Here is a 144,179-nt window from a genome sequence, read left to right as displayed (position 1 = left end):
GTGTTGGGGTGGATACGGCGAAGTCCTGGGATGGTTCGGGCAGTCATCACTGCAGTCTGAAACCTGTGGCGAAGATGGGTCACCCTTATCCATCTGTCCTGTCTTGGCGTTGTTACACGTGGACGTCCAGAACGTGGCCGATCGATGACGTCATTTGTGTTCTGGTAGCGTCTCACCGGTGCAGAAATGGTGTTCCGGTGGCAGTGGAAATGTGCAGCCACTTGTCGTTGAGACATTCCCCCACGGACCATCCCAATGGCCTCATGACGTTGTGCAGACGTGAGCCTTGGCATGCTATGCGTTTCAATAGCCGTTTAATTTTTGAACGATCGCAAGGGCAGGGGTTGAGCTTTCCAAAGTGACAGTATTGTGTGGCATTCATTTGCTCTGTTTCTCTTTCCCGGAATGCACGTGCAACAACGTATTGCACGTCTCAAGGACGAACCCACTGACGACACTGAACGTGGCACGTGCATGCATGTTGGATACATGTCACTAATCTCTGAGTGTAAATCCTTATGTGTCTACACAGGTTTGACAAATTTAGATTTTAAATTTTTGTATGCACAGTTTCTTTATGTGCCTAGTATATAATGTGTTCTCGTCTGTTTATGGCTGAACCTATTACAGATGTTACTTAATGTTAAATCAGCCATTCAATCACGTGTTTTTCTTCATACGTCTAGGTTGCTGTAGCGTGTTTGATTTCGAGGACAATGCTTCTCACGGAGGGTGTTTCGTCGTAGATGAAGATTATCGAAATCAAAAGATCGGGAAGAAATTGATAACAACAGTAATATCAACATATATAGAGAAAAACGTCTCAATCCTGACGCTGAATCCTAACTTCCAAGAAGGTTTCAAATCCTTACATGAAATACGATTGTTGGCAAAGGAAAAGAAAAATGTCAAGATTCCACCTTTACTGGGTGCAAGGTTTCGCATACTTCCGGTAACTGGCGCCCTTATTGGACGTGTCGAGGAGTACGATGCACGGACACACCCCGTCAAGAGAACTACTTTCTTTCATAAATGCATCATTGCAAGTGCAACCTCTGTGTTCACAGCTGTGGATACATTTTCTAATGACGTCATTGGTTATGGTGTTCTTCAACGAGCCAATGAGGCATGGAAACTGGGTCCAACGTACGCCGATAATGATGATGTAGGATACGAACTCTTCAGAACGCTTTATGATGAAGTCCCGGAAGGAGACGTCGTGGTGGTGTATCCATACGCAGAGAACCACTCGGAGATATATGGAGAAATTGGATTTACCTATCAACGCACCTTTACCTTGATGTACTCAAAGAATCCTCTGAGTATTCCAGTCGAAAAGGTGTATTCTGCAGTTGGTTCTTCCTTCACACCAATGTGAGTGAGTGAGTGAATATGATTTTACGCAACATTTAGCATTATTCCTGAAATGGGCTTTGCACATTGTACCCATGTGGGGAATCGAACCAGGATCTTTGGCGTGACGAGCGAACGCTTAAACAACCAGGCTACCCAACCGCCCCGCAGTCTATCCAGTATACATGTACCTATACTTCGTTCACCAGGTGAAAAATAATTACGTGGATGAAAGTGCACACTTTGTAAGTTGTACTAGGGCGGCTCGGTTTCACAGATGTTATTATTCGTAATCCAGATGTCAAAACATTATACTGTTCAACGGGTGTATGTTAAATCAAATATTCAGATGAGTATGGCATTAAAACCGCGTGTGGTAAACTGGTTTGTTGTTTCTTCAATTATGGACGGTCTACATCTCTATATATAGTAACTTATTAAAACTTTGATTTCCTTGATATTTAATATTCCTCATTTTGTACAATATTACACAAATGTGCTAAGTATCTGGTGAAACACGTTATTTAATATTGTACGTGTACATCTGTGCACAAAGACGCAACTTTTGTATAATTTAGGAAATAAGTATGTTCATATGAGTATATGCAACATTTGATACTTACATAATACATATCAGCTAAAAATGATTATGTGCTAAAATTCATTAGAAACGCAACACTGGAAAACCCGTTTAATTCCCTGATAAATATAAAAAAGAACTTGTCATAAGTTAACGATAACAAAGACGGGGGTCTAATTGAAATTTCACACGCTCTCAAGACTTTCACACAGTCAATGTCAGTAACGGGTGTGGCCACCGTTTGTCTCGAGCACAACTACACATCTTCGTCTCATCGATAAGATGACCTTCCCCATGGAAGCTGGCGGTATCTGACATCATGTTCGTTGCAGAACGAGTTCCAGCTCATGGACGTTATTTGGTTACCTCCAACGGAAAGTCTTTTCCCCATCTCGTCCCACAGATCCGGAGACTGTAACAGCAAGAAGGAATGTTTGTTTTCTAAAGAGGGTTCGTGCACTGTTCTGCTGCAAAATATGGAGACGTTGATCTGCCGTCGTGTGGGGAATGTGCTGTTCTCAATTCCTGCGCTGTACCAATATGGGCTCAACTCGGAAGCAGTCCCAGCTGACGTAATCGCCGTTGTTGCGTCATGGGGCTGATGAATCCTATTTCCACGATTGGTATTGGATGTTTTCGACCTTGGCTTGAAAATGTTCCTTGACCAAGTGAGAACGACGCTTGCGCTGGGGTCGTGACAACAAAGAGGAATGTAATCATTCAGGACCACCTCAGATCAGAAGCCCAGTACCTCTTATTCACCTGCTTTACTTGTCGAGTCCTGTCTACAGTGACATTGATACGTCCTTTGGACGCGACAAATGGAACTTCCTTTCTCTGAAACGTGGTAAAATAGAAAAGGGAAGATCATTCATATAGCCCTGAGGATGAGTTATTGACTATCTCTTTGAAGATTATGTATATTCGTACTTAGGGATACAGGTTAGAGACAAACTCCAGAATGCCCATTTAAAGGACGAATTTCAGGAAAACACGGCAAAATGTGTGACAATCTGGAGTTCAGAGGTGAACAATCTGCTCCCCCCACCCTTTCTTAATGTGTATTTGTGTTATGTGTTGTTGATTTGATGAAACATGATGTTCAGGGTATTGGAATTTCTTGAAGGCCTTAGCTCACCTTGTAGACATGGTAGAAACGTTCCAACACGTGGGCCTTCACACGCATGCACGTACGCACAAACGCATGCACCCACTAACGCAACTTTATTACCATTATCATTACTATTGTTTTTAAGAATTGTAAAACCTGACATCTTACATGCATTGTGGTTGAAATACGCCAAACAGTTGAAATAGCACCTTGGCACGGTCAGCCCAACTTCATCAGTATTTTATTACCGTGTTACATATCCTTCAATGAAATCTGCTGGTTTCCTTATAAATAAATTCACTCGAACAGTCGTCAAGCCAGTATGGCCGCCAGACGAGGCTAAGAACATGAAAAGTCTGAAGGTGGTTCGTCTTGCCAAACTGCAGTGTTTTCAAGGAAGAAGCTGAGCACATACCTTTTGTAAAGGTAGTCAAATAGAAATGAGTAGAATAAAATATAGCCGCAAAAGAGTGTGAAATTTTTAAACCTTTGGTCATGTATAGGTTCAGAGGAGAAGGTTTTATCAGATAATTATTATTAAAAATGCGATCAGAGTGCCTGACCAAAACCACAAATGGCATGGGACCATAGACGAAACTGATGGGCTTACGATAGTCTGTCATACAGACCCTAAAGCAAATATATCCAGGAAATCCCACGCAAGTCTAGAAAGTGTGGCAAGTCTAGATTTCCATAGCTTCAAATGAAGAAAGTCTCAGGGCTCCTTTTTTATTATATTTTGGGTTTTTTTCACTATGAGCCTTTTTTCTGTAAAATATGTTCATTTCAGAGACTAGTTGGTAGTCTAGGCTTCCGATACCAGCATCGCATACCAGATTGGGAAAATTGAAAAAATAACACAAATCAATTTTCAATATTCTGTCTTTAGTTATTGCCTTGGCCTTTAAAGAATGGATGGATAGAAGGGTAATTAGACGAAACCCAATAATCAGTCATAATGCTGTCATGTACTGAGCCAAGGTATGGTTGTGTATGTAATGGTGGAACAAGGTCACAAACTGTGAGTCTGTATTTAGCAGGTGGATCAGGTACCCACGAACCCCAAATATTGACGACACCCTTTCAGAGCGTCCCAGCCCAACGACGAGAATACAGGATCGATTGATCCGAAACCCGGTTCCACGGAATCGTGCTCCAACGTCGGTCCATATTGCTGCAAACTACTTGAATACGAGTTACGGACGATAAGAAACCATCTCCATGCTCGACGGCCACGTGTTGCGCCGCCCGTGAACAGTCGTCAAAACGTAGAAACTTGGGTTATTGATGGTTCCGCGTGATGTTTTCACACTGCACATAGGGCGACCGTGTCTTTTGAAATGATTGTCAAGCAAGTAAAGTTGACTGTTCGAAAGGTGTGTCAGTCTTCATGCAACGATCTAAGTAGACAGAGAAAACGGTCTCACTGGAGGTAAGTGAATAATGATATGAAGGGAATCGGTGATTTGATATCAGATACACGTTATACCGAAAGCTCTACTTTACTCTTGGTTTATTTAGGGCAATCATATCAGTAGTTTGGATTCATATTTATGAAAAAACAGAGCACTGGGAATGTGTGAATATGGATGCCAACTTCTCGTCTTCATGCCATCTCCAAAAAATAATAAATAAAAATATCTCCAAACGTTTAATTAGATCTTATCATGCAGGAAACCAAGCATTGTACAAATATTTTTCTTAATATACATGTACTTCACAAGCCATTCGCTTCGGTTTATACAAAATAGGCCCCCATTTTCTGAGGTGAGTTGAACTGGAGACAAGATTATTGCATTTTGACAGCGTTCGTGTAAGTACATGTCCGTGGTTGCTGGCTGTGTTGATGATGATGGTGATGATGATGATTTGGAGATTTAACGTGCTCTTTCCGACATAACGCGTATTTCGATGGTCGTAATGGAGTTCTGCCGATGTTTTGTTGCCTGCCGCTTAGATACCATGTCGCAGTTTGTACGTGAATACAACTCTCAGTCACAGTGTACTAACTCCGAGCAGACAACTGAATGAAGATGGTCTTAGATTTGATCATAACCTAACACACAGGTTACACATGACAATGCCGGATTACGATAAGTTTCACTGACATATGTCAAAGTAACTCGGTTTCAGTGTGGGCGTCACCAACAGGCCAACCATTAAAACATTGTTGCAACTCTTCGTGTACAATTTACTGTTAGTGTAAACCACACCCTTTTACTTTTCTAACTGGGATGATCTTTAAAGTATTGTTTTGATGTTAGCATTGTTAATGGAATTATTGGTATGGCGTGGTGGTATCCAGATAGCCCTTAGACCACATTCCCACAACCCCAGATTATTAGATCATAGTACATACACAAATATTTAATTCTTATAAAAATATTAATACAGTCGTGCCCCGTTTATCCGAACCTCAGATATCCGGAAAACACGCCTTCCGCACGAAAATTCATTAAAACGAATTCACAATGTTGTAAAACTACTCACTTAACCGGAAATCCGGTTTCCGTAACCGGACGGTCATTTTCACATACCAAATGCTAAATCATATGCATTTTTTTCTCGCATATCCGGATGGCTGAGCACCTGTCAGTATGTTTACACGCGCATTTTACCGAGCGGCCTTGCGTGCCCTAACATGAAACAAGGGTTACAAGTCCGCATTCTTTGAAGGGTGAGAGAATTAACTGCCCTTAATTAGCAAGGTGACACTGAGTTAATCTTGAGGCGTGTCAATTGTTATTGGCATTCGACTACATTACTTAATATAAGTTGGGCTGATTGTAGGCTACGACCTTTTCTCAATAATGGACAGGCCAAAAACTTTTACAATTACAATGTGAAATATAACTGAATAATTTAACATATCCTGCTCGGTAGTAGCTTAGGAGTACATATTGGTAAGGGTTCCGGGTCGTTTCACCCCCGTTGTTTCATCCCAATTCCAAACTAAGTCAATTCATCCCACACGAGGGGTCGTTTCACCCCTAATCTTGAGTTGTTTCAACCCAACTAATTGAATATACATGGAGAATGGTATTAATTCTTAAATTTGTTAATCCTAATTAGGCAATGTTTTTACAACAATCAGGTAAATGCTACTGTGTCTGTGTTGAGATGGCACATCGGACTTAAGCTTTTATCTCATCTAATCTTATCTCATCTCATCTCATCATCCTTAAACTTGAATGAACATTTATATAAATCGACATTGAGTTAGACATTACACTTGCATTTGTGTGATGGGGTGACTGCATGTTTGGAGATCTGTCTCAGCTGCAAGTAGAGAGTAGGACCGCGTCAAGATGGACTGCAGTGTGAAACTTGTCATAACACAGAATATGTGGCACAGGCAATACTTGGTCATAACAACTGTTTGATAAGAATGTTGCATGCATGTTAGTACACAGCGCTTGATAAATAATGTTTAATTGAATTGATACCTTATATAGATCCAATGAGTAAATTTAATCGGTTAATTGTTATTATTCTACTTTCAACTAACAGGAATATCAAGAACTGATTACCGGGTAATGCGTCGTGAAGAAAATGACAGCTGGTCTTGTGATGCGTGTTCGCAAGCCCGTATGGAGAGTTCTTTTTTAAAATAAAATATGCATACTTTTTAAACGGCTTTAAACTAACTGCCACTGGTTCCGGAATGCAGTGTAGAAACAGCTGTTACAGATTTCGAGAGAGCTCTGTGGCAAGCCTTGAGGACCACTTTGCCAGACGTTAGAATCCGGGGCTGCATGTTTCACTAGAGTCAGTGCCTGTGGCGGAAAATATAGAGTCTTGGCCTCCAACAGACATACGGCCAGCGACAAGGCATTTACAATTACCTCCATCGACTCATGGCACTGCCGTTTCTCCCTGCAGACCACACTGTTCCAGCCTTCACATCTCTGAAGACCCGTGCCAACACAGAGCAATTGCGAGAGTTTGTGACGTACCTGGAGACAAAGTGTATGACATCAGACCTGTACACACCCTCTCTGTGTTTCAGCATGCAGTCAGGACCAAGTGCGCCTGGTTCAGAATGGTCTTCTATCAAGAGACAAGAGACAGAAATTCAAGATGATCCACGAGAAGCTTCTTAACCTCTGGACAGAGTACACTGACAGGGAACTCTCCACAAGTTCATTCCTGTCCAAGGCAGCTTCTTGCTATCATCACTGATCCAACACAGCCAATATGAACTGATATAATTATATGCAAACAACCTGAATATGCTGTTTCCACTGTACGTAGATGAATAAAATATTGAAACAATTAAATCTCTAAATTCTGATCAAAGAGCTCTGCAGAGGCTTTATTTTATCTTAATGGACACAGATAATTTCTAAAATCATCACCAATTCCAAAGCAAAATTATTAACAGACAAAGGTTAAACCTGGTGATGAAGTGAGGTAACTGAAGTACTTTGTAAACGTACATTCACATGTTTGATACTTTAATATACGACACCACCATATAGCTATAATAGTACTGAGTGCAGCGTTAAGCAACAAGCACATGATATAGGGAAATGTGTTTATCAAATGTATTAATTTGTTACAAAAACGAATTTACCCGACGTACCGAGTATCGCAATTAATATAAGTGTGCATCCTACCATCATAATTATATTACATCCAGGATGCAGTTACTGCATACGTTAGTAATGGTAAGCCACACAGCGTTTACATTTCAGTCTTTCCGTTAATGCAGAACACCTTGAGTCTTTTTATAATTGAATCTATATTTCTTGTCAGCAGCATAATAAAAAACTAAAAAATACACTAAAAGGTGAAAGACCAGAACGGAATTGATCATAGTATCTGCATGTTCATGTGTATTGTTAAACCTGGTAAATGTTAGGTTATATATGCCATCACAGTGTAAAGCTGTTACACCTGTTACCTGTCATCAAGAGAGCTAGTCGTAACGTTCTCGGATGTACCACTCACGGACGATGGCTGGTTACCTCATCAGACGGTTGGTACTCCGGTCTGAATTGAAACGTGTGGCTGAGCTGGTCAACAAAGAAGGGTGGAACCTGTCCCTCAAATATCTCCAAAATGCCTTTGATGCCAACCCCTCAGGATGGTGGGGAGCTGAAGGAGTCGACGGCAGGATTATTGGTGAGCAAAATTAATTATTTAACAGATCAAAGTTCAGATTGAGAGTAAATGTATACGCACCCGATATTTTTCAAAATATCAATGTTACCATTCTTCATAGTAAAGGAACGGATCCGTTACGACGTTAACAAGTGCGGTTATATACAAAAATCTGGCGTACAAGTCTCAAGAAATCACATAAGTATCAATAACTGATCATAATGTCAATATCTCGTGTAACCAACTGCACTAACATCCCTGACCCAATTCCTCATTGACTCGATTAGACGTTCAATTTGACGTTGAGATATTACGTTCCATTTTGGGCTGAAAGGCGTGTTCCAATACAATAATATTTTATGCTGGAGGATCTCTCCGGCGCATTCTCCGACCCCAGTATAGGATTGATACGAAGACTCCTTGTGGGCTAAAGTAGAGTTGCTATCGTCTCTTGACGTATGGAATCACCAACAGGTGCAGGGTGTGGCCTGGAATTGTCATTCATGAAGACTGACCTTGTGTTTCAGAGGATGCTCATCTAAATGTTAACCTGGGCGAGCACACTAAAACCGGTTAAAGTCAATGCGAGTACAAGAAGCCACACACGTGGGCATTAACGTTACTAATAGTGAAATAACTTGATGTGGCGTTAAAACCCATTTTGCATCTCCTCGGATATGTGATATTCTTTTCTCCGTTCAAATCTGAACAATCACATACCATTACACAAAATGATCTGTTGACATTTTACCATGTTTAGGTTGTTTTGCCGTGTTTGATGTCGACGACAGCGAGACTTCTCAAGCTGGGTTTGGCGTGGTAGAGAAGCTGTGTTGCCATCAGAGGATAGACATGACGTTGGTGAGAACAGCATTATCAAAACTTCCACAGAGAAACGTTTTAATATTTACATTTCATACCAACCTTAAACGTTTCAAACCTTTTTACGAAATTCTGATGTTGAGAACACGGAAAACCAGTATGATGTTTCCTCCTTTACTGAGCACTCGGCTTTGTATACTTCCATTAAATTACATTTCCCTGGATCGTGTGGAGGAATACGATGCAAAGATACATGCAGACAAGAGAACTACTTTCTTCTACAAGTGCATCATTGCTAAAGCGACGTCTGTCTTTGTAGCCTTAGATAACAGTACTAACGACGTCATTGGTTATGGTGTTCTTCAACGAGCCAATGAGGGATGGAAACTGGGTCCAACGTACGCTGATAATGATGATGTAGGATATGAACTCTTCAGAACGCTTTATGATGAAGTCCCGGAAGGAAACGTCATGGTGGTGTATCCATACGCAGAGAATCACTCCGCGATTGCCTTATATAGAGAAATTGGATTTACCTATCAACATACCTTCACTTTGCTGTACTCAAAGACTCCTCTGAATATTCCAGTCGGAAATGTGTATTCTGCTGCTGGACCCTTCTTTACACCAATGAAGTAACAAGTTCAAGGTCGTCCTTAAGGTCTTGAGGATTGCAAAGTATGTGTGTAAAGGTAGCCCATTCAGTAGATTAAACTGTATTTGCAGACTGTCGAAAGAAATCTTACTATTCTTACTTTAAGTAAAGTGAAGATATTGATTCCATCTTCTTGCAAATATTCATGTCCCTTGATGGACGAAGTCTATTTCCGAAAGAGAAAAAGTCGTAACATTGGTCAGAAGTAGTTACATATCCAGGTGAAAGTGCTGAAATCACACGCTCCACAATCTGATTGCAAACCGTTTTTAATTTTAGGGCGTGGCCCAAAATACCTGCGCAATAAAATCGCCAGAATGAGCCCCTGTTCTCAAGACAATGCCGAGGCATACTCAAAATCAAACGTACAATGTCAACTTAGTTCATTCCATCCCATTCTTCCTGCAGTGCAGCGCCATGTTGGCTGTGGTTGTTGACGATGACGCGCGCGCCCTCCAAGGACATCCCAGACATGTTCGATAGGTGACAAATCTGGACTCAGTGCTGGCCAAGGTGGTTATGCTCTCCTGTTGGAGGTATTCGTAACAACACGAGCCATACGTGCTCTTCCATTGTGATCCCGAAACACAAAACGACGTCCATGTTCACGCGTAAATGGCACCACGTGTGATTCCAGGATGTTGTGACAGTGGCACTACCCAGTGACACGTCCATGAATAACATGTAAAGGTGTCCTCTCACTCACAGTGATCCCATTCTTCACCATTATTGAGACGCTCCCAATAGGTTCTTCTGTCTTATGATATAACGTCATTCCGTCTACCCTACACTGCGACAGTCCAAAGTAAACATTGATTCATCCGAAAACACAACGTTTGCGCAACGGTGATTGGTCCAACGCTGCCGTTCTTGACACCAAAGACGTCTCGCAGTAAGCTGACGGTCCGTCAATCTGAATCGTGAGACCGAACAGAAGACTTGAAACTGGGCGCAAAACGAACCTTCCCGTCAACGAGAGAGTGTGTTTTAATTGTACCGACTGTATGGAAGATGGGATGCATGTTTTACTTCCAAGTCCAGTTTATAATGATGTCCGTAAAGAGGTTTAACCAAATGTAATGACAAGAGGCCTGATTTCAGTGTACAAAATGATGATGTTAAGATAAGTTTTATCCTGGCCAGCCCAAATGTTGTACATGTAACTGCCAAAACCTGCAAAGCCATTTTAAATTAACGTAAGGATATTTTATATACCTTATAGTGTTTTAACCTTTTACCTGTGTATATTTATAATGTGAATGTGAAACCCGGGACAGTTTATTATTGTATGTTAACCGTTTTTACATTAGAAGAAAATATTTAAGCCCAAGGCTTATTGTTGTTTTAATATTTTTGACATGGCAAGACGTAGACGATCAGAAAAAACACGATGGCATGTCTCAGGGTTGTCATGTCGCAACATTGGTGCTGACGTGTACATCAACCACGAGGTTATTTGCCGACTCTCTAGGTCATATGACCATATTTACAACATTGTTGACATACACGTGTTCAGAAACACCGAATGACGTTAGCCCCAGTGATGAATAGCACCTTCTCTATAGCGCCTGTAAATGCAGCTCTGGACACTTCAGAAACACCGTATGACGTTAGCCCCTGTGATGAATAGCACCTTCTCTATAGCGCCTGTAAATGCAGCTCTGGACACTTCAGAAACACGGTATGACGTAAGCCCCAGTGATGAATAGCACCTTCTCTATAGCGCCTGTAAATGCAGCTCTGGGAGCTTCAGAAACACCGTATGACGTTAGCCCCCTGTGATGAATAGCACCTTCTATAGCGCCTGTAAATGCAGCTCTGACACTTCAGAAACACCGTATGACGTTAGCCCCTGTGATGAATAGCACCTTCTCTATAGCGCCTGTAAATGCAGCTCTGGACACTTCAGAAACACCGTATGACGTTAGCCCCTGTGATGAATAGCACCTTCTCTATAGCGCCTGTAAATGCAGCTCTGGACACTTCAGAAACACGGTATGACGTAAGCCCCAGTGATGAATAGCACCTTCTCTATAGCGCCTGTAAATGCAGCTCTGGGAGCTTCAGAAACACCGTATGACGTTAGCCCCTGTGATGAATAGCACCTTCTCTATAGCGCCTGTAAATGCGGCATCATTGCCATGTGTTGAACGCTATTATGGAAATATACATCCTAACAAGAAAAATCATATTTCCGAAAGGTTATCATAGGTGACGCGTCCTCTGTCTTTGTGGCGCTGGACAACGTTTCTGGTGACGTCATGGGATACGCAGTTCTTCAACGAGCTAACAATGGCTGGGAATTCTCGGCAATGTACGCAGAAAATGGTGACGTAGCATACGAACTAATGAGAACGCTTCTTGACAAAGTCCTTGATGGAGATATGATTACGATGCGTAAAACCGTTCGGCCATTAACCTTTTGCAGCAAATTGGGTTTGCTTACCAAACTAAAATCACGTTGATTTAGTAAAGGAAACCTTTGTACGTGCCTGTGAACGAAACATATTGAGGCTGGTACTAATTCACGCCTTTGACAATTCAGCACAGAAGAAACTGATTGTTTCTGAAGCATTGATGTCCGGTCCTACTATATTTATCTTATCCTCACGCATAAGTGTCGTTTTCTGATTGGTTGAGTGCTCTTCTATTATTTTCAGTGTACCCTGCCTACAAGCGAGGAACATTTTCTGTGTTAACGACCGAGATTGCCGAACTGTGGGAATTCATTTGGTACTTCGTGTTAGTGTTTCTTTATCTCGAATAATATTGAGTCACGTATGATGAACGGAAATTACCGATGTTTCTTTGCGAATGCAAATCTGTGGAAGGGAGATAACTCTAAATGTGTTTTTCTTTGTCGTCCGTCGTTGTCGGTATTGGCCAATTGCCCAACTCTGGCACTCCTTTTTCACTCTCCTACCCAGAGTTCCATGCGGCAAGCTAGCATAGTACCTCTGCCACAGGCCAGAAAAATGTGACGATTCGTCACATCTTGCACCGTCCATTTAATATAATGTACAGATTTCTTTTACTCTTTTATTTTTGACGAGTTTACACATCTAACTAAACATCTTTAATAGAATGAATTAGTTTCACTGAGAAAATATCCAAAAACATGTAACACTATTTCGATTTGCGTAGCGATCCTTTGTTTACATAGGTTGTACGGCTTCACGTGCTGTCATCGAAGCCGACGGAGAGCAAACGATGCAGCCAGTTTGATATCTAAATATGTACTGTCATAGACCTAACTGTCGGAGTTGTGGAAGAATATATATGTAACAATGTAAAACACTATGAAGAGAGCGCCGAAAAGCTTTCGTAAGACCAGTCTCTTCTTATTATGAATATGCGCGTTTGATTACAAACAAGAGAAAAGTCCGGTCACGTGATATGCAAATTAGCCTGTGGCAGTGATGTTATGTTAAGTCATCGCTGTGCCGGAGTGTGCTCCTTTTTATAATCCGATACCCGTGCTTCAAAGTGTTTAAAATTAACATTGGGGTGTTTGGTAAGATAAATACGTTGTTCACTGGGCCCATGGGTTTATGTATGTTCCCTCGTGACCAGTGAACAACTTAGCATTAGTCCTGCAATATCACGGCGGTGGACACCAGAAATGGGCTTCACATATTGATGCATATGAACGGGAACGCATTAAGCATTAGCCTACGCCACCGCCCCTCCGAACAAAGACACTCGCCCAAGGGGTACATCATGTGTGTTACATTTATGGAAACCCCAGGCTCAAGCTGCTGAAAACGGGCAACCGACCAGCGTTACGAACTAAACTTCACCTGATGTGTTAGGAATGCTTGCTTATCCTGTATTAATGTTATTCGTGACAAGTGTTTTGCCATTCCGGTATTGACCTGATCTGTGCAGAGTTGCGTCTCTTAGCCATGGCAGGAGCAGAAGACAGCTGGTCCGAATTCCATTCTCTACTCTGATTGTATGTTTTGCTCTCTAAATATTCGTGTACATGTATATATACATATATAGCTGGTTACATTGTTTTAATGTCTGGAGTTTTTTTTATGTCGACATTCATGGATAATTCAGAGTATAGTTTTGTTTTATCTGATATATTAGATAAACAATTTGGCTAAGTTGAAGGTTAATACTTCAACTTTAGGTTGTAAAAGATTTATAAACTTCATCATGTTTGGAGACTTGTATACGTCCAGAGCTAAATAGCGACGTCTAAATGTCAAATACTTAGGACAAGCCATGAAAACATATTCATCCTCTATATCATTTTTGCAAAAAGGACATAATCGGTTTTCTAAAGCTAGCTTTGGTCGAGCCCATCTTCTGTTCTCAATCATAAGTGAATGAGAAGATAATCGTAGGCGTGTCAAGGCTACCCTATAGTTTATGATATCAATTTGAGATAAATACTTTTCCATGGTAAGTGATGATTTGATAAGCAAGTATATTCTTGTTTCACTAAGTGAACTTGAATTATTTTTCCACATTGTGAATGTATATCAATAACTCTTTGTCTAAAAGCACTTATAAATCCTGTACGATTTAGAGTCAATTTCTGTTGTAACCAAATAAAACCATATCCATAATGAAACAACAAATCTCTAATGAGAGTAACCCATGTCGTATATGTTGGATTCTGCCAAGCGTTGTCGACTAGAGCCCTATATGTAATGCTTATATATCGGTTTTCGTCACAGGTGATAATCTTAATCCAATGTATATATCAAAGAGGTTTTTTATTTGTCAGTATTTATTTTAAATTTAAAGGACTAAGCTTCAAACTGTTACATTTTGCGTTATAGCGAAAAAGGATGAATCTGATTTCGGAAGTTCAACTAAGATATCACGCCATAAGGCTACGTATACATGTCCCTATCACAAATCTACGGAAGTTAATACCCGGAAGTTAATATATGTACAATAGAACTATAATGCAAAGTCAAAGTGGTGTGGCTAACTCAATTAATTATCACACCCCAATAGTTAATTAATCAAGGAACAACAGTTCCTACAACGCTAATAAATGAGCCCACGTCTGGGGCGTAGGAACGGGGGGGCTTCGGGGAGGCTTAGGCCCCTTTTTCAAGACGAAACCATTTCTACCTTTACCATAACTACAATTTCATTTTGATTTTCAAAACTTTCATAAATTAGCCCCCTGCTCTGAAAAACCGTTCCTACGCCCCTGCACTTTACAAAGAAAAACACAGGCGCTTATCTAAGATTAAAGACAAACTGTACCCCAACAGTACATAACTGTAACTCCAACAGTACATAAACAGGACTATCTTTCACATACTGAACCCAAGGTTCCAGGTCGAGACTTCAGCGGTAATCATCAGGAGACAAACAGTAGCACTTCGGCCTCGCAGTCACTGGATGTCCTGATTCCAACTCATTCCGTCTTTATGAAAATTCAAGGCCCGGCCAGAGAAAACAACTCCCTCCTAACTAAACCTGGCCGCTGACATAATTTGTGCTCGTTTGCCGTACAACATAGGCAAAAGCTTCGTTACAGGACTATGTACAGTAAATTATGATATATGTATAGAAAGAGTGACCTATACTACACGAATGTAGTATACTGCACAAATGTACATTTACATGTAAGATGTATCAGAACGATGGCGGGAGCACATACGTAGCTGCGCAGAAAACATGCGCACCAACAAGGGTGGAAAACCTCGTGACACTTTTGGAACATGAAATGTTACAGTGACAATTGTATACATGCTAGTTGAAACTTAATCCATATCACGACTATAACGAAACTGAATACTTCAGAACACAGAAGCATACAAACAGTGGATATTTTGCCAGATGCATGTTACTTAAAAAGTGCATGAAAATGTCATTAGATATTAGAGAAGCTTTGCATTTTAATGGAATAAGAGAGCCATTATCACACCGTTGCTAAAGAAAGGTGGCATGCACAAGAACAATAGACCTATAGGCCAATGTCTAACCTGGCATTCCTATCGAAGGTAATAGAGATGGCAGTTGCCACCCGCCTTAAAGAGTATCTCGTCAACAATGACCTTTATGAGAAACATCAATCAGCGTACAGAACGGTTCATAGTACCGAAACTGCTTATCAAAGTTACTGATGACGAACTTAAATCCTTGGACAGGCAATGTTACAGCTCTGGTATTACTGGATCTGTCTGCAGCATTCGATACCGGCGGCGACCACAGTATTCTCACCACATGTCTCCTCTCACAGTTTGGCTTAAACTCCAGTGTCCTGGATTGGTTCATGTCCTATCTCTCTGACAGATCCCAGTGCGTTGATATCAATCGAGTCTCCAGAGTCCAGGCTTAAAAGATGTGTTCACCAAGGCTCAGTACTGGGCCCACTACTCCTTCAACTCCCTCAATTCTATCGCAGACTATCATGATCTCGGTCAGCATCAGTATGCAGGCGACAACCAGTTATATTCTGGTTTTCCAACTTCAGGATCTTTAGTGAAAAGAGCATCCTTTGAAAAGTGCTGTACAGACATAAAATCTTGGATGACACCACTGCTACTCAAGCTGAACGAGGAGAAGACTGAACTAACCATACTCGCTCTAAGAATAACATCTCACTCTGCAACGCAATTCACCAACTCGATGTTGCAGGGTATCCTATCACAGCCTCTGCCAAGGTGAGAAATCTTGGAGTGACTTTAGACCAGCAGCTCAGCATAAAACATCATATAACCAAGATATGTCAATCTGCCAACTTTCACGTGAGAACCATTAAAAATTGCCTTTTTCAGATTTCTAAAGAGCTGTAGATAGAAGTAGTTCACTCGTCAGTTCTGTGTCTCTCATCTGACGAAATATTTTCTATGCAGAATATATGAAACGGCAAAGATCACTTATGTTCCATTTTGGACGAAGATAAAACACACGGCAGCGAGTAAAACGTTCGTAGGAGATAAGCACTATCATTGCAAACACTAATAAATATATTAAGATTATGAATAATTTCACTATGAATATACTGTATGTAAGACAAGTATTTGATTTGACAGTCTGGAAGTTCTCATTCCTGAAAGTAATATGTCCCATTTCTACTGATGGCATCTCTGTCACCTGCCTTTTAAGCTTCAACTTCTCCTTCAAGCGTTGGTGTTTTGTGCGCAGGAACCCCTGCTTTCCTTCAAGTGTTACTATTGATCCGCTCTTCAAACTTGCCTTCAAATCACTGTTCATTTCCTCGGCCTTTGACACGAGGATCTTAGCCCTTCCTATATATTCCTGGAGCTGTGTGACATTGCACTGATTTGCCTGATTTAGGGAGGCCTGCATATTTGTTATATGGGCCATGAAATCGACCTTGACCTTTTCCAGTTGTTCCACTGCCTCAGCATTCTCCTGCAATAAGTCTTTCATCTTGGAGGAAGCCATATTTTCCGATGATTTTATATCCACGATGATTTTATCCAGTTCTTTTGAGACTCTTCGCATGTGTGCTTCCATTGACCTTAGAGCACGTTCCATAGGAAGCACCTGTTTACAATGTCGGTGGGTTTCGATGACACACTCAGCGCATGCAGGCATAGTGCAGGTACAGCAGTAGCGACTTTGGTGCAAGCCATGGACCTGGCACTTGTCGTACGAAAGGCTTTTTCTGCCCTTGATCAGATCCTGGAGGATGTGATCAATTGGCAGTTCTTGATTTCCCGTGAAAGGCTTCTTACATAATGGACATGTACAGCCTTGCATATTTAAAGACTGCACGTACTTGTTGAGGCATGCTGAACAAATTCTGTGTCCACACGGCAGCAGCTTGGGCTCATCAAAGAACTCCATACATATAGGGCACTGTAAGTCTTCTTGAGCCACACCTGAATGTGCCATTTCATCTGAAACATAGGTTTGTTAAATACAGTTCGTTTTGCGTCATCATTAAATGCTCAGGAACTAACTTTAGTTTAGTTTACCTGTTTTGACGTATCTAGAGGGCAATATTTCGTATCAGCTTTTACTAAGTTGGCCTTTTTTCTATATGAAGTCATTGCTCGTGATTTCGTCACATTTCATTGGCTAAACAATCGAGTTCTTTTGTGGTTATGTTTTCATAAACTAAACAACACCTAATGACAGAATGAGTGGGATTGTGGTGCATTAATGCACAGAACAATGACACTGCTCTTTTTATTGTGGTGCACAACGTGTATTGTATTAATTATCAAATACACAGTCTGTGAGTTTTTCATCGAAGACTAATCCATACATAAGATTTAATATTCATACCACATCGCAGTTGAAGACTCAGAAATAACAAACCAGATGAGTATGTTTTGAATTTTCTATTATGAAGCGCCAATAAAATATGCGTGCTTTGTGCCGTCACAAAACATCGTGGCAGTTACGGTGATCCTCTGTATGTTGATACTCACATATTGAGTGAGTGAGTTTGGTTTTACGCCGCTTTTAGCAATATTCCAGCAATATCACCAGAAATGCTCACATATTGAAACGCACTGCGCGGTATAAGGTGTTTAATGGCATGTTTAATTTGGAACATTTCTGGTGTCCACCACCGTAATAATGGTTGAATATTGCTAAATTCGGCTTAAAACCATACTCGCTCATTCACTCATGGAAGCTCGGTTTGAAGGTTCGGTTTCGATTTTACATTTTTGTACAATGTATAATTATAACTTAAAGGGGCACTGATTCAGAGCGAGTAATGTTTCGCGCCAACAGTCTACGCACGTCGCCTCGCTGCCAGGTCGCCAGTCCCAGCTCTAAACCGAAACATGAGTCTCATTAACCAATTCAGACAATGACCTACTTTTCAGCCGATCCGAATTTTCTCGTGTGAAAGTGAAAAGAGACACTACAAACAACTATGGTTACACTAAAGTCCAATTCCTTGTTTCCTAAGAAAATGGTATTAATTTGAATTTTGTAGTTTAAAAAAATCTGGACTGGTTATTGTACTAAGTTGCGCAATAGGACGGAACCCAGCCAGCAGGCGACGAGACTGTTGTGTAATCAATGTTTTGACTTGGATGATTGCCACTGAAGTCTCGACCTGCAACCTTGGGTTTAGATTGTGTAAGATAGCCCTATTTACGTACTGTTGGAAGTATTAACCGTGGTGCACACCGGAACTGGGCAGCTGTCCACCTTGGCAGAATTCCTTCAACTTAAACATTGGGACATTAAGAACGGTGGATGCCCATCAGATGCCGTTATTCGAAAATATCACTGGCACTTCTGGTCTGCTTGTAATGAAGTATCCCAGCAGTGTAAGCTTTTTCTCATGTTCTGATGCGTGGATGGTATGATGACTGACCCAATTTGATCCTGATGCTGTGTTCTTACCTCGATATTTAATCATGTCATGTAACAATGGGATGTCTGTTGACCTATGATACCAAAAACACACATTTGATTTAATTGAATCCGTAAATTAAATCAACCCAACTTTGTCATTGCTAGAAAAATCTGAAAATTTACTTAGATCAATAGGTTTATACAGATTTTACACAGAAAAAGCTTACATAAGAAAGATGACTACGTTTTCATACTGATTCCAAAACGAAACTGTACTTTATGTTTGTTGATCAATGTAAGGATATATATTATGCTTATACTACCAATTGCGCTTGCGGATGGCGCAGCAGACATCGCAATCCAATCAAGAATTCTGGGATATCATTCGGATCGTCGGAGGGGAAAAACAATAACAAAAGCGACAACCAGTCCTGGGGAATTGCTCTAGATCAGTGCCCCTTTAACACAGCCAAACACCCGACAAATTAAAAATGACATGTGAATAGTTAACAATATTCAATATTTTGACATTTACATTTCAGAACGACAGAAGTCCTCACAACGTTCAGTAACTAGCTATTATGGATATACTTGTGTTCATGGTTTCAACTAGCAATTCTAACTTGGCTTGAATGTAGCTGGTTCCCGACTCCGCGAACTTGCGCCATATTGCGATATGCGAGACGGGGCCCAGCTTAGGTTTCAATACGGGTATGTTGTCACCCTTGGCGACCGGATATATTTCAAGTTTACCGATATTTCCAATACCTCGCAATGCAGTATGTGAAGCTATGTATTTGTCTGAAGCGAATACCTACACGCATTTAACACGGAACGTAAAGGGCCTTTGTGTCGATGGCTGCAGTACAACAAGCGTAAACAAGAACATACCCGACCTACTTGAAATACCGCAGTGATCCCACTTCCTTGTTTGTGATGGAACGAGTTCAGACTGTCTGTCAGTCCTGCGTGAGCATGAACGGGCTAAACACAGATAAGTACTTTCCTAAGACCTCTAAATTGATGCAATATCAAATCAATCTCTAGGGTGTTTATGTTCATGACCGCTACGTACACACGACCATGGCAATCTCTGCCCCGGGCTAATTTGCATATCACGTGACGGGTTATTCTGAAATCGGAACAGATTGACTTTGTATGCGCGTTGGATATTGATTGTCACAGTTTTGTAGACAGCGTTCGAAATTAACGTCGGTCCTTATTACTAACTTATACTTATTATTATTAACTATTCGGATCATATTTATATACAGGGCCTACGCATTCTGATCAGGGCCCACATATTTTTAAGGTTAGGTCTTTAGGGCCTGCAGCTTTTCAGGGTCAAAGGCCGGGGTTCAAACCTATACACAGATGGCGTGTGGCCTCCTTGCCTTGTCAAAGCTGTCTTACGATGCAAAGCAATGCAGTATTCAAGTACATTCCATGAAATATCACAAAATTGACTTACCTGTTCATGATGAAATTGAGCCATAGTGTAAAGAAGTATGTTATGAAGGCTCACTGTAAAATGTATGGATGAAGACAACCTACAAAAAACACATTTTGAAAATATATTCCTCTTTTAAATATCCAGATTTGAATTTCGCGCTGTGTCAGTCAGAAGGCCAGAGGAGGTGCGTTTCCAAGCCTGTGAGTTGGCTAAAAGTTTCATTCAGGGTTTCATATTTCAGGCAGGAGTGAAAATGACTCCTCCCCACTCCCCTGACCCCAGCTGTGCCGAGTTAGGGCTGTACACTTATTTGATGCTGACATCACCATGTTGATGACAGCACATGGAGTTGTACAACCATGTAAAGAAAGGAGCACTACACAGAGCCAAATAGTGTTTCACGTTATGTGCTAAAGTTTAGGATACTCTGCGTTTAGTGAGAGAATCGGGAAATTTCTTTTCTTCAGGCCTAAGTCCCAAAATACACCGTTCACCTGTGTTACGAAAATGTATGTGCTGTGAGTCAAACAGGATTCGTTCCTCTTCTTATATAAAACAACTGGGAACCAAGTTACCAAGTTTCAACTGTGGCTAAATACATGTATGTACATAGGTCATAGTGAGGTTCACATGAGGTGCGTACATAGGTCATAGTGAGGTTCACATGAGGTGCGTACATAGGTCATAGTGACGTTCACATGAGGTGCCTACATAGGTCATAGTGAGGTTCACATGAGGTGCGTACAAAGGTCATAGTGAGGTTCACATGAGGTGCGTACATAGGTCATAGTGAGGTTCACATGAGGTGCGTACATAGGTCATAGTGAGGTTCACATGAGGTGCGTACATAGGTCATAGTGAGGTTCACATGAGGTGCCTACATAGGTCATAGTGAGGTTCACATGAGGTGCCTACATAGGTCATAGTGAGGTTCACATGAGGTGCGTACATAGGTCATAGTGAGGTTCACATGAGGTGCGTACATAGGTCATAGTGAGGTTCACATGAGGTGTGTTACAGGTCATAGTGAGGTTCACATGAGGTGCGTACATAGGTCATAGTGAGGTTCACATGAGGTGCGTACATAGGTCATAGTGAGGTTCACATGAGGTGCGTACATAGGTCATAGTGAGGTTCACATGAGGTGCGTACATAGGTCATAGTGAGGTTCACATGAGGTGCGTACATAGGTCATAGTGAGGTTCACATGAGGTGCCTACATAGGTCATAGTGAGGTTCACATGAGGTGCGTACAAAGGTCATAGTGAGGTTCACATAAGGTGCGTACATAGGTCATAGTGAGGTTCACATGAGGTGCGTACATAGGTCATAGTGAGGTTCACATGAGGTGCCTACATAGGTCATAATGAGGTTCACATGAGGTGCGTACATAGGTCATAATGAGGTTCACATGAGGTGCGTACATAGGTCATAATCAGGTTCACATGAGGTGCGTACATAGGTCATAGTGAGGTTCACATGAGGTGCGTACATAGGTCATAGTGAGGTTCACATGACGATCGTACATAGGTCATAATGAGATTCACACGTGGCGCGTACATTGGTCATAATGAGGTTCACATGAGGTGCGTACATAAATAATAATAAGGTTCAAATGACGATCGTATATTGGTCATAATAAGGTTCAAATGACGATCGTACATAGGTCATAGTGAGGTTCACATGAGGTGCGTACATAGGTCATAGTGAGGTTCACATGAGGTGCGTACATAGGTCATAGTGAGGTTCACATGAGGTGCGTACATAAATAATAATAAGGTTCAAATGACGATCGCATATAGGTCATAATAAGGTTCAAATGACGATCGTATATAGGTCATAATAAGGTTCACATGACGATCGTACATAGGTCATAGTGAGGTTCACATGACGATCGTACATAGGTCATAGTGAGGTTCACATGACGATCGTACATAGGTCATAATGAGATTCACACGTAGCACGTATATATTTCATAGTGAGGTTCACACGTGGCACGTACATAGGTCGCAATGAGGTTCACACGTAGCACATACATAGGTCATATTGAGGGTCACACATGGTGCGTACATAGGTAATAATGAGGTTCACACGTGGCGCTTACATAGGTCATAGTGAGGTTCACACGTGGCACGTATATATTTCATAGTGAGGTTCCCACGTGGCACGTACATAGGTCATAGCGAGGTTTACACGTAGCACGTATATATTTCATAGTGAGGTTCACATGTGGCACGTATATAGGTAATAATGAGGTTCACACAAGGCGCTTACATAGGTCATAATGAGGTTCACACGTGACACGTATATAGGTCACAGTGTACCTGCTATTGTGTGTGTGGAGCGCGGCTGATTGGTAGATAATGAACGGGACAGGTACTTTACACAACAGGTGGAGGATATAGACAATGACATATTCAATGAAGTGCATCCTAAACTGGGCCAACTCGACCGGGTGTCTTTTGAAAATGAACTTTTAGACATTTATGAAGATGATGAAGAGAAAATCAACTGTGTGAGACAAAGTCTGTATGACGTTGCCAAAGAAAGATGTGAAGACGTACCTATTTGATACTTTATAAAGAGAGTGCATAGAGGAACCTCAAAGAAAACTGTTATTGAGAAATATGCTGGTGATATATATCATCTATATGGTTACATAACAGGGAATGTACCGGCAGAGGTGATTCAGCGAGAGGTGCTGAGTAAGCAGAAGGTCACCAACAGTGATACAACACAGTGTGATCCAGATACACTGGAGAGAACGACACAAAGAAACAGGGATACCTTAACTCTGCTACTGGCCAAGGTGATGGAGATTCAGGACTGTTTGAATGAACAATTTGTAACTCTCAGTAGGAAAATAGAAGCTCTACGTGACAAGTACGACGCTGATATGAAGAGGGTTTCACGCAGCTTAGAAACTAAAAGTACTGAACTTGCCTGTGCAATGAAAGAAATAGAACGTCACCAGAACACGGAATTGAAGTTACAAAGTGATATCAGAGTTCTTGTATTTCAACTACGAGATAAACACTCCCAAATAAATCTGTTGAAAGACGAATTGAAGACCAGTGTCGACATTATCTCAAAGAAGACTAGTGATATTGCCACTAACATGGAATGTGTTAACAAACGGTCAAGACAGCAGTACCTCGACTCTCCCCGCAGTGAATCTCACTCACCTCGTCAATCAGGATACTTACTGAGCCAAGACATCCATCCTGAGCCGTCCTTGGAGCCAACAACAGAGAGTGATACTCCTGACGCTGTAACACCCAGCGAAGGTGTGACAGAGGATCAACCTTCACACAGAGGTAACACCGACGTCCCGTCAACGAAGACTGACAGCAGCACAGGAGCAACATCATCGACCAACACCGGCCGCCAGAAGACAGCACAACCGATAGTGAGCTTCGACAATGAATGGGACAGATCTTTCAAAGGGGCTTCACCCAGGTATAAGAGGAAAAGACTTGTATTGTCGAACGTTAGAGCTGATAAGTCATTTGAGATTATACATGATGCCATTGTTGCATATGGCAGGAAAAGAGAAGTGAATATCTCCCTCGTAAAACGCTGGGAGGGCTCGAATCCTACCTATACTGTGCGTTTGAACATAGACACTAAAGCAGCTGAGCGAGTGCTTCAGGATGAGAACTTCTGGCCTCCAAATGTTAGATGCAGAGAATGGGTTTCATACTCTAGAGGTCGTAATGGTGCATCATTCTAGTTAAAATGTGTATGCTAGTGTATCTACTTTCCGTTTACATGCTGTGCATAGGAACATGGAATGCAAGAGGTGTAATGTACTGTGGGCAGTACCTAGAGACATTAGCAAATCACTGCGATGCCCTTGCTGTGTGTGAGCATTGGCTTAATGACAGAACTCAGTGCTGGTTTGATTGTCTGCATGACACGTTTGATATTACATGTAAAGTTAAAGCAGATCAGAAAGGATATAAAGGAGAAGGTGGGGTGGCACTACTAGTTAAGAAAAATATGTACAGAGAGGTTTATGAATGTGAATGCGAGTATGATAGTGTTGTACCTGCGACTGTCTCGCCCCCAGTGTGGTGACATGTATATAGTCTGTGCTCTGCTTCCCTCCACTAATCACAGCATAGCAGAGTTTGAAGAGAGTGTCAAGGAGGTGTTTGATGTTGTAGACGAGCTATCAGAAAGTGGCTATGTTATATTATGCGGGGACTTCAACACAGACCTCGTCCACAATGCAGGATCCAGTAGGTCTGTTATTCTTCAGACTTACCTAGACTCAAGGAATATGCTGTCGTCAGTCGACTGTGGTGATACTAAAGGAAATATGAAGACATGGCACAATAAAACTGGAACACAGTCATCATTGACTATATCTTTTTACCAGTGTCCCTGAAATCATCAGTGTTAGTGACAACTATACATAATGATGCTACATACGACATATCTGACCACTCTCCCGTTGTGACGAAACTCATAGGCGACATGTTCCTAACAGGACAAAAAGTGTGGAATCCAAAACCTTTCAAATGGAAAAAGGCTGATGCTACACAACTGAACATGTATTCATCAGAGGTTGACAAAATGCTGGGGAACACCATGCCGAGTCTAAAGGATTGTAGCGGTGATATGGTGGAACACTACTACGACGCTATTGTGAGCTCTATCCACACCTCAACAGCGATGCATATACCCACAGGACACTACAGGCCGTACCTGAGACCGTACTGGAGAGGTTCGAGTCTGGACTACTATCACTTCCAGATGCGACAGACCAGACGACAATGGATATCCAAAGATAAACCCAGAGGAGATTCATATGAATCTTACAGAGCATACAAGAAAGCTAAATGCGCCTTCCGACGACAGAAGAGAAAAGCTGAAAGGGAGTGGGACCGAGAGAAGTACACAGAGCTCCACTCTGCCTGTGAAGTGGACATTGGCGAATTTTATCGTACTGTTAGAAAACAGAGAAGGTGTAGTGTGACTTGTACGTCCCTAGAGTACAAGGAGAAGACGGCTAACACTCCTGAGGACATATGTACTATGTGGGCCGGCTACTACCAGGACCTGCTCTCCCAACTAACCCGACCTGAGTTCGACTCTGACTTCTACGAAGACACCAAATCAAGAGTGAATGAAATATCAACCCATCAGATTTCCAAGGATGATCCGATCCTGAAGACACCAGTGACAGCCGTCGACGTGAAAGGAGCAATAGGATCTTTGAAAAAGAACAAGTCTCCAGGGCCTGACTGTGTTACAACGGAACACTTATGTAATGCTGGAAAACTGCTCTATAAACATCTGGCTCACCTCTACAACATGATGATTAGCTCCTGCTACACTCCTCAGATGATGAGAACTGGAACCATTATTCCAATATACAAGGGAAATAACAAGGACAAAACCAACCCAAGTAATTACCGTGGAATAACCCTGACATCTGTCATTGGCAAGATATTTGAGAGACTGTTGCTGACCAACATAGAATCCTATCTTAAAACGGCAAACCCAGGCTTTCCAAACCGCCTCCAGTGTGGATTCCGCAAAGAGCATGGAGCTAACATTGCTACGTACGTCCTGAAGGAAGCTATCTCATACTACCAGGATAGGAACTCAAGCGTGTATGCTGCTTTCCTAGACAACGAGAAGGCCTTCGACAGAATATGGCACGACGGACTCCTCCACTATTGGTGTGAAGGATCTAGCATGGCATCTAATCCATCAATCATATAAAGAAGCACAAGCCCGTGTAAAGTACAACGGGGTGACAAGTGATGTTTTTCATATCCACCAAGGAGTAGACAAGGGCGAGTGTTATCAGCATGGATGTTTCTAGTCTACATCAATGACCTCATTTCGGGAGCTAGACCAATTACAATGTGGACTAATTATTGGCACGAATCACATCCCGACGGTTCTACTTGCTGACGACACCACAGTCGTCAGTACTACTGTACATGGTCTCAATATGGCTCTTAACAAGATCCACCAATATGCCTGCCGTTGGAGAATGACATACAACGCCAGTAAGAGCTGTGTCCTGTCCTTCACAAATTCTACAAAATATCTCAACAAACCCGTTTTCAGAATCGGGGATGTAAGACTGCCAATCAAATCCAACACTGTGTATGCGGGATCCATCATGCATACAGAGAAAGCAAGAGAAAGGACAACTCGTGCATGTGCCAAGGCGAGAAGAGCAATAATCTCACTCCGAGATCTAGGATTACGAGCTGGTGGATTAAACCCTGTGTCATCGTCCAATATCTGGCAAAGAGTTATCTTTCCTTCTGCATTCTACGCATGTGAGCTATGGAGCAATATCAGCAGCACTGAGATGAATGAAATGGAAATTGTCCAGCGCTACTTTGCTAGAAGAGTCCAGAACCTCCACAAGAGATCTCCTACAGTTGCTACAGCTCAGGTGCTAGGACTATGGTCAATGCAAGGCAGAGTACATAAATCAAAGCTCCTGTTTTGGGGCCGACTCTGTCGCTCAGCCAGTACCAGTATTGTGAAGCCTATCTTGTATTTGAGATTCGCGGAATATATGTCTACTGTGGTAAAAAGTACAAGATCGATTGCCCATGACCTCTTGAATGCAGCTCACAAATATGGATTTTCAGATATCATTGAAACCTTCATGACAACAGGAGATATTCCATTCAAAAATGTATGGAATTCCATGGTACAGAAGGCTATATGCCACCACGAACACACTGAATGGAGAAGTAAACTCCAAGAGCGTCCAAATATGCAGAGATTTGGTGCCATTCATACGCGCCTCTCTCCTCATCGTCTCTGGAACCTGTGTTTGTGTTATAACATGGCCACTCCTCCTGTCTATGCTCTGATAAAGTTGGGTATACTGCCCGTCACACTTGGACTGTGTCTTATATGCGAGACTGAAAGTGAGGACATTGTAAAACATCAACTCCTATACTGTGACAAGCTGGTAGAAAACAGGAACGCACTGAGCGAGCATCTGTTTGATAACGTGTCTCTTGACACGTATATGAGACCCGAAGATGCTGAAGACGAGGTTAAAATCCTCACATACCTTGGTTCCATTACTCCGGTTGTGCAGGACATGACCCTTGATAGCTGGGCTAGGTTCATGAGCATTATTGCAAAACGCATCAGTGCATGGAACTTAGCCAGCATTCTGTATTTATAAGAATAGCATGCAATGCTTTGTACATATTGCCCAGTGATTATCTGTTGCCAAGAGCTATGATTTCTTATGTTCTGTTGAATGTTTCAAATATTATTGAACTTTCTATTTTGTCACAAATATGTGTTATGCTCTAAAAATATATACATAACTGGATGTATAACTCTCCAAACCATTGGTGGAAATAAAGAACATACATTCATTCATTCATTCATTCATTCATTCATAGGTCATAGCGAGGTTCACACGTAGCACGTATATATGTCATCGTGAGGTTCCGCGTAGCACGTACATAGGTCAGAGTGAAGTTCACACGTAGCACGTACATAGGTCATAATAAGGTTGACACGTGGCGCGTACATAGGCCATAGTGAGGTTCACACATGGCGCGTACATAGGTCATAATGAGGTTCACACGTGGCATGTATATAGGTCATAGTGAGGTTCAGACGTGGCACGTACATAGGTCATAGCGAGGTTCACACGTAGCACGTACATAGCTCATAGTGAGGTAGATAGGTCATACAGAAGTTTACAGGTAGCACGTTCACATGGGGATTGTACATAGGTCATAGTGAGGTTCACACGTAGCACGTACATAGGTCATAGTGAGGTTCACACGTAGCACGTACATAGGTCAAAGCGAGGTTCACACGTAGCACGTACATAGGTCATAGTGAGGTTCACACGTAGCACGTACATAGGTCATCGTGAGGTTAACACTTACGACGTATATATTTCATAGTGAGGTTCACACGTGGCATGCAGCTCATAGTGAGGTTCACACGTAGCACGTACATAGGTCATAGTGAGGTTCACACGTAGCACGTACATAGGTCATAGTGAGGTTCACACGTACATAGCACGTACATAGCTTATAGTGAGGTTCACACGTAGGTCTCGTGACATAGCACGTACATCATAGTGAGGTTCACACGTGGCACGTACATAGGTCATAGTGAGGTTCACGCGTAGCACGTACATAGCTCATAGTGAGGTTTACACATGGCACGTACATAGCTCATAGTGAGGTTTCACGTAGCACGTACATAGGTCATAGTGAGGTTTACACGTAGCATGTACATAGGTCATAGTGAGGTTCACACGTAGCACGTACATAGGTCATAGTGAGGTTTACACGTAGCACGTACATAGCTTATAGTCATGTGAGGTTCACACGTAGCACGTACATAGGTAGCTCGCACGTACATAGGTCATAGTGAGGTTCACACGTGGCACGTACATAGGTCATAGTGAGGTTCACACGTAGCACGTACATAGCTTATAGTGAGGTTCCACGTAGCTCGTACATAGGTCATAGTGAGGTTCACACGTGGCACGTACATAGGTCATAGTGAGGTTCACGCGTAGCACGTACATAGCTCATAGTGAGGTTTACACATGGCACGTACATAGCTCATAGTGAGGTTCACACGTAGCACGTACATAGGTCATAGTGAGGTTTACACGTAGCATGTACATAGGTCATAGTGAGGTTCACACGTAGCACGTACATATGTCATAGTGAGGTTCACACGTAGCACGTACATAGGTCATAATGAGGTTCACACGTAGCACGTACATAGGTCATAGTGTGGTTCTCGCGTAGCACGTACATAGGTCATAATGAGGTTCACACGTAGCACGTACATAGGTCATAATGAGGTTCACACGTAGCACGTACATAGGTCATAGTGTGGTTCTCGCGTAGCACGTACATAGGTCATAATGAGGTTCACACGTAGCACGTACATAGGTCATAATGAGGTTCACACGTAGCACGTACATAGGTCATAGTGAGGTTTACACGTAGCACGTACATAGGTCATAATGAGGTTTACACGTAGCACGTACATAGGTCATAGTGAGGTTCACACGTAGCACGTACATAGCTCATAGTGAGGTTCACACGTTCAACATCTCTATATATACACACACAATGAGCCGTGAGAGCATCTGCAAATGAACCAGCCGTTACACTTGAGTGCACACCCACCCGCTCTGACTGGGTTCGGTATACCGGCTGCTTCCTTTCTTGGGAAGTAAACCCAAGTACACAATATTGCACTTTTGATTTGCGATTGTACGCTTATAATTTTGTTTATATGTTTTTTCATAACCAGCAATGTATATTAGATGTCATGAATAAGTGATAATTCCGTTTTAATTATGTTTGATTTTTTGGTTGCATGTGACCTTTAACCAGAGTCTAACCAAAAGGGTCTTGTTAAGACAACATTGCACTATGGCTAGGTGAGATATGCGTGCTAGATAATTAGCATTAGCCACTGAAGCGTGAGCCTTTATTTCTGGGCTATAGTCTATATCTACAATGCAACACGATTTAAGAAGTATGCAAGTGTGTGTGCGTTTGTTTGTAATATGAAAATTCGGTTTAAACATATTTATTTCGGATATATTATGACTTGTTCCCCTTGTAGCCCAACATATTGTTCTAAGTGCACCAAACTGTAATTTTTCAAGAATTGATGCCTGGCTAACTGTATAATTATCCCATATACAACTACAATAATCAAATAATGGCAGAATAAAGGATTTATACATAACAAATATATATTTTTGCATAAATAATCTTGGACTAGTTAAAATCATTTCACTAATATCACTAATTGAGCATTTCCTGACACACACACACACACACACACACACACACACACACACACACACACACACACACACACACACACACACACACACACCAAGAGAATTCAAATAATACCATATCAATGTACTTGTATCTCTTTTAAATACAAATTTCCCTAACCTCGCCTATTGAGCATTTTGTTGAAACAAGGAGGAAGTGTTATCAAAACACTAACCCTAGTCAGAGACCTGTTTTGACAGAATCTGGCTGAGTGAGAGGACACCATTTGTCAGTATGTGTCTGTAGACTCTGTCTTCCATGTTGCTGGATACCTAAGTCTACTCTACCCAACTTACCTCAGAATCAAGAGTATGCAGACAACTGATCGAAGTACCTCACTGAGTCTCCAGACAACACCCTTTCTTTATGTCACTAAGGGAGATAAATGTGTAAGCACTGTGAAAGAGTTTGAATTGTTTCGTCCCGACCGCGTTATCAGCACAGGGTTTCGAATCACTGTTTGGACAATAATTTTTAAAGATAGAAATCCAGATTTTTGCAACCGTATATTGTTTTTATATGTTATGAGTAACGTATATTTCAAATACACGTTATGTAATGAGTGTAGCGGGAGAATTTTCTAAAACATCCATTTCTTCACCGATTTCGTTCAAATTTTAAATATAAGTTACTCATAACATATAAAACAATTTACGGTTGCAAAAATCTAGATTTTATTTTTAAAAATTATTGTCCAAACAGTGATTCGAACCCCTGTGGTTATCAGTGGGGAAGATCACGTGTGCCTTTGGTTGATTTGTCACCCCTCGCAATTTTCCGTAACTTAAAAGAAGGTTCGTCCCAAATCGAAGGCCGCCATGCGTCGAAAGGGCGCAAGTTTATGAGAATGCACGACTGGATATATCGATCCAGTCGTGCTGGTATAAATTAATATTTTTGTTATTTTTGGTACCTAAATTTTTGCCCGATTTTACGTGTAAACATACTTTTCTGGATATCATATTACGCATCCCACTGAACGCCCAGTTAGGCCGATGTGGGTTATTTCGACATATGTTATTTGCAATTATATAATTTTTAGGGATACAGAGTAACAGCTTAAAATTTTGTTTTCTATTTCCGACAGTATTGTAGAATAAACATTTGCCTTATAGTAAATGTCCGACAACCCTTTCACTACCTGAATGAAACCCTGTATGAAACGTTTAACCCACTCACAGGTTTCTTTCTATGGAATCGCACTCCTGTGGCCACCTGACTGATACAGTGGGAAATTCAAATCTGAATTTAAAAATGAGAAATATATTTTCAAAATGTAAGTTTCGTAGGCCGTCTGCATCCATACATTTTACCGCGAGCCTTCATAACATGGCCATATCACACCTGTTCTTAAACAGTTACACTGGCCCCCCATCAAGGCAAGAAGCGACTACAAAATCCCCTGCTTGACCTACATGGCCCGTCACGGACTTACTTCCCCATATCTCTCTGACCTGCTTACTCCTTACTCAAACAAACGCTGTCTTCGATCATCTAATCAAGAGCTTCTGTCTATGCCAAAGTTCAGGCTTAAAACTTTTGGAAACCGGACTTGCAAGGAGTCGGAGAGGTATACCTTGTCCTTCGACTGGTTAGACTGGGGGAGTCTATGAAGGGGAATTTGAATCATTCATAAAATGAATACAGGACACGAAAAAGATAGGTCCATTCCTAGTAGATGTATTTGATCCTGAATCTCAGCGTTTCGAGATTTTTGGATGCCATTTCCACGCGCATTCATGCATGAAACAAAATGATTTGTCGAAAATATGGTACAGCAGAACCGTAGAGAGAATGAAATACATCGAAAATCTAGGCTTCAGCCTCTTCCTTCAGGAGACCGATTATGAATGGTAGTGAATGTCTTATTTGTAATAGCAGTCTCTTCATAATCGTCCTGCTTACTCTCTTGTCGGCTGTGTGATACAAATGATTCTTTTTCTTCCGGAGACGAAATTCATGACTGATAGACGAATATTATCTTTTAATATACTCAAACATATTTCCGATAAAGCATCTGTTTGCTGATAAGACATGGTGAGAAGTATGGACTTTCCTTGTCTGTCGGAGGATGCGTGCTTAAGAAATTCCAAGAATGCCGCAGAAATGAACAAAGGATGATTGCGGTTCATTGCGGGAATATATGGTTCAGTCCTCACTGGGGAATATGTTTGTTCTCAGTTGGTAACGGTGATAAAATAACAGTTTAAACATTAATAGTTGCAGACATGAAATAAGGTATCAAATCTTTAATGGTTACAAAAAGATAAGAGGATATTTCATAAAAGGCCACGTCAGAAATAAATTGTACTAATCATTCAAAATCGAAAAGATAAACACGAGAGAAATCCGAACGACAATGACAAGCTGTACGTTTGATTCCGTCAAAAACATCGCCTGTTTGTCGCTTGCAAATGAATAAACATTTGTAACAGGTGAGATTTCCATAGTGAATAAAAAAATCGAGTCTGGACTAAACAATCCAGTAACCAACAGCATGAGCATCGATGTATGCAATTGAGTACATATGACATGTCAATGCAATCCAAACTGATATGCAAGTCGGTATGAAAGTTCTTTTAAAACAGACTCCATCATGACATAACCACACTTCATAAAGCCCCGGGCAATACCGTGGCTGAACTCATGTCTGGCGTAGTAACAACACTGGTGTCTGTCATAGGAGATAGACAGAAGGTAAAGTACTATAAACGCATAAAGTAAAGTAACAGCAAGCTTTATCAGGTGCGACCCATATCCAGGAATTACAGGTCCGCGACGCCGGACGCCAGAGTGTTGTGGTGTTGTAAGTTGGAAGTCGTGTTTGTTCTCCGTTTCAATTGAAGCTTCTTTTGACTTTTCCAAACCTTTTTCCGAATCTATTACTGTCCGAACCTCGATCTTAAACGTCCTGTCCGCACCTAAATACCCATTGCTTTTCTGATTATTCGACTCCATCATTTCCGTCGGTTCATCTTGCGAATCTACGACAGTTTGTTTCAGAATCTTCTTCTCCAATTGATCAGGGATTTCTGTACAACCTCCTGAAAATGCATCCTCTCCTGGCAATTCGGTGGTCGGGATGAGAACGTTTATTTCAAAGCTATCTTTCCTCAGCCACGTGTTGATGTCTGCTGTAACCTTCTGGTAGCTGTAGGAAAGTCTTCACGAACAACTACAAGCGTCTTAGGTTAATGATCAAACATACAAATATTGATCAGAATTCTTCCGTAATTTGTTACACTCCGAAGAACGTGATCGGTTGGATGTGTTCATTGTGTACTGGCAATGTGGTCTTGTCGAGTACAGGGGTTGTCTCAGTGGTAGATTCAGTATATAGCTGAGAGTTGTTGACACGGGTTCCATGTGCACATGCAAGAAAACACCCTCAGCTCCACATTCCAATGGGCACAATCCTCCATTGTTATCTGAAACATGATATAAACATAATCTGTGAGGTTTCGTAATGCTGTTGTCCCCCTAGGAAGTTCCAGAGTAGGTGAGTAGGTGCTGAACACTTATGGTAAGAGTCGACGACAATGGACGGTGTGGTTTGGTTATTGTTTAACGCCGCACTCAGCAATATTCCAGCTATATGGCAGCGGTCTGCAAATATTCGAGGCTGGACCAGACAATCTATTGATTGATATCATGAGAATCGATCTACGCAATTGGTATACGATGACATGCATCAACCAAGAGAGCAAGCCTGGCCACCCGATCCCGTTAGTCGTCTCTTACGAAAAGCCTCTTGTCGAAGACCAATTCTAACCCGGATCTTTACGGGTCGTAAATGGACGGTGTACCCGGCATCTCTTGGCTTCGTGTCGACTAGTGCACGTCTTGAGTCACTGCTTTGTCTTGACGCAATAATGTACTTGCCGCCATGTTACTCCTCGGACATTGATGACTATTATAAGCGATGTTCTACGCCGTTGGTGTACGATGACAGGCAGTCGGTCAGTTACCGAACCTCACCACCCGATCATTCTGGGACAGTCATTCAAACTATTGGGGGTAAGTATTCTTTTCAGTGAAATCTTTAATGAATATAGTGAGCGTTTTTTCTTTCAGAAATGTAACTGACGTGTGTTAAATAGCAGTGTTGCGCATAGCACACGTCTACAATGAGCTATGATGGCTTTCTTCCCAAACGGAACGTCATTACCGTGAACACACCACACCAGAAATAGCGTGTCAACCAACCCGAACGAAAGTACGAAAGTTAATCCTGTTATTACACAACCTGGTTAATATATTTTGTATATCTGGACTTAAATTTCTAATGTGTTTTATTCATTCAGTCCAAACGTTTTCTACATTCATTGAAATAGTTTTGTCGAAATCGTATGTGAACGAATCGGCAGATCGCAGAACTCAATTAAGTTGATTTACAGAGACCAAGATGATCGCCACTGATGCTCTAACCTTAGTAGAAAGTTAGTAGAAACAGAATGAATATACTACTTTTACGACAGGGAAAGAGTTAGACGCGGGAAATTTAAAACGGCGATTCGTCCCACTGTTCGATCTCACATAGTATCCACAATATATCAAACTGTTACGTACCTGGGCCTAGACTTTCGAAGCTCTCTTAGCGCTAAGATAGTCGTAAGTTAATGTTAATGTATGGCACTTACGACTATCTTAGCGCTAAGAGAGCTTCGAAAATCTAGGCCCAGGTTGTTATCATTTCACACTGCTATCCAAGGACATAAGGGCATCATTTATTTTTATGTGTTTCACGTAACCACCAAATTCTGAACGTGGGTCGGTCAGTCAGACGGGAAAAAGAAACAGACAAAAGACAAAATTATCTGAATAATGTTCTTGATTCCCATTTATTGTAATTATTATTACAATTTCTCTGACGAGGATTCCATAACAGGGCATTATTTAGAATTATACGATAGCAGGATTCCATAACAGGCATTATTTAGAATTATACGATAGCAGGATTCCATAACAGGGCATTATTTAGAATTATACGATGGCAGGATTCCATAACAGGTCATTATTTAGAATTATACGATGGCAGGATTCCATAACAGGGCATTATTTAGAATTATACGATGACAGGATTCCATAACAGGTCATTATTTAGAATTATACCATAGCAGGATTCCATAACAGGGCATTGGAATCATTATAGAACAGCAAGTTTTCATAACAGGTCATTCTTTAGAATTATAGAAAGGCAGGTTTCCATAACAAGGCATTAGAATTATAGAAAGGCAGGTTGAAAGTTTCATATGGGGTTTTCGTTCTTTTATATAGGTATTCGCTATTAGCATGGTCTATAACTGGGCTCTAACACGTGGGTTTACTCTGCCTCTTTCAGGCATAGACTGCTGGGGTTAGTTACTATGTTAACTCGGAATCCATAAGAGGCTTTGCATGTCTGAGGCTTCGCTCACTCACCTGTACTTACGTCAGACAATGGAAATATGGCTTTACATGACACTGAACACGTCAGCAATTAGTTTTATCATGTAGTGATTATATTCCTATTATTACACAAGTATGTGGGAGTTCAAAACAAAATCGATACCAGAGTGTGCGTTTCCTAATCAAAAGCCCGATTCACATCTTATTTCAGACATATCCTGTCGTTAAAATCATAATACAATGTATTCACGAACCTGGTCTATCCTTAGAAGCGGCTATTCCTATCCTTGGGAAACCCTTTTAAGCCCTTGTAGGTCCGAGGCATTCTTTGTTGAGTCTTGAGAGATGCTTGCAATCCAGTACGTCCAAGGCAGTCTTTGTGGAGAGTGGCCGTTTTGTATGATGGTCGTCGTTGAAAAAACTGACCTCACAGCATTATCTGCCGGGTCACCACAACCCAGTGGCGGCGCTGTGCTATGAATTGCCACGCTTCTGCTGTTTTAGTACAAAGCGCAGTTTATAGAATCTAATGTGAAAGTAGGCCACCACCCATTGATCGTCTTACACCTGCCTGTAACACTGAGCGTTCGGTGAAATACGGTTCACGAACACGTGTGCAGTTGACGTGTACTGATGGTGCATCATCAGATTTGCACCAGACCGTTGTAGCATGGATCAGTGTGTCATATTTTGAATGACTATTCATCTTTATTTGTATGTCTACTGCTCTTGCCGGCTGAAACCTGTGTCGGCCGTGCGTGGTTCGAATCCATCGGTCTTGACGTGGGGTTGTTACTGGTGGGCGGTGGCTACAGGGATGCCTATAACTCTATAGCTGTACATAACTTTCGCCGTAAGTACCCAAATGGTCCATCAATGTCCGTTCAGTTAACCATTAACGTCACACTGCGAGGTACCAGTGTGAAGCATACCTAAAGCACACAAAATCAGTTATTTCCCCCGAACCTCTAACTTGTTCCAGGACGATGAATACGTGTTTCTGACTTCTTGATACTGAGGGGAAATGCTAAACTTCTGTTTGTGTTACCTAACAATTGAAATTCTCTGTCATTCTTTGAGTGAGTGAACACTTTAATCACTTTAACTAACACACGAGTTTGCTCACTAAAGTACTGTCGGAAATGCTAGAAAAATGCTTTTTGACTTATATTTAAAATTCAGAGGTATTACAGCTACTTAAATAACAAATATCACTTTAAGAAACATCTACGTAATGTAGACCGAGGGAATATTTTTTGAGACATGCCCTAAAATGCGTTTTTACTGATGAAAATACCAAAAACTTAGAAAAATAAGGGGTAGTGGGACGTTATTTGATACAAACATTAACTGCCTGTGTTACGTCATCAGCATGCACGGTATCGACAGGTGAAATTGACACCTGAGCACGCGCTCGGGCGAGGGGTCATCTCAATAGATGTTTTCTTCAAAATGTTGAATATGTGTGCGTATAGTATACGTATTGGTTATGTAAGGGATCATTTGTGTATGTGTGTTTGTTGTGAAATAAACATACGAATTACTGTACATTGGAAAGAATCCTATCACTTGTGTTATCTTATCGATTGATTGTAGAAATGTGCAACGTTTAATTAAATGTTTTGCATGTCAACAGTATATTTCATTGCAAAAATATGGATGTAATTCGGTCAGTTTAATCTAGTTGTGAACATTGGCCAAAGATTTAACGAAGTCACTGGTGTAGCCTCTTTAGAATATATATATTCTTCTTCTCCTAAAGTTTGTAGACCGCCCGTCTAAGTACTCCCTTGTCAAAGTTGTCAAGGATGGTTTTACGTCCCGGTTTTGCTTTTGAGACGGTCCCTGTCTTGTCTGATTTGTTTACAATATTGTAAACTTGTTGGTAAGGCATACCAACAGCTCTACAAGTTCTGTAATAAACCATTTCTATACTAATGAAAGGTTTACATGTCTTTTTCAAGAACAAAAAACGTATAAACCTTTGCAACAATCGTCTGCAAATAGTTGGCCATAGTGGACGCTGTGATAAAGATGTGCTTGCATGACGGGAAACTTATTTATCAAGACTTAACATTTATATTAATATTTATTCAATAAAGAAACGATAATTATGTAAAGTAACACAAACATTCAACATTTATTTGTTTAAGAAAAACGTTAATTTATATTTTTACACCACCTGTATTATTAGCATAAATGTAAAGACTATTTCAGATTTCTGTTGTTGAACTCTGAAAAAATCTTAAGTTGTTGTCTTGGTACCAAATTCTCTCCTGTAAACTGCCCTTTAAATGCATGGGAATGTTAAATCAATTGAAATAAAAATTAGGTACACAAAAGGTGAGTTGATATATTCACAACATAATACATTTATCACCTTTCTAAAGATATTAAGGCTAAAAAGCATTTTTCTAGCATTTCCGACAGTACTTTAATTCAAGCGATCATGTGAAGCACTGAACGACAGAGTAGAACAGATGTCCTTGATGTTCTTCCACATACAGAGGAACCAATTCCCTTGTAGACTCCTACAGTAGTGCGCGAGTTAAGTTTTACACCGCATTCAGCAATATTCCAGCTATATGGGGGCAGGCTGTAAATAATCGAGTCTGGACCAGACAATCCAGTCATGAAGAGCATGAGCATCGATCAACCCAATTGGGAACGATGACATGTGTCAACCAAGTCAGCGAGGCTCACCACCCGATCCATTGGACACTCTTACGAAATCTACAGTAAGAAAACCAAACCATATAACATGTTAATAAATAATTTATTGTAAGTTTGAGCATCAAAAGGATTTCAGGAATAACCAGAAGAAGCTACCCAGCATATACATATATGTACAAACCTTGTGTCAATACACAGTCTCTGTCACATAAACTACACTTGAAGCAGAAGCTGCCTGAAACTGAAGTTAAATAGGAGACATCAGGTCAGTTTCAAACAGGTCTGACTTGATATTAATGCCAATCTACTTACTACAGATGAAGAAACAGGTTTATTATCAAATCCGTTCTTTAGCCCAACGTTTACTGTTACTATCATTTTCTCTTGTTTGACATGTTCTTTCATCTCTGGAAGGAAGTTCATTACACAGAAACATCAGCAGGTATTTAGAAATGTGACTCAGTGATTTTGCTTTTCTTAATTCTGATGTCAATATTTTGACAAATGTCTTCACATGTCTCACCTTCAAGAATACTTCAAATACCACAATAATTGTTGAAAATATATGTTTGAGCTTTAAATAACAACTTACTTAAATGAAATTTTGATATTAAAATCAGTTAATAATGCCCTTGATATTTTCATAGTGGTGTACATTTGTGTTAACATGCAAAATGATAGTGTTTGATAATGTATTGGAGAAATACTGCACTTCACTCCTGAAGTAGATAAATTCAAGTGAGAATCAGATACAGTAAGTCATCACTATAGGAGGTTTTTCAGCTCTTATCCAAGAGAATGAATTTTCCTAAGCTGCACTGAACGTATTGAAGTATTCTTTGAATTCTTTGTAATCTCAGATTTACTTTTGGGAACACTGCACACATTCTAAGCTAGACAAATTGATTTCTGTTTGTTTTATGGACAGCTGTGCACTGCCCACAGCTGACAATAGGGCTGATTACACACAGAAAGGATTTATTCACAGATGAATTTTATACAGACAGTTCAGCGAAATATAGAAATATTCCATCTCAGTGAAGAGAATATGAAGTATTGAGACACTGAGTCTTGAGAGGCTGTCAGAACTTCATTAAATGCTAACCTAAGTGATAAGTTGAAAATACCTTCCTTCTGGTCAAGCTGTGGATTACTATGGGGGAGAGCCAAGTTTGAATGTTTGCAACAGCTTCATCGCTCTTTAGAAACAAACACTGGTAAACTATTCTCATACATGTAACAGGTTATATTTTGGATTACACTTTCTCAGTAAAGTACACATGCTTGTACTTTTGACAGGTTCAGTCCCATTTGGGATTCGAACCCACACCCTCAGAGTCAAGCACCTAACTCCCAGCACACTAACACAGTAATCCAAAATATAACGTGTGACCTCTTTCTAAATGGCATAGCCTATTCATATTGTCATACAATAAATAAGATCTAATGGAGAAGATCCAACAAGAGGTGCAGCCAAACTTGATTGCATGCATATGTGTAGAGTGTGTGTGTGTGGTTTCTCATAAGCAGTCACTTCATGTAACACATTTAAAAAGATACCAAAATAGAGCTTATTTTGACATCACTTGTTTGAAGAAAGACACAGAGACAACAGATTTGAGCAGAGATTGAAAGTTTCAAAGCATTCTTATGGAAGATTTAACAGGAACAACAATAAAACATGTAACCATTCAAAGTCAAGAGCCAGGAAAAATAGCTTCTCTGGTATAAAAATATATGTCTAAAGTTCCTGGTAATCATTTTACCAAAATGATGAAAACATCATTGAGAGATATATACAAGATCACAGTAACCATAGCAACACAGTTCATATTGCACGCAAGCGAGTTGAAAATACAGAATATGTTTCAGTTAAAAAAGTAGTGTTACAAATACTTCTTACATTCAATCACATTCTTGAGATTAATGGTGATCTTGTAAACTTCTGAAGCAAATCTACATGAAACAGTTCATATTCTATAATACTGGTGTATATTGTATGTACAATATTTTGAGCTCTGGTGCTCATAAACAAGGAAACAAAACAATTTCTGAAAAGTTTGATACACTGTCAGCTCAAATGCAATATAGGCACTTTGACAAACATTTGTAATGGTTTTATGGTTCTGGTGTACTTCCTTCAGCCGCAGTCATGGCCTAGCCACAGCTGGGTGTGCAGATCTGGGAGATTGGGTCGTATGACTAACTTGCCTGAAATAAGCCACAGCCCTGTGTGCAGATCTGGGAGATTGGGTCGTATGACCAACTTGCCCAGAACAAGCCACACCTGGGTGGGCAGATCTGGGAGGTTGGGCTGTATGATCAACTATCCGACATGCTGTCACATCAATGAAATGGTTTCATATCACACCCAGTTGGACATAGGTTCAATCCCATCTCCTTCATAATAGCAGTCCTTGGTTTTGACAAAAGGGTCCTTGGTTTTGACAAAAGTCAACAGAGATCTGTCATTAACTTGTCAATAAGTCATAAATCTATATAAACTACTGATTATATAATTTTGTTTCTTCCAAGCCTTCTATGGTGTTACGCAACCGATCTCTGAATTACCAAGTCTGTCAAGTGACAATACAAACAGCCCATCTGACACGCATACCATGCTTCCAGCAGTCAAGACAACCACAAACATGTCTGTCCCAGATGCAGGATTGTTTCAGTTATTACAAAGAGTCTTCCCACAGATCAGTCAACTTCAACACCGAGATATGAGTTAATGTAAAACATAAATACACAAATACTCTATGCTGTTCTACCTGATAAGTATAGTACACCAGTATGATTAGTGTTCCAATCACCTGGATATGGTATATTCATAAAACCCTGGACCCAGATAGTTGTAGTTATTAAACACTGTCACCTTTCACCTATTGTAAGGTTAATGAGGTATAGAAAGTTAAACAAACACCAAGTGTTCAATCCCCCAACAGGCCACACCTAACAGAAATATCTTCCTTTTCTATGTATACTTAGGAGGCCAGGGAGCCGTTCTGGAGTCATCTTGATATCCAATGATCTGAAAGAATGGTCCTGATATTTTGAGGGTAGGACCATTTGTTTACAAAATGTGGGTGGTTTATCAAAGTACTTGCTGCATGAAAGATGTAAAAGTCGAGTCAGGAGGCTTTATTTTATTGCAAACCAGACTATCTTCAATATAAGAGTCTTTATGAAATAGAAAACTAAGATTTTTCTTGCATTTGAAAAAGGAAATAATTCACTCAAATTAATTACACATTTTAGAGCTTTGTCAATTTTGATATCCAGTTCAATTGCCATCAAAATTGATCCATGTATAATTTTTTAAATTCCATACATGCCCAGTGTAGGATACGTGCTCTTGAAGTCAGGTATCCTCCATTATATAACTGATCCACATATAATTGATCCAAACATGAATGATCCACACATGAGTTTTAAAATTCCATTATTTCAAGACCTTGTTGCATACCACGAGTTGTGAGAAGATTTAGTATCAATAGAGGTCAAACAAGCATGACTGAAAACTAGACAGCTATGTCAAGCCATTGATATAGTTGTTCATTATGGAGACGGCACCATACAGTCTTATGACAAGAGAATGAGTGAGTGAGTGAATTGGGTTTTATGCCGCTTTTAGCAATATTCCAGCAATATCATGGCAGGGGACACCAGAAATGGGCTTCACACTTTGTACCAATGTGGGGAATCGAACCTGGGCCTTCGGCATGACAAGCAAATGCTTTTAACACTAGGCTACCCCACCGTGACCCCTCCTCTTCTGCACAGATGCTTTTGGTTGTCATCACTATTTTATTGACATTTTTGATGCATGGTGGCTCATCTCCCTGCTCCTCAAGTGGAGGATAAATGCTCTTGAAGACAGGTAACTCCCATACCCTCAGTGCTATATATATGCTCTTTAATATCAACCACAGCTTCCCTAACACTCTACATAGGTTCACAAAAACAGGTAAACCTCCCTCAGTCCAAGTGTTGTATATATGTTCTTAAAGTGAAGTAAACCTCCCTATCCCATATGTTGTAAATATTTTCTAAAAACAGGTAAACAAAAATCTAACCACCTGTGAGGAACATATGCTCTCAAAGACAGGTAAACAATGTAACCACCTGTGGGGAACATATGCTCTCAAAGACAAGTAAACAATGTAACCACCTGTGAGGAACATATGCTCTCAAAGACAAGTAAACAATGTAACCACCTGTGAGGGACATATGCTCTCAAAGACAGGTAAACAATGTAACCACCTGTGAGGAACATATGCTCTCAAAGACAAGTAAACAATGTAACCACCTGTGAGGGACATATGCTCTCAAAGACAGGTAAACAATGTAACCACCTGTGAGGAACATATGCTCTCAAAGACAGGTAAACAATGTAACCACCTGTGAGGAACATATGCTCTCAAAGACAGGTAAACAATGTAACCACCTGTGAGGAACATATGCTCTCAAAGACAGGTAAACAATGTAACCACCTGTGAGGAACATATGCTCTCAAAGACAGGTAAACAATGTAACCACCTGTGAGGAACATATGCTCTCAAAGACAAGTAAACAATGTAACCACCTGTGAGGGACATATGCTCTCAAAGACAGGTAAACAATGTAACCACCTGTGAGGAACATATGCTCTCAAAGACAGGTAAACAATGTAACCACCTGTGAGGAACATATGCTCTCAAAGACAGGTAAACAATGTAACCACCTGTTAGGAACATATGCTCTCAAAGACAAGTAAACCTCCCTGAAGCCAGTGTACGATATATGCTCTTTAACATAAACAATAATAACAAATGCCTGTGGAAAAAACAGAAGGATATAACAGAACACAATTGATATGATAACATAAGCTGTTTTCACAAGTACTGATTTGAAACATGTTCAGCCCATCCGGCAGTTACTGCATTTGATATGCTGGTCTACCTGCACCATCTGGTGAAGACCTCACTTATACCGGATAACCCTTTACCTTCTGGTCAAGACCTAACTCATCAGTCCCTCCTGGATTCCGCAGTTGCAGAATAAATCACGGAAATTACCTTTTAATGCAGAAAAGCGTCTGGTCTGCGGAAAACGCATTTTCATGCAGAATACGCCATGGAATTTACTTATTATGAAAGTTGAATCATTATCACAAGAATGACTATCAAACAAAATAACATTTTGTAGAGTTTGTAATATCTTTCCTGATCACACTCGTAAGAGTACTGTTTCAGACCATCTTTGTAAATTTAAAAATCATCTTGCAAGAAAAAACGAACTGCTGGCTGTACCTTGAATGTCATGAAGCTCTAAACCAGTTACAGCTTTGTGTATAAGAATTAAAGACTGAAATTCTTTATCATTTTCTGTTGGGTATTTAACTGCAGATTTTTCTGCAGAATTTTGAAAAAAATGGGATGCAGAATTTACATTAATTTGCTGGGGAATCCAGGAGGGTCTGACTGATTCAGGATAACCCTGTACCATCTGGTGAAGACCTCACCCATACAGGATAACCCTGTACCATCTGGTGAAGACATCACCAATACAGGATAACCCTGTACCATCTGGTGAAGGCCTCACTCCCATACAGGATAACCCTGTACCATCTGGTGAAGACCTCACTCCCATACAGGATAACCCTGTACCATCTGGTGAAGACCTCACTCCCATACAGGATAACCCTGTACCATCTGGTGAAGACCTCACCCATACAGGATAACCCTGTACCATCTGGTGAAGACATCACCCATACAGGATAACCCTGTACCATCTGGTGAAGACCTCACCCATACAGGATAACCCTGTACCATCTGGTGAAGACCTCACCCATACAGGATAACCCTGTACCATCTGGTGAAGACCTCACTCCCATACAGGATAACCCTGTACCATCTGGTGAAGACCTCACCCATACAGGATAACCCTGTACCATCTGGTGAAGACATCACCCATACAGGATAACCCTGTACCATCTGGTGAAGACCTCACTCCCATACAGGATAACCCTGTACCATCTGGTGAAGGCCTCACCCATACAGGATAACCCTGTACCATCTGGTGAAGACCTCACCCATACAGGATAACCCTGTACCATCTGGTGAAGACCTTTACTGGTACTGCATATTACTATAGACAAGCCGAATTTTGAGGACCCAAAAATGCAATCTGTAGGAGGTCGGCTTATCTATTAGTTACTGCAAGATGGGATCATCATGTCCAGGCCAGCATACATCTTAAGACACAATAACAACAGCTTCTAGTTCCATTGAGCTCACCTTAATTTAATTAAATGAATAACAACAACAACATATCAAACAAATGTTACAGAAGTGAGACAGCTTCTGAACAAGTAACATATAAGGCAAAATAAACTGTCTCCAAGTTTGAAGAGGGAAACACAGCCAGTGAATATAACAACCGGTTCCTGGACTCCTGCCAGTGCCAACCAGCAACTCTTTTTGGTCTGCATTGAACTGATGCAGCAAGTTTGGTACAAGACAAACCTCAGAGACAACTGAAACCTGATTCTCTCAACAACAGATGTAAATGTTTTCTAAATCTAAATGTAAGATAACACATGCTTCATCCCTTAGTTGAACCAGTAAACACTGACTCACAATGAATTTCTATGGATATACAGGTTGTTCAGCTTGACCTGATGAAGTGATTACTAATGCATTGCGTGACCGTGTCACAGCTGGTTGGGTCTATTATTGTGAAGGGGTGCACCTTTGTCAATAGATTGTCAACATGTCCGGACAGTCGAGACAGTGTCGCCGTTTGACATCTCAGTGTCGAGAAATCGTCCTAAATTTATTTAAAAAGAAGCTACAGATGGTTTAATGTTTCCGATTCTGGCTTTTAGGCGACTACTGGGACAGAATCATTGCAGTTGAACATGAAATAGAAAAAGTGATAGTTGAATTGGTGTAGAGAGTGACAGTGAGAGTGAATTGGATTGTGAAAGTAACTGATGTCTGTACGTTGCAAAGTTAGCAAATTAAACTAGATAGCATATGATTGTATAAACAATTCAATTAAAACATGAAATGATTGTTATTCCATAAGTGTTGTTTTCCGGGACAAGTTTTTTGTTCTGTAGCGAATCCATGTATACATGCTTCTCACGAAGCAACATTAATAACACTCTCTGCTCCCCTATTTAATGAAGATAACTCCACCTGCCGTTTGTGCCATTTGACCTCCCGGGTCATGCATATGTAGAGTAGCTCAGGTCAAGCTGAACACGCTGTAGGTATGCATGCTAACTTAAAAGACATACCACATGTCATCTCCATGACAACGAGATTACCTTTAACATCAATACATAAAACAGAAGCATCCCTTCAGCCAGTAGCTACAAGATGCTGGATGGATGCACACCATGCTTCCTATAACAAGTTATCATCCCTTCAGCCAGTAGCTACAAGATGCTGGATGGATGCACACCATGCTTCCTATAACAAGTTATCATCCCTTCAGCCAGTAGCTACAAGATGCTGGATGGATGCCCACCATGCTTCCTATAACAAGTTATCATCCCTTCAGCCAGTAGCTACAAGATGCTGGATGGATGCACACCATGCTTCCTATAACAAGTTATCATCACTTCAGCCAGTAGCTACAAGATGCTGGATGGATGCACACCATGCTTCCTATAACAAGTTATCATCCCTTCAGCCAGTAGCTACAAGATGCTGGATGGATGCACACCATGCTTCCTATAACAAGTTATCATCACTTCAGCCAGTAGCTACAAGATGCTGGATGGATGCCCACCATGCTTCCTATAACAAGTTATCATCCCTTCAGCCAGTAGCTACAAGATGCTGGATGGATGCACACCATGCTTCCTATAACAAGTTATCATCCCTTCAGCCAGTAGCTACAAGATGCTGGATGGATGCACACCATGCTTCCTATAACAAGTTATCATCCCTTCAGCCAGTAGCTACAAGATGCTGGATGGATGCACACCATGCTTCCTATAACAAGTTATCATCCCTTCAGCCAGTAGCTACAAGATGCTGGATGGATGCACACCATGCTTCCTATAACAAGTTATCATCACTTCAGCCAGTAGCTACAAGATGCTGGATGGATGCACACCATGCTTCCTATAACAAGTTATCATCCCTTCAGCCAGTAGCTACAAGATGCTGGATGGATGCACATCATGCTTCCTATAACAAGTTATCATCACTTCAGCCAGTAGCTACAAGATGCTGGATGGATGCACACCATGCTTCCTATAACAAGTTATCATCCCTTCAGCCAGTAGCTACAAGATGCTGGATGGATGCACACCATGCTTCCTATAACAAGTTATCATCCCTTCAGCCAGTAGCTACAAGATGCTGGATGGATGCACATCATGCTTCCTATAACAAGTTATCATCCCTTCAGCCAGTAGCTACAAGATGCTGGATGGATGCCCACCATGCTTCCTATAACAAGTTATCATCACTTCAGCCAGTAGCTACAAGATGCTGGATGGATGCCCACCATGCTTCCTATAACAAGTTATCATCACTTCAGCCAGTAGCTACAAGATGCTGGATGGATGCCCACCATGCTTCCTATAACAAGTTATCATCCCTTCAGCCAGTAGCTACAAGATGCTGGATGGATGCACATCATGCTTCCTATAACAAGTTATCATCACTTCAGCCAGTAGCTACAAGATGCTGGATGGATGCACACCATGCTTCCTATAACAAGTTATCATCACTTCAGCACTATAAACCTGTATGGATATAAGAGAGTGAAACCTAGTATCGCTACTTAAAAACATAATTTTGGTTCCTTTAACCATCTTTATGAAGAGACAATAAAACCAGCTAGAGTTCATAGTCAGCTGTCTTAGATTTCCCCAAGTCCACATGGTCCCTAACGTAGAGAGAAATATATCAGTTATATGTTTTGCATCTGCTTTCAGCCAATACCCATGTTGTGGCTGCTCAGATACAGATCTTACACCGCGGTTAAGGTAGAAAGTGACAATGACAATGCTCCATTTGATACAATCATGTTCAACATTTTGATTTTTGCCATTCTATGTTTGCTTCAATAGTTTGGCTCATACTTGTGACTCACATTACACCACAGATATTTCTTACAAGAACATGTTTAATATCACCTCCTTAACTTGTATCAAAGATATACATGCAAACACTTAACCTTTAACTATGAGTCACATAATCATTTAATAGTTGCTGGGGCACTCCACAGGATGGAAATAGCCGAATATATTGAGTTCATACATAGAGGCTAGCACTGTGTAGATCACGTAAACCACCAGCAGGACTGCCCCGTACTTCTTGTCCAGCTTCCACCCATTCAGATGTGTAGCAATCAGCAGGAACCCGACCGTGGACAGCAGGGTCAGGCTGGAGTAGGTCAAGCCTTGGGAATACATAGAAAACTGTGTTACATTGGGTGAGGCTGGAGTATGTCAAGACTTGAGAATACATAGAAAACTGTGTTACACTGGGTGAGGCTGGAGTATGTCAAGACTTGGGAATACATAGAAAACTGTGTTACACTGGGTGAGGCTGGAGTATGTCAAGACTTGGGAATACATAGAAAACTGTGTTACATTGGGTGAGGCTGGAGTATGTCTAGACTTGGGAATACATAGAAAACTGTGTTACATTGGGTGAGGCTGGAGTATGTCAAGACTTGGGAATACATAGAAAACTGTGTTACATTGGGTGAGGCTGGAGTATGTCAAGCCTTGGGAAGACATAGAAAACTGTGTTACACTGGGTGAGGCTGGAGTATGTCAAGACTTGGGAATACATAGAAAACTGTGTTACACTGGGTGAGGCTGGAGTATGTCAAGACTTGGGAATACATAGAAAACTGTGTTACATTGGGTGAGGCTGGAGTATGTCAAGACTTGGGAATACATAGAAAACTGTGTTACACTGGGTGAGGCTGGAGTATGTCAAGACTTGGGAATACATAGAAAACTGTGTTACATTGGGTGAGGCTGGAGTATGTCAAGACTTGGGAATACATAGAAAACTGTGTTACATTGGGTGAGGCTGGAGTATGTCAAGACTTGGGAATACATAGAAAACTGTGTTACATTGGGTGAGGCTGTATGTGTCTAGACTTGGGAATACATAGAAAACTGTGTTACACTGGGTGAGGCTGGAGTATGTCAAGACTTGGGAATACATTGAAAACTGTGTTACACTGGGTGAGGCTGGAGTATGTCAAGACTTGGGAATACATAGAAAACTGTGTTACACTGGGTGAGGCTGGAGTATGTCAAGACTTGGGAATACATAGAAAACTGTGTTACACTGGGTGAGGCTGGAGTATGTCAAGACTTGGGAATACATAGAAAACTGTGTTACACTGGATGAGGCTGGAGTATGTCAAGACTTGGGAATACATAGAAAACTGTGTTACATTGGGTGAGGCTGGAGTATGTCAAGACTTGGGAATACATAGAAAACTGTGTTACACTGGGTGAGGCTGGTTACAAGGTCAAGACTTGGGAATACATAGAAAACTGTGTTACATTGGGTGAGGCTGGTTACAAGGTCAAGCCTTGAGAATACATAGAAAACTGTGTTACATTGGGTGAGGCTGGAGTATGTCAAGACTTGGGAATACATAGAAAACTGTGTTACACTGGGTGAGGCTGGAGTATGTCAAGACTTGGGAATACATAGAAAACTGTGTTACATTGGGTGAGGCTGGTTACAAGGTCAAGCCTTGAGAATACATAGAAAACTGTGTTACATTGGGTGAGGCTGGTTACAAGGTCAAGCCTTGAGAATACATAGAAAACTTGATTACATTGGGTGAGGCTGGAGTATGTCAAGCCTTGAGAATACATAGAAAACTGTGTTACATTGGGTGAGGCTGGAGTATGTCAAGACTTGGGAATACATAGAAAACTGTGTTACACTGGGTGAGGCTGGAGTATGTCAAGACTTGGGAATACATAGAAAACTGTGTTACATTGGGTGAGGCTGGAGTATGTCAAGACTTGGGAATACATAGAAAACTGTGTTACACTGGGTGAGGCTGGAGTATGTCAAGACTTGGGAATACATAGAAAACTGTGTTACACTGGGTGAGGCTGGAGTATGTCAAGACTTGGGAATACATAGAAAACTGTGTTACACTGGGTGAGGCTGGTTACAAGGTCAAGACTTGGGAATACATAGAAAACTGTGTTACATTGGGTGAGGCTGGAGTATGTCAAGACTTGGGAATACATAGAAAACTGTGTTACATTGGGTGAGGCTGGTTACAAGGTCAAGCTTTGAGAATACATAGAAAACTGTGTTACATTGGGTGAGGCTGGTTACAAGGTCAAGCCTTGAGAATACATAGAAAACTGTGTTACATTGGGTGAGGCTGGTTACAAGGTCAAGACTTGGGAAGACATAGAAAACTGTGTTACATTGGGTGAGGCTGGAGTATGTCAAGACTTGGGAATACATAGAAAACTGTGTTACATTGGGTGAGGCTGGAGTATGTCAAGACTTGGGAATACATAGAAAACTGTGTTACATTGGGTGAGGCTGGTTACAAGGTCAAGCTTTGAGAATACATAGAAAACTGTGTTACATTGGGTGAGGCTGGTTACAAGGTCAAGCCTTGAGAATACATAGAAAACTGTGTTACATTGGGTGAGGCTGGAGTAAGTCAAGCCTTGAGAATACATAGACAACTGTGTTACATTGGGTGAGGCTGGAGTATGTCTAGACTTGGGAATACATAGAAAACTGTGTTACACTGGGTGAGGCTGGAGTATGTCAAGACTTGGGAATACATAGAAAACTGTGTTACATTGGGTGAGGCTGGAGTATGTCAAGCCTTGGGAATACATAGAAAACTGTGTTACATTGGGTGAGGCTGGTGTATGTCAAGACTTGGGAAGACATAGAAAACTGTGTTACACTGGGTGAGGCTGGAGTATGTCAAGCCTTGGGAAGACATAGAAAACTGTGTTACACTGGGTGAGGCTGGAGTATGTCAAGACTTGGGAATACATAGAAAACTGTGTTACATTGGGTGAGGCTGGAGTATGTCAAGACTTGGGAATACATAGAAAACTGTGTTACATTGGGTGAGGCTGGAGTATGTCAAGACTTGGGAATACATAGAAAACTGTGTTACACTGGGTGAGGCTGGAGTATGTCAAGACTTGGGAATACATAGAAAACTGTGTTACACTGGGTGAGGCTGGAGTATGTCAAGCCTTGGGAAGACATAGAAAACTGTGTTACACTGGGTGAGGCTGGAGTATGTCAAGACTTGGGAATACATAGAAAACTGTGTTACACTGGGTGAGGCTGGAGTATGTCAAGCCTTGGGAATACATAGAAAACTGTGTTACATTGGGTGAGGCTGGAGTATGTCAAGACTTGGGAATACATAGAAAACTGTGTTACATTGGGTGAGGCTGGAGTATGTCAAGACTTGGGAATACATAGAAAACTGTGTTACACACTGGGTGAGGCTGGAGTATGTCAAGACTTGGGAATACATAGAAAACTGTGTTACACTGGGTGAGGCTGGAGTATGTCAAGACTTGGGAATACATAGAAAACTGTGTTACATTGGGTGAGGCTGGAGTATGTCAAGACTTGGGAATACATAGAAAACTGTGTTACACTGGGTGAGGCTGGAGTATGTCAAGACTTGGGAATACATAGAAAACTGTGTTACACTGGGTGAGGCTGGAGTATGTCAAGACTTGGGAATACATAGAAAACTGTGTTACACTGGGTGAGGCTGGAGTATGTCAAGACTTGGGAATACATAGAAAACTGTGTTACACTGGGTGAGGCTGGTTACAAGGTCAAGCCTTGAGAATACATAGAAAACTGTGTTACATTGGGTGAGGCTGGAGTATGTCAAGACTTGGGAATACATAGAAAACTGTGTTACATTGGGTGAGGCTGGTTACAAGGTCAAGCCTTGAGAATACATAGAAAACTGTGTTACATTGGGTGAGGCTGGTTACAAGGTCAAGCCTTGAGAATACATAGAAAACTGTGTTACATTGGGTGAGGCTGGTTACAAGGTCAAGACTTGGGAAGACATAGAAAACTGTGTTACATTGGGTGAGGCTGGAGTATGTCAAGACTTGGGAATACATAGAAAACTGTGTTACATTGGGTGAGGCTGGAGTATGTCAAGACTTGGGAATACATAGAAAACTGTGTTACATTGGGTGAGGCTGGTTACAAGGTCAAGCCTTGAGAATACATAGAAAACTGTGTTACATTGGGTGAGGCTGGTTACAAGGTCAAGCCTTGAGAATACATAGAAAACTGTGTTACATTGGGTGAGGCTGGAGTAAGTCAAGCCTTGAGAATACATAGACAACTGTGTTACATTGGGTGAGGCTGGAGTATGTCTAGACTTGGGAATACATAGAAAACTGTGTTACACTGGGTGAGGCTGGAGTATGTCAAGACTTGGGAATACATAGAAAACTGTGTTACATTGGGTGAGGCTGGAGTATGTCAAGCCTTGGGAATACATAGAAAACTGTGTTACATTGGGTGAGGCTGGAGTATGTCAAGACTTGGGAAGACATAGAAAACTGTGTTACACTGGGTGAGGCTGGAGTATGTCAAGCCTTGGGAAGACATAGAAAACTGTGTTACACTGGGTGAGGCTGGAGTATGTCAAGACTTGGGAATACATAGAAAACTGTGTTACATTGGGTGAGGCTGGAGTATGTCAAGACTTGGGAATACATAGAAAACTGTGTTACATTGGGTGAGGCTGGAGTATGTCAAGACTTGGGAATACATAGAAAACTGTGTTACACTGGGTGAGGCTGGAGTATGTCAAGACTTGGGAATACATAGAAAACTGTGTTACACTGGGTGAGGCTGGAGTATGTCAAGCCTTGGGAAGACATAGAAAACTGTGTTACACTGGGTGAGGCTGGAGTATGTCAAGACTTGGGAATACATAGAAAACTGTGTTACACTGGGTGAGGCTGGAGTATGTCAAGCCTTGGGAATACATAGAAAACTGTGTTACATTGGGTGAGGCTGGAGTATGTCAAGACTTGGGAATACATAGAAAACTGTGTTACATTGGGTGAGGCTGGAGTATGTCAAGACTTGGGAATACATAGAAAACTGTGTTACACTGGGTGAGGCTGGAGTATGTCAAGCCTTGGGAAGACATAGAAAACTGTGTTACACTGGGTGAGGCTGGAGTATGTCAAGACTTGGGAATACATAGAAAACTGTGTTACACTGGGTGAGGCTGGAGTATGTCAAGACTTGGGAATACATAGAAAACTGTGTTACACTGGGTGAGGCTGGAGTATGTCAAGCCTTGGGAAGACATAGAAAACTGTGTTACACTGGGTGAGGCTGGAGTATGTCAAGACTTGGGAATACATAGAAAACTGTGTTACACTGGGTGAGGCTGGAGTATGTCAAGCCTTGGGAAGACATAGAAAACTGTGTTACACTGGGTGAGGCTGGAGTATGTCAAGACTTGGGAAGACATAGAAAACTGTGTTACATTGGGTGAGGCTGGAGTATGTCAAGACTTGGGAATACATAGAAAACTGTGTTACATTGGGTGAGGCTGGAGTATGTCAAGCCTTGGGAAGACATAGAAAACTGTGTTACACTGGGTGAGGCTGGAGTATGTCAAGACTTGGGAATACATAGAAAACTGTGTTACATTGGGTGAGGCTGGAGTATGTCAAGACTTGGGAATACATAGAAAACTGTGTTACATTGGGTGAGGCTGGAGTATGTCAAGACTTGGGAATACATAGAAAACTGTGTTACATTGGGTGAGGCTGGAGTATGTCAAGACTTGGGAATACATAGAAAACTGTGTTACACTGGGTGAGGCTGGAGTATGTCAAGACTTGGGAATACATAGAAAACTGTGTTACATTGGGTGAGGCTGGAGTATGTCAAGACTTGGGAATACATAGAAAACTGTGTTACATTGGGTGAGGCTGGAGTATGTCAAGACTTGGGAATACATAGAAAACTGTGTTACATTGGGTGAGGCTGGAGTATGTCAAGACTTGGGAATACATAGAAAACTGTGTTACATTGGGTGAGGCTGGAGTATGTCAAGACTTGGGAATACATAGAAAACTGTGTTACATTGGGTGAGGCTGGAGTATGTCAAGACTTGGGAATACATAGAAAACTGTGTTACATTGGGTGAGGCTGGAGTATGTCAAGACTTGGGAATACATAGAAAACTGTGTTACATTGGGTGAGGCTGGAGTATGTCAAGACTTGGGAATACATAGAAAACTGTGTTACACTGGGTGAGGCTGGAGTATGTCAAGACTTGGGAATACATAGAAAACTGTGTTACATTGGGTGAGGCTGGAGTATGTCAAGACTCGGGAATACATAGAAAACTGGATTACATTGGGTGAGGCTGGTGTATGTCAAGACTTGGGAGTACATAGACAACTGTGTTACATTGGGTGAGGCTGGTTACAAGGTCAAGACTTGGGAATACATAGAAAACTATCACTGGGGTCTTTCAAACCCCTGGAATACATACAAAAAAGATGTGATATACTGAGTGAGGCTGGGTGATATCAAGCATGGAGCATAGTCACACAAAAACAGAAACGCTGGGTGATAGTGGGTAATAGTAGGTGTGACTAGAGAACATTGGGCTTTGAGAATGTAGACATCTATGGCAAAATGTGAACTGAAGGGATATTAACTCATACCTGACATAAACTGACAATGTAAGATAGCTGCCTACCTGCACTGTAAACCTGAACCTCAGACCCTGGTCGGAGGACTGCTGTTTGCAGCAGCCAAGGTACTCCAAGGCATACAAGGATGTCAAACACATTGCTTCCTATTGCATTAGAAACAGCCATATCCCCTAATCCTGAAAATAAGAAAACCAACATCACAATCAGTTTGCACCAACACCAGACACAACTCCAATGTTCTATGTTGGCCAAAATAAGCTCATATGTGTTATTGCAGCAAATGGAACAGTAGTTTTCATCACCCTCTCTGTTAAAAATATTACCACACTGCATCCATCTTCTCCAGTATCAATGACCAGCAGCTACTTTCCAGGGAGACTGGAGAGAGTGAGTGAGTTTAGTTTTTGTATGCCTTATGGCTAAACATAACAGTGAGTGAGTGTGGTTTTACGCCGCTTTTAACAATATTCCAGCAATATCACAGTGGGGAACACCAGAAATGGACCACACACATTGTACCCATGTGGGGAATTGAACCTGGGTCTTCAGCATGATGAGCGAATACTCTAACCACTAGGCTACCCCACCGATCCCCAAGGGAGACTGGAATTCAGTATGTCTCAAAACATTGCTGGCTAGGTGAGTCAGCTAGCACTGACTTAATTATGTGACAGTCACTTTTCAGCAATTCTACTGAAGTATCAGTAAGGTCAGCCCAAAGAGCAAACCTTGAGTTAAACATTAGGGTGAAACTCTGATCCTACAGGCCTGATCGATAGGAATTTGTGTATTAACTTTTTGCTGATCATGTGCATCTACAGCAACAAAAGAACTGGCGGTGGTGTGTGGTCCTGTGCGTTGACCTCAGGTCACAAATCAGTTGACGTTAAGCAACATTGGTCACGGACAGTCCTTGGGTGATCGTGTTTGGCAGCTCGACTCCTGAGAGTTTCTAGGGCAGCTGCCCTCCCCACAACGGAGCACATGTGGTACATGTGGTCTCACCTTAGGCAGGTGAGTTTGTTCCAAATTGCATCTGTTCACCCAGCAGAAAATGGGTATGTATACCTGGTGGTATAAGTCATGTGATAATAACCTTCTCGAGCCTCACAGACAGCTCGGGTTATCTGGTGTGATAATGAACTGTCTGCGCTATGAGCATGCCGTTGGTGTGGATTTAGCACAATATAAATGGACTAATTATCATAATGATTAATTATTTTCTATTCTGATCAGCCAGATACTAACACATCAGCCACACCTGCACGTACCTTCTCTAACAACTATGAGCGATGCCACAACATCCGGGAGGCTCACTCCAAAGGCAACAAAGGTCAGACCCATAATACTGTCAGGAATATTAGCTGTGTAACCTGTGAGGACAAACAACCATCAACCCATGTGATCATCACATCAAGAAGTCATACATACTGAGAAACAACTGTTCTGACAAGCCAAATATAACAGCTCTGATATGAGTTTAATTACAGATGGGCACAATTTGGGAGCAGCTAAATCATTTGGTTGTTCAACAAAAATCCCATGACCACTAAACACTAATTGCTCCTCAAATTATTTACACAGACCTAGTCTGTCATACAGACTCTGAAACAACTATATCCACCACAGTCCACACAAATATTTCACATTTGCCAATGCTACATTACTGTAGTTTCAGGAATGGAAATAAAGAAACTCTTTGGGCTCATTTTTATCATATCTCATTAAGATAATTCTATAAACTGTTTTATCTGTAAAATATGTACATTTATAAGCCCAGATGTCAGTCTAGCATACATGTAGCAAGTACGTCCCTATCCTTGCCAAACAGCTATGTTTACCCTTGCTGGAGTATAACGCAGTAACAGTTAAAGGGAGACAAATCTTCCTGCCTTCATTCAACTAACAGTTGGTTGGTTGAGAATAAATTTGATATCTTTCTACCTGTTTTGGGAATCATCCAAATTGAAAAGACCCACTTTCTTAAATATAAAGATTTACTTCATGCCCATAAATATGTAATATTCTTTATATCAAGGAACAATGACATTATTTTGTTATGTGGGTAATGAACGTCACATCATCAGGACTGAACACCTCATACACTTCCTTCATGCTGTGAGAGTGAGTGAGTTAGTGAGTTTAGTTTTATGCTTTTAGCTATATTCCTGCAATATCATGGTGGGGACACCAGAAATGGACTTCACACATTGTACCCATGTGGGGAATCGAACCCGGGTCTCTAGTGTGAAGAGTGAATGCTTTAACCACAAGGCTACCCCACCGACCCTTATTCTGTGAGAAATGACACAACTGTGTTATAGCGGACGATTTCAGAAATGGGCTTCATACATTGGATCCATATGGGGAATCGAAACCTTGGCCTTCGGCGTGCAAGCAAACACTTTAACCACTAGGCTACCCCATTGCCTCTACTTTCCAGGAACCCATACACATGAAGATGATGCAGAGAAACCTAGAAACACAATCAGGCCCCGATTTCTCGAAACAAACTTAAGTTTTTACTCAAATTTCAAACTGAGTTTGAATTTGAAACAGCTGAATTTTTAACTCTAGTGCATTTTATAAATGAAAAAGTCCAACAACTTAAGTAATCTATCCACCAAACTCTAATTGTCTACTATGTTTGAGTTTAATATCGACTTCAGTTCATTCTGGGAATTGCATTTTCTCAAATTTGAGTAAAAATTTTAACTTAAGTCAAAACTCAGACTTACGTTTGTTTCGAGACATCGGGTCCAGGACATACCTGGGATTCATGTTTCTTACACACAATCATAGGTTTTTGGGGTGCCAAAACGATGCTACACTTCACAGCTGATGAATTGGGCATGCGTGTTCCACTGACAAAAAGAATCAAATGATGGAGAAATATAGTCGGAGAAGTGACGTAAACTTACCTATAACTGTTATCATCCACACCATGAAAAATGACAAGAGAGACAACCAAACTAATGACATGAGAAATGTCAACAGGAACCATTTTTTCCATGCTTGTTTTCGGCAGTCGGGCACAGATATGAACAATATGGCACATAGCGGTAGAGAGACGAACCAAAGCAGCTTCTTCCAGCGTCCACTTGGAACTTCACACAACCCCGCAGGCTCATCCTCTTCCCTGTGTGGAGCTGCAATGGATAAAAGACCTCTCACTGATCATGCCCTTTCTTGCATCTTCACAGAACATGAATGATGACTTTTTGAAAAGATATGATTTAGACACCTTTATTGAAAAACATTAGAAAGAAAAACATAATGCTCCCAGGGTATATACAAGTGTCTACATGAAGAAATCCTTCACCAGTACATCAACTAGGTTATATATGCTATATAAAACACAGAACCAGTATGTATGAAATCAAGGAATATTGATTTGTGAAAAAAAATACAACTTTCCCAGGATTTATAAGAAAAAGAATTGCGTGAAAATTGCTGCCAAAATCAAACTTCGCATTGCAGTTAATCTTTATTTATCCTGAAATAAGTGGAAGCTAAATACATGCAGATGGAGGTGCCCGCTTCACAAAGGTGTTGGTATCTGTGTACGAACCGTCATCTGATTCACAGTCAGAGGTAAGAGGGAGCATTTGCATCGACTCGGGGCAGTGATCTACAACACAATATGGTAGAACATCCATATAGCATCTGCAACCAGCCATGGCCTAGTAAGGGGATTATTCAGTCTTGTCCCAGTCTGTGTTGCCTATCAGGCAGACATGCTGCCTCAAGTATCTAGTAACCCGTCCTTGTTAAAGCCTCTCAATGCAGCCCAAGAGAGTGATATGTGGTTCTAATGCATCTCTACTGCAGCTCCAGCTCAAGCTCCTCATCTGCTCATCTGACAGCAGATAACATATAGATCAGTACTTGCTCCCTTTAGCCAGTATCATGTCATTAGGAAATCAGGTTTATCATTAGCTGACCCAGTGCCCTGTCCAGTTTAGGTGTTTGCAATTTGCTCTATGATGCTCTTCAAAGCCATTTACATATCAATCCTGTGAAGATTGAACACTAATGACTGCACTGAAACTGTTATGGCGACTTTACCACAAAGACACACCCAAAAGATGTTAAGATGTTAATAATTTTCTTTCCCAACATTGTGTAGTTGAGAATTTACATTCCTGTCATCAGACAATGATCTGCTGAAGGAAGATCAAGGCACAAGAAACCTATACTGGGAATGTGAAGTCCACACATTATCCTATCATCACATTTACACTGCCTGTGACACACCATAGGTTTAATCCACATCCAACTTTTGACAACCTTGCACTGCCTGTGACACACCATAGGTTTAATCCACATCCAACTTTTGACAACCTTGCACTGCCTGTGACACACCATAGGTTTAATCCACATCCAACTTTTGACAACCTTGCACTGCCTGTGACACACCATAGGTTTAATCCACATCCAACTTTTGACAACCTTACACTGCCTGTGATACACCACAGGTTTAATCCACATCCAACTTTTGACAACCTTACACTGCCTGTGACACACCATAGGTTTAATCCACATCCAACTTTTGACAACCTTGCACTGCCTGTGACACACCATAGGTTTAATCCACATCCAACTTTTGACAACCTTACACTGCCTGTGATACACCATAGGTTTAATCCACATCCAACTTTTGACAACCTTACACTGAGTGACAGTTTATCAATACATATATCAGTCACTTCGTAATTATCACAGGTTTTCCTTTTCTAGTTCATGCTTTTTATTAAAAAAACCCAACTTTGTAAATATATAAAGTATATTTGGAATAGTGTGATTTGTAGGAGAGAAGAGGAAGGATCTGGCCCTGTGTAGGAAGGAGAGAAGGGAATCTGGCTCCATCATACACAATGTTTCCACTGTTATTGTCTATACAACAAACCCATATCATCCTACATGATGTCTCCACTGTCATAGCCAGACACCCACAGCATTCCAGAAGGCATGGACACACATTAGAATATTATTCATAAACATTCTCCAAGTAAAGGTCAGTGATGTATGTAGTTATGGGCGAGGATCAAACAATGTACACTTCCTGTTAACAGCATGTGATCAGCTTCTTCCCCTTCAGGAACAACATCAGGAACTGCCACAGTTGATGCAATTAGGGCATGACATTGGAGGAGATGTTACATCCATGTAAAGCGTTTGACATGTAAACAATTACACAATGACCCATTGTTCAAGAGGTGTAAAAAGTAGCTACCACAAAACAAAGCATAATGTTCAAGCTTATAAATCAGCATTTTTTATCAAGTTAACAAGATGAACTGTACACACAGCTCTGTTGCAAATATTCTGCATTATCATATTGTGGATGGAATGAACTTCAGATTCACAGGTGACTGACATTGTAAGTAGGGCTGGGACGGGTACTCGTGTACTCGAATCCGGGTCAGGTACAGCTGGAATCGAGTCCTATTTCTAGGAATCCAGCACCCGGAAAAGGAGAGAACTCTGTAATGGCAAGGGCAGACAATAACATGTCTTTTTCATTATTGACTTAACAAACATTTGCATCATTGGCATTGTCCGATTAATGGAGGTTATTATTAAATATATCTGTAATATATCTGGGCATGAGCAGTGAGGAGTCAAGTTACAGTAACAGCGGCAATGGTGTTTCTCTCTATATTGGTTAAACAGACGTAAAATAAATAGCCTATGTTCAGTTTCAGTGTCTTATTGACATTATTTCAAGTTTTTCTTTATAAAATCTCTGTCAACTCGTGATTGGATATTCAGAAAGCTTTATTCCTTACATTTCCCGGTACTCGATTCCGATTCGGGTAAGTACATGCGGGTACTTGATTCCATTTTTTCCTACCCGTCCCAGCCCTAATTGTAAGTCATCTCAAACATCTCTGAATGAGATTTTGTGCTATCACCACAGCCTCGACCAACCAATCTGAGGTCAGCTGGTCCTCAGAGGACATCACAGCCATGGCTATATCACACACCTCGGCCAGCCAAACTGGAGGTCAGCTGGTCCTCAGAGGACATCACAGCCATGGCTATATCACACACCTCGGCCAGCCAAACTGGAGGTCAGCTGGTCCTCAGAGGACATCACAGCCATGGCTATATCACACACCTCGGCCAGCCAAACTGGAGGTCAGCTGGTCCTCAGAGGACATCACAGCCATGGCTATATCACACACCTCGGCCAGCCAAACTGGAGGTCAGCTGGTCCTCAGAGGACATCACAGTCATGGCTATATCACACACCTCGGTAAGCCAAACTGGAGGTCAGCTGGTCCTCAGAGGACATCACAGCCATGGCTATATCACACACCTGGGTAAGCCAAACTGGAGGTCAGCTGGTCCTCAGAGGACATCACAGCCATGGCTATATCACACACCTGGGTAAGCCAAACTGGAGGTCAGCTGGTCCTTAGAGGACATCACAGCCATGGCTATATCACACACCTGGGAAAGCCAAACTGGAGGTCAGCTGGTCCTCAGAGGACATCACAGCCTTGGCTATATCACACACCTGGGTTAGCTAAACTGGAGGTCAGCTGGTCCTCAAAGGACATCACAGTCATGGCTATATCACACACCTGGGTTAGCTAAACTGGAGGTCAGCTGGTCCTTAGAGGACATCACAGCCATGGCTATATCACACACCTGGGTAAGCCAAACTGGAGGTCAGCTGGTCCTCAGAGGACATCACAGCCATGGCTATATCACACACCTGGGTAAGCCAAACTGGAGGTCAGCTTGTCCTCAGAGGACATCACAGCCATGGCTATATCACACACCTGGGTAAGCCAATATGAATAGGTATTGTGTTGGAAAATATCATTTATGACATCTTCACACCATGTATATGCCAGATTAACACCGTTAGATACTAATACTTTGGTGAATGATTACATCCACTACACATGCTCCCCAAATGTTTCCCCCCCTAGCCTTATACAATGTTTTGATTTTTTAAACAACATATGTATGGTTCAAGAATCTGGTGATTTGTTCACATGGAGCTGAAGTAGCAAATATCACCTGTTGAAGAACTAATATGGAGGCCATACCAATTCCTAAGACAATTACCAATGTGTCCCTATTTATGTATCTATGTGTATGAGGTGCTCAGTGAAAGCTGTTTAAGTTGCAGTTGGCAATAATGCAGAAACCATGGCTACCCGAGTTTCCTGGATCTACTGGTGTCTGATCCACTAATGAGCCATGATCCACACCACAGGAGCAATTTGACACACATTGTCACCGCAACAGCAAATTGACTCTCTTGACAAGTAGTCAGTGGGCCTGTTCCACAATCATGCTAACCTTGCAATCTATGGATGCTCCAGACAATTATTGAATAATTGTTCAATATTAGTGACGGTTATTGGTCTGACATATATTGTGGTCTTTATTTCAGTTATGGTTCATGTATTGCAAAACTAAACTGCATGCTTTCTTTCATCTGTAATTTGTCATTTACCTATATAACAATAACCCAAAAGCTATTTTTAAGTCTGCACCATTTCTTTTATGTTGCCATGGGCACAATATATAAGCTGGCCCTGAATAGCTTCACTTTTTCCATCATAACATCACTTGCCAGGTTCTAAATTTCATAATTTCAGTTTGACTCAAAACAATATCATCGAAATTATGAAATTTAGAACCTGGCAAGTGATGGTTATGATGGAAAAAGTGAAGCTATGCAGGGCCAGCTTATATATTGTGCCCATGGCAACATAAAAGAAATGGTGCAGACTTAAAAATAGCTTTTGGGTTATTGTTATATGCATAACTTATATAAAATAATATATAACTCTTTCCAAATATATTTTTAAAAAGTGGTTACACTGTTTAGTCAGTTTGCATTTGAGCAGAATGTCCAGAGAAGTTATTGTAACTGGAATGCATGCAGGGACCTACAATTAAATCAAAGAAAACAATGAGAAGCTACACAGTTCTACAGCTTCATCACCATCTTCCCCCATCACCCATAGCTGAAACCAGTATGTGAAACTACACAACCACTTGCTGTGGAAACATGGCACAGATGCAAAATATTTACTCAGATCAATCTGAAATGACTTTATTTGACTTCATAAAAAGGATCAAGATTTTAATTTTTAAAATCTGGAAAGCAAAATAAGAAGCATGATTGGTGGGATTAAACTATGGGCTGATATTTTTTCAGATACGACAAACACTCTTCACCAAAAATGTGAAATCAGTTAAACCAGGCCATTCTCATTGAACATACTCTGTTATCTGTGCAATCACTTCCACAATCTTCTACACCACTATACCAGACAACAGAATGACATACCTAGCCTTGAAAGGTGTACTAAGTACTATTTTTGACAGAACAAGGTAGTACCCCACTTACCAAAGTTGCGCTCCATCACTAAATGGCTGAAACAATGCCGATGTGACGTAAAACTTCAACTCAACTCAACCAAAGCGGAAATGTATTTAGCAACAACAAATTTGATCCAAAAACGGTTTCTAAGCTAAAAACTCAAAAGGCTGATAATGAATGATTGTGATGAAAACATATTGAGTATAATATTGATAATAATGCAAAGCTGGTACACAGTCACACAGCAGTGTTTGTCGTCACAGCTATGATACCATTATATCTACTTGTGGCAATACCGTATGCATCGATTAGCCTTACAGGACCACTATCTCTCACAGTGGAAGATGGCACTGTGATCTGACACCTCATATTGTAACTGAGGCATCCACAGATTACAAACTGGATCATGGTTCATTTACACCCAATCACCTTCCTGATGCCTGATAAACGACAGTCATTGTGATAACTTGTACGCTGACAGATGATTCTCTAATACATACAAGGTATATGAATATAATGATGAGATCATGTTTGTAACTTAGACGCAGGTATATGAACATAATGATGAGATCATGTTTGTAACTTAGACGCCATAGTTGTATGACAGACCATTATGATCCTGCACTAAATACCACCATTCCAACCCAATGTCACCCACCTGGTAATTCCGTCAGTATATACACAAGATGTCATGGCCACAGATAACAGCTCATGAACATTACAATCTACATATACCACATTTCACTGTATAAAAATCATTAAAATTACAAAAATCACAATCTGAATTATCATTTACATGAAGACACTGATAGAAGTAAAGCTGAAAATAATAACATATATTTACTAAATTGTTCAAATATTTTTGCTGCAACTGAAAATATAACACATAATACACAATGCCATTTAGAACATTTGGGATAACACTTTCTCAGAAAAGTACAGATTCTAGTACTTTTTTGGGTTGAGCGCCATACGGGATTTGAACCCACACCCTCAGAGTCAGGCATCTAATTGCCAGCACACAAAATCAGCCATCTAACCCACTCAGCCATCGCCGCTTCCACAAAATGGAAGTCTGACAACTGGCAGTCTAGACCACAGACTTTGTGTACCCCTCTGGTAAGTGTAAATTGGCAAAGCTCCCCAACTGAAAGATAGGAGAAAATGTTATCCCAAATTTTACATTTGACCACTTTCTAAATTGTATTATGCATTCAAAACTTTTGACCGTGGGAGCCATGCCAATTTACATTTATAAGTGTTATAATGAGAAAGTGTTATCCCAAGTATAACATGTGTTACATTCAAATGTTCATAATTTATACATCAATGTCACAAACCAAAGAAAGAAAAATGAGCTGCTGTACACATTCTTACCACTAATGTAGTCAGACTTACTTAATTCTCCTTCCGAGATAGCACCATTTGATTTGATTCTGTCGTAAAGAACATCCTCCTCTCCGACGGACTTAGCTGGACAACAGCCCGAGCAGGCTGGGACTAGCCAGCGCTCCAGTCTCAGGTTGAAGTACATGAGGAGGATGTAGAAGAGATACAGACAGCACAGACAGACGGCCTCGTACCTGTCATAGATGATAGCAGTTCAAACAGGAAGTCAAGCATTGTTTCAGTGAGTGAATACAGTTTTACGCCGCTTTTAGTAATATTCCAGCAATATCACGGTGGGGAACACCAGAAATGGGCTTCACACACTGTACCCATGTGGGGGAAATCGAACCCAGTGTAACAGGACAAACTTTCCCCGGGCTAGTCCAAAGGACCCCCCCCCCCCAAAAAAAAGAGGCTTAATCTTCCCTGGGGAAAGTTTGTCCTAGGCAAAACTTTCCCCACCCTTGAATCAACTTTAAAGGATAGTTCTCTGCCACTGGAGAAACCAAAACTGTATTATTGGGAAACTAAATCCAGAAATATATTTAACGAATAAGAGTGAGGAAAATAGATGATTTCTTTCAATTCAATATCAAACAATTAAGGGTGAAACATCAACCTGATTGTTATGTATGTAGTAGACCCTTTAGCTTAACAGGAAATTAAAGAAAAATGTTTTGTATCAATATGTATCTCTGTGACATGAGTACTAAGTATAAACAACCACTGGTAAAAATATTCATGTTTGACCCAACACAATTCCCTAATTCCAAATTATTAAAAATAATTTAATATTACAAAAATTATCTTTACCTTATTATATATTATATCATTGCTATTGTTTTATATTATCATTTACTTATTTTTATATTTCAATAATTTACTTATCCCCACTTATTCCAAATTGGCTTATCTCAAAATCATTACTATATTCTAAACTTTAACTAAATACCAATTTTTTACTTGGATGTCCATATCCATTCAAAATTTTATTCCCTCACTCATGGCTTTAAATATGGCATCCACATCGGCAACATCAACTTAATAGTTGAAAGCAGATGTAAACATGAACACAACAATTCAACACAATATCTATATCAAATGCTGTATCATCCATCATTCCACTATAGTGCCTTATTCTAAATTCAAAAGACATGTTTGATAAGGGCAGAAATGCCAACCCTAACATAGCCAAGTTAGTATTTTGGCCAAAAACTGATGCACAAATTAGTATTTTTTGGCCAAATTTAGTATTAACTTTTCCAAAGGATTTTCATATTTAATATAAAAATGGAGATATTCTAAGAACTTGTTACTAACATTGTACTCACCTAAATCAGTATTAAGTATCCACATATAGCTTGATACTGAATAATATGTGGTTGAAATTTATTGTGTATGGTACGTCCTATTTTATAATCTATTTTAATGTATTTTTTTTTTACAAAATTCGTATTTTTTCACTGGAATCATCTTGCATATTTTGTGTTATTTTTTCGTAACGAATACGATCATATGGGTTGGCATCTCTGTAAGGAGTATACTTGGCCCATGGATATCTGAATCATATTTCATTCACCAAAAGTGATTATGGATTAGTAAACAAGCTCATGTGAATAATGTTTCATTACATTTATACATAAATACAGCATATTTGGCCTAGCCCAAACTTTCCCCGGGGAAAGAATATCCTAGGACAAAACCTCCCCGGGGAGGCCAGATTCTCCCCAGGGAAAGTTCAGACCGGGGAAGAAATGGCCTGCTACATCGGGTCTCCAGCGTGATGAGCAAACGCTTTAACCACTGGACTACCCCACTGCCCCCCTCATTTTAAAGAAAGACATAATATAAGATGACAGAAATATTAAATCTTTGACAGGGTGTCTTCAAAATGGCATCTGAATTGTATACCACATGAGAAATGATGGAAACATCAAGTTGTCTACTACAATTTGGAACAGTTCTCCAAGCCAAATATGTTTCTGACACTTTTCAGACATATGTAAGAACAAAATAAAGGTTCCACAGCACTGTAGTTCACCTGGATATCAAGTAAACAATTTAAAACGAGAATAAAGACATGCCTGTTTCAAAATGTGCTGCTAGCATTGGAATGGTATTTTTTCCAACAAAAGTATTGGACCCAAAAATTAACATTGATCATTAAATATCATGGCATTTTGACAAACGTTTTCACTTGTTTCACCATAAACACAGCAAAATCCTAAACATTTGAACAAAATATGTCGTCATCATAAGAAGAAACCCGCCAAAGTTCAGCAATTTCACAGAGGATTCATACAGAGCAAAAACTGCATATTGACAGAATTTAAGAGCATTACATTAGATTATAAGGAAAAAGTTCTAAGCAGTGACCATGAATAGACAATATAACTGCATCCAAAATAAACTTCAGATTCCAACTCCTTGAACCAGTTTTGATGTTATCACTGGTTGAAAAAAACATGTGAAGTTTTAGCTTCATTGGTGCAGTGGTTTTGAGGAAGTGACATTCACAGAAACAGAACAAGTTTTTTCTCTTGACTTTGCTTTTAGGAGAGATTTCCTATGAATGTGGAAGGGTTTTGTCACTTCTATTTTGAGAGTATTTGGGGTGCAAATGTCAAATTAACATCAAAATGTCACAAAAACAAACACAAACACGACTTGAAACAATTATGGGAGGACCCAATATCTTCATAATATCTGAAGGATATCAAAGACAACCAGAACAAGGTGGGTATTTTCTGTACTGCATCATCTAATGGGAGGACCTTCCTGATTAAAGAACTGTTGAGAAAGCGAATAATATCTGTATGTTGTATGGAAGGTGTGAGGGGTCCTGATGAAAAATCACATGCCATTGAATCTATTAATTTGGTGCAACTATTAACTACACATCTACAATTTGTACTTAGAATTTGAACAAAATAGTCAGCCAAACTAAGTTTTCATGATTGCTGCCATGGCAGCCATGTTGAAAATTGGATTTAAGTATTCATGAACATACTGAGTTGTATGTACAGTTTAGTTTTAATGCTATTTTCAAGAAGATGTTTATGTAACATGTGACAGTTAATAGGGCATGGCGTAAGTTCACTTGACCTTCAGTCAGGCGAGTCAATACAATATAATACTAAGGAAGAAACACTCTGATATGGTATGCAAGTAAATCATACACTTAAAAGACTCCAAGACATATTCTGATCAAACAATAAAAGAAAAACTGCAAAAAAGGTCTGCACCACAGCAAGTTACAGTGTTCTCCACCATAAGTGAGTGAGAGTGTGTGAGGATGGTTGTATGCCGCTTTCAGCAATATTCCAGCAATATCACAGCAGGGGACTCCAGAAATTGGCTTCACACATTGTACCCATGTAGGGAATCAAATCCGGGTCTTCGGAGTGATGAGCGGATGCTTCAACCACTAGGCTACCTCACCACCTCTTCCCCACCAATACAATCCACTAAAACAGGCATAATCATATCAGAGCTTTTCACCTTCAAATTACCAGCCATTCAAGCAGTCAACACAATCTCATTATCTGCTTATTGTATTATCAAAAAGAGCACTTTTGTAGGTTTGATTAAATTTGAACAAAATATTTTCATAAACCCCAAATTCCAAATTCAATATCTTGTTTCTTCGAAACCTAAATATTCTCACATTCTGATAAAGCCTGCAATGCAGCCCAAGTGATTAAATGTCACATATAGTCTACAGCCCTGTACACAACGCCAAGCTTACAGCTATTTTCCATCTTCCAGATTAGTGTAGAGTTCCCATAAAAGCCTTCCCAGATATCTGCCATCAACAAAGCCAACACAGACATGGTGTTGATATTAAGATTATTGACTTGGAATATCATAATTTGTCTGGCCTTGAATTATGACGTAACTCTTGTATTAATTTGGTTCAGAGATGACAACATATTTCTCATAATTTCAGCCATTACAGGATGATAACATCTATTGTTATTTCCGGTATTGTTTTTCAGTCATTAATAATAACATTTGCCTTCCTAACCTTTGCTTTCAAATGTACATAAAGTTCCAAAATGGCTTAAATCCTCAGCAACATCGATACCTCGATTCATTTGTCGCTCATGTTCTCAGGAACAAAGTCTGCTAACAGTCTTATCATTTGGTGGTTGAGTGAATGAGTTTAGTTTTACACCGCTTTTTTAGCAATATTACAGCAGTATCACGGCAGGGGACACCAGATATGGGCTTCGCACACTGTACCCGTATGGAATCGCACCCAGGTCTTCAGCGTGACGAGTGAATGCTTTAACCACTAGGCTACCCCGACGCCCCTCTTGTCATTAGAGTACCATGCTGATGAAGCATATTAAGACATATTAACCACACATGTTGCATGGTTTGGGGAATCAAACCCAGTCTGTGGCATAACCAGTAAACACTTCATCCACAAGGCTATCCCACCATCAGGTAAGACTGTTATTCAAATATACTGGACAAAAATAGTTAGGGATATATGTAAATTTTGAAATTATGAATAATGGTCTATTTATTCATGAACATACTGATAAAATATCAATGATATAAATACCAATGTCCAGTATATTTGATAGTGTCATGATAGCAGTGTTTGAAATACCTGCCTGCCCAACCAGGATGGGTTATTTTCAACACGAGCTACCAGATTCTCAAATTCACCTGCCCGACGGTCGGGTTATATTTTAGACATGTATATAAAGATATTAATCATATTTCATGATAATAAATCATTATTAATTCACTCGTAAAAATAAAGGATGAATTCTAATTGGATGATAAACTATGTCGCTTGTCAAACCTAAATTATTTGCGGGCAGGTAAGTCTTGGTCAGGGTGGCAAGTTTTACATCTAACCAGCCCTGTGGTCTGGCTGATATTGTTTGGAGTTTCATACCCTGATGATAGACATATCAGATGTTCTGATCCATACTGCAATACTCAATGTATGAAGCCCTCCAGGATCCATGTGGCCTTGCTCTAGGCTGTGTTCAATAACCAGCTTGTATTGCTCTGATAGTTTTATCCAGTCCCATATTGTTAACTGTTTCACAATATGACGAAAGGTAATGCCAGCCACGGTCATTATCAGACCAAGTCATTGCATAGCAAATATAATTTACATTGAAGAAAATTAACGGAACCATGGACAATGCAAACACTAAAATTAACATAAATAAATGATAATTTTCTGAGTAGAACAAGGACCCCTTAGCATGTAATTGTGTTTGTAAACTATTACTGACCACTTGACCGTTTCGTCCATGATGACCAGAACCAGCGCCAGCACACTGAGCAGGTAGCACATGCAGTCTCGCACCATCGGCCACCAGTGCAGGTGCACCACCTGAAATCATACAGCAGCCGTTGTAGGGGTTCGTGTCACATACTGTCTTGTTCACATATCTGTCACTGAGACCTGAGCTGCAAATACTCATAATAGTTTCACAAAATATTGTTTAGCCACCCTCTTTCATAAATTTATATGACATATGACATCATACTCCTGATCAAAATAGAAGCCCATCCAGTCTTATACGTCAAAACTTAAATGTGTTGTCAAATAGAGCCCTTTCCATATTAATAAGAAATCTTTGCTACAGACTCTATTGAGTGATATCATGAGCATATGTTCAAGAATCACCATCAAAGAGTAATGATACTATCGTGATAGCAATGATAGTACACTCATGACAGGAAAAAGGGGTATTCTTCCACATCGGAGACACTCGTCACAAACACATGCTAAGGAAAGTCAACTGTTCACATGAAATACACAGGAACATATGGCAAAACAGGGAAATTGCATTGAATGTCACTTTTGTCACTGATCCATCAATTCGGTTGGTTGGTTTGTTGTTTAACTCCACACTATTCCAGCTATATGGCGGCGGTCTGTAAATGATCAAGTCTGGACCAGACAATCCAGTGATCAACAGCATGAGCATCGATCTACGCAATTAGGATACAATGACATGTGTCAACCAAGTCAGTTAGCCTGACCACCCGATCTTGTTAGTCGCCTCTTACAACAATCATGAGTTGCTGAAGATCAATTCTAATCTGGATCTTCACGGGCCATCAATTCGGAAATCATGAAACATTTTCAAACATGAATCTGTACCTAATTCCACTGATGTGCTGAACACTTCAGTTCTACAGATGACGCATCTAGCTTGTACCGTCTCCGGTTATTGGCAATAAAGTGTTGACCTGTATTCTGTCCAACACACTCCATATCTTGCAATGACCAAGACATTGTCAGCATTTAACACAAGACTAGAGTGAGTGAGTGAGTTGAGTTTCACGCCGAAATCGAGTTTCACACGATTTCAGCAATATCACGGCGTGGGACACCAGAAATGGGCTTCACACATTGTACCCATGTGGGGAACACAAGACTAGATTACACCAGCTTATTAGTAAGAATGTCCACTCCAATAAACGAGTTGAAAAGGAATACTCATATATTTGTCCAACTCCTCTATTGAAAATTCTTACATACCACAGTGAATACCATCATCAATAGGCTAACAGTGTACAAAGTTTGAGTTTGAAAGCCCATAAACATTAAAAAAAAAATTTGTTTTAATTGAAATAGGTAAATATGTATGTTAAACATATGAAGGGTAGGAATTATATTGTACTCAGTGACTTCATCACTGGGACTTGAAATCTTTATCCACTGTTACATGCATATTTGTTTCATACAATACAAATTTCATGCTTCACACTGTCAACCAAATAAAATTCTCATTCACACCACAGCTGTCATACGGACAGAACAACAATCACCTAGCTCCTGCTGTTATTCCACAATATAAAATATAGTAAGGAACTGTAACTGAGACTTAATTGTATTGACTTCTCACACAAATCTTGCAGTCCCAGCAAAGTCAATACAGGAAAAGTTGATAAAGAGCAAGTAATTCATAACGCTTAGCCTCAATAAAACAGGAATGTACAGGGTAATTAATGTGATCTTTCCTTGTGTTCCCATTGATTCTATGTTAGAGCAGTCCGTGCACTGCAATATGGAAATGGCAGAGGTTGGATCAATTTTCAGGATCAATGCAGAAGACGACACACAATGAGACAGTATTCGTGTCGGAAATAAAAGCTACATCTGTAAGGTGTAATGGCAAAGCAAACACACGTACACGCCACGAGGTGACTTTCACTCAATAATCATCACAAACAGCGACATATGCAAACAGATGAAGAGAGTGAAAGGCACATAAAGATGTCACAAATCCATAGTTTAGTGGTTTATTCTACACTGACGGTATTCATGGCCGGACATCTGGTCAACCCTTTATACACAACCGATAGCATGTTAAACTGACATTACAAAATCTTGAAGGGATTTACTGTTCAGAGTTGATATATAACAGTTCTCCCCGGCATTGCTAAGACACACATTGTTCTCAAATTGCAATTGGACTGAAGAACATTCAGCTGGCAGCTTTCGGCATATTCCATCCATTTTACAGCAAGAATGCACTTCAAATATTGCATCCATGTGTGGAATGGAACTCTTATCCTCAGCATGGGGAAGGTTAAGAATGAAGAGAACAATATCTGTCTCTTGGTACTATCAAAACTCAATACAAGTATTCAATCACAAATAGTTTTACTTTCATATTATATATAATGTACATAATTACCGATATATAGAGGATATTATATATAATGTACATAATTACCGATATATAGAGGATATTATATATAATGTACATAATTACCGATATATAGAGGATATTATATGAGTGCCCATGTCATACTATGTTTACAACACGAGTGCCTAAATGTTGGTATTTCCCGGGCGAGAGCGATGGATATGCCGATATTTAGGCACCAGTGTCTATGATATGGGCACGAATATAATATTCTGTTTATTACCAAAGTAATCAAATTGAGGAAAAAAACACCAAATCTACTTTTAAACATAGGCTGGATACCCGCATGTAGAACACAATGTCATAGAAGAAATGTGACGTCATAGCATTGTTCATGACGTCACAACACCATAATAAAGTGATATTTTGTCCTAGGGCATCGTATGAAAAATATAAACCCTGATATTTTCGCCCTCTTAGGTAATAAAAGTATTTAAACAAATGCCCATTCCCAGTGTCACAAACCCTACCTCATGCCTATGGCTACTTGTATTGTTATTTACATACAGGAGTTTATACAAAATATGAAGTTGGGAAAATAATTGTTTGCAGATGACACGTCTCTGTACATGTATATGAGACCGCCTCCGTGGTGTAGTGGTTAGAGCGTCCGCACGAAGAGCGGAAGGTCGCGGGTTTGATCCCCGACCGCGTCATACCAAAACACGTTAAAATATGGTACTTGTTGGTCCCTGCCTGGCGCTCGGCATTAATGGGTACATCAAGGACTGGTCGGCTCAGAGTCAGTATAATGTGTCTGAGTGGGGTATTCATGCTTCACTGCGGCATGGTATCTCAGTGGGCTAGCACTACAAAACCAGCTTCAGTCTTGGCTAGTACAAGCAGCCACACATACACATACACATACACATACACATACACATACACATACACACGCATGCACGTCGTCACATGAGCGAAATATTTCCAATAACCCAATTTCACCTCACCTCACATGTATATGATCATGGACAACCCAGTAGCATGTGGTACATGAACAGTACATGCACACCCAGATGATGGCAGATATTATTGACATATTTTAAATTATATTTGGGATTACACGTTTTCAGGAGAGTACTGATTCAAGTACATTTTGGGGGTTTAGTCTTATATTGAATTTGAGTTCACACTCTCAGAGTAGGGCAACTAATTGCTACACAGACTTCTATTTTTGTGGAAGCCCTGGTGGCTGAGTAGGTTATATGGCTGACTGTGTGCTGGAGATTATGTGCCCAACTCTTGCTTTCAAATCTTGGATGTGACTCATTGGATATAATCATTACATATGTTACATTTGACAATTTTCTAAATGGCTTTGTGTATTCATAGAAATTATTTAATTCTGAAAAAATATAGACAGTGTTAATTGTTCAGATGAAAAATAAGCAGCACCATTAACCTCTGTATAAGCATTAAGTTCATTCAGGAGGCAACCAACCCACAAACACTTACATCAACATTTCAAAATTATCATAAGATCTTTCACAAAATTTGACACAATAAATAATTCAGGGTAAGTAATGATTTAGGTGATCCATAATTTCTAAGTGAGTGAGTGAGTATGGTTTTAAGCGGCTTTTAGCAATATTCCAGCAATACCACGTCGAGGGACACCAGAAATGGGCTTCACACATTGTATCCATGTGGGGAATTGAACCCGGGTCTTCGGTACGATGATTAAAGGCTTTAACATCATTTCTAAGACATACAGAAGAATTTATACTTTGATACCAAGATTTGGATATCAAGTCATCTGCTATAAATCATAATCATCAACATGTGATGAAATGCAACTCATCCCAAATTCTCAGGATGTCCGTACATCTGAAAACCCAGTTTGAAGTACATTTTGTTTGTAATAACATTTGAACATGTGACAGCCAATTTACTCCACCAGTACCAATATATACATCATGTCATAGCAAGCCTGAGCAGACCTACACCAATACTTTATACCAGTGTATAACATATAGCCTATCCCACCGTCCTTGACAGCCTAATTTTGTGAAGGACGGTCTATTAAATGAGTAAAGCCGTCCTTTGGTGGGGGGAAATATTTGAAAAAATAAACTTGGTTTGAATGAAGAGTTTTAGTTTTTGGGACTGGCTGTGTTTGTTCAGGACTGGTCACTTTTTTAGACAGCCAGTCCTTGGAGAGGAGAGACCACATTTCAGAACTATTTTATACACTGTTTATACAGCAGCAAGAATGCTTCACACATTGAACATCAACTAACTTTCCTAAGGTGCAGCAATAGTTGACATATATATATACAAAGCAAAAAAGATCTCTTAAAACAAACGATCACTTTCTCTGACAGTCTGTCCTCAGAATCCACCCTCCATGTCCAATAAGTCTGTTTGTAGGAAAACTAGAAACACCACCACTAAATTAAAGATATGGACATTTCTCTGCGAGCTTACATATTAGAAAACATGCTTTCTTTGCCTGTATAGCTAATGTGTCCCACGCCTTTGATCACAATAAACGTGATGGAAATACTAAATCATAATATTCATAATATAATACTATGTTTATTTCTTTGTTGTCCTAAAACATGTTTTCTATGCACTTAACACATCCACCATTTCTGAAAACAATTATTTCTGACTTATCTAAGTTCACCTCAGTATTCCAATATCAGCAAAGACCTTCCAAAACTAATAACGGTAACTTCTTTTTCAGGTCAGTGCCTGAATCTGATACCAAGAAAGTATCTAAGAAGGGAGCACCTGCTTCATAACCCCAACCATGTCAGTGTCATGTTAGTCTACCGTACTGAAAAACTGCATTGCCACATTAATTACAAGAAACACCTGTGAAGATCCAGGTTAGAATTGATCTTCAGTAAACCCATGCTTGTCGTAAGAGGTGACTAACAGGATCGGGTGGTCAGACTCGCAGACTTGGATGACACATGTCATTGTATCCCAATTGTGTAGATCGATGCTCATGCTGTTGATCACTGGATTGTTTGGTCCAGGCTTGATTTAGTTACAGACCGCCACCATATAGCTGTAATGTTGCTGATTGCGGCGTAAAACTAAACTCACTTACTCAATTACAACAACTTTGCTTTTTTATATCAAGAATTTGGTACAATAAATAGTACACTTTATAATATGTATTTTTCACTGCTTGGAATGCATTATCAATATTTCTCTATGTGTATGTCCATACCAGATGCACATATCTCTGCACTGCACAAAACCCTGAATACATAATTAAGAACCCCTATGGTACTTGTTTTTCAGAAGTATGAAATATAGTTAAGTAGAAAATCAGAAATATTGTACAAAAGACATTTATCCTTCCAAAAGTAATTATTCTGACATATGGTATAATTTCCACAGAATTTACATAAATTTGGAAAAACTTCTCAATTATTTGATAACAATATGTTGCACAGTTCAATATGTCACAGTTCTCTGTGACCGGAAACCTCAATCATTACTAATCAAAGACAGATGCACACATTGTGTGGGTTTTGTCAAGGTTTTATGACTTTACACTGGCTTTCCTTTTGTGTGGGCTTCTCACCCTGCTTCACAGTTACAATACACTGAAGCAAGCGTGGACAGATTATCTGTTCTCACAGGTTCAGAGTATGTTGCTTACTTCTTAGCACAACATGTTTATAGAACAAGTGTAGAAGTGAGCACAGCTTACATACCCCCTGTTTTCCACTTTGGGACGTGGAAATGACTGATATTGATACATATAATGTGACAAGGATCAGCAGCTCAAAGGACGTTTTCCTTTACTCCAAAATATCGAATTCTGATAAACTTCAAAATAGCAAAAGGCATATATATGGGTAATGATTATCATGTGTGTGAAGTTTGGTGAACTTATCATGTAGCTTTATGAGATCTGCTCCTGACAAAGTTTCGGGAAGGAAGGACAAAAGGAAGGACGGATGGAATGACCGAATGACTTCATGAGATGAGGTGAACTTGGGTTTAACGTGATGCTTGAGAATATTTCGCTCATATGACAACATGCATGCGTGTGTGTGTGTATGTGTGGCTGCTTGCACTAGCCCAGACTTAAGTTGGTTTTGTAGTGCTAGCCCACTGAGATACCACGCTGCATTGAAGCATGAATACCCCACTCAGACACATTATACTGACTCTGAGCCGACCAGTCCTTGTTGTACCCATTAATGCCGAGGGCCAGGCAGGGACCAACAAGTACCATATTTTAACGTGTTTTAGTATGATGCAGTCGGGGATCGAACCCGCAACCTTCCGCTCTCGAATGACTTCGTAGCGAGGTTATAACAACCTTAATCACCAGCAGGACAAGCTGTGTGGACATTATTGAAATCAGCCATAGTGTGAAGGTAACTCTATCTCTCTAAAGGCAACCACTCGTTCCTCGCAATATATGCTAGAATGAAATTGGATTGTTCAGATCAGTTACAGCATTACAGGAATCCAATCAGGCTTGTCAATGTGGCTAATATTGGAAGATGCAAAACATTCTATACTCAAATGCACTTTTTTTAGATATCAAGGGCTTATTCATACTTAATGTAGGATTATTCAAATGATAACATCCATTATGGCAAAAAAGACAAATTAATATTTTCTTGCTCATCATTAGTCTGCTTCTTACATTTATGAGGAACACTTAAAGATTTCTGATTAAAAAGAATATAATTGATACATTTACTTAATTAGTAATTAATATTGATGTCTTGCAAAGAAGTATAGCTTGTTCTTGGACAGTTTTGTGTGTGAAATATATTCCAAAGGAAGAAGAGGGGCAGTGGGGTAGCCTAGTGGTTAAAGCATTTGTACGTCACACCGAAGACCCGGGTTCGATTCCCCACATGGGTACAATGTGTGAAGCCCATTTCTGGTGTCCCTCGCAGTAGTATTGCTGGAATATTGCTAATAGCAGTGTAAAATCACACTTACTCACTAACCCAAAGGAAGAAAAGGTGTATATAATCATATTTTGTTGTCTGTTGACCAATCCCTTTCATGCAGCTCATTCTTCATTAATAGCATATTGAATAAATCCTTCTCACCATCCTCCCACCCAACCAGCCTGCCCCCATACAGAGGATAACGTGTCTCGGCAGCAAATACTTGGTTAGCTCACGTTTCATTAATGCATGGGAAGTATCACTTGAGTTCCATTTCCGGTTTGACAACTCTCCACATCAGCCGTCATATCCCCCACCTACAGCTAAACTGAAGTATTTCCCAAAGCAGTATTATTGAAGACGGAAATGCCTCTTTCTTCAGGCCATTCCAGGAAAGACTGAATGATCGATGGTTTATTCACACAGCTAAACCAGGGAATGTAAGTGAATTCAATTCCACAAGGAATTTCATAAATACAGTCCAGTTGAGCCAGCACAGTAACGTCATCAGAGTTTCCCTTAATGAATGTGCTTGTCAACCCGCACATACTACAGTGGTGATGACAAGTGCTTCAATCAGTGTACACAACGACAATGCACTGACAGAGGCATAAAGTAATTTCCTCAAAAGAGTCTAGGAAGTACAACAACAGGCTAATGACACATTGGAAATCACGTCAATAGTCTGTCCTATGTAACAGCCTTGGAACCGTGGCGTACGAAGCCAGGCAGCTCATGCTGGACCGGTTGTCATAGGAAACTGACATAATCTATCCGAGTGACGGGATATGCTCCGAGAGACAACATTAATGGCAAACGTTAGAGGTGGTCATGTATCACATCTCAACAAGGTAATCAGCTGCTCCAAACTGCAGAATTTCTGTCAGTGCAAATAGTGATGAGGTAATGGCAGATTACACTGCAGGTATCTACAGCCACAAACCCGGGATTATGAACCATCACCAGGGTAAACAGATCTTACAAGGTGTCAAGCCATACCAGGTGTCCCAAGGTGACTAGTTCAAGCCATACCTCCCACCAGGTGTCCCAAGGTGACTAGTTCAAGCCATATACCAGGTGTCCCAAGGTGACTAGTTCAAGCCATACCTGCCACCAGGTGTCCCAAGGTGACTAGTTCAAGCCATACCTCCCACCAGGTGTCCCAAGGTGACTAGGTTCAAGACCATACCTGCCACCAGGTGCCATACCCACCAGGTGTCCCAAGGTGACTAGTTCAAGCCATACCCAGGTGTCCCACTTTGTCAAGCCATACCTGTCCCAAGGTGACTAGTTCAAGCCATACCTCACCAGGTGTCCCCAGGTGCCATCCCCACCAGGTGTCCCAAGGTGACTAGTTCAAGCCATACCTGCCACCAGGTGTCCCAAGGTGACTAGTTCAAGCCATACCTGCCACCATGGCTATTTCAAGCCAAGTCTGTTTCTGAATACCCTGTTTATCTCCTCCCAATCAAACATCCCTACTAAGAATCAGTACTGGTTTAATTGTCCAGGTCAATTTCTAAAGCACAAAGTTTTCTGGCCTTACAACCAATGCATATGCAGAAGTCTACAGTGTAAAAATTGTAACTCAATGATCTAGTGCCTGCTCACCAGTTCTACAGCAACTGACATTTGCTGAACTTGTAGAGAGAATGTTTACAAGTGATGGAAATAGAGTGACTTAGAACTGAAACTGTTTCTCATTATCTCATGTGCCTGACTAACTTCATTTGGTAACGAAGGCATTTACCAGGGGTGGTTGAAAAGTTCTGGGCCTATTTGATTTTCAATGTTCAGGAACTCAATCATTCTAATGTACAAATGTGCTAAATTTTCTTGTTTTAAATAAATATATATTAAAACATGTTTTTCTTTGGACGAAAAAGAACACACATTTCTTATTTACCTACTATACTGAACTCCAAAAGAAATGTTACAAATGTTTCAGATAATATGAAATAAGACATAAATGAAGGCGAAGTTCTGTGTGTTTGAGGCTCAGTTAATCATTGTCATCAGTTTTGTGTTCTGATGATATCGTAGTGGCTGCTAATGCAGGCCGTACTCAATACTGAAATGTCATTTTCTATGATTCTTAAGTGACATAACCTAATGGTGCAGTCTAACAATGTCTAATTGACATGATCACAAACACGTCTGGCTATGATTAAAGATCATTTGTGGGTTCAATTTAAAAACTCATGTTGTTTTCTTTCCATGTTTTAATGAGCAAACATCTATCTCTTTATTCGCCACGGTTTCACAGTTTTACATGATTTGCATTTCTTTGGGAACTGAGAATATATGACACACTTATAACATAAATTCATCAAACAGGCTAGATTATATTTTTAATGCCATATTAAATCACTTGGACAGAATTTGGTTTCTTCCGAGGAGTCATTATGTGTTTCCACTGCTTTAAGTGCTGTTCAATCTCTGGCTACCAGTGGTCAACCCTTGACACCCCTGCTGATCTCTGGCTACCAGTGGTCAACCCTTGACCCCCTGCTGATCTCCGGCTACCAGTGGTCAACCCTTGACCCCCTGCTGCCTGATTCTGGGTGATCTCTGGCTACCAGTGACCCTTGACATCCCACCAGTGGTCAAACCCTTGACATCCCTGCTGATCTCTGGCTACCAGTGGTCAACCCTGACTCTCCTGCTGCTACCAGTGGTCAGTGGTCAACCCTTGCCCCTGCTGATCTCTGGCTGCCAGTGGTCAACCCTTGCCTCACCCTGCTGATCTCTGGCTACCAGTGGTCAACCCTTGCCTCCCCTGCTGATCTCTGGCTACCAGTGGTCAACCCTTGACTCCCCTGCTGATCTCTGGCTACCAGTGGTCAACCCTTGACTCCCCTGCTGATCTCTGGCTACCAGTGGTCAACCCTTGCCTCCCCTGATGATCTCGCTACCAGTGGCCCTTGACTCCCCTGCTGATCTCTGGCTACCAGTGGTCAGCCCCTGACATCCCTGCTGATCTCTGGCTACCTGACTCCCCCTGCTGATGGCTACCAGTGGTCAACCCTTGACACCCTGCTGATCTCTGGCTACCAGTGGTCAACCCTTGCCTCCCCTGCATCTCTGGCTACCAGTGGTCAACCCTTGACACCCCCTGCTGATCTCTGGCTACCAGTGGTCAACCCCTGCTGATCTCTGCTGATCTGCTACCAGTGGTCAACCCTTGACTCCCCTGCTGATCTCTGGCTGCCAGTGGTCAACCCTTGACTCCCCCTGCTGATCTCCTGGCTACCAGTGGTCAACCCTTGACTCCCCCTCTGACAGTGGTCCCCTGCTGATCTCTGGCTACCAGTGGTCAAGCCCTTGACACCCCTGCTGATCTCTGGCTACCAGTGGTCAACCCTTGCCTCCCCTGCTGATCTCCGGCTACCAGTGGTCAACACCTTGCCCCCTGCTGATCTCTGGCTGCCAGTGGTCAACCCTTGACTCCCCTGCTGATCTCTGGCTACCAGTGGTCAACCCTTGACTACCCCTGCTGATCTCTGGCTACCAGTGGTCAACCCTTGACACCCCTGCTGATCTCTGGCTACCAGTGGTCAACCCTTGACACCCCTGCTGATCTCCTGGCTACCAGTGGTCAACCCTTGACTACCCTGCTGATCTCTGGCTGCCAGTGGTCAACCCTTGACTCCCCTGCTGATCTCTGGCTACCAACCCTGCAACCCTTGACTACCCTGCTGATCTCTGGCTGCCAGTGGTCAGCCCTTGACTCCCCTGCTGATGCCAGTGGTCAACCCTTGCCCCCCTGCTGATCTCTGGCTACCAGTGGTCAACCCTTGACTCCCCTGCTGATCTCTGGCTGCCAGTGGTCAACCCTTGACTCCCCTGCTGATCTCTGGCTACCAGTGGTGGTCCGGCTACCAGTGGTCAAACCCTTTCCCCTGCTGATCTCTGGCTACCAGTGGTCGGCCTGCTGATCCTTGACTGCCCCTGCTGATCTCTGGCTACCAGTGGTCAACCCTTGACTCCCCTGCTGATCTCTGGCTACCAGTGGTCAACCCTTGACTACCCTGCTGATCTCCGGCTACCAGTGGTCAACCCTTGACTACCCTGCTGATCTCTGGCTACCAGTGGTCAACCCTGCTGATCTTGACTCCCTTGACTCCCCTGATCTCTGGCTACCAGTGGTCTGGCCCTTGACACCCCTGCTGATCTCCAGTGGTCAACCCTTGACTACCCTGCTGATCTCCAGCTGGTCAACCCTTGACCTCCCCTGCATCCCTGGCTACCAGTGGTCAAACCCGCCCGGCTCCCCTGCTGATCTCTGGCTACCAGTGGTCAGCCCTTCACCCCTGCTGATCTCCCTGCTTGCTACCCTGCTGATCTCTGGCTGCCAGTGGTCAACCCTTGACACCCTGCTGATCTCTGGCTACCAGTGGTCCCTGCTGATCTCTGGCTGCCAGTGGTCAACCCTTGACTCCCCTGCTGATCTCTGGCTACCAGTGGTCAACCCTTGACTACCCTGCTGATCTCTTGGCTGCCAGTGGTCAACCCTTGACTCCCCTGCTGATCTCTGGCTACCAGTGGTCAACCCTTGCCCCCTGCTGATCTCTGGCTGCCAGTGGTCAACCCTTGACTACCCTGCTGATCCTTGGCTGCCAGTGGTCAACCCTTGACTCCCCTGCTAATCTCCGGCTACCAGTGGTCAACCCAGGATTCCCCTGCTGATACTAATAGCTCAACAAAATTATCCAGGCTTGCTTTAAAGAACCTATAAATTCTCCCGAGAGATGATGAACACGTAGCCTATCTGATCCAGAGTCAGAAGCCTTAGAACACATCATGCTGAAACCCTTGTCATGCCCAATTCATTCCTGGGAAAGTTCTCAACTGTGTTGTGAGAGATGCCTATTGTGTAGGTTTGATGTATTGTGAGCTGGCGACCATCAATAATCATATCATGTATCCCAACACGTTTTTAGTGGTGGCAGTTGAAGGTGTCCCAGATCTTGGATAATCTTGGTGGCTCCCTCTTACCCTTTTGAACTTTTGGGATGGCTGCCTGATTTAGTCCTTTTAGTTGAAAACCCTCATAATGACACAGTAGCCAGTTGTGCCCATTTTCCTAAACATGTACTGGGTCCAGATGCATGCAAGCATGGAATGTATTGTACTAACTACATAAAAACAGTTAGATGTTGCAACACATCCTATATCATTAGGCTCAGAACTTTTTAGCCAACCCTAATATATTATCCACACTGCTCCCTCAACATGTCAGATAGACAGATATGGCCATGTGTGGGGTCATCTTGTGATATGTCCAGTAACAATGCTCACTCCAGGGTATGCGAATCAGTTGAGTATAATAGACATGTTCCTGTTCAATTACCAACAGATCATGTCAGATGATGTTTAGTGTCAGAATATATATAATTTTGATAGAATCAGATAATTCCTCTTCCAGTGAAAAGGAGCCCCAGTGAGATGGGAGATTCAGAGCCTCAGGAAATCTACGCTTGTTTCATTCAGAGCTTTAGCATTGCAGAAAGGGTTGAGTGGAAGGGAAAATAACACAGTTCAGGGACTGTGAGAGAAACTAAGATCATGTTTAATATCAATGTTTCTGTTTTGGGAAACATAAGTTCTGTGACTGATAAGACTTTACAACCAAACACAATCTCACCCAACAGATTTACTAGCACTTCCAGCAATGTTTGCTTACTACATAAACTTCCCAGTAGACAAAGAAGACCTCTGTTCTCCCAGTGATAAAGGGCAGTTGACAATGGTGGGCCTGCCAGCCCAATCAGGAAGGTAGTTATTGAACCCCCACAATCCCCGGCAGCAGCAGCTGGGCTTTAAGCATGGAGAGCATCTGTAAGTAGCTATCATATTTCCAAACCTCTACACCAGATCACATGGATGACACAGCCATAACCAAAACAATCAATTTATTGCTTAACCAGCTAGCTCAGCATTTTTATTTAGCAATGTTAACAGTATGGATCAAGGAATAGGGAGTCCATGTGAATAATTCAGAAATGAAATTGGAATCTAAAGTGACAGCTAGCACTGACTATTACTGTGAATGGTTTAAATCAGTTATGAAATACAGTTAAAAAGACCTTCTATTGTCTTTGCAATATCCCTTTTACTAATGGCACGCAGATTACTGATTCTGCACATAACACACTACAATTGTGGATGAAAAGAGTGAATTATTACATATAATACTATTGATTTTTCCATAGTTACACAGAGTTAGTTTGACATGCAAGTCTGCTGTATGAGACACTGATTCTTGGCTTTGATTAAGTTGAATTCAGTGAACAAATCCATGAGCATGTCTTCATTACAATTAAAATGGTACCATAAAATTGGATGGTGGGGTGTTTCCAAGTGAGTCATTACTCTAAACATTAGCTGATATTCTGTTTCTAAGTGGTTCATTACTGCAAACATAAGCTGGTGTTATGTTTCTAAGTGGTTCATTACTGCAAACATAAGCTGGTGTTATGTTTCTAAGTGGTTCATTACTGTAAACATAAGCTGGTGTTATGTTTCTAAGTAGTTTATTACTGTAAACATAAGCAGGTGTTATGTTTCTAAGTGGTTCGTTATCCTGCAAAAATAAGCTGGTGTTATGTTTCTAAGTGGTTCGTTACTGCAAACATAAGCTGGTGTTATGTTTCTAAGTGGTTGTTACTGCAAACATAAGCTGGTGTTATGTTTCTAAGTGGTTCATTACCTTAATCAAAACCTGGAGTTATGTTTCTAAGTAGTTCATTACTGTAAACATTGGATGGTGTTATGTTTCTAAGTGGTTCATTACTGTAAACATGGATGGTGTTATATTTCTAAGTGGTTCATTACTGTAAACATAAGCTGGTGTTATATTTCTAAGTGGTTCATTACCGTAAACAAAAGCTGGTGTTATGTTTCTAGGTAGTTCATTACTGTAAACAAAAGCCTATGATGAGTTTCTAAATGGCCCAATGTGAACACAAGATCCAATGTTATTAAGTGGTGTATCTTCATCACATAATGACAAAACATCAATTACGAAATAGACCCAATCATTCAAACTGCAAAGTTCTATCGGACATATCAAAATCGAACTCATTACTCTAGCCTCATCTTCTGGTAAAGCAATTAATAAATGGTTCCAATTTATCAAGGGTGATATCTTTTTACAGTATCAGTGAGTAATTTAGTTGCCCTCATCTGCAAATCCAAGCAGATTTCCTCCGCCTCAGAGGCATGAGCCACAATATATTCCCTCCCATTAAGCCGCTCTCCTCTCTGCACTGGTAGAAGGAGGGACTCAGGTGTGCTTCCTGCTTCACAACTCTCAACAGCTCTCTTCTCATCAGTCAACTGATAAAGCCAGGAAATGGAGTTTTTGTCCCAGTGACGTAGAAGCATGTCAGCAACGACACATGGACCTCCTTCAACAACAACAGGTTCTATCTCAGAAGAGACTGACTATAGAATATCATGCTGTGCCTTGGGCTTTGTTTTTCAACTGTTACGATAATGATAGCACATTGATACAGTGATTGGGAACCCTGGTGAGGAGATCTAACTCGCTACAGCAGCTCGACAACCGCATTTACAAGGGCTTCAGAAGTAGAGATTAACAATTCAGATAAACAGACTATGTAATGATGGCAATTCTCCTCAATGCACATGCCTACATTAATGACCCAATATACCAGAAAACAAGTGGATATATAAATAGAATGCATCAGCTACAAATCTCTGAAAAACTTCTCTCCTTCTCAAATGTGTCATTGATTTACACACTGGTAACCTATCACCGTCTAAGCTTTGGCAATATCACAATACAAAGATACTGCCGTTTGGCTTGATACATGAAGACAGCCACCAAATCTGCCTGTCAGTATAAAACATAAGCCCCTATCACCCACAGCTGAAAACAAAGTATTTATCTCCCTAAGAGGTTCAGATGGACTTATCGGTGACAAGCACCAACAGTGTCAAGAGAAATATCCAAATTACATTAATTAGCTAAAGCAAGTCTGTGTGTCTTCAGGCTTCTCTCACACCATGTCTTTGATGTGAAGACGTAATTAACTCTGACTATCCAGACAGCCATTGTTGGATTGAGTCTCGTAACACAACAGGACTATAGTCAGCTACCACAGCTCACAGTCGTCCTGAACGCCATCATGTTAACGATACCCTCTCATACTTGAAGCCCTTTGGCTGAACACTGTATCTTCTTTAACCCACGATGTCTTGACTTTGAAAAAAAAAACAATCATGAAACCTTGTATTTTTCATATTGCTAGTCAAACTACCTTGGCTAAAAAATTAATAAATGAAGCTGTTATAGATTTGGAAAAACAATATTTCTTGTCCCAAAACTTCAGCTTTTGTTAGCAATAGCAGAACTGTCTTCCAGTGGATATAAATTTTCACGGCAAGTCTGAGTATGGCTTTATGCTGATTTTAGCAATATTCCAGCAATGGGGACACAGAAACGGGGCTTCACACACGGTACCCATGTGGGGAATTAAACCTTGGTTATAGGCATGACAACCCCTCAGCTACTTTTCACCTTCTCAGAAATAAAAGAACTGTCACCCTTGGTGCCATTCTGTCAGCCTAATTTGGCACTGAAGAGACTGACTTCTGTCAGCAAGCATACCTGGATGGAGCATGCTGCACTGTGAATACAACCATGATTCAAACATAGACGAAACAAGGCTGTACAAAAATGGAATCACCGAACTTTTTATCACACAGAGTTACAAATTCTTCATCTTTGATTCTACCTTTGACAGCCTCATTATCATCATGATGATCAAAACATGACTTATTACTAAAAGAAACACAATTTTGTTGACCAATACACATAATCAGTAGATATTAGCTCTGTAACAAAACCAGAAGCTACACAGAAAAAACACTCGTTAATGTATAAGACACAAAATCTGACTCGGTCTGGACCAGCCTCACAATATTTAGTACAACCTCTAGCAACAGCCAATTCATCCAACCAGTGCAGTAACTCAATTGTTATGACACTTATGTCGGACCTATGTATGAGATGGACAGGTGCTTGTTCAAGATTCCTCCCATGTCATGCCTCCAGATGGGATCTGGTCCTCCCAATAAGTCACTGGGACAAATTCAATGGGAACATGGCGCCTTCACCAGCACCACAGTGTCAATCTGCACCTACACAATGCCACTGGTTATTCTCAAACATACTCCTCCGCTTGCCAGGAAAAACTGATCTTCTTTCTATTGATTCCACTGTGATGTGGACACTAACTAGTTTTCTAAAACTCAGTTAATGAAAAGTTCATTACTATAAAAACTGGGGTTAATCTTGTGACACTGAACAGCCTACTTACAAAGCAGTTCTCGCCAGCATACAAATGTTGAGAAAAAGGCAAGAAGCTGATGAGAGATTCAGATTTCACCACATCAGCTGTGTCACGTCCACTATTTGCCACTATTTGCGCTGTGTAAGGCCTCATGGCTTGATAGTGCAACACTGAAGTAGAGGAAGGTTTTTGAGTGATTCACAGAAGCAATATAACAGCATATTCAAGGCAATCTACATCCAAACACCTCAGGACCACCTAGCACTTGATAGCAGTTGATAGCAGAGGGGTGAATGTTGTTTTATGCCTCAGTCAGCACTATTCCAACTAGGTTATGATGGCTTGTAAATAATTAAATCTGGCCAGGGATGGGGAATGTCCAGCCAGGGGGAGCAATATCCAACCCATGGTGGGGGGTTGGGGAAGGGAGAATGTCCAGCCAGGGGTGAACAATATCCAACCAAGGGTGGGGGTGGGTAGCATCCAGCCAGGGTTGAACAATATCCAACCAAGGGTGGGGGTGGGAGAATGTCCAGCCAGGGTTGAACAATATCCAACCAAGGGTGGGGGTGGGGAACATCCAGCCAGGGTTGAACAATATCCAACCAAGGGATGGGGGTGGGAATGTCCAGCCAGGGTTGAACAATATCCAACCAAGGGTGGGGGTGGGGAACATCCAGCCAGGGGTGAACAATATCCAACCAAGGGTGGGGGTTGGGGAACAATATCCAACCAAGGGGGGGGGGGGAATGTCCAGCCAGGGTTGAACAATATCCAACCAAGGGTGGGGGTGGGGAACAATATCCAACCAAGGGTGGGGGTGGGAGCGTCCAGCCAGGGGTGAACAATATCCAACCAAGGTTGGGGGTGGGGAACAATATCCAACCAAGGGAGGGGGGGGGAATGTCCAGCCAGGGGTGAACAATATCCAACCAAGGGAGGAGGGGTGGGGAACGTCCAGCCAGGGGTGAACAATATCCAACCAAGGGTGGGGGTGGGGAACAATATCCAACCAAGGGATGGGGGTGGGGAATGTCCAGCCAGGGTTGAACAATATCCAACCAAGGGAGGGGGGTGGGGAACGTCCAGCCAGGGTTGAACAATATCCAACCAAGGGTGGGAGGTGGGGAACAATATCCAACCAAGGGAAGGGGGTGGGGAATGTCCAGCCAGGGGTGAACAATATCCAACCAAGGGTTTGGACTGTCTAGTCAGTCTGTCCCTGAACCACATGATTTCCCCTACTGCCTAGCCCTTCCTGAAATACCAAATCCCTAAATGAATCAAGTACAGATTTCTTTAGGTTCTGAATTTCCCATCTCACTGGATCTCCTTTTCAATTACAATGGGATTATTTGTTACTATCAAAATGATATATATCCAGAAACTAAGCGCTAGTCTAGGGAATGTCTAGCCTTGGCTAGTACCTACATGAAGGAACACTAGCCCATGCCAAACCTTCCCTGGGTAATCAACAAGATTTCATCCTGTTCACTGGAATGTCCCTCAACAACAAGTATAATGATCGCCATTGTCAGGATATACATACAGCCCACTACCATGTGATGTTGTCCTTGTTTCAGTCAGTTTGGGTATTTAGGACCTTTCATCCCAGAGATCCCTCTGGCCATGTTTGATCCTTGCCCTGGAGTAGACTGACACAAGCACTTTCTGTTAATTTGTACAAGGGGCCTCAAGCCCACATATCAATGGATTGTGTAAATCTATTAACATGTTATAAGGACTGAGGCCCGGGTTCGTTTCTCCACAGTTGTATGATCCCCAGGGAGTTGAGATTGAAAATATGATGCACCGTTGAGATTGACATCCAATGATTGAGGGAAAACAAAGCACCATTGAGCAGCTGAGCTGGATATTGGCGCAATACAAATATTAGTATGCATGTATGTATGTAGGGGTACAATGCGTGAAGCCCATTTCTGGTGTTCCCCCGTTGTGATATTGCTGGAATATTGCTAAAAGCAGTGTAAAACTAAGCTCACTCACTAACTCACTATAGGGATTGGATACAGAACAAAATAAATATGCATGTAATTGTGATGATTGTTATTACTACTGCTGCTACTACTACTACAGAATATGTCTTACTGGTATTTCTTTTCATTTTGTGTAAAGATAACACACTTCCCCGACATAAGTGCAACTGTAGTAAGTGAGTGAGTGAGTGAGTGAAAGAGTGAGTTGTAGTTTTATGACGCTTTTAGCAATATTCCAGCAATATCACGGCGGGGGACACCAGAAATCTTCCTCACAAATTGTACCCATGTGAGGAATCGAACCCAGGTTTTCGACGTGACGAGCAAATGCTTTAACCACTAGCCTTACCCATCGATCCTAAGGGCAACTGTAATATATTGTACTATGCATCATACTGCAGCTTTTCTTTCAAAATCTTAACAGCCATATTGAAGAGAGACAGTGGTGCCAAATGCTCACCAGTTCAGCTACAGCAGCTATAAAATCTTTTCCAGCAAATCAACAAAGCTGTTCAACCACACAATCTACACAGCACAGAAATGATAGAGAAGATTTATTTGAAATATGGCAAGAGACTCATTATAGCTTTGTTTTTATAGCCACATTGTTCCTGGACTGATTATTATGATATGGAAATGAGCTGAGCAGACACAATGCACCTGCAAGGACAATAAACAATCAAAGTGTGACAATAACAATGGAAACCATTATTTGAGCTTTTTCATGCTCATATTACCATCCATGAATTGTAATTTTTTTTTATTCTCATGTTTATCAATACAAAATATTTTCACAATATGTTACCATAAACAAAATCCATCAGAACAAACAAAACAGCAATTAGCAGAAGTCATACATCCATAAATACACAAGCGTAATTTAAATTGCATTAAAATCTCATGATTGCCAACACATCAATGAAAACACACCCTATATATAATAATAATAATAATTATAATGCGCCATTTCCATGTAGAGGCACATGCTCGCAGTGCTAACACACAATCAGAATATTATTACACTGGATAACCCAAGCTGCCTGTGTGGTGCTGGAATGTTAATAGACACATGACTTATCCCACCGGGTACCCAATTTTTTTTTGCTAGGTGAACAGAGGCAAGTTTGAACAAACTTACTTGCCTAAGGTGAAACCACATGTATCACATGTGCTTCAATGTGGAGCAGGACTGAAGTCCTTGAAACTCTCAGGAGTCAAGCTGACAAACACGGTCACCCATCCAAGGACTTTCCGCGACCACCGTTGCTTAACTTCAACTGATTTGTAACCTGAGCTCCACACACAGGACCACACGCCACCATCTATTATTGACATACACAGCCTGTAGTAAACACTTGTACAGATGTTTAGCTTACTGTATCCTGTATAGATGAAGTGGAGGGAATCAATGATTCATATGCCATGCCACAATAAGTATATCAAGCCTTGAACACCTCAGCATATCCGCCAGACAACACCTGTTATTTTCTCATTGGAAACATGGTCACTGAATGGTTTCCTTACGGTAACTTTCACTAAGTTCACGTGCCTGGCATCTGCATAAGCTGTCGTGTCAACATCTGCATTTTCATCTGGCCATTCTGATCCACACTGAATAAACTGACCCAGAATGTAAGATAAAGGATATACTACTACAGTTGGCAAACACTTCTTGTTTCTAGTTCTAGTGAACAAGTAATGCTCCATGCTGCATTAGCAATCCCATCGACATGCAAGACTCAGACCCTGGGAAAGGTCAGATCGTGGAATATTACCAGGTACATTGCATGTTTCCTCACTATAGGGGCATTGTATGGTTACAAGCTGTCCAAAGAGGAATGTTTTACAGAATTATTTCCACAGGGATCTACAGAGTGTTAAGGGCCGAGTTAACAGACAGGGAAACAGGAAGAAACCACACATGGCAAGCCTCCCTCAGTGGAATTACATCAACATGACGTCACAGACAGATGCCACTATCATAGATAACACAATCTGGAGCATGGTGTCGTATGACGAGGAATAGTTTTGACTAACCACAGGCCTGAATGAACACTTTACCTACTGTGCCACCCACCCTACAGGCCCTTCTGGAGTAGGAGGTAAACACTGACAAAGCCTGGATAGTTGAAGATCGGCAGATGCTGGTTAAGCTAGTCGAGGAGATGCAGAAGAAAGCCAGTTATATGGGGGACAGGGTTATGAAGATCACTAAATATGCCGACTGAGCCAATGTGAACAGGATTCCATGACCAATTGATCCAAGCAGTTAATTTGGCCAGAATGACTTGGGAAACAATTACTGGTGACTGCTGGGTGGTATCAGTCAGCTTACAGGGATTACTGTAGGATTCAGGGATTATTGTAGGATTCAGGGATTACTGTAGGATTCAGGGATTACTGTAGGATTCAAGGATTACTGTAGGATTCAAGGATTACTGTAGGATTCAGGGATTACTGTAGGATTCAGGACTAAGTGTCCATAGATTGCAAATTTGGTCAAAGTGGCCCAAACCAGGATTTTTCTGATAAGCTTATTTTCTAAAATTCATAGGTAAATGTGGATTGCATATTTGATAATAGTGTAATATTCAGTATGAAATGCTTTTACAGTTAATTAGTCCCAGCATAAGTGAAATACATTTCACCTTTGTAAAACAAAACCATTCTTCTTGCCATGAATTTTTAATTCCAATAAAGGAATTGGTATTGTCTTTAGCAAGCATTCAAGGACAAATATTGGTGTTAAGAAGAGTTTGGATAAATCAGTTCAGAGATAGTTGTAAGGCTGACGGTACTGCATGCCTGCAGACAATGCCTGGAGAATCACCTGGATGGATTTGCAAATTTAATTGGAATCCAGTCCTCTGAAATGTGATTTCTTACACTCTGGGATTCAAAATGTTTTCTTAATCTTAATTTCATCAGTGGCTAAATTTTTTATAATTTCCTATTTTGGAAATTAAATAGTGAACAAACAAACAAACTGTTTGAGACATGAATAATTCAACATGGCCCCATTACAAGAAGCAAGCAAAACCTTAGAAATCATTACATAATAATTACATCGACTGTGTCAGTCCCATAAAGATGCTTTGTGCACAGCCATGATATTATTAATTAATATTACATCGAAAGTGAAGGTATTGAGCAAGTGTGTGAACCGTGAACAGCTCTAAAAACTGAAGAGGAACAGAGGCAAAGATAAGCTCATGGCAGAGGTGAAGATGAGTGTGAGGCAGAGGTGAAGCTGAGTGTGAGGCAGAGGTGAAGTGAGTGTGCCAAGTGTGAGGGAAGAGGTGAAGATGAGTGTGAGGCAGAGGTGAAGATGAGTGTGAGGCAGAGGTGAGGAAGAGGCCAAGTGTGAGGAAGAGGTGAAGATGAGTGTGAGGCAGAGGCAAGTGTGAGGCCAAGTGTGAGGAGGCGAGAGTGTGAAGAAGAGTGTGAAGTGTGAGAGGAGGTGAAGATGAGGAAGAGGTGAAGATGAAGAGGTGAGAGGACAAGTGGTGAAGTGTGAGAAGAGGTGAAGGTGTGAGGAAGAAGAGGTGAAGAGTGTGAAGTGAGGTGAAGGATGAGTGTGAGGCAGAGTGTGAGGGAAGAGGTGAAGATGAGTGTGAGCCAGAGTGTGAGGAAGAGGTGAAGAGAGTCCAAGTGTGAGGAAGAGGTGAAGATGAGTGTGAGGCAGAGGAAGAAGCCAAGTGTGAAGGAAGAGGTGAAGATGAGTGTGAGGCAGAGGTGAGAAAGTGAAGAGGTGCAGAGTGAAGAAGGGTGAAGGTGTGAAGATGAAGCAGAGTGAAGGAAGAGGTGAAGGTGAAAACATAGAGGTGAAGATGAAGATGCAGACAAAGGTGAAGTAAACAGAGGTGACAAAGTGAAGATGAAGCAGAGGTGAAGTGAAGATGAGGCAGAAATGAAGACAAGGCAGAGGTAAAGACATTTAACAGACCACCTTTTCCAGCGTATAATACAATGCCTATCAAAAACTAAATAGAACTGAAAAGGTAAATAATCTTGTCTAGGGATGTTTAATTGCAAATTTGACGTCTTCACTGACAAAGTCAGTGTTCATTCACAAGAAGCGATATAATGTCATTTTCTTACCACCAGAAAAGTTTGACAAAAGTGTAACCTGTAGATAAGCCAACATCTTCTACAGACTGCAATCTTTTGGTCTACGGTTATATATGGTAAATAACAAATTTAAAAGCAGACCACCTCTTTACAGCACATTAAAACAGTCTGCCTTTTGGATCAAACCACCTTGACCACCTTTTCAACAACACATCAGACAGTGAGTTAGGGAGTATGGTTTTTCGCCGCTTTTAGCAATATTCCAGCAACATCAAGGCGAGGGACACCAGAAATGGGCTCTAGACATTATACCCATGTGGGGAATCGAATCCAGGTCTTCGGTGTGACGAGCAAACGCTTTAACCACTAGGCTACCCCACCGCCTCTCTGCAGATAGCAGTGACAGAGTCTTCAGTTTTGGCTCAGCTGTGTCCTGACTCTATAATTTCGAAGCTCTCTTAGCACTAAGATAGTGCCATACATTAACATTAACTTACGACTAACTTAAGAGAGCTGAGAGCTTCGGAAATCCAGGCCCTGGTCTCTACAATGACCTTAATCATCACTGATGATGACCACCAAATATTCTGGCAATACAATGACGTTATACTGAAAGCATATGCTACATCTTGCCTGTCTTCAAGGGTTTATTGTTCAACACAACAAGCTACAGATAGCATGTCCTTATCACAGCCATCTGTAGCAGCACAAACATGATGACACAGCAACAGAAATGAAAAGGTACTTGTGCTGAAATGTCACAATAGAGCCTGGCAACTGAGATAGCAACAACACTTCAGCATACATAATGTGACCTTAGAGTTGCCCAAGCACCATGCACACAACTCGCCTGGGGAAATCTGTCTATCATATCTGAATAACCAGAGCAACATGTGCAGGACTTGTCTCGGGATATCAGTTCAGCCCATATACCATGATATCAGAATAACCAGAGCAACATGTGCAGGACTTGTCTCGGGATATCAGTTCAGCCCATATACCATGATATCAGAATAACCAGAGCAACATGTGCAGGACTTGTCTGGGGATATCAGTTCAGCACATATACCATGATATCAGAATAACCAGAGCAACATGTATCGGGATATCAGTTCAGCCCATATACCATGATATCAGAATAACCAGAGCAACATGTGCAGGACAATAAACAATAAAACAATACATTTTCAGATAAATACATCTGTAAAGGATTCTAAGACCGCATGATCATATGTATCTGAAGCCCTGCATGTTATCAGAATAACAAGAGCAACATGTGCAGGACTTGTCTCGGGATATCAGTTCAGCCCATATACCATGATATCAGAATAACCAGAGCAACATGTGCAGGACTTGTCTCGGGATATCAGTTCAGCCCATATACCATGATATCAGAATAACCAGAGCAACATGTGCAGGACTTGTCTCGGGATATCAGTTCAGCCCATATACCATGATATCAGAATAACCAGAGCAACATGTGCAGGACTTGTCTCGGGATATCAGTTCAGCCCATATACCATGATATCAGAATAACCAGAGCAACATGTGCGGGACAATAAACAATAAAACAATACATTTTCAGATAAATACATCTGTAAAGGATTCTAAAGACCGCATGACATATCGTGCATATTTTGTATCCGACATGCACCGATACACCCCGATCACGAAGCCCCTGCATGTTATCAGAATAACAAAGAGCAACATGTGCAGGACTTGTCTCGGGATATCAGTTCAGCCCATATACCATGATATCAGAATAACCAGAGCAACATGTGCAGGACTGGTCTCGGGATATCAGTTCAGCACATATACCATGATATCAGAATAACCAGAGCAACATGTGCAGGAGTACCGGGATATCAGTTCAGCACATATACATGATATCAGAATAACCAGAGCAACATGTGCAGGACTGGTCTCGGGATATCAGTTCAGCCCATATACCATGATATCAGAACAACCAGAGCAACATGTGCAGGACCTGTCTCGGGATATCAGTTCAGCCCATATACCATGATATCAGAATAACCAGAGCAACATGTGCAGGACTTGTCTCGGGATATCAGTTCAGCACATATACCATGATATCAGAATAACCAGAGCAACATGTGCAGGACTGGTCTCGGGATATCAGTTCAGCACATATACCATGATATCAGAATAACCAGAGCAACATGTGCAGGACTTGTCTCCGGGATATCAGTTCAGCCCATATACCATGATATCAGAATAACCAGAGCAACATGTGCAGGACTTGTCTCGGGATATCAGTTCAGCCCATATACCATGATATCAGAATAACCAGAGCAACATGTGCAGGACTTGTCTCGGGATATCAGTTCAGCCCATATACCATGATATCAGAATAACCAGAGCAACATGTGCAGGACTGGTCTCGGGATATCAGTTCAGCACATATACCATGATATCAGAATAACCAGAGCAACATGTGCAGGACCTGTCTCGGGATATCAGTTCAGCCCATATACCATGATATCAAGAATAACCAGAGCAACATGTGCAGGACTGGTTTCGGGATATCAGTTCAGCCCATATACCATGATATCAGAATAACCAGAGCAACATGTGCAGGACTTGTCTCGGGATATCAGTTCAGCCCATATACCATGATATCAGAATAACCAGAGCAACATGTGCAGGACTTGTCTCGGGATATCAGTTCAGCACATATACCATGATATCAGAATAACCAGAGCAACATGTGCAGGACTTGTCTCGGGATATCAGTTCAGCACATATACCATGATATCAGAATGACCAGAGAAACGTGCAGGACTTGTCTCGTGATATCAGTTCAGCACATGTACCATGATATCAGAATGACAAGAGCAACATGTGCAGGACTGGTATGGGGACAAAATATACAAGGTGGGCATAGAAGAGTCAGTAATATGTGCTCTTGAACAGATGAGTTTTCAGCGACTTTTGAAAGCTGTTAGGGAGTCAGAAAGTTTAATGACAGATAGAGAATTCCAGAGACATGAAGCATGATCACTTGCAAAACGATGCCAAACTGATCTTGGAGGCTGTTAACAAGAATTGGTTCTGGGACTGAAGAATTCCGGCTAGGGTGTATTCTGAGATGAGATCAGTGAGATAAGCTGCTTCAAGTCAACACGAGATGCAATAGGAAACCAATGTAGGGATTTCAGGAAAGGAGTTATGTGATCTGACTTGGATTTTAAAGATACAATGCGAGCAGCTGTATCCTTACATCTTAGCAGTTTGTACAGTTAGGCTCTGTTGAGACCTATCAGCAGTCCATTACAGTAATCTAATCGAGACTAGAAAATCTTTCTTCTGTAGTAATGTACTTTCGGATGTTTCCAATCATGTACAGAGGAGAGTAGCATGTTTTACAGAGTCTGTCTACTTGAGCTTCCATGGAAAGATCTGAATCAATCCAGACACCAAATCTTTCACAAGTGTAGAAAACGTAGGTTGGGAAGAGCCGATATTGACCTTACTGTCTATTATCCCAGTCAAGAGTTGAAGATTTCCAACAAGTAGGAAAGTTTCAACTTTAGTTGAGGCAATTTCCATCATTGACCATTATCCCTCTATACTCACCGTGCCCGCAAAGAGTCCGCAGATACTGATGACAAACATGACGTTGTAGATGGCCGAACCTACCACTGTCCCCAATCCCACATCATCCTGAAACAAGACACAATCTTGACATGACTGAAGCAGACTTAGAGCAGAGTCACCACACCAATTTCAACAAGGCCTTGATGGACTATTGCTTACACACCAGACATTATCAATTAACCAGAGAGTGAGTGAGTGAGTTTAGTTTCACGCCGAACTCAGCAATATTCCAGCTATATGGTGTCAGTCTGTAAGTAATCGTGTCTGGACCAGACAATCCAGTGATCAACAGCATGAGCATTGATCTATGCAGCTGTGAGCCAGTCTGTTCCCCTTTCATATACCACTTACACATTTAGAATCTATAGTGACTACCCAATCCCCTTATTCGTTAGCCACATTTCCAAACAGGCCAGTTACAGCACTTTCACTTGTCCTTAACTTTGTCATTTGAAATGAAGGTCTACTACCATGAGACACAGCTATGAATGGAACATTTTACAAACTGAAATGATCTTACTCATGTTAATGAGGTCATAAATTGTAGAGCAGATTGGATTTTATACTTCTTCCAAGTATACTCATTCAATGTATTTGTCCAAACTTGACAACGACAGAAGAAAAAAACTCTGACCAAGCACAATGGAAACCAATGAGGTTATAAAAGCAAGCAACTACAATCACTCAGTGCTTGCTGGTCACCTGACTACAGTTCTCACACAGGACCCAGAGCAAGACACTTACCACAGCACACAGTAGGCCTTTGGCAGCCTGGTGAACATGAGTTAAACTCATTACTGCGTGAGTGCGAGGTTAACACAATACCGTGATTCAATCAGTTGACCCTATGTTCCTCACCTTGGCTATGAAGACCCCTATTACAGCTGTAGCTAGCTCAGGAGCGGAACTCCCAGCTGCCATGAAGGTTGCACCAGCTACATCAGATTGCAGGTTTAGATCTGAAACAATTCAAGCAGCTCCATGATGCAAGCAAACTACAAGTAAAACTAAAGGGACAGACCCTAAGCTATCCTTTGGAATATCATTTGGTATATGTATGTTTATAAACAATTGTTGGGGATAGGTCAGGTATATTCTTGCAAAAAGTGACATAGGAAATTCAGAATTTAAACAGTAAATGCTAATTAAACAATTCCGCACTTGGTTTATCAGTATGAGTTGCTGACAACAACCGGCATCTTAAACATGGCTGATTGTATACAATCTGCTAGAGAAATACATTTGTCTCCAGAGTAATAGTAAAATATGTATTGGTCAAGCATGCCGGAAGTGTAAATAAGCCAAGTTGCCATGTTAAATATACTCTTTAATGTAGTGAGTAAGTTGGGTTATACGTAGCTTTTAGCAATATTTCAGCAATATCACGGCAGGAGACACCAGAAATAGGCTTCACACAATATACCCATGTGGGGAATCAAACCTGGGCCTTCGTCATGACGAACAAACACTTTAACCAATGGGCTACCCCACTGCCCCCACCCCTTGATGTTACAAAAACCTCAAACATGACCTTGGCCCATGGTAGCATCAGGGGTGGTGGGGTAGCCTAGTGGTTAAAGCGTTGGCTCGTCACGCCAAAGACCCGGGTTTCGATTCCCCACATGGGTACAATGTGTGAAGCCCATTTCTGGTGTCCCCCGCCGTGATGTTGCTGGAATATTGCTAAAAGCGGCGTAAAACCAAACTCAGTCAGTTAGTCAGTGGTAGCATCAAAATTGGTGGTAGAGTTTGTAAAGATACATGTAAATGTAAAGATTCATGCTTATTGACATGAAACCATTGCTCAAAAACTGAACTGAAGACGTGATGATATAACCATGACTTAAGGTGACCTACTCCTTTGTCAATCTTTGAGAAGGTACTACACCAATTTTAATACTTCTTGTTAAGTGTAATTACAAAGTTTTGAGTGACCTTTTATCAATTTCATGACCTGGACCATTGACATTCTCCTGACATCTTTCTAACAAATTCCCACGGGCATTTGGAATGATAATCTCTGATGTCAACAATCTTTCTGTAGTCATCAAGAGATGGTAGTGGCAGTCGTTGTAAAATGTCAAAGAAAAACAACTGCTATTGGCTAAGACAATCAGGGCCTAGATTTTCGAAGCTCTCTTAGCGCTGAGATAGTCGTAAGTGCCATACATTAACATTAACTTACGACTATCTTAGTGCTGAGAGAGCTTCGAAAATCTAGGCCCTGGTTCCTCTGTCTAACAATCTAACTGACCTCATCTCTGAAATGCCTGGCTATATGGAGGTGCATCAGAGTTACAACATTTGTCAGTGAGACTGCAGAAAAACACAGGGAGATAACTGTCTAACAGCTATTGACAATATTCTCTTCATATCCCAGTAGGTTTGGTAAATGCCAGGCATACCACAAACCTATGCTGGAACATGTTCTCATGAATTGTTTCCTGATACTGTTGTGGGCTCAAACAGGTTTGGGTGAATGGCTTCATGACAGCGTTGTGGGCTTTAAGAGGTAGCTTTTCATTTTGGAGTTAAAAGCTTTGACACTAAATCAGAATAAAACTAGAGCAGAAGAGTGCAATCAATCTCCAGCACTTTCATAAATATTCACACACCTCCATGATGCTTCTATCACTTTCAGACTATCAGTGCCGTGTCAATGAACCTCTTGCAGCCTTATAAGAACATCAGCACTGGATTCAGTGGCTTAATCATCTCTGCCATGGTGTGATTACTAGTTGGTGTAATTATGGAGCAGCAACAGCAACTGCACCATTCACTGCCAACATCATGGCGTCTGCATCAGTCTACAGTCATTCTTATTGCAGTACTCTACATTCAAGTATTTTACATTCAGATCTCCTCCAAACCTACAGCAAATGCACTCATACGGTCACTAAAGGGTGTTCCTGGTTTGAATGGGATCTAGCACATGCATGTCCTATGACACCTGGCCAAACTAAACTAGGAGGACAGAATGGGTGATCAGCGATGTACACATTGCAGAGGTTGACTCTCTGCAAGGTACCTAGACTGATTCACACTAGGTCCCTTAGCAGTAGTGAGTTGGGGTTTACGTCACTTTTACAATGTTCCTGCAATACCACAATAGGGAGACACCAAAAATAGGCTTTGCACATTATGTGGGGAATCAAATCAAACATCCTGTGGGGTAATCAAACATCCTGTGGGGAATCAAACCTGGGCTTTCAGCATGACAAGTAAATGCTTAACCACTAGGCTACTCCACAACCCCCTTAGGACCCTCAGCACACTAAAACCTAGTGCTTGAACTTCAATGACCACTGATTCCATAAACTTCCAAAGAAAGTGATGGCTCTCAAACATGCTTCAAGTTGACAATCAAATCTTCAATAAACACACCCTTTCATGTTCTTGACGTACACTGCAAATATTTGGGTGTGTACTAGTGTCAGACCATTGGTCCTGCAGACGTCCCGCCTAGTTAAAAGATACTTCTCAATAACAAACAGTATGTTTATCAGCAATTTGATTATTTGACACATGCCCAATGCCTACTGGTACACTGAAATTTTGGCCAACTAGCAAAAAATCAGATGGTATCATTTTTTCACATTGTTAACAGTTAAGAGTCTTTGGGACTACCATTTGTTATCAGACGTCACACTGGTTTGAAATAAATCTACAAAATGACGATGTTTGGAAAATAGGTTAACAATTACAAGCATGGGTGTGCTACTGACAGCCTAATGCAAGCAGTACCTAGACTTCTCAACCATTATCAATCATCACAGCTTAGCATTGAATGAACTTGGGGACGCTTTGGACAAGACCTATTACTACTAGTTGTGAAGAAACCTATACTTATGAAACTAAAACCTGCATTCCTCTAACAATATGTATTGATAATATCTAAAAACACAATTACTGTTTTCCATCTGTCTAGCTCATCAGCTGATGAAACCTGCATGTTTTATACACATGCTATTTGCTAATACAATAATATTCCACCAGTTTCCATTATAGCTGATGATACTGGAAAAACACCTATCTGAGAAGCCGTATGCATGACTTCCAATGGTTCAAACTTGACATTTACAATAAGAAAAACAACATGGGTGAAAATGATCAGCCTGCACCACATGGCCTTGACCTTACCACATTTCAGGGACAGACAGATTGAAGTCGATTAAGAATTTATGCACTTCCAGATATTAAATTTTTCCATCGAAAGGTCACATCTTAGACTGAGAGCAATGATTCTGCATGCTAGAAGACAGAAACCAACTTTAATATTGGTCTCTTTGCCATTATCACGTGCTAGCACTTTCAAGACAATGCCCATCACCAGGCCTTGGGGATTATCTCAGTCTGCTATTGATTACCTGACATTGACAACAATCCCACACTGATCAGGTACGGCTGAGACTGCTGCAATACAATCCTGAGCAAACAGACTTGTTGGATCAGGCCTAAAACAGTGTATATGTATACACAGAGCCACAACACCACCAGCAGATGTCATCGGGTGCAAGTCAATAGCAGTGATGAGGAGGCAGTTTCTGTACAGTTGTGGTACATGTAAAACTGTACCAGTCAATAGTACAATCTCTGATCTGTAGGGACAACATTCAGACCTCATTATAACAGAACTTTAAATCTGTACCTACAACATTCACACATCTGATAAAACAGACCCAGATCTGTTCCTACAACTTTCACAGAACTAAAAAAAAATCAGATCTGTACCTACAATACTCACAGAACTCATAAAAGATTGATTGATTGATTAACACCGCACTAACGCATTCCAGCTATAGGGCATCGGTCTGTAAATAATCGACTCTGGACCAGACAATCCAGTGATCAACAGCATGAGCATCGAAATTCACAATAGGGATACGATGACGTGTCAACCAAGTCAGCGAGTCTGACCACCTGATCTTGCTTGTCGCCTCTTACGACAAGCACACTCATAAAACAATCTCAGATCTGTTCCTACAACATTCACTACGCAATATCTAACCTGTGTGTTCAACATGCTACAATAACTACGGCACCCCTACTGCAACTGTGCTTTTACCAAACTATTGAAACATTCCCCACAAATACAATACTTGTATACCCTATACTATATCCCCCTTTGCTGCCTGAAATGGCACCATAATTGTGTTTGGGTGACAATACATCAGTCGTGCTACAACATTGACATACAGACTGACAATCAATCCAACATGACTGGAGATTCAATCATACTTCATACCACTAACTAGGTTTATCTGGAGCGAGTCTCATTAAGCACATTCCCCTTAGCTGTCATCCATCCTTGTTTCACACCAACCTGAGACATCATTAAGCATCGCCTCGGCACTGTCGCCTACCAGTGCTTAATGTCATATTTATCAGGGACAATGCGCTAAATGTCAAATATCCTGAAATATTTGCACTTAAAATGAACTGTTTTGGTGTCAACTTGATGCATAATGTTGTTGGTTACATTTCTGAGGATTGTATACTGTCATTGTATTATTCTTTAAATCTTTTTCACTTTTAATCAGTCAGTATGATGTAAAGCTGGTTTTAGCAATATTCCAGAAATATCAACAAAGGGGCACCAAAAATGGGATTCACTCATTGCAATCATGTTGAGCATGGAACCTGGGTCTTCGGCATTATGAGTGAATGCTTTAACCATTAGGCTACCCCCCCGCCCCTTCTGAGCAAACGGACGCCGCTACCCACCGCTCTGAGCCCACCGCTACTCCCACCTTCTTCTGCTGAGATTCGGCTAACCCACTACACATTTTTTTCGCTTTTAAGAAAATGCATCCCCACATACATTTGTATTTTAATGCAATAAGAAATCTGTGTCCCGCCATGGGTCTTCATACCCTCAAAGTTTCAGGATTATTCATGTAGCTGGTCAAACATTAACAGTCCAACTACAGATAATGCATTACATAATAAACCCACTTTCACCTTTAAAATCCATGTGAGTTAAAGATACAAAAACACATTGACACCAGTGTCACATGCCATCATAAATGTTGGAAGAATCACACTTGTTTCATTTCAATAGCGCATGTTACAGTCTAACACAGTACATTCCTTAAAGGTCTGCATTGACCCGTTAAGATCTGAGTATGAATGTGTCTTCAGCAACCCATGCTTGTCGTAAGAGGCTACTAACAGGATCAGTGGTCAGACTCACCGACTTGATTGACACATGTCATCGTATCCCAATTGTGTAGATTGATGCTCATGCTGTTGATCACTGGATTGTCTGGTCCAGACTCGATTATTGACAGATTGACGCCATATAGCTGGAATCTTGCTGAGAGCAACGTTATACAACAAACCAAACCGAAGGCCTGCATTACAAAAGTGCAGCAAGGTAGTTTACTTGACAAATATCTTGCAACTTAAAGTCACCAAGTGTCCTTCCTAAGAATTTTTTAGTTATGAGAAGGGAAACAGATCCTAAGGATGTTTGGACATTTAGCTCATATATTGCTACTCACAAGCTTTGAGTGGGATAGACATTTGACATACTGACAACTCTCCAACATGAAGGGGCATATACACCAAGATCCTGCCATGATAACCTCAATCAAGAAAATAATTGTAATCCATAATTGCATTTTCAACTCCCTGGAGAGTATTCACAAACTGCCAATTGGAACCATGGGAATCACAGTGTAATATTAACCTTCAAGTATGTGATGTGTGTGAAACTCTTGAATGTGGACTTTCTACACTACAATCATCTCAACACAGGGGTTCAAAAATCCCATCGCCCGGCGAGAACTGTACAGTAAGGTTGGGGAAACACTATTTTCCATTTATGCTGTCTCTACATCTCCCGAAATAACTTCCTGCTCCAAGAAGCAACACCCACAATGTGTGGAGACGTCACCACCGGGAGCATGGCAAGGCATCACTAAAGACACCATACAATAATGACACCATACAAGAAAACAATTGGCTCAACAGATACAATGTATTTACTTTACCAAATTGTTCCACTGTCAAGGATATAATAGTCTTTGAACGGCATTTAGAAGTATATAATACATCATATGATTGATCAGCATGATGTCAGTGCTAGTCTTGGATTTAAATATACAAGATGGTTCATTGATCCTGGGGTTAAAAAATATACCATTGCCTGACGCCCTGGTCAAATGGAATTCTCTCGTCAGTCAAGTAAATATCCACATTAAACTTTACCGTGCTACAGTAGTGCCAGACTACTGAAATGTATGTATTTTGATGAGGAAATAAAAATGCAATTGTCTGTTGTTTATAAATGATAAAGATTATTTGCAGAAGAAACCAATTTGTTAATTGTGGTCAAGTGAAATTAATATTTGGTCAAGTGGATTTTGAAAGTTTACTGGACCTGTGTCCAATGGAGTTTTGAAAAAAAAAAATCAACCCCCGTGATCTATTCTTATACAAACAATCAATCTGTCTCCTTGTGAAGAATCTGAAACGTTAGTTGTTCAAGCAGAAAAATAATAGTTAGTTTAGAGATGATTGCCCTAAAACTCAGATTATCTGGTGAAACAGAATTATAGATTATTTTTTTATTTCCATTCTTCAACAAGAAAAAGCACCAATGGACTGAATACCAGACTAAGATACAACTAATGCAGGACTGACATGGAACTTTGGCAGAATTAACACAGAACTAATGCAGAATTAACACGGACCAGCGCAAAACTAACACAGAACTAATACAGCACTGACACAGAACCCATACACTATTGACATGGAACTAATACAGGATTAACACAGAACTAATACAGGGTTAACACAGAACTAATGCAGAATTAACACAGACCAGTGCAGAACTAACACAGAACTAATACAGCACTGACACAGAACTAATACAGCACTGACACAGAACCAATACAGCACTGACACAGAACCAATACACCACTGACACAGAACTAATACACCACTGACAATTATTGGAACTAATACAGGATTAACACAGAACTAATGCAGAATTAACATGGACCAGTGCAGAACAAACACAGAACTACTACAGTACTGACACGGAACTAATACACCACTGACATGGAACTAATACAAGATTAACACAGAACTATTGCAGAATTAACACGGAACTAAGAATTAATGCAGAACTCACACGGAACAAATACAGGATTAACACAGAAATAATGCAGAATTAACACAGACCAGTGCAGGACTGACACAGAATTAATGTAGGGTGTATACAGGATTTATACAGGATTAATGAAGGGTATAAACAGGATTTATACAGGGATGAAAGAGGACTAACAAAATATTAATGCAGAGCACATACAAGATTCTTACAGGATTAATGCAGGGTACATATGCGATTCATATAGGGTTATTGCAGGGCATATAAGTGATTCATATACTATTAATGCAGGACATATAGATGGCTCATACAGGATTTATGCAGGGCATATACATGGTTCATACATGATTCATACCTGTCTAACTGAGGACTAATAGAGGGTACATATGGGATTAATACAGGATTCTTACAGGGTGAACACAGAATAACACCAAGAACAGACACCATTGTCAACAAGGTAATAATGGAGAATGAAGCTGAAGGCATGCCTAAAATCGAAAGGTCAGCCATTTTCAGAAATCTAGTTACAAGAGAGCCGCCAGCCCGTGGGGAGACAGCCATGTTCTCCAGACTGTTGGTCAGTCTGCCACTGTAATGTTCTCAACAAGCACTCTGTGACACAGCTAACGGTAATATGTGGCTAACAATGGAATTAGGAGGACAGGCGTTTTTTCTCTTCCACTGTGCCCATCACCTTACTTCCAAAGTCTTGCTTTAGGTCAAGGGGTCAAAGATTCATAAAGTTTCAGGCAAACATTGAGCGACTGATGTAAACGTGAAAGCAATTAACAAGATTAATTAAGGAGCCCTACTCAGGATGTTACTGACATGCAGAATAACCTTCTCACAATTAACAAGATTAATGACATATCTGTCCCTTGCAAAATAATGTCCATAAGCTCCTTTAATGTATTTTGACATAATTAATTTAATTCTTTATAGCAATTGGTGATTGTGAGAGTATTTGCAGGTGCACTGTTCATGTTGCAGTGTCTTACCTAGATGTAATGATTATACGAAACAGATGTTTCAAATATCTCATGAAAAAACATGAACATGTCAATATTTTGAATACTGAATATCTAAGGTTGAAAAGCTGACTTGGAAATATTACTGAACATCTGCGTTGTTTGTCTCATATAACGTAAATCATCATGTTTCTGTCTAGGCTACTCCCACAAGTAAACAGACACGTTTGTGCTCTACACACCTGGCACCAGCAGACATGAATACTTACGATCACAGAGAATTTCCAAGGAAGGCACAAAATAGTAATCACACACAATGGCCAGGGCCAGGAACATGTATACACATATGAGGATATGGACAGCTATGGCTCCTTGTTGGCGCTGTTGCTGTGTGAAGAATCCCTTGGGAAACTGTTCCACTGCTCGTGGTGTGCAGTTGGGCAGGGTCGTCAACAGGTGCCGTGACAACACTGGAACAAACAAGAAAATATATATACCCGATTTATGGAGGAATGATGAAATGAACATTGCTACATAAATCATTAAGAAATAATTGTTGCAGGTTTTGAAAAGTGACCTGATTTAATATCAATGTTTGTCAAGTTAACTTTGTCTAGCAATCAGCAGTATTACACCTGGACCCCAACAGCCTGTAAATAACAATAGGGTCTGAGCACCGATGTTTCAGGTGAGAAACTAAGAAGAAATGGTCATTTTGTCCTGCCATGCAATAAGTGGGTGAGTTTAGATTTACGCCGCACTCAGCAATATCCCAGTTATATGGCAGCTGTCTGTAAATAATCGAGTCTGGACCAGACAATCCAGTGATCAACTGCATGAGCATCGATCTAAGCAACTGGGATACGATGACCAGGGCTCCAGATAATTTTTCAACATCAAGAGTATGTACTCCAAAAAACTTAAGAGTACATTTAGAGTACTGAATGAAATTTAATGGCGTATCAGTAATCTTGTGTTTCGTTTCATATATGCACCACAACATTGCTACTCTTGTGTAAACAGCTAAAACAAACAATAAAACAATACTTTTTCAGATAAATACTACGGATGTCATGATACATAAGTTTCATGAACCAATACGTATCACGATACCCATGTCACAATTCAATACGTATCACGATACCAATTTTCGCAGCATTATTGCGTAAATTTAGTGGCATCCGTATCGTGGCATCCCTAATAAAAACATCTGCAAATGATTCTAAGACCGTACACCATTGCTGTGGTGCGTATCTGCTACGTTTTCTAAATTATTTCCTACCGTATCATGCATATTTTTTATCCGTACATACGACGATACGGTCATTTAGAAAGTGGTAAAATGTAACAAATGTTACATTTGTAATTACTGTTACCCATCCGGTACATATTTGGGTTGAGTCACATCCAAGTTTTCAACCCACTCTCACAGAGTGAGACACTAAATCGCCAGCACACAAAGCCAGTGATCTAACCTACTTATCCACCAAGTTTTACCAAGATGGAAGTCTGACAACTGGTAGTCTAGACCAATTACTTTGTTATCTCTGTGAAAAGTTTAGTGGGCACTAGAAGCCATGACAAATGTAGATACGTCCAGGTAAGGTCATCAAGTCAACCAAAAGGACAGACAATGGAATGGTCAAAAGTGTGAAATTAAACAAACACTTTAATGTATATCAGTAATCACAGTAGAAATTAAATCAGTGAATAATCCTACAGCAAAACACCATTTCATAAGTGGTCTGACCCTTGTTGATCACAATTATGAATAATCAGATGTATATCAGTAATCAACATAATCCTACAGCAAGACACCATTTTTCCTACAGCAAGGGTAAAATGTCACCATTTACCAATAATCCTACAGCAAGACACCATTTAGACATAATCCTACAGCAAGACACCATTTAGACATAATCCTACAGCAAGACACCATTTAGACATAATCCTACAGCAAGACACCATTTAGACATAATCCTACAGCAAGACACCATTTAGACATAATCCTACAGCAAGACACCATTTAGACATAATCCTACAGCAAGACACCATTTAGACATAATCCTACAGCAAGACACCATTTAGACATAATCCTACAGCAAGACACCATTTAGACATAATCCTACAGCAAGACACCATTTAGACATAATCCTACAGCAAGACACCATTTAGACATAATCCTACAGCAAGACACCATTTAGACATAATCCTACAGCAAGACACCATTTAGCCATAATCCTACAGCAAGACACCATTTACCAATAATCCTACAGAAAGACACCATTTAGCCATAATTCTACAGCAAGACACAATTTTAGCCATAATCCATTATGCTACTTCTCCAATGAAGAAATATTGAACAGATTTAAAGCAAAGGATTAAAGTGCATGAATCTGATGCTGATTCTCATTGAAATTCACATTCTTTAATAATAAGTTTCAAGTTAACTTTGGTCCTTATTAGCAATATCTCATTCATAGATGTTCCATACATATCCTTTATCATTCCTCAATTACATGCAAGATTAATTGCAGGTAATAAAAGTGAAGTAAAATGAAAAGACAGATGCATTTTCTGGTTGTTAGGTGCAAAATCATCAATTATTTTGGACATCTTGAATATTTTCTCTACATATTAGGAATTTCAGTGGAACTGAATCAATAACTGGAAGCATCCTCAGTAATTCAAACCCTAGATGAAGTGCATACACATGAAGCCTGGAACGTGTTGCAACCAGACAGACCAAGACTTCATTTAATCACAAGATGCAGTATCATCAGATGGTTGTGTGTATCATTCAGATCAATATTCAGTACTCTCTTCCACCCAGGAAAATCCGGGCTAGAATTGGTCTTTTTACCCATGCTTGTCTTAAAAGGCGACTAACGGGATCGGATGGTCAGGCTTGCTGACTTGGTTCACGCATGTCATCATATCCCACTGCATAGATCTATGCTCATGTCGTCAATCACTGGACTGTCTGGTCCAGACTCAATTATTTACAGATCGCCTTCATTGACTACTGCTGAGTGGGGCATTAAACAACAAACACAGGCAAGAGACAGATGCTTATCACACAGAAAACATGTTACATACGAAGAGTGGGGCACTGGTTCTTATATTGATGGGATCACTGGATTGTCTGGTCCAGACTCGATTATTTACAGACCACCCTATATAGCTGGTATATTACTGAGTGTGGCATTAAACAACAAACCAACCAACCAACCAACCAACATATTGATGGCTGGGTTGTTGTACTATATCTAGTTTACAGGATGAAAATAAGCCTGTTCTATAAATTGGATGATGTATTGCTTATGATTTCTACCCTTTGTCCATGTTAATGTTTCGTGTTCTTATTACAAGAATATTTATGGCATAAACATTAAAATATCATTGAATATATACACGCAGTTGGTCATTCTCAACACTTACTTCCCTACAGACAGGATAGAAAGTTGGACAAACATTTATATAATGCAAGATACATATACACATTCTTCAACAATTTGATCACTGTCATAGTATAAACTTCATTTAATGTGAATGTTAGGATTTTCAAGTGGTTGATAAAACATTGTTTTAAAGAAGATAGTATATAAACATTTATACACCAGCAGCATTTTTAACAGTGTTGATTTCCAAAGCCACAGGTTGAGACACCACATTGTTTAAAAATGTAACAATTCATGGGTACCTATTTCAGTTTACCCATTTCTACTTCATGTTCAGTGCTTTATATGTCAAGTCAAAAACTTGTGTGAATGTGTATGTTTCATTTAATGGCATAAAAACCTGTACTTCCTGTTAAGAAAACAACTTAAAAACAGAGGTAACTCTTTGCAGCTTGATCTTTTGTTTCAACTTATATTGTATCTATAATCTGAAGAGTTCAGTATAAATGCTCAGTTCCAGACTGTGGTACCCTGGCTGAAGTCTTTCTCCTGTAACTGGATATGTAGAAATAATAATTTCAATTACTACTAAACAGATAAGACACTGATTGCGACTGTATTTTGTTTGTAATTTGATCGGCTATTTCTATTAAAAGTGAGAACATACTCTGTAGTTTGGTTTCTCTCTGCTGGCTTGCTTTGGTAAGCATGTATGTGCATCCATGTAAAATGCACCTTTTTCTACACTATTATAGACAAACTGAGAGTGTGGGCACAAGGTCGGCTGCAGGCTGTGTAGTTTACAAGAGCAACCAAAAATAAGCCGAATACTTATCAACATGACAAAAACATTATGGGCATCACGTCTTGTTTGTTGTCTCTGTGACCTGTGAAGATCAGGGTAAGAATTGGTCTTCAGTAACCCATGCTTGTCGTAATAGGCGACTAATGGGATCGTGTGGTCAGGCTCGCTCACTTGGTCGACATATATGTCATCATATCCCAATTGCGTTGATTGGTGCTGATGTTGTTGATCACTGGATTGTCTGGTCCAGACTCGATTATTTACAGACCGCCGCTGTATAGCTGGAATATTGCTGAGTGCAGCGTTAAACAACAAAAGAAACATAATATGATTGAGTGAGTGAGTGAGTGAGTGAGACCAGATATGACAGGTACCACACTGGACGACCAGGGTACCGTACCACACCCGGATGACCAGGGTACCGTACCACACCCGGATGACAGGGTACCTTACCACACTGGATGACAGGGTACCAAACCACTCCAGATGACCAGGGTACCGTACCACACTGGATCACCAGGGTACCGCCAGGGTACCATACCACACCGGATGTCCAGGGTAGCATACCACACTGGATGACACCGGATGACAGGGTACCGAACCACACTGGATGACAGGGTACCGTACCACACCGGATGACAGGGTACCGTACCACACTGGATGACAGGGTACCGTACCACACTGGATGACAGGGTACCGTACCACACCGGATGACAGGGTACCGAACCACACCGGATGACAGGGTACCACACATGACACACCGGATGACAGGGTACCGCGTACCACACACTGGATGACAGGGTACCGAACCACACCGGATGACAGGGTACCGTAACCACACCGGATGACAGGGTACCGAACCACAGCGGATGACCAGGGTAGCATACCACACTGGATGACAGGGTACCGTACCACACTGGATGACAGGGTACCGTACCACACTGGATGACAGGGTACCGCACCACACTGGATGACAGGGTACCGTACCACACCGGATGACAGGGTACCGAACCACAGCGGATGACCAGGGTAGCATACCACACTGGATGACAGGGTACCGTACCACACTGGATGACAGGGTACCGTACCACACCGGATGACAAGGTACCGAACCACAGCGGATGACCAGGGTAGCATACCACACTGGATGACAGGGTACCGTACCACACCGGATGACAGGGTACCAAACCACACTGGATGACCAGGATATAGTACCATGACCAGGGTACCGTACCACGCCCGGATGACAGGGTACCATACCACACGCGGATGACAGGGAACCGTACCACACCGGATGACCAGGGTATCGTACCACACCGGATGACCATTGTACCGTACCACACCGGATGACCAGGGTATAGTACCAGGACCAGGAACTGCTCCACACAGGATGACCTGGGTACCGTACCACACCCGGTTGACAGGGTACCGTACCACACAGGATGACCACAGTACCATACCACACCGGATGACCACGTTACCGTACCACACCAGATGACCATCGCACCATACCACACCGGATGACCACGGTACCGTACCACACCGTATGACCATCGTACCGAACCACACCAGATGACCAGGGTACAGTACCACACCCGGATGACAGGGTACCATACCAAATCGGATGACAGGGTATTGAACCACACTCAAATTTCTGTCAAAACATGATGGTTTTAGAGTATAAACAAATGTTCTTATGTCTTATCCAGTTTTCATTATCAACAGGGCAAGCCATAGGTATCGTATGATGGGGACATCTGTCTGGAGGGTGACACTGGGCATGCGGCGTAAGCAGTAGGCCTCCTGCTGTCACAAATTAACACTAATAACAGCTCCCTCCAACCCCGCGAGGGTCAAGTAAACAAAATGAGGAATACAGCTCCCTCCAACCCCGCCAGGGTCAAGTAAACAAAATGAGGAATACAGCTCCATCCAACCCCCGCCAGGGTCAAGTAAACAAAATGAGGAATACAGCTCCCTCCAACCCCATGAGGGTCAAGTAAACAAAATGAGGAATACAGTAAACAAAATGGGGAATCCCTCCCATGAGGGTCAAGTAAACAAAATGAGGAATACAGCTCCCTCCAACCCCGCCAGGGTCAAGTAAACAAAATGAGGAATACAGCTCCCTCCAACCCGCCATGGGGTCAAGTAAACAAAATGAGGAATGCATCTCCCTCCAACCCCATGGGGTCAAGTAAACAAAATGAGGGTCAAGTAAACAAAATGAGGAATGCATCTCCCTCCAACCCCATGAGGGTCAAGTAAACAAAATGAGGAATGCATCTCCCTCCAACCCCATGAGGGTCAAGTAAACAAAATGAGGAATGCATCTCCCTCCAACCCCATGAGGGTCAAGTAAACAAAATGAGGAATACAGCTCCCTCCAACCCCATGAGGGTCAAGTAAACAAAATGAGGAATACAGCTCCCTCCAACCCCATGAGGGTCAAGTAAACAAAATGAGGAATGCATCTCCCTCCAACCCCCATGAGGGTCAAGTAAACAAAATGAGGAATGCATCTCCCTCCAACCCCATGAGGGTCAAGTAAACAAAATGAGGAATACAGCTCCCTCCAACCCCATGAGGGTCAAGTAAAACAAAATGAGGAATACAGCTCCCTCCAACCCCATGAGGGGGTCAAGTAAACAAAATGAGGAATACAGCTGCCTCCAACCCCATGGAGGGTCAAGTAAACAAAATGAGGAATATAGCTCCCTCCAACCCCATGGGGGTCAAGTAAACAAAATGTGGAATACAGCTCCCTCCAACCCCATGAAGGTCAAGTAAACAAAATGAGGAATACAGCTCCCTCCAACCCCATGGGGGTCAAGTAAACAAAATGAGGAATACAGCTCCCTCCAACCCCATAGGGTGAAGTAAACAAAATGAAATGCAGCTCCTCCAACCCCATGAGGGAATAAACAGAATGAGGACAATAGCTCCTCCAACCCCATGGGGTCAAGTAAACAAAATGAGGAATATCAGCTCCCTGAGGAAAGCCCCAACCCCAGGGTCAAGTAAACAAAATGAGGAATACAGCTCCCTCCAACCCCATGAGGGTCAAATAAACAAAATGAGGAATACAGCTCCCTCCAACCCCATGAGGGTCAAATAAACAAAATGAGGAATACAGCTCCCTCCAACCCCATGGGGTCAAGTAAACAAAATGAGGAATACAGCTCCCTCCAACCCCATGGGGTCAAGTAAACAAAATGAGGAATGCAGCTCCCTCCAACCCCATGGGGGTCAAGTAAACAGAATGAGGAATACAGCTCCCTCAAACCCAATGGGGGTAAAGTAAACAAAATGAGGAATATAGCTCCCTCCAACCCCATGGGGCTCAAGTAAACAAAATGAGGAATGCAGCTCCCTCCAACCCCATGGGGGTCAAATAAACAAAATGAGGAATACAGCTCCCTCCAACCCCATGAGGGGTCAAATAAACAAAAAGAGGAATACAGCTCCCTCCAACCCCATGAGGGTCAAGTAAACAAAATGAGGAATGCAGCTCCCTCCAACCCCATGGGGTCAAGTAAACAGAATGAGGAATATAGCTCCCTCTAACCCAATGGGGGTAAAGTAAACAAAATGAGGAATATAGCTCCCTCCAACCCCAGCGGCTCAACAAACAAAATGAGGAATACAGCTCCCTCCAACCCCATGAGGGTCAAATAAACAAAACGAGGAATACATCTCCACCAACCCCATGAAGGTCAAATAAACAAAGAGAGGAATGTAGCTCCCTCCAACCCCATGGGGGTCAAATAAACAAAATGAGGAATACAGCTCCCTCCAACCCCATGAGGGTCAAATAAACAAAAAGAGGAATGCAGCTCCCTCCAACCCCATGGGGGTCAAGTAAACAAAATAAGGAATACAGCTCCCTCCAACCCCATGAGGGTCAAATAAACAAAATGAGGAATACAGCTCCCTCCAACCCCATGAGGGTCAAATAAACAAAAAGAGGAATGCAGCTCCCTCCAACCCCATGGGGGTCAAATAAACAAAATGAGGACAATAGCTCCCTCTAACCCCCATGGGGGGTAAAGTAAACAAAATGAGGAATATAGCTCCCTCCAACCCCAGGGGGTCAAGTAAACAAAATAAGGAATACAGCTCCCTCCAACCCCATGAGGGTCAAATAAACAAAATGAGGAATACAGCTCCCTCCAACCCCATGGGGGTGAAGTAAACAAAATCCATCTGCAAAGTATAGTACAAGGTGGCCGGAAACTGTACATTACAATCCATTCTGAAACACTGTTGGTTTTTATAGATTTCTTATAAATATATACCTCGATCGTTCTGTATCGATATTGTAATCCCTTAGAGCCCTTGACAGCTACGTATGTGCGTATTTCCTTAAATAAACACCTGACAACTGATTGTATAACTGTAAATGTACTGTTTCTCACACTGAAATGTGGAAACGGTAAGTCGAGTCATTCACAACCTGGCCTACCTCTCGGCCTGTAATAGTATACACATGAGCGATTTCAATCACTATACAATAGGCCAGCAAGAGGGCAACACCGCAGCTCTATAAACAGTACAGCTCCTGTGCCACGTAAGACTCCCATGGGATCTTGACAATCAATAACTTCCGCAGCAACCTGCAATACCACAAACTGTTGGTTCCTACCTTGGGTCTGCCAAACGCTGTCAGGGTCCGGGGGAATCCCCTCGGCCCCCTCCAAGCCTTCCTCCGGGAGCTTGGGGGAACCTGACAGCCAAAACATTCGCCATGCTGTCAGAGTAACCAGTCCTACAGAAAATATCAACACACGAATGTGTACCGGAGATCGTCGGATCCGCATGCCTCATTCCTCTAATGTGAACCGTTTATCTGCGAGTGTTGCCGATCTCATCTCCTTATCTCCCGCCGTCGGGCCTGCGACTCAACATTTCCAACAGCGACACGAGTCCATGTGGGACGAAGATCGAGACGACTACATTTTCTAAAGGGGAGGGAGGTTGGAATCGCCAACAGCATGTAAGCGTCGGCATTAAAAATTTAGGAGAGTGACGGTAATCGATCGATATTTGCGTAAAAGCAAAACATTTACCCTCGGTGCAAGAGACTGATATAAACGCAGACGCTTTTTGCTGCTCAGACCGTATGGTTACTCGTCTTTACCTAGCTGAATTAGTGGACCGTTCCATTCCAGTCTTCTCGACTTTCACTTTGAAACGTATATCGACAATTTCAAGTGCTGTTAGATTGGAGGCAAAGCAGCTAGGTAATACAATTGTTTCCACGTGTAACGCTGATTACAGGTAAAGATAAACTCTCACATTTCTACAAATAATCAGACATCTATCCGGAAACCTGACACACAGGTATTTGGAGACCAATCATTCGGATTACAGTTTCACGGGTGTAATTTAAGTTGTAGAACTTCCAAACAGAATATCGCGTCGTGGTATATCACGTCTGACAATCCTGTTTATTATCTGTACGGATAACGACTCGCTTGACTGATTAGACTAAAGCTGCTGCGTAAACAAGAACGTTGTTGTGGGTATACTGTTATCTATGTAACGCTGGGCCCGATGAAATAGTTTGAAATAGTCGTACCGATTCACCCCATAGAAGCATGCATTGTAATCATAGCGACCAGACATACATATCTATCATTCCCGTTTTCAAGGCAACTGCTGTTTGTGTTCGATGCGTTAGGCTGTTTGCTTACCACTGTACAAACACTGTATACACGCGTTCTTTGTTGTAAACACTTACAGCCCACTAGCTCGGATTATTAAAAACCTGGGTTAGTGATATGCTTCATGGAGACGAGATTTGTTTTCGACTTTTAGGTTTTTAGAACTGAATAAATTCATCTGAATCGTATATTGCCGAGTCAGAAGTCGTCTGCAGCTACCTAATCACGTGATCGTACGCAGACGACCCGGGTACATTGCAGGAGCTTTTGAAACGGGTCTATGCGGATCGAAATCTGTCGTCTGCTCAACACCCGAACACTCTCACCAGCTTCCTTGCTCTCATTGAGCTATATTTTGTTTTTATCCAGGAAAGTCCAGAAATAAAGTGTACAGTTTGGTGCCGACAGACCAAGGACCAAAAAGCAAGAATGTGGGATTCGAACACACAACCAACGTCAGCATATAATTTGAGTCGACGTCGTTACGCACATCGACACCCACTCCTACGGTGACTGGTCTGCGGGATCCAGAACAGTGAGTAAGTGTGGTTTTACGCCGCTTTTAGCAATATTCCAGCAATATCATGGCGGGGGACACCAGAAATGGGCTTCACACATTGTACACACGTGGGGAATCGAACCTGGGTCTTTGGCGTGACGAGCGAACGCTTCAACCACTCGGCTACCCGACCTCCCCGGATCCAGAATAGGTCACTGGCAAGTGTTACAGCAAACAGGTTAAGGAGACATCTAACAGCAAAGTATTTGAATCAGAAACACAAGTTTGAGCGATCTGATAAATATGGAGCTCGTTGTTTGTTGTGCGTGTTATGACGACTTCGTTAATGGGGATTCATGGTCGATGACAACGACTGTATAATCTTCTCACTGACGTGTCTATTGTTAATGAAAATCGTGAAAGCGGCGTACCGTAACACAGTGCATGCAGTCATTGATTTATGATGCCGATTGCAGTAACATAGGCTTTGAGGAATTCACAACCCACAACCTATGTTCCCCAAACCTGTTCTAAAATTATCTTGTGGCAGGCATGATGTGAGAATTTCCAGGAAACATTCATTCATAGAGTATAGTCGTAATACAACGGAATGTCCATGTAATACATTGGATTAAAATACCATAAAAGATTTGACTGTAATGGTGGACTGCTATTTATCGGCCAAATAACATGCAGAGTTGTCTCCCTTAGATACCCGGACCAACATTGCGTGACACAATGTGCTGTGACTTGCCCCCACAATGAAAACTGGCCGCCACGTCATGCCTACATTAGTGTCAAATGTAAACAGCTTCTGACTTGTCGGAGTTAATCTCCTGTTTGCATTCAATGTGAAAACAACATACTCGAATGCCCATTGGTATGTTCTCGTATTTACGAAGCTACTCTATGGCTGTCATACACACCTGTGCGTGGAATTATAGGGATGACTGACTTTATAAGGCCACATATAAAAATATTCCTGTTTTTCATTACCGTTCGGCCCAAAAATTCAACCCGACCCTAAGATTTCTTTTATGTTTTACACTAGAGAAAATGCAACTTTTACTCTCAAAATGTGCATGAATATTTTTACACTTCTAAGTATTGATTATAAACAGTGTAAATTTCCACAGAAATCATGGGAGTTTGGACATAAAATAAAATGTAAAAATAAAATCCGACATATTTTTTTTGAAAAAGTGATGAGAAACAAGAACAATTTATGTGGCCTAACTTGTTTAATATGCATAAAGTACATAATATCACCAGTGTTTTATGTGGCCTAACTTGTATAAAATGCATAAAGTACATAATATCACCAGTGTATTTCGTGATAGGTATCGGAATCAATGTTGAAGCCAACACCCGGGTGTCTATTCCTAGCGTGCAGTACGACCCATGCCAATCGTCACGTGTTTCATTCGACTGCCATTAGGCCACCTAAATTGCCCACAGGCCTGAGGGAGGCTCAAGTATGGATTTCCTTACCACTTTTCATATTTTTTTTATAGCTCCACTCAAATATATGCTATTTGTTGATATTTGTGTGGATCAGATTTTGGAGTGTGTGGTAGCATTTAATCCTGTGAAATTAAAGCTATTTGTTCTTATTTGTGCTGAATTTTTTAAACTGATTTTGGAGTGTGAGGTAACATTTTATTTAAAAGGTCCAGCTGAAGTTTGATGTAGTTGGTATTGTGGTTTGTTCTCATACGTCGCACATATCACGGTGTTACTTGCATCAACAGATCTGAATATGAGTGGACATTTATTCGAGTCTCCTTGACACAAAAAACAATGCAAAAGAACTTAAGTTGAGATGATCCAGATCATCTGTCGTTAATACCTATGTCTGTGGCATAATGCATTTGTGTTATATGTAATGATATAACTATGTTGATGCGTTTGTTTATATTTGTGTGTTTATAAGTTAGACCGCCTTCGTGGTCTCAGTAAGATAGCGTGGGATAGCGCACCTGCCTGGGCTGGAAGTTGGTGCTTCCATCCCCCAGCCGCTTCGTACGACATGGTATAAAGGGTTATACTTGTTGTTACCCCGCCTGGCGACAGGGAAGAACAAAAACGCTGACTCGTAATCAGTAAACTCGGTGCTGGCGGACAGATGATAACGATCGGTGCTGATAGACAGATGATCACACAATCGGTGCTGACAGACAGATGATCACACGATCGGTGCTGGCAGACAGATGCTAACAGTCGGTGCTGACAGGCATATTATCACACAATCGGTACTGACGGATGATAATAATCGGTGCTGACAGACATATTATCACACAATCGGTGCTGACAGACAGATGATAACAATCGACACTGTTTGTCAGTTGATCACAAGATCGGTGCAGATACACAGATGATAACAGTCCGTGCTGATAGAGAAATGATAACAATCGGTGCTTACAGACATGAAAACAGTCGGTGCCGACACACAGTTGATAATGATAGGTGCTGACAGACATATTATAACAATCGGTGCTGACAGACAGATTATAACAATCAGCACTGTTTGACAGTTGATCACAAGATCGGTGCTGACACACAGTTGATAATAATAGGTGCTGACAGACATATTATAACAATCGGTGCTGACAGACAGATGATAATAATAACAATCGGTGCTGACAGACAGATTATAACAATCAGCACTGTTTGACAGTTGATCACAAGATCGGTGCTGACACACAGTTGATAATAATAGGTGCTGACAGACAGATTATAACAATCGGTGCTGACAGACAGATGATAACAATCAGCATTGTTTGACAGTTGATCACAAGATCGGTGCTGACACACAGATGATAATAATAGGTGCTGACAGACAGATTATAACAATCGGTGCTGACAGACAGATTATAACAATCAGCACTGTTTGACAGTTGATCACAAGATCGGTGCTGACACACAGTTGATAATAATAGGTGCTGACAGACAGATTATAACAATCGGTGCTGACAGACAGATTATAACAATCAGCACTGTTTGACAGTTGATCACAAGATCGGTGCTGACACACAGTTGATAATAATAGGTGCTGACAGACAGATTATAACAATCGGTGCTGACAGACAGATTATAACAATCAGCACTGTTTGACAGTTGATCACAAGAGCTGACACACAGATGATTTGACATCGGTGTTGATCAGCACTGTTTGACAGATCACAAGATCGGTGCTGACACACAGTTGATAATAATAGGTGCTGACAGACAGATTATAACAATCGGTGCTGACAGACAGATGATAACAATCAGCACTGTTTGACAGTTGATCACAAGATCGGTGCTGACACACAGTTGATAATAATAAGTGCTGACAGACAGATTATAACAATCGGTGCTGACAGACAGTTTATAACAATCAGCACTGTTTGACAGTTGATCACAAGATCGGTGCTGACACAGATGATCACACAGTCGGTGCTGACACAGATGATCACACAGTCGGTGTAGTAGTAGTACGATGATGGTACTGCCGCAACTGCGGCTTAGAGGCTTATTTGTGGGAACTAAGTCCCCCAGCCCCCAATAAAAACGGCGAGGGTCTAGCGAGAGGCATCCTTCGATGTGCAAAGAAAAAGATAGAAAGGTTAAAAAAGTAGCAAAACGTCCCCGGCAGCCACAATTCCCCGAAGCGATGCCGACGTAGATTTGCGTCATGGTCGATCCTATGGTTTTCGTCATTTCGGCACCGAGTCGGGCTTGGTATCGCGCGTACAACTTGTCGATGTGTTCGGCGGACATTTTTTGAATTTTGCAGGGAGTGAGGTCCCTACCGAAGTATTGCTTGGCTTTGCCACCGACAGCCAGCGCCACCAGTCTCTCCCGCTTGGTGTCGTGTTTATTCTCCATCATTTGCTCGAGCAGTTCGTTGCACTCCATCTTATAATATAGCAAACTATTTTTAAATCTAATACAATAAAATCCCACGTACGCGAAGCACAGCGATAGGAAAGTCAAGTGACACGCCACGAAAATTTCGAACATGCGAGCTATAATGTGGCTTAATTTTTTTTTTGCTAGAATTTTGCTTAAGTTTGCTAAAATGTTCCTTCAGTTTGCTTAAGCTAGCGAATTTTATATGCTACGGGTTGGTCCGTTTTCAATAGGAGTTTGGCGTGTTTCGTTTCTGCGAGCTGTTTTTTCATGCGGTCGTGTTCTTGTTTGCTCGGAATCACGTCGTTTTCTCTTAAGCATTCCTCAAACGAATCCCTGTGCTTGCAGTGAAACAGGGCCACCCATCGCGTCTGCTCCCTTAGGTCTTTGAGCACCGAGTTAAATTTTTGCGCCAGCACCCAAACGCTGTGTTTCGTGTGCCGGCCCGAGAAGGCCAGGTTGTCCTTGTTGGCGCTGCAGCCGTCCAGGAGGAACAGCGTCGACTCCCCTTTCAATTTACCGTGATAAGCGGTCAACCAGTCCTGCAGACGCATTCCAGGGTCCACCCTGTGCACGGCCGGGTCCGTCATCACCCACGCTCTCTCCGTGTACGTCTTGTTCACCCGCAACGTCGGGCAGAGAATGGCGATGTGATCGAACGCGTCCCGATAGTATCCTTCCAGCAGGTTCAGCACGAAAGCCGTTTTACCACACCCCGTCTGGCCGCACACGATGGCGCAATGCGGATCCAGGGGCAGTTCGATATCAATAGATGGCTTGCACGAATCTTCCATTGTCTAATGATCACGTACAAATATAAATTTAATTTACTGGCGGTTTGAGCCTTCTTGGTGATTTGGATGGTGATCCCCTCGCTGCCGTTCTCGATGCGACGACCGCTGCCGTGCAGTCGATCGTCGTCCGTGGACCGCATGTCCAGCCACAGTTGTACTTGGTCGTCAGGTACTCTCCTACCGACACGGAGGCGAGACCGAGGTCCTTGACGATCGTGTTGATTTCCGGCAGGCGCTTGATTGCCGGTAACTTTTGGATCTCGTCCCACTGATGGTAAGCCGCAAGCCTTGGTTGAGCACGCCCTCGATGGTCATCTCGACTTTCGTGATCGCGCGGGTACGTTCAGATTGATATTCCACAGCATGTCGCTCTTGTTCACGACGATCTTCCGGTGACGCAGCACGCGATCGTACAGGATGGCTAACGTGCCCAAATACTGGTTGCGAATCTGTCGAGCCAATTCTGGATTCGTCACCTTGTCGAACTCCAGCGAAATATTGTCGATGGTGTAGCGACCCTCCTCGCCGCTCTCCGTCATGATCACGTGAGTGTAATCGTTAAACTTGAGTTCGTACTCCAGCCTGTCACCTAGCGCGGCTTTGTTAAATGGCATGTGACCCTCCAGCAACTCGAAGTCGAGCGGGATGCAAAATCGGTTCCCGAACGTGTTTTTTCGACTTGGTCGAAACCATACCCCACGCACAACCGAGTCGACGGACACTCGGCCAGACTAATCCCCTGGTACTTCATGTTTTCCCGTTCACTTGCGGTTCTCCAGAGGTCTGTTTAGCTGATGAACACGTCGCTGTCGTTGATGCTCAAAATTTCGTTTCCGCTGATTTTGATGGTCGTTTTCTTCACGATGGCGCGACCCATGTTCCGCAACGCCTTCTCGCTTATCATCATCGGATTCCAAACTGATCTGGAAGGATGGGCGTGCCGTCCCCAGAACGATGACGTCATTCTCGCCGAGGTTGGGAAAGCGCACCAACAGCATTTGTTTTTCGTCAATCGTGCTCGGATTGTTGGTGATCGTCACCGATTGACGCACGGCTTTGACCGTCAGGGGTTCTCTCAATTTTCGGTAAGGATCGAGTTTTCGTCCGTATTGCGACGTCATTTTTTTATATTAAAAATATATAATATATGTTCAATAAATAAATAATCATGGCCGACGATATTCCCATGGACGATTTGTGGGACGATAGAACCCCTTTGCTCGACGATGAGGAGACCTCATTCGCGCCAGGAAACATGGGCGATGATCTGCTAAAAACGACCGTCAATGATTATAACGATGCCCTGGAGCAAAAAGAAAATATAGCTCCCCTTTATTGCGATCCTTCCAAGTTTGAACTCGATCATAAAGGGCTACTGCGAGTGAAAGATGCTCCGGGCCTCGATCTCATGCACTCCATGCACTCGCTTTGTCCACACTGGCCAGACGCCACGGTGCCGACTTTATCCGTGACAAATTAAATATAACCAGCTATCGACAAAAATTAAGCGGGAAGTTCGACAAGGCTTTACAAGAAGCGAATGCCGAGCTAAATGCCTTGATGGGTGCAGTCGGTCGAGATGATTTGAGAGACGTACCACAACAACGTCGAAAAACTAATGACCACAACCGGAAGGAACGCTTGCCCGGGTTCGAATTTACCTTTCCGGAACTGCAAGGGCTGGACAAGCCATGCAAACCATTCGCGGATCGCTCTTGGACAACGTAACCAAACTGGATGTGCTCAATGAGCATATCGCTCGTGAAAAAACAAACTCAACGAAGCGGAGGACGAGTTCAGCCGACGTCGGAATCGCGGAAAGATTGCGCAACTTGGAAGAGGAACGATCGACCCTATTGGAAGTGGCATCCTCCTTCCGAGACGAGCTTCGATCCCAGATCAGCCGCGTGCGCGAAACCATCGAGCGCGTCCTCCACGAGGACACCACGTTGGCCGACAGGATCCGAAATCTGTTCCGGGAACAAGGGATCACCATCGCCAGCATTCTGACGGCTTTGGGCTTCACCATCTCGACCCTGGTCTTAGCGCTGACGGGCGGTACACCACCGACACCAACACCAACACCCAAAACAGGTGGCGACATCAGAGACTGGATAAAAAAAACAGTTGAAATCGCTCGGGGAAGAGCTTGCTCGGGGCGAGACTGGCCGGCAAAGCCGCGGAAGCCCTGCCCCAGCATCTTGGGCAGCATCATGTCCTGGTTGCTTGGTTTCTTGTCGAAAACGGTCACGTGGCTCGGCCAGAACAGGCCGCGGCGGCGCGGCCGGCCTGCTGTATATCGCCGCTAGGGAAGTTTTAACCAAATGAGGCACACCCCGACCGCGATTCCGCCGACCACGAGCGCCGTTTTACGATCGAGGTGTTGCTGATGTTCGACCGGTGATCCGAGTTCTGGCCGAAGCCAAGCTGAACACGATCGACGATCGCGTCTCGTCGGCGCTCACGGACAAGACTCGGAAAACCACCGACTTCAGCGAAGACGAGAAAAAAAAGCTCATAGAACAAGGCCGACAACAAATCATTCAAGCCTTCCTGACCAAGAACAAAGACCTCGTAAAAGATGCACGTTAAACTGCTTTGTAGATGTCATTATGACATAGCCGAGTACAAAAAATAATGCCTTCGAAGGATGCCTCTCGCTAGACCCTCGCCGTTTTTAATGGGGGCTGGGGGACTTAGTTCCCACAAGTAAGCCTCTAAGCCGCAGTTGCGGCAGTACCATCATCGTACTACTGCTGGTGCTGACACAGATGATCACACAGTCGGTGCTGACACAGATGATCACAAGATCAATGCTGACACAGATGATCACACAGACGGTGCTGACAGAGATGATCACACGATCACATAGTTACCTAAGCTTTTCCTTGAACCTTTTGCCGTGTTGTTCCCTGGAATGAAAACATGTCAGCGCATTCCTACATTGAGTGCAAGGACATATACAGTGTGTCATAAACATCAGAATCTGCTCCCCACTTGCAAGAGACACCTGTTTTCAGAATCTTCAGAACCTTTTAACGAAAACACGAGACTCGGAGACTCGTGCTATCAATTGTTATGAGAATGAGTAGCATCATTACGAATATTTCTGAAGTAAATCAATTTCCATGGCAACTTTAAAAAATCCTACTTTAACCGAAGCAGGGAAATATTACCCGAGAGCATGCGATTGTCTGCTGACCAATCGATCAGGGTCAGCTGATTTCGCCTTCTAATGTAAATACAACATGTTATGTTTAGCGGGGCGATTGGGTAGCCTAGTGGTTAAGGCATTCGCTCGTCACGCCGAAGACCCAGGTTCGATTCCCCACATGGGTACAAAATGTGAAGCCCATTTCTGGTGTCCCCCGCCGTTATATAGCTGGAATGTTGCTAAAAGCGGCGTAAAACCATACTCACTCACTGTTATGTTTAGCCATAAGGCATAAGATAGTTTAAGAAAATAGTGCAAGTTTGAATATGCGCAGCTATATGTGGTGGTAGAATCCTGTTAGAAAACATAATGCAATGTGATGTATACACATGAACAAAAGTATCGCTACACTCGATATTTTTCACAGGATGAAAATGTTGCCATTACAGTAAGAAACATATCCAAATTAAACCTACTATCTGCATAAATTGACCCTCAAGGCATATTTAAACTGTAGTTTATTCAGAGAAGCAAACATGGCAAAAAACTATGGTCGTAAAACGTTAACGTGCGGTCATTCTGAGGATTCTAACATACAATCCTCAAGAAATCACACAATTATCAATAACTGATCCCAATGTAAATAGCTTTTCTAACCTCCACCAACTGCAATAACATCCCTGATCCTCTTCCTCGTTGACTGTATCAGACGGTGAATTAACCTTCAGGGATAGCGTTCCATTCTCGATGGAGGGCATGTTCCAATACATACAGATTTTGTACTTGAGGATATTTTCTGGCGTATTCTCCGACTTATAAGCACGCTTTAAAGGATTTTTATCTGGACTCCAGGTGGACTATGGTAGAGTTGTTGCGGCCGCTTGAAATCAACAAAGGCACGAGCACGATGTCGCCTGGAATGTAGTCAAAGACGACTGGTCATGTGTTCAGGGGATAGTCATCGAAATGTGGCACAACAACCCTGTCTAGGATGTCAGTGATGTTGTCCATTGAGTCAAACAATACTTGCTTCAAGATATCCCGTTGTGCATATACAGTGTTTCTGTGGCGTCAAACACGAGCTCGGCAATCAATCATGAACAAATCAATCGACTTTCGTCCGGCCAGTGGACCCTGACGTCCAATGCCAGTGACGTCGAGTTTGACACCAAGATAGTCGTGCTACATTGTGCTCTCTGGATAACAACGGACGTCTAATAGGTCGTCTGGCACTATACCCCCACTGAGTTTAGGTGATTTCGGACAGTTCTTTTGGACAAACGACGATGTGGAAGCCGCTCTGTTTTTAAAGGATTCGTGAAGGTCCGGGTTAGAATATTGTCCTTCAGTAACCCATGCTTGTCGTAAGAAGCGACTAACGGGATCGGGTGGTCGGCTTGCTGACTTGGTGGACACATGACATCGGTTCCGCAATTGCGCAGATCGATGCTCATGCTGTTGGGTTTGATCAATTTTGTACTGGGGGTTGGGGTTCAGCAATTTTTACACGATAATATTAAAACATTATGCTTAAAAATATGGGGGTCGCGTCATTGATTTTGTACATGACATGCATGGGGTCACTTACTTTGTATATAAATTGGGGGGAGGGGAGACACTCACATTCTTCATAAAACTCATCATCATTAGTTTAACGCCGCACCCAGCAATATTCCAGCTATACATAATCGAGTCTGTACCAGACAATCCAGTGATCAACAGCACGAGCCTCGATCTAGACAATTGGGATACGATGACATGTGTCAGCCAAGTCAGCGAGCTTGACCACCCGATCCCGTTAGTTGCCCCTAACGACAAGTATGTGTTACTAAAGATCAATTCTAACCCGGACCTTCACGGGTCTGTTGTATACTAAAGTGAGTCATTACATGGAGACGGTTTCATAGCTGACTCTGCCACGTTACACATTGACAGCACTGACGTTTTCAATCCTCTCTGTCAGTTTGTGCTGGTGAAGTAATTGATTAACAGAACCTGCTTCTTTTCTTCTTCTCTGTAATGTCTCTTGGCGATAGGGATGGGTTTTTTCCTTCTCCTACTGAAAGTGGCCAACTAATTCAGTCACACTACTCTTGTTACCATCCTTAAACTGAAGCTGCTGAACAATGCATAGGTTACATGATGCCCGTGTCTCGCTGACCTGAGTCAGATGGATCTGGCCAGCATTTGTATACTTCCCATCAAAAGTATAGACTCACTAGTGTAAATATAGCCACTTACTTCAGGCAACTGTTCTGAACTAAATTTTGCAAAATCATACTGTTTAAAGGTACTGTTTACACATCAACTGATGTATTGTAAAACAAATTCGTAACGTTGAAAAGGTTATTGTCAGGAGTTCAATGAATGATAAAATTCACTGAAAATTGGCGAATTCTTAACAAAACTTTACACCAAAACGCAGATGTTCACATGCACGATATTTGCACATGCTTTTCAGCAATTTGATGCATGATCCTCGTAGAATTCATCTGCATAAGGTTTGCAGTTGGTTCCCCCAAGTTAGTGGATAAATGAATCTTCGATGTAACCATTTATACACTAGACGCCAAAAGAAACGTTACCCTCCTACCTTTATGAATTACTTAAAACCTATCAAAGATATATTAGAAGGTATTAGTTTACAAGAAAGCTGAACAGCATAGCTTTATGCAAATCACGAAAACCAATTCTCAAATGCATTCATATTTAGGTTAAATGCATCTTTTTCAGAAGAGTTAAATTGTCCTATTTTCGCCCATGCCGAAATAAACAAATAACAGTGATTTAAATGTCCAAAAGAAAGGTTGAAATAAAATTCTGCTTTGGGACAAAGATAAACCATTTAAAGTCACCTTTTTTCAGTCTTTTCATGATTTCAGTCTTTTAAGCATTTTCTGCTGATTTGCATTAGTGAAAACAAGTAAAACGTGTCTTTAATTTTGTGAAAATATGTTTAGGAACATCTGATCTTTGTTAACATTTTTGCTTGCAAAGTAACATTTTTCCATTTTCTGTTTACATATAGCAATATCAATCGCCAAAACGTATCAATATTCAAGCAGTAATTACATCCATTTCACATGTAGAATGATTCTATAGGGTATGAAGAGAGCGTAGAAAAGATGATATGATACACAAATACAAAAAATATGCCACGATTAACAGCCAGAGAGAGAGAAAGAGCCATTGGGAGGGTGCAGATGGGGTCGACATACAATGCTGTTGCCAACGCCCTCGGATGTCAACGTATCACGGTTATAAGACTTATTCAGGGCTTCAGACTGGGGTCACCGTAGACAGACCAAGAAGTGGACGTCCACGCATCACAACGCCAGCTGAAGATAGGTACCTCCGTCATTAAAGAAGGAGGGTAACGTTTCATTTGGCGTTTAGTGTATATACATAACATATAGTGAGTGTTTTAAGTGAGTATAAACTTTTGATGGGAAGTATATACTAGGTTCAATGTCATACCCCCGGATCAGCTCCACAGCTGAAACAAAGGACTTCAGAACGGCCAACCCTCGTACCCTACCCCCAACCCCTATCAATCACCCCACAGCAACCCAAACTCACACACGCATCCACACACACGCACGCACGCACTCACACGTACAGAGCATATCTATACACAGTGTGTTGCACTGTATTATATTATAGGGGGCGTGTACCATAACGGTATAATGAACACTATAACACAGATTGACGGAATCTGTTTATATTCGTATTCTGAGAACGGAACAATGCTGACAATGGCCAAATCATCGGTCGCTTAATAATCGATTCCAAGTTGCATCTTAGGGTTGATACCGTAGCCACCCTACTTTAATACAAGTCTACAATGTGTGAAGCCCATTTCTGGTGCTCCCCGCCGTGATATTGCTGGAATATTGCTAAAAGCGGCGTAAACCCAACTCACTCACTCAATCATTAATACAAGTAAACTTAAAACATCTTCTCGTATCTCAGCGCCGTATTACAAGCTGGGAAACGTCAACATGATTTAGACTATTGTGGAATAGCGAGAAAGTGCCTTTATTTTATGACCTTTGGTTCCGCTCATCAACTCTTGTCTTGTCCTTCCTACAAGAATCCCACGAACGGATGTCCAGCCACGATCACGAATGCTAATACGTATATGACGTCCAATGGTACGCGTGACATATCAAACGTATTTAGCGCATGCTAATCTACTGCGTAGTATTTATACATTCGGTGTGATGAAAATACTCTGTTATTGATGCACACAGTAATCTCGCCACGAGCGTTACATCCGGTAGCAGACAAAAATGTTGTTGCTTTGATTAGCGTCGTTGAATGAAGGCTGGCGGAGGACGCCATGGCTGCCGCTCCCACAGACAAATCACGGTCAGGGTGTGGGCAATGTTCTGATTGACGCTACTTCTAAGACTGCCATTCTAAACTCTTTACATTAGTGTCGCTATGAAATTACTATCATGGTTAATCAGCTGCTTAATAATACTTTTATGTGACTTGTCCTCTTTGTATATCTCTTGACTGTGGTAACTGTCTATGTTCTCTCGGTTAGGTTGGCTGGTTGATTTGCTGTTTAACGCCGCACCCAGCAATATTCCAGCTATATGACGGAGGTTTGTAAATAATCGAGTCTGACCAGACAATCCAGTGATAAACATCATGACCAACAGATCTACGCAATAGGGATACGATGACGTATGTCAACCAAGTCAGAGAGCCTGACCACCCGATCCCGTCAGTCGCCTCTAACAAGTATGGGTTTCTGAAGACCAATTCTAACTTGGATCTTCACGGGTTCTTTCGGCTAGGTGTTTAATGCATGCTGTTTCATGTCAAAGTCCTGTAACTCGATATTCGCTTGACATTTTGTCCAAGCATCCGTGGTCCCGGTGCTCGGATGGTCAAAGCAATTCGTTGTGCAAGTGGCCTGCCTTGGGCACGATAGCCACCTGGGTTCGAATTTCAGTCCAACCCGATTAATTATTAAGGTTGTCGTTTCACCAAAATGGTAAACGTCTGCAAGCACTTCGGGCATTCCTCCCAAATGAAGCTGACATGCTGAGGTATTTCTGTAATTTTATTTAAAGCGACGGTAAACCACTGTCAGTGTCGCGTAGTTCAAGGACGTGAATAAAACAGGTGGCACTACGCCAGGATTACCCCCCTAAGGAATGAATGTCATATTATCACTGAGTTCCCGCATAATCCTACCCTTGAGGAATGTTTGCATCAAGTAAAACCTATACTTGGAGATGTCATCTGTATTTATATACATCCAATACAGCACATATAGGCAAAACAGATATTGAATGGGAGGAAAGGCATAGACACAATGAAGTACTGTATGCGATACATTATACACTACCAGGCAACATGGAGTATGTACTTGAAAAATGATTTGACAAAAACGTTACAAAGGATATCAAAACATTACTAGACTGAAAACATTTGCCAAAACACCGTCAACGTTGGGTTTTCAAATCAACCACCACCGTGAATACACAATGCCATTTAGAAAGTGGCCATATGTAACATATGTTATATTTTGGATTACACTTGCTTAGTAAAGTACAGATTCTAGTACTATTGTTGGGTTGAGTCCTATCCGGGATTCGAACCCACACCCTCAGAATCAGGCACTTAATCGCCAGCACAACAAAGTCAGCCGCCCAACCCGCTCAGCCACCGCTGGTAGTCGAGGCCACGGACCACTATCCCTAAGATAAGTGTAAACTTCTTGCTTGTTTAATTTTTAGCAACCATTACACATGAGTGTATACTCCTTTTGCCCGGCAGTGTACTGGAACGTTCATATGTGACTTCCGGAAGACGGGTCTTGACTTGTACTGATATACACTGTGATAATGACTATTGTGTTCGCCAATCATTCTGTCAGTGATTAAATTGTCCCTAAATGCGATTGTACGGTTCCAGAAGCGTCGTTGATGAGATTCTTCAGATGCCAGTGGGTTGTTTCCAGTTGTCGAGGGCCTCGCTCTGATTTAATAACTATTATCTCTCTGGAAAGGAACGATCTCATTGACAGATGACCATGATCATGGTCAGCCAGTAAATACCATTAATTCTGTGCGTTGCCACCACTTCGGCCCCCACTCCATTACGATGTCACGGAGCAGACGACATTGAACTGTGACTGATCCGGGCACTCAAGTGATCATTATCCATCTTGGCCCCGTTTAACCAAGAGCTATTTGACGGGAGATGTACTTGCGGGACAGAAAATAGATGGCAATTCGTTTAGTGTGATGTGTTGGCGAGAGGGGCAGCCTGACTGTTGGAATTGTGTAATGTGGGAGTTTACCACACCTGCCAATATGGTGATTAACGGGGTAGGAAAAACGTGACCTGTGAACGCGCTGTTCTAGACAAGGACAACAGTATCTGGTCACAAAGTAATATTTATACACCAAAAGCATAATCCATTCGAGGACAATAATCCTTTTAGCACCGTAAATGTTGCAGTTTGAAAGTTGGATGTGAGTTTATCATTGTATGGAAACACAGGCAGAGTAGCCTATTCCCGACAGGCCAAGCCCTCCCACCCGGTGTAGGCCACCCGGTGTAGGCCGTATATGTTCCACGTACTGCTCAATAGCAAAGTGCCTTAGATAAGGAAGCCACCAAGGAGAGAATGGGTTCGCAATAGGTAATGTTTATCATGGCCGAAAGTTGTTGAGCATGCATATTTTACAGACTCACAACGACGGCTGCTATAATACTAAATACTTGAATGAATATTTAGATGTCTTTTGAGCAAACATTTAACGTAACATCGGGTGTCTATTCAGGATGATTACTTGACTGGCTACTGAGAACGGATACCGAGTACTTCATTGGGTACTTAGTACTGATTCAGAGTACGTGATTGGCTACTTAGTACAGATTCAGAGTACATGATTGGCTACTTAGTACAGATTCAGAGTACATGATTGGCTACTTAGTACAGATTCAGAGTACATGATTGGCTACTTAGTACAGATTCAGAGTACATGATTGGCTACTTAGTACAGATTCAGAGTACATGATTGGCTACTTAGTACTGATTCAGAGTACATGATTGGCTACTTAGTATGGATACCGAGAACTTGATTGGCTATTTATATTAGTCCTGATACAGAGTACTTGATTGGCTACTGAGCATGGGTACCGAGTACTTGATTGGCTACTTAGTACTGATTCAGAGTACTTGATTGGCTACTGAGCATGGATACCGAGTACTTGACTGGCTACTTAGTACTGATTCAGAGTACGTGATTGGCTACTGAGCATGGATACCGATAACTTGATTGGCTGTTATATTAGTCATGATACAGAGTACTTGATTGGCTAATCGTGGTTTTGATTGATCTGTTGGATGAACACATCCTGAGTTCATTCAAGTAGTAAATATGGCGGAAAACAGCCTCATAGCACATATGCTGAACTTTCAAAACTCAGACTGAAGCGAATTTGAATTTCAGTGATCACAAGGCATGTGTTTTTTCACAACGTAATGTATCTTGCCATATAGGTGTAAAACTGGCTGTACTAGCCTGTAGACTGCACCAGCTGTCCCGCTCATGGCTGGCTTTGATATGACGGACAGATAGCATCTCAACGTGTTAGTATGGAACCTATGTTTTTAGTTTAGTGGATCATAGCCAGATGCTTTGTATCGAACAGTAACGTGATGAATACTAAATAAGTCGTCCGTTTATCGAAGTGATAGCCAGTACGTGTGGGATCACTCCCGTCCTGTATCAACTGAACAAACAACTCGAGAGAGTCGATCTTTGGAAAGGATATTGCAACCTTTGGGCTGATTTCAGGTAGATTCCATACACTGAGTCAGGTTTCGGTACATCTGAGTGAGCGAGTGAGTTAGTTTTACGCCGCACTCAGCAATATTCCAGCTATATGGCGGCGGTCTGTAAATAATCGAGTCAGGACCAGACAATCGAGGGATCAACAGCATGAACATCGATCTACGCAATTGGGATACGATGACATGTGTCAACCCAGTCAGCGAGCCTGACCACCCGATCCCGTTTGTCGCTTCTTACGACAAGCATGGGTTACTGAAGATCAGTTCTAACCCGGATCTTCACGGGCCTTGAAACATCTGAGACTTCGTGTCCAGATATGGAGGAAGCATGATGATGCAGTTCCTGCTAGCGGTCTAAGCCATCTTGTGCTTATGGTTGAAATAATGTGACATTAATCTGCACAGCTAGATTATAAAGTAAGTGCTAGAGTTACTATCACAGTAACTGATGAAGTAAGTATCTGTAACGTTAACTGTCATGGCAGCGATACAAGCAGTTTGCAAAGTTGCTGTTACTGAAATTGATGTGTTTAAAGTCTGTTATGCTGTCACCGAAACTGCCACGTCTGTAGGATGGTGTTGCTGGATGCTGTCACGGTCAACACTGTAGACGAACAGTAATTGTTACAGCAACTGGTAGGACTCAGGATTATACCGAACGTTTCTTATACTGATCATTGCATTACATGTACTATACTTACAGATAGGTCCATAAGATGTACCATGATAAAACATTCTATTGAACACAGCAAGTTCTGACGTAAACGTTGTTTCCTAGTTATTGTCGGAGGAAATGTGTTTAGTTTAATTATTATATATACATATACCGCACATATCCAGATACTAGTATCTGCTCAAATGTGGTTTATTTCTTCCCCGACCAACCAGTGGATCCGCATGCTGCCCATTAATCATTTTCAATTCCCTTGGGAGGATACAACCCAAGCTGCATTGTTATACGCCTACACGTCAGGCGAGCATAAGTGGCGTTTGTTCAGCAAAACTGAAACCCCTACAACCCCCTCTGCTGACTTCCATTTAGAACAAGCAGGACGTTGGTTCAGTGATACTGACACCATGCCTTCTGAAGGAGTCAGTTTGGCGCCATGTATGCATTAATCTTTCCCGGTACTAACAGACTCACGGGGATTCACGAAGATTGACGATGACCAAACAGGACATAAACTGATATTTCTGGTAACTTTTAAGCGTATTTCTATGGTTAATATGTTCTTAGAAGGAGTATTCGAAATTCTTCGTTTTCTATTCTTCTGCTGAAGCAACGCCATCCCCCAGGTCTGTTCAGTCACCGAAAGGACACACGTTGTACAAACTCTAGACTCATTTTCTTTGTTGGTTGTTTATCGCCCCAAGCAGCAACATTCCATATGACAGCCGTCTGGCAATCCAATGACTGACATCATGAGCATCGACATACGCAAATGAGAAAAAATGGCTTCTGGCTATTGATTGTCTTTGGTCAAGATGCCAAACTTCTTACTGGGTAATGAGAGTAGTTAGTCTGGTAGCTAAAGTGACCAATGTGTATTTGGTTGGGTAGCCAACATGGCAACTGGGTATCGATAGTACTTGGTCTGGTGGCCATAGTAACATCTTGGTATTGATAGTAATCAGTGGGTGGCCCCATTGACCTCTGGGTATCATATAACTTGGCCGGGTGGTCTCAGTGTCATCCTTCACAGTCGGTAGCCTGCTGGGGCGGTGGAGTAGCCTAGTGGTAGCCTGCTGGGACGGTGGGGTAGCCTAGTGGTAGCCTGCTGGGGCGGTGGGGTAGCCTAGAGGTAGCCTGCTGGGGCGGTGGGGTAGCCTAGAGGTAGCCTGCTGGGACGGTGGGGTAGCCTAGTGGTAGCCTGCTGGGACGGTGGGGTAGCCTAGTGGTAGCCTGCTGGGGCGGTGGAGTAGCCCAGTGGTAGCCTGCTGGGGCGGTGGAGTAGCCTAGTTGTAGCCTGCTGGGACGGTGGGGTAGCCTAGCGGTAGCCTGCTGGGGCGGTGGGGTAGCCTAGTGGTAGCCTGCTGGGGCGGTGGGGTAGCATAGTGGGAGCCTGCTGGGGTGGTGGGGTAACCCAGTGGTCAAAGCGTTCGTTCGTCACGCCGAAGACCCGGGTTCGATTCCCCACATGAATACAATGGGTGAAGCCCAATTTTGGTGTCCACTGCCGTGATATTGCTGGAATATTGCTAAAAGCGGCGTAAAACTAAACTCACTCACTGTTAGCCAGCTTACCCGTATATACCCCTCAACAGTGTACCGCTTGAGTACAAGGCTGTGATAGTCTATGTGTCAGCCTCAGGTTGAACACCAGCTGTTTAGTTCTTTCAACACTGAATTTATTAACTGACAGATTGGCGGCTGTTTTCTGTGTCCCGTATCTACAGCTGCCATACCGGGGAACGTATAAGCGCACAGGTCTATAACAGTTTATCTGTATTGTACGACAGCAATGTTCAGTGAGACATGGCGACGTGTGATCAAATCAATGGACCAGTTACACTGGTCAGATAGATGTGTTCAGCTGTCCGGGAGTTAGACGCCACACAGCGGCATCCCCTCCTCTGTTGTGTATTCAGGGGGCTCATGTCCACTCCTCGAACACTGCAAACACTGACCGGCTTGAGAGCTGAATTATTTCTGTTATTCTATGGGAATATGTAATTGTTTGATCGGCATTCTTGGTGAGTCAAAATGAAACATACAACTTTATTGATGACAACTTCTTCTGTATTGCATAGAGCGACGTCAATAAACAAGAATTTGTTATCCATAAAGTTGTATGTTTCATTTATGAGTACATCATCTCTCACAATAGCGAACAAGCAATTCTCACCATCATTCAACCAGGAACCAGGCTGACTCAGTACCTGTGTCATAACGTTATAACATGTGTGGTGATCTTTGCTTCTGCAGGCTACAAACACACTGTAAATCACACATTTCAGTCTTCTCTGTTTACGTCACAAACAAGATGTAATTATCTAGCGAAAATGAAATCCCTCGCGTCTCCCCTATGTGCAAGTACTGAGGACCCGTGAAGATCCGGGTTAGAATTGGTCTTCAGTAACCCATGCTTGTCGTAGGAGGCGACTCAAGGAATCGGGTGGTCACACTCACTGACTTGGTTGACACATGTCATCGTATCCCAATTGCGCAGATCGATGCTCAAGCTGTTGATCAATGGATTGTCTAATCCAGACTCGATTATTTACAGACCGCCGCCATATAGCTGGAATATTGCTGAGTGCGGCGTTAAACAACCAACCAAACCAAACCAACCAGGAATTGGCCACTCTCAGCTATTACACGAACAAACCTTCGTGGGGTTGGTTGAAAATGTCAAACCTCGAGAAAAATCAAACAAAAACCTGTGACTCATATATTATCATAGGGTACATATTTTGACATTATGGACTTTTGCATGAGACAATTATGTGACCAGTCCGATAGCGGTTTCAACATATCACTAGATTTCACACACAAAATCACCCTAACTGTCCGTTAACACCAAAAGTTTAACGGTCCTGTTGTACTTTCCAAACAAAGCCTGGACTGAGAGAAGTAGACTTCCCATGTTGTTTTCCATGTCCAGCACTAGTGATTGCTTCGTCAAGGGGGCAATTCTTATTTTTACACAATAAAGTGTCCCCAACCACTATCCTCACTCACAAATAACCAATCCGATGCCGCTCCACTAGACGGTGAAGTCCCAGTCGCTGTCCCTCCGGCACAAGACGAATGATTTCCGGAACAAGATCATCCCGGGATGCCGATGTCTCTTCAGTTATACTGTCTTCATCGGGTAATGTTTCTTCATCTTCTCGACTCCTGGGTGTTTGACTTACCGAAGTTATGTGTTCGACATCCTTGAGGACGGGTGACGCTGACGTATGTGTTGACACAGACGGTTCGTGAATACAGAAACACACAGCGTTGTTTGAAACAGACGTTGGTCGTGAGCCGTTTCATTTCCAGCGGGACAATCTCGTGATAAATTTTATTGCAAGTACACTGTGTTCGGCAGTGTGGAGACTTTGCTTACTTTCATTGTCGGTCACCATGATTATATCCTATCTGAATAATTCGTTTCATCGCGTTACGTCAATTTATTATAACGTTATATCAATGCGAATCTGGCAGTATCGATTTGGACGTTGATGCACAAAACGGGCGGTGTTTGATAAGCACGCATACCACGTCATTAGTTCAGACTTACAATAAGCACATTTCAACACGGCAGCTACCATAAGTAGAACCATTATAAAGACACCGGGCATTCCCCCCTGGGAAACACGTCCACAACAGTAACTATCCCTTTTTCTCATTAAACCTATACTTAGTGTCCGCCTGGGAGCTCAGTGGACGTGTTACAGTGTGACTTCAGCCCACATGTGCAGCCGTCCAATCAAAGATATTTAAGTGAGTGAATTAACAGTTAGCATGTTGTCAACAACGTTTTAGTAAGATGGCGATAGCCTTCCAACAATCACGTATGGGCCAGGCTAACCAATGACTGAAAACATTTTTAACGACCCAAGGAATCGTAGAATGATGACTTAAAATCAAGTAAGCAAGAATTCGTTTAGGAACTCAAATTTAAAATCAGTTTCTACACGTTATCACCCTTTAATAGCTTGCTTTACTGGACATTTCAGCCCGAGAAGGTAATAATTTATGTGAATGCAGTGGTGTACAAGGCTGGTTGGTTGTTGTTTAACGCCGCACTCAGCAGTATTCCAGCTATAATCGAGTCTGGATCAGACAATCGAGTGATCAAGATCGAATTGGGATACGATGACACGTGTCAACTAAGTCAGCGAGCCTGACGAGCCTGACCACCCGATTCCGTTAGTCGCCTCTCTCTAAGACTCACGAAAACCTTTTATTATTTATTATTTGAAAGATGGAGTTTCTAAATAAAGTGTTACTCATCAATATTTGTTTGTGTTACTGTTACATATCAGACAGACTTGTGCCCGTGAAGCTCCAGGTAATGGCTGGTCTTCGGCAACCCATGCTTGTTGTATTGATATAAGAGGCGACTAATGGGATCGGGTGGTCAGGCTCGCTGACTTGGTTGACACATGTCATCGTATCCCAATTGTGTAGACCGATGCTCATGATGTCAATCACGTGTCTGCATATTGCAGGCTCGAGTATTTGCAGACCACCGTCATATGAAATGTAAGGGTTTTCCTGACCAGGTCAACATGTCCACTGTAGATAGGGGTACATTTGTAACCTTGGTAACCTAATGGATAAAAGATCATTAATGATAAAAGCTCAAAACCTCACATTTCACACCCATGTAAAAATATGTAATGCAGTTGCATGCATCTATGAACACTAACGCACACTTTGTTTACTAGGTGATGTGTCTTTCCCTCGCTATGTCGCCTTGTGTGGTCTTTTCAGTTTTTGCTTTTATTGATTTTAGAAGTTATAAGCAGTGGGTCATTTTTCAAAAACAACACATCGGCATTAACAAAAACCCTAACTTCACACCAATAAGATGGAACATTATTTTGTAACATCATTTGGTTGCTACAAAGATTATAGCTCAACCCTTCTGAAAATGAACTTTGATTTTCCGTATCTTGTAATGTTCAGGTAATGTAACATGTACACAATGTTTTAGACACTGTTTTTGAAGTCACAATGAAAACACCTTTCAAAATATTTACGATGTTGTTTTTCTTCAGAATATCCCAAAGCACCCTATGTGTACTCATTTTTGTACGTCAGTGTATGTCTTTTTGGAAAAAGCTTGAACTGTAATGACATGTACAACGTGGAGAGCAAACTATGTATATTTTGATTCATTTTTGATGATTTACTTACTTAAAACTAAATTAGACTTTGCATTTAGTTTACTTTTTAGAGTAAACGTTTTAATATTTGTATATGCTACTTTCTGTCTACAACACAAAAACATTCCCATAGAACTGCATTAGAAGCGAATATAACATATTTCTCCTGTTTATTTGTAGCTACTACTATCATTAGACTAACCGTGTTTTTCTCAAGATGTAGATATCTGACATTGTTATTTGATATATTTCTGGATAACATATCTGGATGACCAGACCGTGGGATCATAAGTTTTTTCTGATGATCATTCACTAACACAAAGGGTTAGAATTACTGTTAGGGTGTTCAGGCAGGCAGGGTTATAAATGTGGATACAATAGTTCAATCCGACCTTATTCTAACATATCTAAGTGATATATATATATATCTTTGTACGGTGACAAGAAGTCAGGTTTTACTCAAGGTACTTCTTGATTTTCATTTTTAAATGGCATACCATTTCTTCTGACTATAAAATGCTTGTTCTTCAAAACATTCAAGCCTCAAGCTGATATCCGACACAGGGACAGAAAGCGCCTTCAGACCAACAGATGCAATTTGGCGCAGATGTCAGTGAGCTAGATTGGAGATTACTTCCAATCCATACACGTGTTTCTGGTCCCCTTACTGACGACCCCCAGAGGTTGCAGTTCTTAGTGATGGAAACTGCCTTTCTGAAGATCGAGTGGTACAGAGGAACGACAACGTTCATTTTCAGATGGTCCAGATGTTGGTCAACGACAAGCACAGCAAATACTAATTACTCCGGACATTCTAGCCTGGATGTGTATTTTGTCGGAGGGTGGAATGGACCAGAATGCTGTGAGGGCGGCTGACATTAACATTGTGTTCTTTGATGGGCATTTTAGAAGTTGAGGTGACCAAGAGTGATGATCATTTTATGTATATACAACTTCTTTATCACCGTCATCACTTGCTCGACAAGGACATTTGAATCTGTGTCGAAACGTCGCCTTTCACAGAATAACGAAGTTGTATGTCCATAAAATATATTATCATATTCTTCATTAAAATTGTGGCAGCTGCTTCTCTACTTAACCCATTGTTATCCACACCCTGGATAGAGCGGGACACGGTCGGGGACTCAGTAAGATCCCATGTTCGTTGTACCAAAATGCTATCAAGCAATTGCAAGGTGTGCGTAAACAACTACAACGTACCCTGAAGATCCGGGTTACTAACGGGATCGGGTGATCAGGCTCGCTGACTGGGTTGACACATGCCATCGTATCCCAAGTGTGTAGGTCGATACCCATGCTGTTAATCACTGGATTGTCTGGTTCAGACTGGATTATTTACAGACCGCCGCCATATAGCTGGAATGTTGCTGAGTGCGGGGTTAAACAACAAAGCAGCCAACCAGCCATCTGAAACAGTTTTATACCAGGTCCTACTTCAACCGTGTTTTGCAGGCATAGGACATTGCCATGAATGAGAACGATAGCGCCATTCAAAGTAAATGGTTGGGTGAGAGGGTTCTGTGTGAATACCAAACTGAACGTTGCTGTTTGACCACATGTATTTCATATGAATTACACAGAAATCTCGGGAATTATCGAACACGTTTCAATAGCTGCCAATCAACATTTCATGATATACTTGCACCTTTGAGATGATTAATTTACATAATTATGACTGAAATGAGTAAAGCCAAATACTTCACCGTGCTATTACTTTATCAGGTCAACTTGAATAGTTACAAAGCTAGAAAATCAGAAAGATAGTTTATGAAAACCTGTTGGAAAAAGGTTTGGTTCACCCGCGGTGCTGTCATAAAATCGAAAACGTGCTATGATTGAAAGGAACAAAGCTATTGTCTCGATGACATGAAGACTCTCGCACGAAAACCGAATGTCTTAAATAAGGGCAAACAATGCCGTTGTTATACCTCGTCCTTTACATCCTCGTTTTTCTTGACCAGTCTGAAGATATGCTCTAAGCTCTGACGAAACAAGATCCTAGAAAGAACGCTAATTATATAGGGACAATGTGGCTCAACAAGATGCACAGTCTCACCTTCACCTCCAGAGTGTCTGAGTCTAAAAGAACATCCTAGTCGGCCACATAATCCCTCCCAGACGGCTCCGACTTGGGTACCGGCGACGATTCTAACCCGCCGACGGAGACAAAGATGTTTTAAAATCACCAACATATGAATTTGTGTCAGAAAGGAAACCGAACCTCTACCGTGAATATATTCTCTCTGTAGGTTATTCATCAGGGTAGTGCCGATCAGAATCTGTCTCCAGTACCTCATCGCCTCGCTTCTGACTGACATGTAACTCGGGTGGACGTTTGTGGGTATGGCTGAGTGTAAAGTGTGCCATCATCATCATCATCACAGGCCCTCGTGTCTTTGCGAGGATTAAAGATTAAAAACAAAAATAAAATAAAATGAAATAATATTTTTGAGATGACTCCCGACCCTAAATGTCTTACAGTACAATAAATCATGACTTTGTACTGTGAAGAATTTCGAGTCAGGGGTCATTTCAAAATTTATAATATTTTCTATTCGTTAATCCTCGCAAAGACAGAAGGGCCTGTGATCATCACCTGAAACATAGTTACAGGATGCAGTATAGATGCTGTACGAAGGCCTGTAAACAAAGGAGCGTGTTGGGCGTGCAACGGAGGTCTTTATTACGTGACAATGCCTTTGTCTGACTGACGAAAGGTTGACAAGTGTCAAGGGACACGACTCTAAACGAAAAAATTATCTAACTCTTAGATATGCATGTACATCATCAGTTCCTCGTCGCTCGTAAATGTTTCCTGAATAAGTGAAGAAGAATACGACCGGAACATTACCCTCCAGGTAAGATTATTTTATTATACTCAAACAGTGTTTTTAACAGTAGTTGATAAATCTACATCTTGTCCTCAAAACGTGTGCTGAAACAGAAGCCCGCGTCTGATTCAGCTGATTATCGGGAATGATTGACAGGTCATTAAGTGTGTGATTACACCTGTCTCCCGGTAATCGACTCAGAGATGATGCTGGCCTCCGTGGAAGTCCGATGGGAAGCCGTCTCGACCGCCAGCTCCCAGTTAGCAACGTCGCCGTATACAACGTTTGTCGTCACTTGCCTCAGAGGTAGAAACACCGGACGAGACTTGCACTGCTTGATGGGATTTTGTCTAATTTGCGGAGAGCGGTCATGTAATGAATTGAACTCCTCGTTTATCTTGTCATGGCAAATGAACATTTCTTATTTTAAAGTTCAAGTTAGGCACAGTTTGGAATGAAAGATTCCTGTCACTGAATAAATAAAAAAAGAAAACTAGCGATAATATTGTTTCAGTTTGTAAATTCCTTTTCAGGAAAATTTGCTTTCAGTAAATTCATAAAAATGATATTTAAAACCCCATTAAAAACAGAAGTGAGTGGGATTTTAATTTACTGTATTATTCATCTTGTGAACAATTTATGTCAGGAATGATGTATTTTGAGAAACTCATCAATGGCTTTCAAATCTATTACAAACTATGGCAGTGACTGTCGAATGAGAAACGAGTTTGACATAAAAAGAGTTTATCTGAATTAGATTAGGTGGTAAATTTTCTGTTATTTCCAACAGGCAATTTAAGCATCCTTTTTTGTTTGGGGCTGTTAATACGACCGGGTGTTTATCTCCGCTCTGTGGCTGAATTAGCCATATCTGAAGGGTAATGGTTGCTTCAAATATTGATGTGTCATCCACAGCACAAACTGCAGCAGTTTGTCTGTGGTTGGTATCGTCTTTCGCGTCTCAGTAGGACTGATGTACTTCGTTACAAGTAGGACGTACCTCGTTACCGTATGAAGTCGTTTTTACAGTAGGACGTACCTCGTTACAGTATGACGTGACTTTTACTGTAAGGTGTACCACGTTACAGTATGAAGTCGTTTTTACAGTAGGACGTACCACGTTACAGTATGACGTGACTCGTTATCGTATGGCGTACCACGTTACAGTATGACGACCTCGTTATCGTATGGCGTACCACGTTACAGTATGACGGACCTCGTTACAGTATGACGGACTACCTCGTTACAGTATGACAGACTACCTCGTTATGACGTACCTCGTTACAGTATGACGGACCTCGTTACAGTATGACGGACTACCTCGTTACAGTATGACGGACCTCGTTACAGTATGACAGACTACCTCGTTACAGTATGACAGACTACCTCGTTACAGTATGACGGACCTCGTTACAGTATGACAGACTACCTCGTTACAGTATGACAGACTACCTCGTTACAGTATGACAGACTACCTCGTTACAGTATGACAGACTACCTCGTTACAGTATGACGGACCTCGTTACAGTATGACAGACTACCTCGTTACAGTATACCTCTACACTATGACGGACCACGTTACACTATGACAGACTACCTCGTTACAGTATGACGGACCTCGTTACACTATGACGGACTACCTCGTTACAGTATGACAGACGACCTCGTTACAGTATGACAGACTACCTCGTTACAGTATGACAGACTACCTCGTTACAGTATGACAGACCACGTTCGTTACAGACCATGACGGGCTGACCTCGTTACAGTATGACAGACCACTACCACGTTACAGTATGACAGACCTCGTTACAGTATGACAGACCACGTTACAGTATGACGGACCTCGTTACAGTATGACAGACCACGTTACAGTATGACAGACCACGTTACAGTATGACAGACCTCGTTACAGTATGACGGACCTCGTTACAGTATGACAGACCACGTTACAGTATGACAGACCACGTTACAGTATGACGGACCTCGTTACAGTATGACGGACCTCGTTACAGTATGAAGGACCACGTTACCTCAGACCACGTTACAGTATGACAGACCACGTTACAGTATGACGGACCACGTTACAGTATGACAGACCACGTTACAGTATGACGGACCTCGTTACAGTATGACAGACCACGTTACAGTATGACAGACCACGTTACAGTATGACGGACCTCGTTACAGTATGACGGACCACGTTACAGTATGAAGGACCACGTTACAGTATGATGGATCTTGTTACAGTATGACAGACCACCTTACAATATGACAGACAACCTTACAATATGACGTGCCTCGTTACAGTATGACATGACTTTCACAGGACCCAGGAAGTTACATGTACAATTCACCGATCAAAGAAGATGTGTTAACATGCATCAGTCATCAGATCGGAGTAAGTGATGTCAGTTGAAGAATCATAATCCATTGTGACAGAGACCATCAAGTGTATACTGTGATCTCTCATTTGTGGTTTTCTCGGAAGCATGCTGAAGGAATCTTGCGTGGCATTGTATTACATGCTCATTTAATCTCACGATAGCAATACGATGAGCTTTTAAAAGCGAATTCCGTATTGCACTCCGATTACCGTATGCTTGTGTAGACTAAATGAAATCTTTGAAACATTGATTTTATTAAATGGTAGTTATTTTGTGTTGAATATTATCCTGCTTTGTTTCTGGTGGACCACATACGTTTTCAAAGTAATTGATATATCAACATAACACAACGTGTATGTAATGTTATGATAATATCTGTGTTCATAACAGGAAGATGTTATGGTCTTAACACAGTTATCCGTTGTCTAATCTCAAACGAAGCAGATGTACACCAGTTAAGCGTTGATCACATTAACATTTCAATTTGAATAGAAATATAGGAATATTTACTTACAGAACACGTGACCAGAGAACAAGTTTTCACAAGGTATATGGGGCAATATATCGGAGATTTCCATTTCTTGTAGACCTTAATATTTAAAACATATTCGGGGTTGACTGAGTCATCTAGTGTCATGGGGGCGATGGGGTAGCCTGGTGGTTAAAGAGTTCGCTCGTCATGCCGAAGACCCGAGTTCGATTCCCATCATGGGTACAATGTGTGAAGACCATTTCTGGTGTCCCAAAATTTCTGGTGATATTGCTGGAATATAGCTAAAAGCGGCGTAAAACTAAATTCACTCACTCACTTTTTGTATCATGGATTCTTATCCCGAATATACAGCAGTGTTCTGTCAGACATGTTGCCTTCCTTTCGTAACGTTCATACCTCTGATAGTTTCGTTCAACTCTTTCTGCAGATTTGCTCTTTTTGGCACGGCAGAAACCTATGAGGTTGCGTCAGAATCTCGGTTCGTCCCCATAATAGTTCTTAGTGTTTCAGCACCAGTTTTACCAAAGTCTTAAAGATATGAAATCTGTATCACTTACGGCTTTCCTCCAAACATAATCAGACAACAGTGATATAAGAGGCATACTTTTCACACCGTTATTTAACCCAAACCTTCCATTCTATCATATTTCAGAATGACAACTTCGAGGACGGAAAGTGTGCTCAAATTTTCTGACATTTGAATTCAAGCTGCCCTGACCAACTCTACGACCTACGATAGTCGTAACCCTATTGTGGCTTCTACAGGAGGGACCCTGGGCCTAGATTTTCGAAGCTCACTTAGCGCTAAGATAGTCGTAAGTGCCATATATTAACATTAATTTACGACTATCTTAGCGCTAAAAGAGCTTCGAAAATCTAGGCCCTTGGCCCTTATTCTCGAAACGTTCGTAGCCCTAAGAATTCTTAACTTCGTAGCCAATGTGTTAAGAATGGGCTTAACAAGTTCGTAGGGTTACGAATTTTTTTAGAATAGCTAGCCTGGTGTTTAACTGTTAACATAGTTTCATAATGTCAATGATAAACATCCATCCCTGGCTAATATTACACATTTGTAGGCGAATACTGGCCAAGATGTGAACATTAATGAAACACATAACGGAGAGGTGACAGGGGCCGAGGGGATAACAGCACCAGGAGTAACTACTGTGCTTCAACACTGCTGCCACCGTAATGAACGGAACGTGATGACGGCTACATACGTTCGCGTCAGCTCACACTTGAGGTTCGATATGGACGTGACGAGACCTAACTAATCTCCGGCCCACAGCTGCTCTAACGGAATCAGTTGGTAGTTACAAGTATGGATTATATGTAACATAAACATATTGCCGCCCCAATCTTTGTATGGAAATAGTTTTCACGCCCGTCGGATTTTGTAATAAAATCTATAAATCAATGTGTAGTTATTTCAAGGTCGCATTGTCTGATAACAATTTTCCGTTAGCATTCTCTAATTTGAAATTGTGCTCACATCTTTTGGGCCTTTGATGAAATCCAGATAGCTCCAGGCTAATTATATTTTTTTATTGTCTCGAATGTCCCTGGAAACGAGTGGGCGGAGACTAACGGGATCTGGGTCCACCGGTTGGTAACACTCCGAGACCAGTGTTCCATTCGAATTAAATGCATGGGATAATGGCGACCTTTTCTGAAAAAACAAAACACTACTAAACTGGTTTTGGTTTTGTCTTGGGTATTTTTTATGTTATCGGAGGTGTTTTTTCCAGAGCGCAATCTCAGTTATCCTTAACGATCTTCTTGTGTTCTGAAAAAAATACCACGTAACCTTCTGAAATGCTAAAATATTCATCTGTTTGTGTCATGATAATTTTGAAATCATATTGGCCATCCCAGTACACACGAACTGGTACACAGTCTAGCTGGTTTCAGCTCTACAATTAACGGTGTACGGATTGGATAAATCATCAGCATAAAACAGGTAATACAGATGACTTATATCCTTTGATAACACTGTCCTTCCAGTATTTCCCTTTTACATGAAGTATGTAACTACCCTTTTGGTACCCGGTTATTTGTCTTATCCCCATATACCCGATACGACACGTGAAGATCCGGGTTAGAATTGATCTTCAGCAACCCATGCTTGTCGTAAGAGGCAACTAACAGGATCGGGTGGTCCGGCTCGCTGTCTTGGTTAATACATGTCATCGTATCCCAG

General features: G+C 41.6%; 2 protein-coding genes and 2 long non-coding RNA genes across 7 annotated transcripts; all 4 read right to left on the bottom strand.

The window, feature by feature from the left end:
- Positions 1-14,340: 14,340 nt before the first annotated feature.
- On the bottom strand, positions 14,341-30,574 carry LOC124258320 (zinc finger protein RFP-like). 3 transcript variants are annotated; one of them, XM_046692405.1, is made up of 2 exons: positions 30,489-30,574; positions 14,341-17,474 (listed from the first exon to the last, which is right to left on the bottom strand). In XM_046692405.1, the coding sequence occupies exon 2, from the start codon at positions 17,467-17,469 to the stop codon at positions 16,453-16,455; it is 1,017 nt and encodes a 338-aa protein (XP_046548361.1). In that variant the 5' UTR covers positions 17,470-17,474; positions 30,489-30,574; the 3' UTR covers positions 14,341-16,452. The 3 variants fall into 3 exon arrangements, with proteins under 3 accessions (XP_046548361.1, XP_046548360.1, XP_046548362.1); XM_046692404.1 differs by lacking the exon at positions 30,489-30,574 and adding an exon at positions 19,789-20,012; XM_046692406.1 differs by lacking the exon at positions 30,489-30,574 and adding an exon at positions 19,798-20,012.
- A 1,587-nt stretch (positions 30,575-32,161) lies between these two features.
- On the bottom strand, positions 32,162-36,158 carry LOC124258317. The gene is made up of 2 exons (XR_006893567.1): positions 35,835-36,158; positions 32,162-33,620 (listed from the first exon to the last, which is right to left on the bottom strand). It is a non-coding gene; the product is annotated as an uncharacterized LOC124258317 (long non-coding RNA).
- Positions 36,159-38,339: 2,181 nt separating this feature from the next.
- LOC124258297 lies at positions 38,340-44,987 on the bottom strand. Its single transcript, XR_006893555.1, has 2 exons — positions 43,795-44,987; positions 38,340-43,754 (listed from the first exon to the last, which is right to left on the bottom strand). It is a non-coding gene; the product is annotated as an uncharacterized LOC124258297 (long non-coding RNA).
- A 2,284-nt stretch (positions 44,988-47,271) lies between these two features.
- Positions 47,272-113,560, bottom strand: LOC124258322 (probable sodium/potassium/calcium exchanger CG1090). 2 transcript variants are annotated; one of them, XM_046692408.1, is made up of 11 exons: positions 113,238-113,560; positions 104,656-104,856; positions 96,161-96,261; positions 95,282-95,368; positions 68,981-69,081; positions 63,726-63,910; positions 57,543-57,602; positions 56,893-57,120; positions 55,243-55,344; positions 54,016-54,147; positions 47,272-47,664 (listed from the first exon to the last, which is right to left on the bottom strand). In XM_046692408.1, exons 1-11 carry the CDS (start codon positions 113,410-113,412, stop codon positions 47,465-47,467), a joined length of 1,572 nt encoding a protein of 523 aa, XP_046548364.1. In that variant the 5' UTR covers positions 113,413-113,560; the 3' UTR covers positions 47,272-47,464. The 2 variants fall into 2 exon arrangements, with proteins under 2 accessions (XP_046548364.1, XP_046548363.1); XM_046692407.1 differs by having other exon boundaries at positions 57,492-57,602; positions 113,238-113,559.
- Between the last annotated feature and the right edge of the window lie 30,619 nt (positions 113,561-144,179).

Source organism: Haliotis rubra, unplaced genomic scaffold (genome assembly GCF_003918875.1).
Source record: "Haliotis rubra isolate DU_JTF1 unplaced genomic scaffold, ASM391887v1 Scf69, whole genome shotgun sequence".
Classification (NCBI taxonomy): domain Eukaryota; kingdom Metazoa; phylum Mollusca; class Gastropoda; order Lepetellida; family Haliotidae; genus Haliotis; species Haliotis rubra.
The sequence above is the reverse complement of the archived record's forward strand: the minus strand, read 5'-3'. Positions and strand labels throughout refer to the sequence as shown.

Excerpts from the sequence above, each read along its gene's own strand:
- LOC124258320 (XM_046692405.1), bottom strand. The coding sequence starts at position 17,469 with ATGGCACATTCAGGTGTGGCTCAAGAAGACTTACAGTGCCCTATATGT.
- LOC124258322 (XM_046692407.1), bottom strand. The coding sequence starts at position 113,412 with ATGCGGATCCGACGATCTCCGGTACACATTCGTGTGTTGATATTTTCT. Across the intron at positions 63,911-68,980 it reads ATGGACGAAACGGTCAAGTG|GTACGAGGCCGTCTGTCTGT; the intron begins GTCAGTAATAGT and ends CATCTATGACAG. Across the intron at positions 55,345-56,892 it reads GTGGATGATAACAGTTATAG|GTTACACAGCTAATATTCCT; the intron begins GTAAGTTTACGT and ends TTGTCCTCACAG.